General features: G+C 46.4%; 1 protein-coding gene across 5 annotated transcripts; it reads left to right on the top strand.

Annotated features, from left to right (window-relative positions):
- The first annotated feature begins 60,022 nt into the window (after nt 1-60,022).
- Nucleotides 60,023-111,984, top strand: LOC144128264 (histone-lysine N-methyltransferase PRDM9-like). 5 transcript variants are annotated; one of them, XM_077661533.1, is made up of 8 exons: nt 60,023-60,358; nt 69,979-70,092; nt 78,005-78,106; nt 78,441-78,517; nt 89,735-89,923; nt 90,335-90,587; nt 106,556-106,721; nt 108,797-111,984. In XM_077661533.1, the coding sequence occupies exons 1-8, from the start codon at nt 60,253-60,255 to the stop codon at nt 109,305-109,307; spliced, it is 1,518 nt and encodes a 505-aa protein (XP_077517659.1). In that variant the 5' UTR covers nt 60,023-60,252; the 3' UTR covers nt 109,308-111,984. The 5 variants fall into 5 exon arrangements, with proteins under 5 accessions (XP_077517659.1, XP_077517660.1, XP_077517662.1 ...); XM_077661534.1 differs by having other exon boundaries at nt 106,556-106,682; XM_077661536.1 differs by lacking the exon at nt 89,735-89,923.
- The last annotated feature ends 9,912 nt before the right edge of the window (nt 111,985-121,896 follow it).

The raw sequence follows: 121,896 nt of genomic DNA on the forward strand, positions 1-121,896 counted from the left end.
TCTCTCTGTCAAGAGCGCCAAGGCTTCCGCTCAAATCTCGCCGCCCCGGAAAAAATACAAAAAACACCGCCTAGATACTCATATGCCTGAACAGGATTCTGGGTACCATTTCGTCAACCAGTCTGAGAAAAGCTGCTTTAGGTGAATCACTGCTTTTCCTCCAAAATTGAACTAATCAATGATACGGCGGCATCCTCGACGTTTTTTACCCGTGAGCACCGCGTGAGCATTCTGCGAAGCCTTTAAGCTGAACGATGGGTCTCTGCAGCATAGAAAAAGAAAGATAACAAGTAGTGGCTGGTCGTCTGGGAGGCAGGCCGCCAACTTGAGTGATCCCATACGAGAGAAGAAAAAAAAAACGAGAATGACTACAAACTTGCAAACAAAAGTAGCACACTAAACACGGAAGCGAACAACGGTGTGCCCCATTAAATGTCATATCAGAAGGTTTGGAACGACTCGGCAGCAGAGCGCCAGCACGTAATCAGTTCTATTCACACATCTTCATTAAAAAAGAAAAGGAATCAGCCTCCATATCACCATACATTCATTATAGTTATGCATATTTTCGCCGCTGCAACACCCCTATGCTGGTATACGTTCGCCCCGTGCTGCTGTGTTTTGGGCATAATATGTGAATTTCCGAGAAGGAACAAAGAAAAGGAGACCAAAGAGAAGCTATTCGGAAGGATATAAAAGTGAAATTATATTTGCATCTTCTTGCATTACGGAACAGGAATATACAGAAGGAGTGTGAGATTCCAAAGGTGAAGACACCGATCAAAAGCTTCAAAGGTGTTACGCAGGTTTTTCTGGCTTCGTTCATTTTTCATCAAATCAGCAGGTATCCTTGTTAGGAACAGCCCGAATCACATTCTCTCGCCTGGGCCGACTGCTCCAGTTTCTGTTAAGTCACCATGTAATGACAGCAGGATTCCCTTTACTCGACTGCTACGAAGAATTTATTGCCTGTTTCTTGGAGTGAACATTTTTTTTGCGGCATCAAAAAAAGCCACCGCGAGTCAACATGAGTTACGTGCTTTGCGCGCTCTCGGGAGTTCGAGCCAACCGGCATTAAGCTAAGGCTGCTACGCAGGCGGAGAAACGGGGAAGCAGAGTGGCATTACGTGACAGCAGCAACCCTTCCATGAAGACCAGAGGGGTGGGTCCTCCTGTAGGCTCGGGCTCAACGGACATTTCAGCGCAGCACCAAAAGCAAAGAGCTTACTGCGGCATTCGGTTGTCAAGACAGGGGAAACCGAGCACCAAGTGTCATTGCATGAACACTGTGGTGGTACACTCCAACTCCGCTTCGGAAACGGCACTCATCAGAGTAAGACGCGGAAAGTGAAAAAATTTCGACCTCACCGAAAGACGGCCTCACTCAACCTCAAACTCACGCGTGAGGTTGAGGCCAGATTTGCTGACCTCAGTCACAATATTTCGAGCCGTCGCCGACCTCACTTCAGCCTCACCTCACGACGTGAGGTTGAGGTCATCTTGAGGTTGAGGCCAACCTCATGAGGTCAATACCTCATGAGGTTGCCCACCTCTGCATGCAAATATATTCTTTTACAAAAATACATATTTTACTTGTCTTGACAGTGCGTAGCGTTCAAGAATTTGTTTGCTGCATCTAATACGCAGTATCATTGGCAATGGCAATGCAATTATGATTAATGTATTTGATCCCTCTACATATTCTAAAAGGAGGAAGCCGCGCTGCAATTTCAGCCCCCCTCGAACAAAATTTCTGGCTAAGCCACTGCCTCTGCCCTCAGCACTGTCTTTTCGCTCGGGACACAACGTTAGATCACCTTCTGCTACGTAGAGAACCACACCTTCCTCTTGTTTCATCGGAGCATGCGTCCCTCGAAAGTGAATGAGCCGGTTCTCCTGTTAGCGTTATTTCGGATCCTGAATCCGCAGAGGCTTTAGTATGACGTTCGACATGCAAGTAGCCGCATGCCAGATCCTCCGTCCGATCTGGTTGACTGACCTTATTAGCAGTCATCTCTGACTGGGAACGTAGCTTATCAGGCGCCAGTATCTCCACCTGGGCTACTAGCTCGCACACATCTCCCCTCACCGTTAACATCTTGCTCTTGCTTTTTTGGACAGTAAATCATTGGATGCCCAAATTTCATGCAGTTATAACATTTAACTGCTGCGAAATAGACCTCGCTATCAGATTTCGTCCTCTGCCTGAATTTCACCTGCATCTGTGCAAGTTTTCTCTTTCCCAGCTCAATTTGGAGTTTCAAATTCTCCATGTCACTCAGCTTTTCTGCCTGCTCCGGCTCACCACATCGCATCATGCACTCCTAACCATACCGTGCAGCAACCACTTCCGTTTTCTTTGCTACCATATCTAGAACGTAAGCCTACACCGAAATGGCGAATTCGGAGAAAGCAGAAAGGTCGTCTACCTCACTCGTTCCTTTCTGCCACGGTGATCTCGTCGTCCTCAGTGATGACGACAGGCTCCTCGATGCGGACAACTAGAGTACTGGATCGCTCAGCAGTTTGCTGATTTCTGGCTACTTTGACTCAGTCGCCTGGTTCTCTTTCTGAATGTGGACGCCTGGTTCTTTTCAGCCGCTTGCTGACTCGAACCCTTGATGGCTTGTCCTGTCCCGGCTCCTTCAGCTCCTCGCTTACTTAAGCCCCCGATGTCCACTGGAACACGACCGCCCAGGTGAAAATTTCCTGCTGGGAATCTGCTGGTTTGCACTGGTCCCAATAGCAACTTTGCTGGTTTCGGTCTGGACCTGCTGGTCCCAGCAGCCCACTTGCTGGTTTTGGTCTGAACCTGCTGGTCCCAGCCGCACCACTTGCTGGTTTTGTGTTGGGAAATGGTCCCAGCAGCAACCTTGCTGGTTTTGATGTCTGAGCCTGCTGGTCCCAGCAGCACCACTTGCTGGTTTTGTGTTGGCGGATTGGTCCCAGCAGCAACTTCGCTGGTTTTGTACTCGATCAACTGGTCCCAGCAGTAAACCTGCTGGTTTTGTACTCGGTCAACTGGTTGCTTTTAAAATCAAGTAGCCGGTCGTCAGAAGGGTTCTACTGTTCTCAGTAGAGAAGAAACCGGCTTTATATTGAGATTAATATTTAAGAAAAGCTGGTCAGCTGGGAATTCAACCTGGCTTGTATTGGACCTGATGACGTAGCTAGTTGGAAACCATCTAGACATGACTAGTTTCATTCGGAAAGTGTTTATTAACAGCCATTTGGCAACTGCTTCAGCGCTTGAAACTTGTGTATTTATTGGGAGACAGGTGTAACTAAATAAAAAAAACACCACAGTGACAAGCTTCGGCGACAATCTTCATGCACGGCGAGCAGTAAAAGTGGAACTTCGCCTTGTGAATTCCAACTCCAACGCTTTTCTTAAAACCATACTTCGTCGATCGAAGATCATGCCTATCAAGAATATATAATATCAGTCTTTGAAGCGCTTCGATTGCCTTCCAAGACAATCCATACTCAATGGCAAAATTCACAGTCAGTGCAAGTAAGAACTGCATCTGATCTGACGTCTCAGGGTGCTCGGAAAAGTCAGGCAGTTGCGTGTGATCGCTCGACGATGTAGGAGTTTCCGTAAGACCTGACCAACTATAGCTGCTGCCATAATCATCCCCATCATGATGCGTGGCCTGTGGTGATGTCTGCGCTGGTGAAGGTGACCGCGTAGGTCCTTGCTCTGGCGAAGCTAAGCGTGTAGGTCCTTGCGCTGGCGATGGTGGAGGCCGCGGAGATCCTTGCGCTGTTGACGTCGGGTGCGTATTCCCTTGCACTGGCGACGATTACCGCGTAGGCCCTTCAGCTGGAGACGGTGGGCGCGCAGACATCCGAAGATAACTTCTGGTGGAACTCGGAAGACCAGCATCGCTGCCTGGGTCAAGACAACGCCGGTACCGCTTATTCCTACGGCCCATTCTTTCAGCTCACTGTGACAATAATACCACGGCCAAGATCCGAATAGCACTTGAACGTCGACCGAAGAGAAGCCCTAGGCGGGGATTGCTGTTGCTGCTGCAGGATTTGGATATGTGGCTTTCTCTTTGTATCGGGCGGCCCTTACGAAAAAAAAAACTCTAAGTGTCCTAGCCTATTTTGCAGGAAGCCCTACAGTTACAGAAAATATACTAGTTCACTGCACTACAGTCGTCGAGTTAAACGAAGCGTCTAGTTGGATTTGGATTGGATTTAGACAACCTGGACTGGTGAAAATGCCGATGTGGCTATCCTTCAAGAGCTCATTGAACCGATTTACGAGTAAATTAGCACATTTCATTACATGAACATGCCAGTAAAACTTAATAAGTAACTGTGCATCAATTGTTTTGTTTTAAACCAGTTTTGAAAAACTTGCTTACTGACAACCTTTTTTCTCGTCCGAAGTTGGTCGCGTCTATTTTTCGAGATAGCGACATTGGGTACCTGTTTACCTTTTTTTTCCCTGTCTTCTCGGAGTGCACGGACGAGTATCGGTCCCCGTCTCTCTGTTCTATCATACTGTGGCGGCTTTTAGCTTTTTAAATTACTTCGCTAATCCGAACTTATTCAGTTAATTAATCTGCAGCGGATCTGCGCTTGCAGAGTTATTAGTGATCCTTGGTGTGCATCACGCTCCACAGGCACGTGCGATGTTTGCCGTTGTCAGATTCGTACACGATATAGATAAGAAGTTGTACGTGATTCCTGCAAAGGATATTACGAATTTCAACCCGAAAAACAACACAGTCTTCAATACGCGGTCTGTGTATACCGCGTCCTGGAGAGATCCGCTGGACGGAAAGGACAGCGGTCACTACAGCGCCCAAGTCCTGATGCTAGGAGGTAATGGCTCAGTTTTGTGCACCTTAACTGCATGAGATTTTGCCACGCGAACTGGGTTACTATAATATATGTGTGTGTATGTCTGAACTTCTCACTGCAGAGTCGGAGAAAGAAATCCAGGAAATAATGAAAAAAAAAACACTTGCAACGCCAAAAATTCCAGTTTCGCATGATTCTTCAAGTGAGACATGTGAAGAGGAAACAGCAGCCCAAAAGAAGAAGGTGTGCTTGCATTGTGCAGTGTTATATCTTGTTTCATTGTGCAATCTCGTGAAATTTAACCTGCGATGTTTTGTAGTGTATGCTTATTGCAGCACATCCTGTTTTAGTTTTTTCGTTCTTTAGAAGTAAAAGCGAACTCTGCTGGCATCCAAAAAAGCAGAGTATGAGACCATACTAAAAAAAAACATGGACGTTGCCAGAAGCAAAACACTAGCAGCTCAAAGCCGCGACAGCCGCCAAGTGGTAAGTAGTACGCCTGCTTAGCTATAAGCTGCCTTATAATTATCAGACACCTTTAAACGTCTCAGATTAAATCTGAAACCGTGAATGATAATTCTTTATAGGCCAAGAAGCGAGTTGGCTAAAGTTATTTAGTTATTATAGCAAGTTGGGAGTTATGTGCACTATGCCCTTGCAATCACCTGCTGGATCCTACTGTGTCACACCCCTCCTTCCTTTCATATGGCAGCTATCTCTGCAGCACCTTATTAACTGTTGTAAATACTTTTTTGCAGCCACGGCAAAGCACTGGGGTCTACAAAAGGGCGTGGACGTGGACCCCGTCGTAAAAAACATCAACAGGATCCTCAGCGAGATGATTCAGGATGTCATAAAATCCAAGAGGAAGGATATGCAGTGAACTGTCCATTCACATTACAATAAACATGCTAAACTGCACAAGACAAGTAGATGTTCTTGCCCTCTCCTGCTGTTGAGAACATGTAATGCTGCCAAAAGAAATTGCTTCTATATGTGATCATGACTCATTTGTAATTTGAAACGCAGTTTTACGCATGTTGGGTAAAAGCAGAATTTTATGCCTTTGACGCGTTGGAAGTGTATCAACATGCTTTGTACGGAGTGTTGTTGTTGTTCATTTTTTTTCATCATGTATGCAATTCTCTCTCCTTTTTTTCTTTTTATATTTTCTTGTTGTATTCGGTGATCCTTACCGCGATGTTCTATATTGCCTTGCCCCCCCCCCCCTAATTGTGTTTGAAATATCCTGTTGTTAACCCCCCCCCCCCCCCCCATGTAATGCCCATAAGGGCCTTTAGGGTATCTGAATAAAAAAAAATAGTATGCGTCAAAGCAGCAAGAGGGAACCTGTGTCCAATGAGCTGTGTTTGCTCGGCAGTCTCGGATGAGCAGAACTGGCATGTTGGTTTAACTTAGGTTCCTCAAATTCTGCGTGAAGGAACTAGAACAATAGAAGTGATACATATACCAGACAGCACTGTATTTGTGGTATTTGCCTCGTTTCTACTGATGTTATTCTTTCAAGAATTTCTAGAGGTCAAAGCTCATTTCAGCACCTGCTGGTCCCAGCAGCGCCTACTGGTCCCAGCAGCTGCTGGGAATCTGCCAAAATCCCAGCAGTGTTGGGACCAGCAGACTCCCAGCAGGAAATTCACTGCAGTGAAGCTCTCGACGTCAGTATTTCGACACAGCTTCACATTTTCTTCATTAGGACAAACTGGTATTTAGCTTGTCCACCGACTTATTCTTCTCACCTTGCGTCCAATGCCTCGAGTAGAAAGGGTGTTGTGATCCTGTGTCGACTGCACCAGTTGAGTTTCCTTTTCAGACTTCACCGGTTGCAATCTTCTCTCGACTGCGTCAGTTTGGTTTCCACTTCAGACTGCGCCAGTCACAATCCTGACTCGACTTAGGCCGTTGCAATCCCCTTCAGGTGGCGATGAGAGGAAACACCTTGTTGATGATGAAAACGGGGTCTGTTGATGAGCCGGTGGTTTTAACTCGCAAACATTCACGTTACTCGAAGAAAGTAGAAGGTTAATTATTTTTTTATACCAAAAAGAAAAGAAACGAGCAAGCAGAAAACTATTTAGAAGATGACTAATCCGTTGATCAGATGAATTCAGTCCTGGTTCAACACAGAGCGCTTGCTTTTAAACACACTGTCTCCGCCCTTAGCGGGGACAGCAGCCAATAAGATAACAAGCGACCCTGCTCAACAATCGGTGGTTAGAAAAAGGAAAATAAGGTTTCCGCCAACTAATGACAGATTGGGGAAAGAATATTGATTAAACAATGGTCGGGGAAGGGCAAGCCAAATCTCTTCAATGGGCCTTTTACCAGTGAGGCGTCCCTCTAGCGGCCGCAAATTGCGAACCGAGTTCGTGGCAAGCCTAGCAATGCCTACCTTTTCTGTGTGTTGAGCGTGCAAAGCGAGTGGATGTGTTCTGTCAGCTAGTGAACTAGCTTTTGAGTCCGCGCCGCGTTCCGCTTATTTTTTTTCGTCATAGACGAAGTATCACTGCAATTTTTTTAAGCGATGTTTAGTGCCTCAGGGCACAAAAACTAAGTGAGAGATGAGTAAGACACCTAAATAAATGAACGGGTGGGCTGATTTGATGAAATCATGAAGTGAACGATGATATGGACCCTGTGTCCAGGCAATATAGCAATCCGGATTGTCCGGTGAGAGTCCCATTGCCGCCAGGTGCCGAATTCTCGTCGGCTTCAGCCCCGGGCAGTCCCATAACAGGTGGTGGATATCCGCCTCACAGTCTCTGTTCTTGCAGACTGGACACCCGGGGCGGGGATATAAATCTTTGAAATGCGGCCACTTGCGTGTCACAGCTGGAGTTAGGGCAACCCCGACCCGTATCCGCCGTAGCGCAACTTCCTCGATCTGCACGGGTAAGACCACGGGGCAGGGTTACCGCACACGGAGGGATTAGAGCACGTGTGCGGCGCCTGTTATGTCAAAAGGAGGGTGGTGTCATCCAGAGTGAGGACTCGAGGCAAAGTCGAGGTTGGGGTTGAAAGGCGGGTCGCAGAATCTGCGCGGCTTTGTGCGCTTAGGTCACGCGGGCCCACTCAATACGGATTTGCTGCGGGATGCGTGCCACTAGACGATGCATGTCTTTGCAGATTTCTGGGGTGTGACTGACTCGTCGTAGTAGGCGTGTGACGTGAAGGGCGTTGGTGCGAATGACAATGCGGGCCGTGGGTAGCATGGGAACGGCGGCCACAGAGCAAAGTGCCTCTTGAACCGCATCTCCGCACAGAAGGAGGAAGGAGGTTCTGAGAGGCGAAACCTTGCCGTTTTGTTCAGAGCAGGTTTACAAGGACAGTAAACTGCCGTTGTTGTTTCGCAGGCCTGGATGCTTGCGTCAACGTACATAACGATGGAGCCATGCCGCAGATTGGCGTCTTGTTGTAATTCGGTCGCGAAACGACGATGCCGCGCGTGGCCGACGCAGATAAGTTGGCTTGTTGTCGCTTAGCTGCACAAAACGCCAAGGAGGAAGAACTGTTGAGGGCGATTGTAGAATGAAGTGCGATGAAACATATGCCCTGAGTGCACAAGTTGTGTGTGTAAGGCTTGACTTTAGGCGGCGAGCATCGCGTCGTTGCTGCACCAGCTCATCTAGAGTATTCAGCTGTGCATGTTCTTGGAGCCCCACGATCGGGGTAATGCGGGTAAGGCAAGTGATGACCCTCACTGCCTATCGATTAACAGCTTCTAGACGATCCCATTGAGCCCTCGTCAAATGCTGGGATTGGGCTTTGTAAACGAGGCGCGGTTGCACAACCGCCCGCACCAGCTGTCGCGCAACATGAGAGCGGGCTCCGCCTGTTTTAGGAGCAATGCGTCGAATCAGACGTTACTCATCACACACCACCACCACTTCATTTTTCTATCGTTTTTCTTACGTCGTACCTGGCCACACTTGCAGCATGGAGGCACAGACGTGCAGGGCTTTTTTCAGCATTTTCAACGAAAACAATTGAAAGTGAGACTTCAGAGATGCGCCCAAACTTAGCCAAGAAGATATTCAACATTTCAAGGCTGTGGACGCCGAGTGGTGCGAACTGCGAATGCGCCGTGGCTGGAACTTCCTGCAGGACAAATATGTAACGCATGTGCAGTGGCCAAGTACAGAAGAGGTGGAGTATCACAAAAGTACTTGTCATCTTCATTGAAGAGCAGGCATTACAAGCAGCTGGTTATGCTGAGCTTACAGTTAATGCAAGTCACGCAAGCTTTTTGCGAGTGTACCGCAGGGTATTTTCTTTCGTCTACTGTAACATAGTATGCACGATGATGCTTGCACTAGGCCACTGCGTTTCGCCCTCAGTCCTCGCGGAAAACTGGCGAGTACAGGAGCAAGTGAACACTATTTTACGTAGAAGCTGTTCAGCCTGCACGCATGTGAACGTGTTTGCAAGAGGACATCCAACCGCGCGACGACCCGGCGAGCAGCTGGATCTTACTAGCCGCTGGCTTTTGCACCGCAGCGAGGCAACGAACTCGTGCTCCTGTTAAAACAAAAACCTATTAAATGCATCACTCCGGCTTATAAAACTTGTTCCGATTTCAACGTCGTGTGCGCCGTGCATGTGTCCTTAGCAATTTGATAATCTTTCAATAAAGCAGTTATGTTGGCCAATTTTAAAAGCTGTTTACCGATCCATATTCAGGCAAAGACTTTCCTTGCAGCGAGTGTGTTTTTAACTGCTTTACAATTGCCACTTTCGGGTCATTTACTGCATGCAATTTTTCTGTTACTTCCCCTTCTCAAACAGGTTGAGCGCGACATGTCAACACTTAGCTGCATTCCTGTTTGCCGTTGTGGATTTGCAAACACCATCAACTACAGACCAGCAGTGTGCATGGATTGTGAAATATGGAGGTAAGTGTCTTTCATGCTCATATTGACGGCAATAAGTGAATTTGAGACAAGAAATCACAAAATGAATGAGGTGCGAGATTTTTACTGACAAGCGACAGAAAAGATTCAGCAGTACGAGCGAAGTATATAAATCCTTGTTCGTGCATTTTTACACTGCATTCTGTAGAGCTCCTTCTCCTATACATATTCCCGCATTCCATGGCATTTAGCCACATTGTAAGGCTTTATCAGAACATTATTGCTCCCTTCTTAGCTGCTCGTTAGCGAGGTAGAACTAGCAATTTATTAGCTACCTCTGTCAAAAACCCTGACCCTGATACAGCTTCATGCGAATTTCACTAGTGCAATAAATAAATACTTTAAGAAATTAGTACACGTTGAGCACTCGCTGTGGGAGCGCAAAATTCCGCCAGGAATGCACCGGTTACTACAACTGCGGCCACGCAACGCTATGCTGTTGTTTACACAATTGCATATACAAACAGCCATGTACTGCTTGTTTTCACTGCATATTAGGCAAGCTAAGCTCAGATTATCTGAAATATTCTGTTGCGCACCGGTTGGATCTTTAGTTGTATACAAACTACAACAACGCTGCAAGAGGCGCCAATGATGCAATCGCCTGCCAGGGAAACGAAGCTTCTTTTTCGGTTTTGTTGACACTGCTAAGGACCAGCGCTTCTCCCTGACTGCATCTTGTTTCTCCGATGTTAAAAATACTCGATTTTAAACGGCTCTATGCACTAGTATTTTTGGTTACCGTTTGCATTTAATAAAACACTCAAATTTGTTACCCAGAGGCAGCGCCAAAAACTGGCCCTGGCAGCCTGTAGGATTTGTCATCGCACTGAATCACTGCAGCACTTCCTGCTTATTGTACGCACTTCCTAAGACGTACAAAATGTTCTATTTAGGTCGCTGTTGACAGAACTACACTACATGATCCTTTGCCTTAGAAACTTGTGAATTCGCTCTCTTCAGTCGTCTAAATTGCACACACGAATCTGCGGACTTGCTATCCTTACTCGTCGAGGAAGAAGTCGGCCTAGCCGGCACCGAATAAGATTTCAGGAGAGCCTCATCGCTTGCAAGTGTTCATGTATCATTATATAAATTGTAGCCCAGAGTTTCGTTTTTTCTAAAAAAGCATAAGGCTGTGACAAGCGCAGCTATTCAGGTCGTCAGCAGGAATATCTTCATTGACCTGCGAATTCAACCTCAATCGTAGACGAAAGGAGGCATGTCCCTTGAAACCACAGCCCGCATTGCAGACGACCCTGCGGCCTGCATGTCCTTGCGACGTACCGTGAGAATTTCAATATGGCGGTGGCTGTAGTTGCGAGGAGTTTCCTGATCCCAGTATCGATCTCATGGACACTGAAAATTTGGAAATATGATCACAGCCTTTTGTATTTTTCAGTTAAGTACAAGACTGCAATACTTCGAACAACCATGACATAACCATGGCATGATTTGTGCATTTTCAGATGTCTGCCAAAACAACGCTGCAGAAGCCGCTTCAGTATGTCAGAAAGCAGATATTTAAAAATTGCACTTTACCTTCGCTTAAAACCTGTATATATACTCAACATGCGCAGATCCCAGTCAGGCAATTCGACATAAAGTTTGGGCTAAGGAGGATCATTTAAGGTGCTGTAATGCAGTTCAGCAAGTGCTGGTAACGGCAAGGACCAAATAATCATATCTAGGAAATTGAACTAAGGGTTAAGGCGAACTTTCCGCAACTAAGTCGAATTGTGAAACAGTGCTTGCAGGTGGAAATAGAGTTAAAACACATTCAACAGCCAGTGACTGACACGCATAGGTTTCGGGCTGAGGCGAGAGAAAAATAAAATAGCACTGGAATGAAGCTAATGACGAGGGCTTTACAGCACATGATAGAAAATTTCCAATGACATGTTGGAGAAAAAAAAGTGAGCCTTCCAGCTGGCGGCAAAAAATTAGCCTGTCGCCTGTTTCTATTCTTTATTTTCAGCTCTTTCAGAACTGCGCCATTTTAGAGAATGCTGAAAGCGGCGCGAGCATCGATAGCCGAGCAGAACAACATCAACAGGACGAGTGCGAACAGATCTGCGTCAGTTGACAATTTTGGATGGCCAAATCACCTGCGAACACCACGCTTACTTGTGCGGCGTTATCCTGCCAAATTCTATTGCACAAGCGGCACAAATCGAAACTTATCAACACATTATTGTCTGAGCATTTACAGTAATGAAAAATACCTGCTTTATTTTTTTCGCTGGGAAAGTATTAACCGAAGGTAGACTGCTCCACCCAAGGCAACCGTTTTGACTTTTTTTTCTCTTTAAGTGTTTCCGTGTTTCTCTAGATGCTATTCTGGTGCGTTTTCTTTGTTTTTATAGAAAACTTTAGGGACCAGCTTCGTTGAGATGGGGCGTTTTCCTCCCCATCTCGGATAAAAGTAACAGACTTCCTCATTCAAGTTCCGAAACCAGCCACTCTGCTTGGGGGCGCCACCTGACAAAATGTATCTGCTGTCAAGACCGGTGCAGTGGGCCCTTCACTATAGTATACTTGATACCTTCTTGAAGAAAGAAGAGCTTTGTCAAGTGGCACAGAGTGCCACAGGTCGCAACTTGAAGGGTTGTCTGCTACGTTTGCCCATGGTAGTAACTAGGCTCTTTCAAAGGTTTTCAACTCTGTTCGGCTTTGTCCTGCCTCTTGGCCGTCCTCGATCTTTCCTATCTATCGCACGAGCTTAACTTGGCTTCACTTCACTATTCACTGTGCGTTTTATCTGTCTTTCACGTCGGCATTACGAAAGAAGCACGTACCCCTTCCCTCGCATGTGGGCGCATAATAGAGCTCGCTCAGTCCTCGCTGTACTGCGGTTCCTCTTTCTCAGCGGAAGAGTGCTGTCTGCTTACGTGGATTCTCAGATTAGTAATGTCCGCAAGGCCCTTACCGCAATGCGGGCAGCGCAGCGCGTACTGGCGGCTATGAACTACTCTCTCATGCCTATTGGTAGAGCTGCTCGTCGCGAACCTCTGCCCACTATGCGAGCAGGCATGGGGTTTCTCTCCCGTGTGCTTCAGTGTGTGCCGTCTGAGGACGCCGAGGTCTGAGAAACCCTTTCCGCAGAAGCGACACACAAGTGACGCAAGCCTGCCGCCGGAGGAGTGCTGTGCTTTGCGGTGACGCGCCATATCAAAGGTGCGTGCGAAGCGCTGTCCGCAGTCGGTGCACTCGTGAGGTCTCTTCTTCGATTGGGTCAGCAGGTGGCTGGTGAGGTGATGCCTCTCCGCGACAGCCTTTCCGCACTCCTTGCACACAAAGGGCCGCTCGCCCGTGTGGGTCCGCTCGTGTATGGTGACGTGGCCTCTGTATGGAAGCAAATGAAAGGAGTAGGGGGGAGGGCATAATTTCACTGGCATAGTTGACGACGATTATCAGAAAAGCAGGAATATTTCTTGCGTAATACATAAACAACCTGCGCATATCCATCATCATAATCAGCCTGGCTGCACCCACTGCAGGGCAAAGGCATCTTTCATGTCTCTCCAATCAACCCTGTCCTTCGCCAGCTACGCCTTCACTATGCCTGAAAACTTCTTAATCTCATCTGCCCGCCTAACCCTCTGCCGCCCCCTGCTACGCTTGGCTTCTCTTGGAATCCACTCCGTTACTCTTAAGTACCAGCGGATATCTTGCCGTCGAATTAAATGCCCTGGCAAGGCCATTTCTTGCTTTTGATTTCTACTAGGATGTCATTACCCCGCGTTTGTTCGCTCACCCACTCTGCTCGCTTCCGGTCTTTTAACATTACACCTGTAAATAATTGAGCTTTTTGTTCCCTCGAATGCAACTGCACGACTCTGCTCAGTTACTTCTTGTAACAAAAAAGTACTGATCCTCTCCAACGCCGTTTATTCCGGACTGAAAATGAGCAATTCGCCAAAAAATATCCGACAGTTGAGCAAGGCTTAGCATGGAATACCGTGCTTAAGAGATATAGTCAGGGTGTTGTATTTCCATTCCGTCAACGGTACAGCGCACCAACTCGTTGTCTTGCCGTCTGGCTGGTGTGAAAGGTTTTATTTATACGGCGATTTTTGCTGCAGAGCCCGTCACAGTGCAAATTGCATACAAGGTAAGGCACATCGCGACGAGGAATACTAAACTATTTGCGTGGTGCGGTAATTGTTTTCCAAATTATTAAGAAGCCAAATTGGGTTGTATTCGGTTGCTTAATCGAGAAATTCTCGCTCGGATTTCAGAATGCGACCTAACAAGCAACAATCTCCAGAGAAAATGAGAAATGGCTTGCGTCGTGTAAATGATGTGAAAAAAAGAAACGAAGAAACATGTGTTCATGCCAAAAATGGACCCTTCCGCGTTCTAAAGCAGTGCTATAATACACTTCGTCACAGAAGAAACGAAAATCAGCGGTGTTAACTGCGCATTTCCATGATCTCAGTAATATCCTATATTCCACGTGCTGATGCAGCTTAGTTACTGCGCTGTACACTCTACGGTTGAAAAACGCGTGAAAAATAGTTCGAACTCGACGGGGCACAGAAGACAAGGAAGACACAACACGCACGCTGTCTTCTCTGCGTGAGGTGCCTTCTATCTCTTCTGTGTCCCGTGCAGTGCGCTCTATTAGTGCCTATAGTCGGGTACAACTTAAGAAGGCAGCGGCATTTGCCCCTCAAAGGCGGATGCACACGAGCCTCCGCCAATAGGCGCGCACTTCAGGTGACGTCATGAGCCGGACGGCCGGTGACACCGCCGACGGAGAACATGCCTAACATGGCCGCCCTCTCTTCGAACTGGGCCGAGTCGCGTCAGCTGTGTGCGTGTGCCTTCGTCAGAGTGAATTCGAATTGTTTGTGGGCGTCTGTTATGTCGGAAATATTATTGCAAGCTTACGATGCACAACTTGTGCCGCCTGCGTTTGTTCTGAGCCGTGAGGCGACGAAAAAAGGTTACAGCGAACATCGGTGACTGCGCTGCGCTTCGTCTGGAAACAGGATCCCGCAGCGGCACACCGCTGCAAACAAACATCGTGCGTGTTTGTTCTATGGTGTTTTGTTTTGCGCCTAAGTGAAGTTACGACGAGGAGAATTTGCCAAAGTCTGGTACCTACTGTGAGCGGCGGGTGTGTTAGTGTACTCTGCCCCTGCGTTTCACGTCGGACGTGGCGAAGTGATGGAGCAAAACCATTCTCAGGATAAATGAGAAAAGCGTGCTAGGATGAAACCAACCTACGAGTTCCTCAACCGAAAAGATTTGCGGAAGCAACCTCCAACGCAATGATTTGTTGCTGCCAGCTCAGCGCGCAAACGAACGATCGTTGGCAGCAGTATGATAAGATAGCCGAGCGTCTAGCAGGGCGTCGTTCGAGTGTTGTGTGCACCGTCGATTGATCACTTTCCTCCAGTGCTAACAATCAGTGAATAACACGCGCTGCTTGAGCGAATGTCACTGGATTATTAACGGCCAGGCGTGTGGGAGCAGTGTTTGTTTTCTTAATGTCAGCCTTAGTACTAATATAAAATTGTGACCGATACACTGGTGCCTTTACAAGGGAGCTTGGCATGAATTCGCGTCTCTGTATGGCTTAGAATTCTTCACTCACAGCACGCGCCAGCTGTAGAATGCCTGCTGTGACACAATCGCACATCAGTTGTGCTGCCAGCGCTCGACTTGCTTTCCCACAACACAGCTTTGCGCTGCTTTTCGATTGTTATCATATGTTGCTACTAAAACAATTCCAAGACAGTGAAGGCAACAGAGCCATTATGTACATCAAATGAAAGTACGACAAAGTGTGCACAGCTGCTTGTGAACTGACTCCTAATAGCTCTACTCGCGTCTGCATTAAATGTGTGTGCATGTTTTCTTGCGTGTTTGTTTATATTTGTTATTTCCCTTTTTTGCATTTTAGATCTTAGTTTTCGCGCTCGCGTTTGTGTGCATGTGTGTGAATATGTGAGTGCTTCAGTGCGTGTGTGTTTTATTCCTATTTGTGTCCTTTTATTTTTGTGTTTGTTCTTGTAAGCATGCTGCATCCACCTCTTCCTTTACAATTTCATTAACCCGTCTCATTCAAAGCATCAAGTCCTGTGAATAGCAGGGCTGGCCTCTTCGATGTCATTAAATCCTTACATTCTTGTCTACCTTGCCTCCTCAGTCTGCCATCTTGCTGTGTTTTCTCCTACTATTCTGACCTTGCTTCTTGTGCTGTTGTCGCAACGTGATTAACCAACTTGCACTAAAGAAACTTCTATCAGCTGTGACGACAGAAACATTGACCGATACAAAATGCTAAAAGCATCACGTGGCTTGCGCAATAACTTCGTCTCTTACCCCTGTTAATGTGTTTATGCATCAGTGCATACGGCAGCTCGCCAAGAGTGCACATGAAAGGTTGCCACAGTGTGCAACAGCATCTTGCGATGTTGTCGCATTCAGTCTTAATAAATAGATGGTTTCGCTGCCCGTCACATGTGGGGGTACACATAACATTGTGCAGTGAATTATCATTTCCTGTCTAGACGCTTTCATCATTACAAATGCAGTTTTCTAGTGAATGGAGTCCAGCAAAGCAGTGCTGTGAGAGCTTTTTCAGCTTTCACCATTTATTACCTCACCAATATCACTGTCTGAATCTTGCCGTCATATTGCCTACGGCTTGTAATGAACAAAGTGACTCACTAAAACACGTTCAACCTTGCTGAGCATTTTTTCGGTACGTAAATATGACAAAAAAATGCTAGCAAAGTTATTCACGTTAATAATTGTGCTAGCATTCGCGTTAATGCCAGAGTCAGATAAATAAATTAAAAATTGGCTATGACAAGGCTGCGCTTTTCAGTGCATACTGCTAACAGAGCCATAAAGCGTGCTCTGACTACTGTTATTTCAACATGGGGGCCGACAAACTCGACGATGGCTGCCTGAATGAGCATTTTGGGCCTCAATAAGCTAATGATGTTTTATATTTATTCTCTTGTTCTCATTACTTGTGTGAGCCAGATAACCAAAATAAACAATGCAACCACATGAATGTGCTTTGGCGTGCAAGCTGCTAACAGTGGCTGTCAGTTTCGTGTTGACTACTGGTATTGCAGCTGCACTGGCTATGACATGACTGCGATTTTCAGTGTATACTGCTAACAGAGCCATAAAGCGTGCTCTGACTACTGTTATTTCAACATGAGGCCCGTCAAACTCGACGATGGCTGCCTGAATGAGCATTTTGGGCCTCAATAAGCTAATGATGCTTTATATTTATTCCCTTATTCTCATTACTTGTGTGAGCCAGATAACCAAAGTAAACAATGCAACCACATGAATGTGCTTTGGCGTGCAAGCTGCTAACAGTGGCTGTCAGTTTTGTGTTGACCACTGGTATCGCAGCAGCACCGGCTATGACATGACTGCGATTTCCAGTGCATACTGCTAACAGAGCCATAAAGCGTGCTCTGACTACTGTTATTTCAACATGGGGCCCGTCAAACTCGACGATGGCTGCCTGAATGAGCATTTTGGGCCTCAATAAGCTGATGATGCTTGATATTTATTCTCTTATTCTCATTACTTGTGTGAGCCAGATAACCAAAATAAACAATGCAACCACATGAATGTGCTTTGGTGTGCAAGCTGCTAACAGTGGATGTCAGTTTCGTGTTGACTACTGGTATCGCAGCAGCACTGGCTATGACGTGACTGCGATTTCCAGTGCATACTGCTAACAGAGCCATAAAACGTGCTCTGACTACTGTTATTTCAACATGGGGCCCGTCAAACTCGACGATGGCTGCCTGAATGAGCATTTTGGGCCTCAATAAGCTAATGATGCTTTATATTTATTCTCTTATTCTCATTACTTGTGTGAGCCAGATAACGAAAATAAACAATGCAACCACATGAATGTGCTTTGGTGTGCAAGCTGCTAACAGTGGATGTCAGTTTCGTGTTGACTACTGGTATCGCAGCAGCACTGGCTATGACGTGACTGCGATTTCCAGTGCATACTGCTAACAGAGCCATAAAACGTGCTCTGACTACTGTTATTTCAACATGGGGCCCGTCAAACTCGACGATGGCTGCCTGAATGAGCATTTTGGGCCTCAATAAGCTAATGATGCTTTATATTTATTCTCTTATTCTCATTACTTGTGTGAGCCAGATAACCAAAATAAACAATGCAACCACATGAATGTGCTTTGGTGTGCAAGCTGCTAACAGTGGATGTCAGTTTCGTGTTGACTACTGGTATCGCAGCAGCACTGGCTATGACGTGACTGCGATTTCCAGTGCATACTGCTAACAGAGCCATAAAACGTGCTCTGACTACTGTTATTTAAACATGGGGTTCGTCAAACTCGACGATGGCTCCCTGAATGAGCATTTTGGGCCTCAATAAGCTAATGATGTTTTATATTTATTCTCTTGTTCTCATTACTTGTGTGAGCAGATAACCAAAATAAACAATGCAACCACATGAATCTGCTTTAGCGTGCAAGCAGCTAACAGTGGCTGTCAGTTTCGTGTTGACTACTGGTATCGCAGCTGCACTTGCTATGACATGACTGCGATTTTCAGTGCATACTGCTAACAGAGCCATAAAGCGTGCTCTGACTACTGTTATTTCAACATGGGGCCCGTCAAACTCGACGATGGCTGCCTGAATGAGCATTTTGGGCCTCAATAAGCTAATGATGTTTTATATTTATTCTCTTGTTCTCATTACTTGTGTGAGCAGATAACCAAAATAAACAATGCAACCACATGAATGTGCTTTGGTGTGCAAGCTGCTAACAGTGGATGTCAGTTTCGTGTTGACTACTGGTATCGCAGCAGCACTGGCTATGACGTGACTGCGATTTCCAGTGCATACTGCTAACAGAGCCATAAAACGTGCTCTGACTACTGTTATTTCAACATGGGGCCCGTCAAACTCGACGATGGCTGCCTGAATGAGCATTTTGGGCCTCAATAAGCTAATGATGCTTTATATTTATTCTCTTATTCTCATTACTTGTGTGAGCCAGATAACCAAAATAAACAATGCAACCACATGAATGTGCTTTGGTGTGCAAGCTGCTAACAGTGGATGTCAGTTTCGTGTTGACTACTGGTATCGCAGCAGCACTGGCTATGACGTGACTGCGATTTCCAGTGCATACTGCTAACAGAGCCATAAAACGTGCTCTGACTACTGTTATTTCAACATGGGGCCCGTCAAACTCGACGATGGCTGCCTGAATGGGCATTTTGGGCCTCAATAAGCTAATGATGCTTTATATTTATTCTCTTATTCTCATTACTTGTGTGAGCCAGATAACCAAAATAAACAAAGCAACCACATGAATGTGCTTTGGTGTGCAAGCTGCTAACAGTGGATGTCAGTTTCGTGTTGAATACTGGTATCGCAGCAGCACTGGCTATGACGTGACTGCGATTTCCAGTGCATACTGCTAACAGAGCCATAAAACGTGCTCTGACTACTGTTATTTAAACATGGGGTTCGTCAAACTCGACGATGGCTGCCTGAATGAGCATTTTGGGCCTCAATAAGCTAATGATGTTTTATATTTATTCTCTTGTTCTCATTACTTGTGTGAGCAGATAACCAAAATAAACAATGCAACCACATGAATGTGCTTTGGTGTGCAAGCTGCTAACAGTGGATGTCAGTTTCGTGTTGACTACTGGTATCGCAGCAGCACTGGCTATGACGTGACTGCGATTTTCAGTGCATACTGCTAACAGAGCCATAAAGCGTGCTCTGACTACTGTTATTTCAACATGGGGCCCGTCAAACTCGACGATGGCTGCCTGAATGAGCATTTTGGGCCTCAATGAGCTAATGATGCTTTATATTTATTCTCTTATTCTCATTACTTGTGTGAGCCAGATAACCAAAATAAACAATGCAACCACATGAATGTGCTTTTGCGTGCAAGCTGCTAACAGTGGCTGTCAGTTTCGTGTTGACTGCTGGTATCGCAGCAGCACTGGCTATGACATGACTGCGATTTTCAGTGCATACTGCTAACAGAGCCATAAAGCGTGCTCTGACTACTGTTTTTCAACATGGGGCCCGTCAAACTCGACGATGGCTGCCTGAATGAGCATTTTGGGCCTCAATGAGCTACTGATGCTTTATATTTATTCTCTTATTCTCATTACTTGTGTGAGCCAGATAACCAAAATAAACAATGCAACCACATGAATCTGCTTTGGCGTGCAAGCTGCTAACAGTGGCTGTCAGTTTCGTGTTGACTACTGGTATCGCAGCAGCACTGGCTATGACACGACTGCGATTTCCAGTGCATACTGCTAACAGAGCCATAAAGCGTGCTCTGACTACTGTTATTTCAACATGGGGCCCGTCAAACTAGATTGTGGCTGCCTGAATGAGCATTTTGAGCCCGCCAAAGATAATCAGAGTTAACAGTTGTGTTTCATTTCAGATATACCAGCATTTAAACATGTTTCTTTGCCAATTCCTAAATCGAGCACAATGTGTGCTGGACGTTGCTTATCAGAATTGAGCTTCTATTATAAGGAATACGCCATAAATGGAACTGCGTATTTATTTCAGAGGCCAGGAATGGATGGTTGTCTGTTGCGAACCAACGGGAAAAATTTTGGTAGCCCTAATAAAGGCTGTTCTTTCGTTAAAAGAAGCCGTTATGCTTCGTCGAGTGGCTCAATGCCATCACGTGCGGAATGCTCTTCGCCCAGTCTTCCGCCGCTACGTGCTTGATTTTCTCCCTCAAGATGGCGTCGACCGTGGACAGCTTGAAGTCTGTTGTCCGCAGCGATACCATTTTTGACCTTGGCCCAAACAAGCTCAATGGGATTAAATTAGCAGTGGTACGGCGGAAGCCTGAGTACAGTGCAACCGGCGCTTACAGCTGCATTGTCTACGATGTAGCTCAGAAAGCGTGACTTTACAGATGCCACCAGCTCAAGCAGCTGCTTCTTTATCATCATTTCAGCGTAGGTGATCTTCTTGCTTGTGAGCCACTCCTATATCTTCTCCTTCTTCCAGGCCGTCGTTGGCAATTTCTCTTCTCGCCGGCTATGGTAAGGGTCACTGTCTAAAACAATGACGCTACCAGCTGGCAACTTCTGCAGAACGCCATTAAACCAGCCCTTAAAGCGATTCCCGTCCATTTCCTCGTGGTAGTCGCCTGTCTTTTGGCCTCGGAATACATCCAAGCAGCCGTCGACGAAGCCATCCTCGCTGCTGATGTGCGTGACGATCAGGCGCTGACCTTTCCCTAGAAGGTTGTTTTAGACCCGTCGTTGGGCCATTTGCTCGAGCGAACAGGCGTCCGCGCTTCTGCACCACGGTGTCTGCCCACAAGATAGACCGAGTGTGTCCCGCCGTCACCCATGTCTCGTCCAGGTAGAAGATCTTTCGGCCTTCCGCTCGGTAGCGCTCCACGTCACGGAGGTAGCGATTCCGCCAATCGGTGATGTCATCCCGGTCGATAAGCAGCGAGTTGCGGCTTCTCTTTTCGTGCTTGAAGCCGATCTCGGCAAAAAGGCCACGCAAAGTCCACCGCCTTAGTGATGGGAGTGACCTTCTCGACCGTCGGTATCTCGTTGCGGCGAAAGAAATCGTGCACACATGACCTCAGCGCGCACAACGTGACGCTGCCAAACTTCGCGCTGCGTCTTCTCTTCTCCGCATTGCGTGGGCGCTTTCGGGACGGCGTCGTCAGTTTGCCACCCGAAAAATTCGAAGCTTTAACTTCCTTCCTCACCCTGAACACAGTCCTTTCGCTGACACCGAGCATGTCAGCGACAAACTTGCTCGTCTCCTCTACGCTGCGTTCAGGCTCCCTGTTAGGCCAAAACGTGTAGCAGTGGAAGATCATGTTGCGTGAATCGCTGTTCAGGATGCGGCCGCTCTTGCTCTTGCCGAGGCTCCTTGGTGGTGTGATCATCGATGCGACACAAGGCTCGTTCGGCAACAAAGGCTCGCGTTCCGATGTCACTTCGCTGGGCTCCATGGCGGAAAAGAGGTACGGAATGCCGTGCGCGAACGTGCGTGAACTCACGAGATTGTAGGTTTGCAACCGCAAAAAAAGAAGCAAGTAGCAATTGAAAAATAAGCCTCACACATTAAAAAAATAAGCTTGTGAAAACACACAAAAAGTACATATGAATCCTATGCTATTGAGCCAGACTATTTTGTAATTACACGCCCGGTACCGTCGATCTCGCTCCGTAGCAGACGACGCACAGCGTTGTTGAAGGCACGGAGTTATTTTTCTCTCGCGATCCGGCATGTGCTGAAGCATTTGCATCATGATAGTTTTACTAAACCACTCATCAAGATACACAAATCTTATTTATACAGGGAAATACGCGTTTTAGAAGCAGTCACAATTTTTTGAGCGGGACTATTTCTTTAGTCGCGGAGGCAATTGGCTGCTGTGCTTCGGTCATCTGGGCGGGGCCTCTCCTGTCTTCTAAAGTTGTACCCGACTATAGGCTGCACAGGCCTCGCGGACGCCATGGCGTGGGTTTTGACGAAGGTTTTGCTCATCACGATTCCACTGGTTACCTATGAAATGAATACCGCAGCAGTAGAGTGTTTGAGTGCTTACATGTCCACCGCAGAGAGAGTGAATTTGCCATTAGTCGCGCGGTTCGTGGCTGCCGCTGGAATGGTGCAGCAAGAGCGTAGGCGTAGGCGCAAGCCTATCGGCGTCTGCTAAGAGATCGGCGTTGACTGGGCAAGTATACGCTAGTTCAGGACATGCGAAATGAAGACGGCACGGACTTTTTCCAATACTTCCTGATGTCTGTTGGAAGGTAAGTGTACTTATTCGTCACTTCCTTGCCTGTGTTCACATGTTCGCGTAGACGCATAGGTTTTCCCACGGGCGCGCGCACATGGTGACTCTTGCAGCAAAGATGCGGGAGCGAGGAAGAAAGCTTTCGCCCGACTAGGACACTATTTGACAAATCTGTTTTACTCTGAAGTAGAGTACCAATCCTGTTCACTACCATGCATATCATTGGCATCGTTGTGTTCAGCGATGCATGAGCTCTCCCCAGCCGTAAAAATGTGCATTGATATATGCGCGGCCGTTTCAGCAGCGTGCATCACCCACGTCGTCCCCATATCTGGTTGCAGCATATAGCTGTGATCTATGAGTAGTATTTTCGTGTAGAACATGCATTGACGTTCGTGCTAGCAGCCTAGTGCAGTAGCGTTGCATGTGCAGTATTCGCGTACAAAAATGTGTCGACGTTCATTCATGTAACAAGTTTTTATTGTAGAGCCCGGTATTTCGTTCTGCTCTTGTCATTGTGAGGTTTGATCGGCTGCTGGAGCTGGTGAGACCCCTGATTGAACCGCGTAAAGTGACTGCGGTCAGTCTGTCGCTGGAGAGAATCTGGTATTCACATTGAGGTGGGCTTGCGGTTCTTTTTCGTTATTTTTTCGTCATTTATTACTGCGACTGGACGGTTTCATACCATGAATGGCAGATACTGTATTGTGGTTCGTGTGCAGGACGACCAAATTGGGGGCCCTTCCTGTAGGAGTAGCTGATGGTGTGAAAATATTCAAACTATTGAAATTGCAATTGAAATCTGCTTCCATTTTATCTGTTGAACTAACCGAAGAGTGTGAGTTAAAAATTATGCCTAACACATCGCATATGTTCTCAAGCCGTCAAATACATTTCTATGTCTTCAGAGGCACTCACAGACCTGAGTGTGAGTGAGCCATTATGAGTGCACTCATAAGTGAGTGTGCCGGCCTATGATGACATCACCCAGGATTGTCGGTGTTGGTGCTTGGCTTGCTGTGTGCGTCGTACGGCCACTTGATGACGTCATCCTATTCTTGCTATCGCTGGAATTTTCTGTACTATCTGCCAGTACGCACCACATGCTGCCGGGTTTTCTCATAATGGGAGTAGTAATGCTCTTACAGTAAAAAGCAATTTTAGTGGCATGCATAATGTCCAGCTTTTGAGGAAATTCACACGACAGTGCAGCACCTTGTCGTATCAGATTGCAACTGTAAAGCATAGCGAGGAAAAAAGCTGCACTTGAAAAATGAAAATTGAGGAAAATGATTGTTTCGTATTGTTGTGGATGTTTGGTATCTTTCTAGCTGCCCGAGACTAAATTCATTTCAGGAACTTTTTGTTTTATCCTGACAAGCCGTGACCCTTTGTGCTCAGTGGGGTTGTACAACAGCAGGGAATTTCCAAGATATGTGGTGGAGGCAAACAAACCAGCACTGAATTGCAGCAAGTTTGGAAGGCCGATAATATTATTATTGCATTTAAGTAGAAAGCTGCTGGGACAGTCTTCTCAATAAAACTTAAATGGCATTGAATGTCCATGTGTGGGCATCTGGCCTGTTTGAGATTTATTCAGAGGGTGCTGGCATGGCCACCTATGACCCATTTGCAATTTTGCTTACATTTTGTTCTTACACTTATTTCCTTATTCTCTTACGCTGCCAGTATTTATGTCCTCGATCATATCTGTGCTTAAAGGTGTGTTCAATTTAGACTCAGTGTTTTCGATTAAGTCTTCTCACTGATGTTTTATATTGCCAGGTACCTGGCACACGGTTCCTCGTTGCGGATCATCGCTAAGTCATACCGCATCTCGGAATCTATAGCTGGCCGTATTGTGAGACAAACCTGCCTGGTCCTGTGGGAAGTCTTTGAACCCTCTACCTTCCTTCCCCAACAGAAGCCGACTGGAGACGAACAGCTGCCGAGCTTGAAAGCCTGTGTAACTTCCCAAACTTTATAGGAGCAATTGACGGGAAACATTCATATAAACGTACCTCCTAATTCAGGCGCCACATTCCGCAACCACTTTCATGGATTCAGCACCATCCTTGCCGTGTGTGATGCTAGATATCGGCTCATTAAGGTAGACATTGGGGAGTGTGGTTCTCGTGGCGATGCTGGGCTCTTCAACAACTGTGACCTAGGCAAGGATTTTAAAGCAGGGAGTTTGGGTATACCAGAACCTAGAGTACTTCCAGGCACTTCTTTAACACTTCCCTACGTCATTGTTGGTTATGAGGCCTTCCCTGTCTCTGAAAATCTCATGAGGTCATTCCCAGGACTAAACCTGGATTCAGAGAAGAGAATAATAAACTACAGGCTATGTCGGGTAAGGCGTGTAATAGAGAACACCTTTGGTATTTTGGCCAACCGGTGGAGGATTCTTCGTCAGGAGATCAAGTCCTCTGTAAAAACATTGGACGAAATTGTGTGGGCTACTGTGGTTTTGCATAATTACCTGAGGACACTCGATGACATAGATGACACCGATATTGTTCTCCAGCGGACGTTGCCAGGGTGGGAGAAGGTGGACAAGTAATTTCTTGCAAATGGAGAGCTGATCAGCTAACGGGTCCTGGATTTTCTAATATAAGGCAATGAAGCAGCAACAACTATGCAGTTCGGGCAAAGGCAGTGCGAGCAAGGTTCATGCAGTACTTTCTCTCTGCTCGTGGACGCGTACCACGGCAGGACAAAGTACTAAATGCAGGCATTGTACATCCTCAATAGGACAGTATGTTTGCCTGGAGAAAGCAGACTGTTGCAGCTGCTAGGTTACTGTGTGTGCCTGGTTCAACAGGCCCCTTCATAGGTGCTCGGATGGCCCAGGTTAAGACCTTGTGTCACGGATCTCCCCGAAGAACACTCGGACCGAAAGAATCGACTAAGCGACAGGTGTACCCACAGAGACGCACATTTAATACACCCTACGTGAAACACACACTCGCACGCAAACCTAACAAAGCTAACACAAATCACAAAGACTATAAATACACAGGACCCGTGAACACTGCTTCCAGCGTCTACTACTAGGGTCCTACTGTTAGCGGTCCGCGTTCGTGCTCACGGTTCGTTCAGTGCGGCTGCGGCGTTGTATGAATCCAGTAGCTGGCGTCGAGGCGGCGTTCGACGTGCTTGGTCGGGCGTCACTGGCTGCGTCGTATAAGCTCCCGGTCCAAGCGCCCGTGGAGGTGATGTCGGTGTTGTTTGCGTTGGGGGCACCACACAGATGGTTGGAAACAGCGCTGGAGACACCCCTGTCCGTAGCGGGTGGTAGCGTCCTCCATTGACTCGCCGGAACGGGCTCAGGAACAGCAGGATGTCTACGAAGCGAAGCCGTAGAACGCGAGCTCACCGGAGCAGTAGCCGGCGTCGCTCTCTTCCAGCCGATGTGTCCCTGACCCGCCGGAGCCTCTTCTTCTCTGCTGTCCCCCCCCCCCCCCCCGTGCCTCGCTCTCACTCGCCCTTTTATAGCCTTCGCATTAGTACACGTAAGCCATGTCGTCGTCTTCTTCTTCTCTTCTCTACCAATCTCTCTCTCCACCTCACCGAATGCTTCTTCTTCAACTTTATTCTTCAGTTAATCCACGTCGTCTTCTTCACACCTCTTTCCTTCATAATATTATTTTGGACTCCTTATTATATATGACAAGGGCCCTCTCTCTCAGGTGTTTTTCCATGAAAAACTGCTCACGTCATACTCATCTTCAAGCCATCCAGCCAACCGACTATCTTCTGTGGCGATTCCGGACCGAGCATACAACACACCGCAGATGTCCAGCACACACCAAAAGCACACCACTAGCTTAGCAAACCAAATTGCGTTTTCACAACACTAACACACCACTGCCGTTGTCTGTGCGCTGTCCTTAATAAACGTGTTAATATCCACAGCACACTCCCTAGTATAATCACATAACAACATCAACAACAACACGATGCATCTCAGAGATCCCTGCGCAGCAACAACAATAAGATACATCCCAGAAATTCTTGAGCTGTTTATTTGGCTCTATTTGTATACAGGTCTAATTTGTAACATAAGACCTCCGTTTTGCCTTGCTTATTCAAAAACATCTACCCCTTGATCTGGAGTATAGCTGTGATCGTCTGCCTTCATTTTCATTGGGCTTCATTAGTATCTCATCCCCTCCTGCATTTTCCTTCCTCTGAACGTGGGCACCTCGGCAGCATCATCTCTCTCCTCGGTCACTACCGCACATGCTACATTGGGGGCGTACTGTACAGGACCCCTTCCTTCGTATTTCTTCAACATATTTACATGGAAAATGTTCTTAGTGTCATCTATCAATAACTCATAATCCATGTCCCTTTCTTCCGCGTCACAAGGTAAGGGCCCTTCCACTGCATCAGTAACTTATTATGATCCGTGGGTAGCAGGACGAGAACCCTGTCGCCCGGATTCAGGTTCCTGTGAATGGATACTGCAGAAGTTGGCGCGGAACAACGAGGCGCACTATACATCGGCCAAATGGGACGATGCGTCAACGAGACATTAGGAGAACACCGAAGATTGCTCGGGGGAGATTCTCTTGATAACCTCCCAAAACATTGCCGCACGTGCAGAACAAACGACAATGAAAAGAAATTCCAGTGTAAACCGCTTTTTGAAAAAAACGACCATCCTATTCAGGCACAGGGAGCAACTCACGCGTGAGCTCATGGAAGCCTTTCATATGCGCACCAGTGGCGATAAGTGCATTAGTCAGACTTCCGTCCGCTTCGCTGATAGGGAGCATGTGTTCTTAACCAAACCATTGGGATTCACGGGGTAACTTGTGGTGTTCATGACGTTTGTTTGTTTTTGTTCTTGTTGGTTTCACTATTTATTCGGGCATTGTCTGGAATAAACCTTCAGTTGTGAGCAGCGCTCGTCTTTGTTTGTCTCGCTTGTCCTCGTTGTTCTACGCCAACTTCTTCAGTATGCATATCAACCAACAAGCCCAACTTTCTGCTCTCCTGTGAACGGCTTTCTTTCCATAATATCCCTTATGGCGTTCACGCACCTTTTCCAGGCCTTGATGTGCAAGCCTGCATGTTTCCTTCAACCTATCCCGCAACTCAAGAACGTACGTGTATGTTGTCTTGAGATCTGATGCAATCTCTCTATTAGCCCACAGCTCCTTGAGTATTGCAAGTGGACCTTTAACGGTTCTCCCATACAACATCTCTAAGGGCGAGAACCCAAGAGTCGTTTGCGTTACTTCGCGGTAAGCGAACAAAAGAGCTGGGGGATGTCTATCCCAATCAGTAGGTCTCTCCTGGCACATTTTCTTGATCATATTTTTGACGGTGCCGTTGAACCGCTCTACAAGCCCATTACACAAGGGATGGTAAGGCGTCGCCAGTAACTGCCTTACTGACAAAAGGCGGTTAACCTCCTTCATTAGTTCCGATGTGAAGTTCGAGCCCCATTCACTCAAAACTTCCCTCGGGAACCCATAACGCGAAAACACTTCCACAAGACCCTCCGCCACTTGGATACTGCCAATAGTTCTCAGTGGAATAGCGTCAGGATAACGAGTGGCCACGTCAACCAGAGTAAGCATATATCTATTGCCTTTGGCGGATACTGGAGAGATTGGCCCCACAATGTCAATCGCCACCGCTGAAACGGTAGGTCGATGGCTGGCATCTTGCGCTGAGGTACGGGACCAACTGTTCCCTTCGAAACTGTGCGCTGACACACGTCACATGAGCGAACAAAGCGCTTAACGTCACTCTGAACACCCGGCCAAAAGAACTCCTCGGTGATCCTAGACACCGTTTTTAGAACACCCTGGTGTCCGGCCATAATGGCGTCATGTGCCACGCGTAGCACAGTGTCTTGCATATCTTTTGGTAACACCAGCTGTTGGACTCGCCTTCCTGAACTTAATATGCATTCCCTGTGCAGAAGACCATTTACCAGTTGATATTCGAATGACGTACGACTCTTCTTTCTTTTCACTTTTTCCCCGGCTCTTTCGAAGTAGGCCTGCAGGCTCGGGTCTTCTTTTCGCCTAATTGCAATTTCGCCCGGTGTTACGCTCAAGCACATCGTAACAGGAGCAGAGAGCGGACGCTGCGTTGCTCGGGCTGTCGCTTGAGCTCGTCTTCACTGCCGACGAGAAACTGACTGCACCCGTATGAGATGTCGCGGGCCTTTCTTCCTTTTAATGTTCTTCAGCGTCGAGTATCCTCCACCCGGGATCGGGGTCTTCGACACTTCTTGCACCCGTAATGTTTCCCAAGATGAGATCGTAGATCGTAGATGGGTTGGTCTACGCATTTTGCCACTACCTGCTTAGTATAAATGGCGTGCACACTAGAATCCTGGCTTCAGGACGGTACCTTACTGTGCTATCTACAAGATTGACGGCCGACGCTTCCCCTATAAGATCCTCGTCCTTCACCAGGCTTCTCCGAACCAAAACTGCGTTGGCTCCGCTGTCTCTAAGCACCAATATAGGACGGTCCCCTATTTGCCCAACCACCACCGGCATTGCTGCTTTCCACTTGGGCGTTCCACTCACTGCCTCAATTTTCAGCGGCGTTTGCTCTCCTTTCAGCTGTGGTGCTTCAGGTGGCGTGGCAAGTTCTACACTAGAGTCGACAACGCATGCAGCTCGGTCCTGCGTTCTGTATCGGCACTCATCCAGAGTGTGACCCCTTCTGTTACAACCTTTACACACAACCTGTGTTTTTTATTTATTTATTTATTTATTACAAATACTGCTAATCCCAATTGGGATTGTGGCAGGAGGGCTTAGTAAGGTTAACAGAAAGCGGTCAAGCATAATCGGAACATTCAACTGGTCAGCATGTTAAGAAAGAGAACAAACGGTAAAACGAAAATACAACCGAGCTGTGACGAAAACAATTAAATAACACATAAAATAAGGCTAATGTCGGTAGTATTATACAAAGAATAACAAAATGTTGAAACATTGCTAGTTGTTATAATACGCAGACAATAAGTAAACAGTAAATATTATAAGCGTACACTGCAAAGGCATTAACATAATATAGGTGTTTAGTTTATGTAACGCTGCATAGTTTGACAAAAAAAAGCTTACACATAAAAAAAATAACCATGGGTATAATAATAACAGAACGCAAGCAACCAGGAATGAATAACTGATAACATGACATACTCTCAACTGCAATATTAAATTTTGTCAATGATGAACAGTTAGTAATGGAGGGATCAAGGCTGTTTCATTCTCGAATTGCTAGTGGGAAAAAGGAATTTTTAAAGCAGTTAGTATGGAAATGATACTCACTTAATGTATGTGAATGTTTATGACACGTTGATCTTGCTTCGGAAAAGGAAATATATTTAGTAGTGTCGAGTTTTAGATGTCGATTTATTAGTTGAAACATGAGTTTTAGTCGTGCGACTTTTGCACGGGTCTGCAATGATTTTATTCCTTCAGTTTTCATTAATTCAGTAGGCGAATCGGTTATTTTGTACTTGGTAAATATAAATCTGACTGCTTTTCTTTGAACGGCTTCAAGTTTGGTTATATCTTGATTAGTATAAGGAAACCAAACGACGTTAGCATATTCGAGAACTGATCTAACCAAAACATTGTAGGCTAAAAGCTTAGTTTGAAAAGGGGCTAATGTGAGGCGTCGTCTAAGAAAAAAGAGTCGTTTCAAAGCTGTTGAGGTGATTTTGTCCACATGAGCGTTCCACCTGAGGTCATGGGTTATTAGTACGCCAAGATACTTATCATTAGTCACTACAGTAAGTGGTGTGCCATTTATAGTATACCGAAAGTCGGATTTATGTTTCTTTCTAGAAACTGTCATAACAGCAGATTTAGTAGCGTTGAGTGTCATCTGCCAGTCAGTGCACCATTTTGCTATAGAATGTAATGCGTTGTTAAGAGCTTCATGATCCTCTATAGTATTAATTTCACGATAAATTACACAGTCATCGGCGAACAGTCGTATATTAACGTTGAGATTAGTCGTCAGATCTTTTATAAAAATCAAGAAAAGAACAGGTGCCAAGACACAAGCCTGAGGTACACCAGAAACAACATTTACTATGTGGGAGGCTTGATGATTAATTTCTACAAATTGTGTTCTGCCTGATAAGTAGTTGCTAATCCAATTTACTCTAGAGCCATGACCTAGAGTTGATTCTAGTTTAATAATTAATTTAATGTGTGTAACCCGATCAAATGCCTTTGAAAAATCTAGTAGTATTAGATCGGTTTGCTTTTGTCTGTCTATGCTGTGGGATAAGTTGTGGACTAATTCTAATAACTGTGTTACTGTCGAAAGGCCTTGGCGGAAGCCATGCTGAAATGGGGAGAGCATGGTTTCATTTTCAAGGAAAACGGTTATGTGTTTTAGTATGATGTGTTCGAGTACTTTAGACACTGAACAGGTGATAGAGATGGGTCTGTAATTAGAAACATCTGTCCTGTTTCCTGATTTGTGTATCGGAATAATTTTGGCAAATTTTTATTCCTTTGGAAGGGTACATGTTGAGAGGGATTTATTGAGAAGTAAGCACAAATACTTAGCCATCCATTCGGCATATCTTTTTAGAAAGGAATTTGGGATGTTGTCTGGTCCTGGTCCCTTTTTTGTGTCTAGATTTAACAACAGGTTAAGTACCCCAGTCTCAGTTACAGTTAATGATTCAATGTGTTTCGTTGTTCGTGAGGTCTGATGAGGGACTATACCATTATCGTTAGAAAAAGCTGACGCGAAGTAATCATTCAGTTCGTTTGCTATCTCAAGACTATCTTCTTTTGAGGCTGGGTTTTCAGTTTGTCTTTTAGGATTAAGGTAGCTCCAAAATTTCGATGGGGACGTTCTTATAAAGTTATTGAGGGTGTTATTAAAGTAATATAATTTAGAAGCCTTTATTCGATGTTTCATGCTTTGTATTGCAAGGTTAAGATTGGTCCTTGTTTTCGTGCAAGGGTTCACCTTGAGGGCTTTTTTACGGCGATTAACTTTGCGCTTAGCGTGTATGACTTCGCGGGTGATCCAGGGGTTACGTCTTTTTATTTGCTTCCTTCTACGTGGGACGAACTTATGAATACAATATGAGACAGTCGTTTTAAAGCTGTGCCATAAGGATTCAATGTCAGAAGAAGCATCGCTTGCAAGTTCTTTGTATGTGTCGAACTCGAAGAAAAGATGATCTAGAATACTATTATCGTCAGCTTTAGTGAAATCAGGAACAAAAGTTTGCGGTCGTGGCGAAGAAAGCGTTATACTGATAGGGACACTGCATAAGATTAGTTTGTGATCGGAGATTCCGTCTAGTATTTCAGTTTTAGTTTTATGGAGTGGAAAGTGGTGACTTAGAAATACTAGATCAAGCGTGTTACTCGAAGAACCTTGTAGACGTGTTGGTTGATTTACAATCTGAGTGAGATTAAACTGTAGCATAATATCTAAAAGATAGTCTGAAGAAGCGGAGTGATGTTGCATTGTGAGCCAGTCAATATCCGGGAGGTTAAAGTCGCCAAGCAAGATTAGTCTGGTACCTAGAAGATGACTTTGCATATAGCGATGTAATGCAAGCATGAGGTCATGATCACTTGATGGGCTGCGATAAATGCAACCCACCACTATCGAGTAGGAACCAAATGTCAGTTTGGAAAAGACTGCCGCTACGCCTTCGATATCGGGAAGTACAGTGATTTGTATTTTTTCGTTCACAAAAATGGCTACGCCGCCACCGGGAGTTTTTCTATCCTTGCGAATTATCGCGTAATTTGGGGGCGTAACCTCGGTGTCCATGATATAGGACGTGAGCCACGTTTCAGTCACGGCCATAAAGTCGGGTTTCATGCCAATAAGTAAGCTTTCCAAAGAATCAAGTTTGTTTAGAATGCTGCGAGCATTTATGCTAGCAAAAGTTATTTCTGTTTCTGCTGGTTGCGGCGTGGCAGTAATGTTTTTGCATCGCTTTGACTGTTTTTTGGGGGACTAGTAGGACTGACTTTGGTTTCCATTGGCATTACACGGTTCTGCTCATCATCCCAATAGAAAAACTCACCGTTAATACGCAGCTTATCAAAGACAAGAGCAACTTTGTCTCCGTTGTCTTTGTGCTCCTTCGCAGTCTCCCATAACTTCTTTCGTATGCTACGTACACGGGCCGAGTAATCCTCACTTTGCCACAAGAAAGGGGGATCTCATAGACCACACCCGTGGCACACCGGACAAAGGGCTTGGCGTGTTTTGTTCCACAGCCGGATGTTGCAGGGCCACTGCTGCTGACCTTAGGGCACATCTTAGCCAGTTTACAAGGCGCAGAGAACACCATCGGGACGCCGTACTTGTTTCCCACCCTTTTTAGGTTATGGGACACCTTGTGGATGTATGGCATAACCACTGGTTTGGCATTCCCGGGTCTTTCTTTTCTACGTGTCTTTTTCTGCCTTCCCTTGAATTTCTGTAGGAGTGCTTCGGTCACAGCTGTCAACACGTGATCAGGGAACCCTGCTTTTCGCAGTCTTTCTACCTCGCCCCGAAAGCTCTCTTGCATCATGTGAGGGCACGACTTAGCAAGTGCGGATTCTAGAGAAAGGGTCGCAAGTCGTGCCCTCACATGATGCAAGAGAGCTTTCGGGGCGAGGTAGAAAGACTGCGAAAAGCAGGGTTCCTTGATCACGTGTTGACAGCTGTGACCGAAGCACTCCTACAGAAATTCAAGGGAAGGCAGAAAAAGACACGTAGAAAAGAAAGACCCGGGAATGCCAAACCAGTGGTTATGCCATACATCCACAAGGTGTCCCATAACCTAAAAAGGGTGGGAAACAAGTACGGCGTCCCGATGGTGTTCTCTGCGCCTTGTAAACTGGCTAAGATGTGCCCTAAGGTCAGCAGCAGTGGCCCTGCAACATCCGGCTGTGGAACAAAACACGCCAAGCCCTTTGTCCGGTGTGCCACGGGTGTGGTCTATGAGATCCCCCTTTCTTGTGGCAAAGTGTACATTGGCCAGACAGGGCGTTGTGTTAACGACCGTGCCAGGGAACATGAACGAAGTTTGGGAAACGCATCAGACTCATGCCTGAATCTACCCGCTCATTGCCTTTCTTGCAAGGACCAAAACGATGAGAACTGTGAGCCACGGCTTGACAAAATCAAAATTCTAACCAGGAGCAAAGATAGATTAGCTCGGGAATTATCCGAAGCATTTTTCATCAAGGCAAAAGGCGACACGTGTGTCAGCACCACTTCTGTCTCCCTGCATGCCAGCGAATTCAGATTGCTTAAAAATATGGGACGAAATGCGTGCCGCCCTCATTAATCTACCTTAGCTGTCATCGTTGTCATCTTGGCCTTTTCTTTTTGTGGTCTGTCGCAGATGCGCATGCGCTCACGGTTCGTTTTTTCTTATATGTTCTACGAAAAAACGTGTTCAATAAACATAGTTGGAGTCAGCGCCCGTCCTGTCATGTCTTCTGTGTATTCGTCCTAAAAGTTAGCGCTGCTTAAATTTTAACGAAAAATATGCATTACCAACTAGCCCCGCAACGTGTTTTACTAAGTGCACGTTGTTTTCATTCCGTGAGGTTGAAGAACGCCCCTGCCTTCTGTCGTCTTCCACCAACGTTATCCCCGAAACGAACTTCTTGAGCCAAACGAAAACTCTCGCCCGCAATAATGTCTCGTTGCCGTAAGCGTCACAAAGGAGCTCATACGTCTGTGTGTCGGTCTTGCCAAACTTCACAAGGAATGTTATGTTTACACGCTCTTGGAAGTGGACGTCAATCTCCACATTCACTCACTGTAGAATGCGCAGACGACTAGTGACATTGTATTTTTCTACATGTAGTATCATCTAGCGGCTGCCACAGCAATTAACATAAATAGCTCAGGTTAGCCCGAAAAGATGGCGGTACACATACGCACCAACATTTATTTGTTTTGTGGAATCATTTCTATAGAAGAAAATAAAACAGTCTTGAAATTTCACGGACAAAGGTTGTAAAAAGCCCTCATCGAAAAAATGGCTGTGGCTCAACTCGACTGAGCCAGATAATGCACAGCGAAAGGCTACCGAACAAGTAGCCGATGTCGACGCGGACACGTTGGCAGCAGCCGCTGCTGTTTTCCGCTTGAGGTAGTCTCGTTGCTGTGCCGCTGCAGCTGTAGGCGTACCTCCCGTTCTTCACCGGTTTCATGAACTCGACGAACCCGCTTTCGCCACTTATCCCTAGCCAACGCGACTTCATGACGCTGTCTCTTGTAGGGGTCGCTAGAAGCAGCCCCGCGCTAACAGTGCTCAGTCGAAGAACTCGTCCCGGTGACCGATTCTGGCTCCATGCCTCCGAGGTGTCTGTTGTTGTTGCGACTGAACGAAGGATGCAAATGAGAGTGCACAGTCCTGCTCACTGGCTGGTGCTGAGCCACAATCGATGCCGCGTGCAGACAGAGGAGAAGTGAAAGATGTGAGAGGAAAAATTGAATGAGGCATAATACAAAATGAAAAAGAAAGACTGTAGTAAGTTTCTAGGTTTCATCACACCGAGTGCGAAGCTGGTGATAAGAAGACTCACGGGATATCAATATTTTTCTTAGAGCCATCATTACTTTCTACGTCTAAGGACACCTATTGTTTACAACAATTCAGGTATGTGGTTAAAACCACTTTATTTATGTATCACAGAAAACAGATTTCGAATAGCTTTATTTTTAGGTAGTAAGAGGACAGCGCGCTCTTTATGCCAGGGACATTGACGCTCAGAAAGCATAAAGAATGTTTCGAGAAGTCTCGAACCACGACAACGCTTGAACATTAGACTCGGGGGTAAAAAAAATATCGTGTCTAGGTACAAGTAGTAAAGAACACTGCATGCTGCTAGCTCTCCGCTGCACCGCCTCAAATATTCTGGGTGGAAATAATCTATTATGAACGATCAAGAACAACCGTGCCTGGTAACGGCCGGAAAACACGCCCACAAAGAAGCTGCACGAGTACTCTTGCACCATGCATTTATTTTGCTGTGTAAGTTGTTCTAGAGCGAAACTGTGCTCCTCCCTCGTACAACGCTGAAGGCTACGTGGCTTTGATAACTGACCTTCAAACCTGGAAGAGTGGAGGCTTGGCTCTGGCATCAGGCCACGTGACTCGCCACGCCTCGCCACAGGTGTGCACTTTGAGTCTACGGCGCTAACTCGCCTCGCAACTATAGAATCGCGTTACTCGCTGCGCCTTGCCACAGCTCCGCATGCGGAGCCGACGGCACTCTCACAACTGCCGGAAATCGCCTGACGTGCCGTTCGCTTTACGAAACTGTGTGGCGTGTGCTTACCTTCACACAAAGCCATGAATGAGCAACGTGTCGGAACTAGTGCTTCGACGATGTGCCGTCGCCGTCCAGCGGAATCTGATCATCTTCCCGATATGGAAAGGCGTCAGATTGGATAACGATACTTAACAGAGCATTCGCTCGTCTAACTAGGTTCAGCCGGGTTCAACCACAGCTAATTTTTCAATAGTGGAGCGGTCAGCGTTTCCATTACTGCCCTAGTATTTGCATGCATGTGCCGGCTATGGAGGTCACCCGATGGGAACCACAAAACAGACATTTGCAGATCGCCAAAGATACTGTGAGTAAACGCCCAAAGAAACGCGGGCTGTTTGCAGTACCAGACACTGAGATTGTCGCTGTAGCAGATGTTAAGAGAAGCTAGGACCTTCGCGGCGGACCTTCTCCCAGAACGTTATCATTCTGCCTGGGGCGTCGAAGGCGCTTTTTTTCTCCTGCCTCCGCTGGTATGGAGAGAATGTACGGTGCCGCTACTAGTAAACTTCGGTTGAGAAATGACAGCCCCTGAGTGGCGAACAGATCCAAACGTGTTCGGTCGCAAAAAAAGAAGAATATTATTATTTGGGAACCTGCTGAGCCGCCCTGGTTTTACACTAGCACTGGATGCACTTGATCTGGCACAAACGTTTTTCTAAGTATAGTGAACAAAACTGTTAGTCCTGTAGCCGAAATTTTTTTTCAATTCCTCAAAGAAACTTTAAAACATGAAGACTAACAATTTTATCAAGACTTTGGCTCCAGCAAACTGAGCCCTATTTCAGTCCTTGCTGCTCTTCGGAAAATTAAAGGCCGATGTAACAAAATGGGGCATTGAACCACCGAACCCGTTTCTTATGCTGAAGCTTAAAAGCTCTGCAGTCTTAAAGCAGGTTAGAAAACAAGTCAACGCAGGATTTCCTTTAAAAAATAGAAATCTCTACGAATGCCATGAGCCGTATACCTGTGGTTACCCTCCTTGCAGCTTAGCCTCCTTGCAAGACCAGCCCTAATTCCTAAGCTAGACATTCGCTATGGGGGTTGTTTTCTGCCGATGAGATTGACAGTGGATTTTTTATACTTTACACAGAGCGAGAAGGTATCATGATTCTCAAATCATTCTAGCAGATATGTTCGTATCTATTCGTAGGAGAATGGATTTTTGTTTCTTCTTTTATCGCTTTAGTTTCTGCTCGGGGTCCTAATTAGCGCCGAATTCTTCCTTACCTGCCAGCCTAAGAACAAATACAGTTTAAACGTCAGGACGGAAGATTGGGCGAGTTGGTATGTCATTTTCAAGAAAAGCGCGAATTAGACAAGTGAAGGGCGACACACACACACACAGGCGCTGCCTTGCAAATAAGGATTTATTGCTCGTTCAAACGAATACATGGACACATACTCTCATATTTTTGCTTTTCCTTTCTGTTGCTCCTAATTTACATTTGTAATACGTTTCTGATCGGTTCTTTTCTACCCACTCTTTCCGGTAAGCGTTCGCTTTCCAACCAACCAGCTCTCGCAGCCGAGACGCGAGATTACCACATTTTTTCTATGTGTGGTTGTTTTAGTGAGATAGGAGCCATGACAACTGATTGATATTTCTGTTGTTAAAACCAAAGCAGAACACATATTGGTCTACTTCAAAGCATGGCTGCTTTGCTAGACTATGACCGGCGTGTCGTGCTAATGGGTGGCTTCATTTGCGTGCATCATCCGCCAGGTCGTGCTACTTTTGATGCTCCCAGGGATAAGAGCGAAGTATTCTCACGTGTTGCAGGCGTCGCTGGGCTTATCAATACGGGAGCATCTCGCCCTCCTTCTCCCTCGTTCACGCTCATTCGGGGGCATTCTTGCGCTCGCATCGATAGAATTTAATCACGTTCCGCACTCATTTCACGTACGGTCTGTTATGTGAAACCACTGGTTCCATTTTGTGGCAACAAAATTATGGTTGCTCAGCTCGGAAGCATTGATTGTTCAAAATTCAGTGCACAATGGGAGCTTTGAAACCAAAAGTTTCTCATTCATATGCGATTGTAACTCCTATACTATGTTTCTTGTTGTATGCCGCTGTTTGCCGCTTGGGAATTATTCAAGAAGGAAGTACGTGCGAAAGATTTTCTTACTTGGCTTTTCTGTTCTTTCGTTGGAAATGGCAAAATTTGGCTGTTCATAAAATTTGTACAGTTAAAATAAATTAACATGCCAAGAATCTGCCTCTTATGTGGATGAAATTTCTAGTGTGAAGTGTGAATTTCAAAAACACAATGCCCAAAGATAAAGAACCGCCTCAGTTCGATATCGTACAAAGCATGATAAGGATTGTGAACTCAACTCCCAACATGACAGACTCGACGAGCACCGTCATTGAGTGCAAAGGTGAGTCGGGGAAAGATGCCTGATGACACTGAATTGAGCAGTACGAGCGAAGTATATGTATCCTCGTTCGTGAATTGTTACCCTGCAATGCTTAGAGCTCGTTCTCATATACATATTCCCACATTCCGTCGCATTTCACCACATTGTGAGGCTTTATCAGAAAATTATTGCTCCTTTACTAGCAGCTCATTCGAGAGGTAGAACTAGAAACTAGTTACCTCTATCAAAAACCCTGACCCTTATACAATTTCTTGCGAATTTCACTCGTGCAATAAATAAATGAATACGTCAAGAAACTGGTACACCGTTGAGCACTCGCTGTCGGGATCAAAATTCCGCCAGGAATGCCCCGGTTACTACGACTGCGCCCATGCAACGCTACATATGCTATTCTTTACATAACTGCATGTACAACCAGCCATTTACTACGTGTTTTTATTGCATATAACGCAAGCTAAGCTCTCATTATCTAAAATATGCTCTTGCTCAAAGGTTCTATTTTTAATTCTTTAAACAATACAATAACGCTGCATGAAGCACCGACGATGCGATCGCCTTCCTGGGAAACGAAGCTTGACAGACGGTTTTGTTCACACCGCTAAGGACCAGGGCTTCTCGCTGACTGCATCTTCTTTCTACAATGCGAAAAATACTCTATGCTAAACGGTTCTGTGCACTAGCATTCTTGGTGACCGTCTGCATTTATTAAAACCCTCAAGTTTGTTACCCACAGGCGGCGCCAACAACTGCTCATAGCATCCTGTAGGTTTTCCCATGACGCCGAATCACTGCAGTTCATCCTGCTTATTGTACGCGCTTCCTCTGCTGTAAGTAGTGTTCTATTTAGGTCGCTGTTGACAGAACTACACTAGATGATTATTTGCATTAGCTGAAACTTGTGAATTGACTCTCTTCAGTCGCCTAAATCGCACACACGAATCTGCGGACTTGCTTGGCTTACTTGTCAAGGGAGAAGTCGCCCTGGCAGGCACCGAATAAAATTTCAAGAGAGACTCATCACTTGCAAGAGTTCATGTATGATTATTAAAATTTAGCCCATCGTTTCGGTTTTTCTAAAAAGCATAAGGCTGCGACAAGCGCAGCTATTCAGGTCGTCAGCAGGAATATCTGCATCGAGGTGCGACTGCAAGCTCGATCAATGACGACAGGAGGCATGTCCACTGAAACCGCAGCCCGCATTGCAGACGACTCTGCGGCCTGCATGTCATTGAGACGTCTCGTCAAAATTTCAATATGGCGGTCGCTGTCGGATCCCAATATTGATAGCATGGACACTCAAACTTTGGAAAGGTAATGAGAGCCTCTTGCATATTTCAGTGAAGTTCAAAACTGCGATACATCGAACAACCGCGCCACAGCCCGCATAAGAACCTCACCATTTACATGATTTGCGCGTTTTAAGATGTTCATGAACACAACGCAGCAGAAGGCGCTTCAATATCTCAGAAAGCAGATTTTTAAAAACCGCGTTTTACCTTTGCTTACACACCCTGTATATATACTCAACTTGCGCACCTGCCGGCCAGTCAATTCGAGATAAGTTTTGGGCTAAACAGGATCCTTTTAGGCGCTGTAATGCAGTTCAGCAAGTGCTGGTAACGGCAAGCTGCAAATATTCATATATAGAAAATTAAACTAAGCGTTATGGCGAGCTTGTCACATCTAAGTTGAATTTTGAAATACGGGTTGCAGGTGCAAAGAAAGTGAAAACACATTCAACAGCCAGTGACTGCGACGTACAGGTTCTCTGCTGAGGCGAGAGAGAAATAAAACCGCAGTGAAGCCAATGTAGCATGTGATAGGAGATTTTCAATGACATGAGGAGCAAAAAAAAAAGTGAGCTTTCCAGTGGGCGGTGAAAAACTACCGCCTTCTCCCCGCCTATTTACATTCTTTATTTAGAGCTCTTTGAGATCTGCACCATTTAAGAGAACGCTGAAAGCGGAGCCAAACATCGATAGCCGAGCAGTACAACATCAACAGGACGAGTGCGAACAGAGCAGCGTCAGTCGACAATTTTGGATGGCCAAATCATCGGCGAACACCACGCTGACTGCTGCGGCGTTATCCTGAAAAACTCAATTACACAAGAGGGACGAATCCAAACTTATCAACACATGATTGTCTGAGCATTTGCAGTAAAGTAAAATTCCTGCTCTTTTTTTTCCTATCGCTGTGAAAGTACTAAGCGAATGTAGACGGCTCCACCCAAGGCAACAGTTTTGTTGTTGTTTTTCTGCTTTAGTGTTTCTGTGTTTCTCTAGATGCTATTCACGTCAGTTTCTTTTGTATTGAAATCTTTCTGGACCAACTTTGTTGAGATGGAAAGTTTTTCCTCGCCATCTCGGATAAAAGTAACAGACCTACTCATTCACGTTCCGACACCTGCCACTCTGCGTGGGAGCGCTGCCTGGCAAAGTACTTCTGTCGAGACCGGCACAGTGCGCCCTTCACTATTGTGTACTAGAGAGCCTCTCGAAGCATGGGTCGCAACTTGGAACGGTTGCCCGCTACTTTTGCCCAAGATATTAAGTAGGCTCTTCCAATGGATTTCAACTCCGTTCGGCTTTGTCCTGCCTCTTGGCCCTGCTCGATCTTTCCTTTCTGTCGCACGAGCTTAACTTGGCTTCGCTTCGCAATTCACTGTACGTTTTACCTGCCTTTCACGACTGCATTACGACAGAAGCACATGCCCCTTCCTTCGCGTGTGGGCGCATAATAGAGCTCGTTCAGTCGTCGCTGTACTGCGGTTCCTCTTTCTCGGCGGAAGAATGCTGTCTGCGCACGTGGATTCTCAGATGAGTCATGTCCACCATGCCCTTACCGCAGTGCGGGCAGTGCACTGCGTATGGCGGCTATGAACTACTCTCTCATGCCTTATGGTGTTGCCGCGCGTCGTGAACCTCAACCCACAATGCGAGCAGGCATGGGGCTTCTCTCCAGTGTGCGTCAGTATGTGCGCTTTGAGGGCGCGGAGGTCTGAGAAACCTTTTCTGCAGAAGCGACACACGAATGACGCAAGCCTGCCGCCGGAGGAGTGCCGCACCTTGCGGTGACGCGCCATATCATAGGCGAGTTTGAAGCGCTGTCCGCAGTCGGTGCACTCGTGAGGCTTTTTCTTTGAATGGGTAAGCAGGTGGCCGGTGAGATGCTGGCGCTGTGGGAAAGCCTTTCCGCACACATTGCACACGAAGGGCCGCTCGCCCGTGTGGTTTCGCTGGTGTCTGTTGACGTTGCATCTATGTGAAAGGAAATGAAAACAGGAGGGGAGAGGACATATTTTCACAGGCATAGGTGACGGCCATTAGGAGAAAAAAAATGAATATTTCATGCATAATACATAAACAACCTGCGGCTATCCATCATCATCGTCAGCCTGGCTGCACCCACTGCTGGGCAAAGGCCGCTCTCCTGTCTCTCCAATTAACCCTGCCCTAATCTTTCCCAATCCCATCCGCCCACTAAATCTTCTGCCGCCCCTGCTATCCTTGCCTCCTGTTGGGACCCACTCCATTACACTTAATGACCAGCGGTTATCTTGCCTTCGCATCACATGCCCTGCCCAAGCCCATTTCTTCCTCTTGATTTCGACTAGGATGTCATTACCCGGCGTATTGTAGCAAGAGCTACTCAACGCTAGCACTTCGAGCCTTCAGCTTGGCACCCCTTGAGGTTCCTGGCAGCGCCGTGGCTGGTCAGGAGATGGTTGGTCACGTTGTGCGGAGCAGCTGCAGTTGCTGGCGACGCAGCGCTTCGGCGAAACCGAGGCGAATGGAGTGGAGAGGGGGAGAGAGTGAATCCACGTCCAGAGGCGGAGATGAAGAACGTACCCCCATTGAAACGGAGCGGCGAAAGACTGGCTTTGCAATTCGACTGAGCGAGTTACACTCGGCCAAATGTAGCTCTCGCGTCACACGAGGTTTAACCTCCGGGGGACTTTCAAGGTAATAAACGGAACTGACCTTAACCAGAGCTAAACCACTGCCATTGTTTTTAATTCACCCACTCTTCCCGCTTCCGGTCTCTTAGCGTTACACCTATGAAGAATTAAGAATAAAGAATTGAGCATTCTTCCCCGAATGCAACTGCATGTCACTGCTCAGTTTCTTGTTGTAACAACAAAGTAATTATCGTCTCCAACTGCGTTTATTATGGACTGCAAATGAATAATACCGGAAAAGAACAGCAGACGGTTGATCATGACTGAGCATAGAATAACCAGCAGAACCACTACTCATGGTGGTGCATTTCCAAACCCTCAACGATAAAGCGTACCAACTCCTGGTCTTTTGTCTAGTGGCTGATCTGAAAAGTTTGTTTATACGGCGCTTTTAACTGCAAAGCCCGTCATAATGAACCCTGAATACAAGGTAAGACACCCCACGACGACGAATATTAAATTATTTGTGGGATGCGGCAATTGCTTTTTCAAATAAAGAAGCAAAATTGGCTTGTTTTCAGAAGCTTAAGCAGAAATTTTGCCTCGGATTTCAGAATGTGACCTGACAGGCTACAAAACCTGCAGAGCAAAATGAGAAATGGCTTGCGTCGTTAAATACTGAGCAAAAAAGAAGCGAATAAAAAAAGTGTTCATGCACAGAAATTGCTCCCGACCTGGTATCTTACACGTTCTAAAGCAGTGGTATAGTGAACTGCGTCACAGAATAAACGCAAATAAGTGGCGTTAACTGTGAATTTCCACGTTCTCAGTAATATTCTAAATTCTATACGTGCTGACGCAGCAGAGTTAGTGCAGTGCACCCCCGAATGTTCAAAAACAAGCTTGAAAAAACTGTTCGAACTCGGCGGGGCACAGAAGAGAAGGAAGTTATACCATGCAGGTGCGCTGCCTTCTCCACGTAAGGTGTCTTCCTTCGCTTCTGTGTCCCGACCAGTGCTGCCTAGGCACTAATTCGATGGGTACCAACGCTGAGCAGAATCGTCCATTGTCTGTTCTGCTTGTGTTCGCTGCCAACTCATCTTGAGGGTTGTTGCTGTTTCCTCGAAAACGATGGCGCGTATACCCACGGTAGGGGACTGGCCAGGGTTTGGTGCATATCCAAACAGGCAAAACTCATCGAGGTTTATCTCAAGCATATCATAAATATCAATAGAGGAATCTGAGAGAAAACAAAATGAAATGACGAATTTTTAGAGATCTTGAAGAGATCGAAATGAAAATCGAGGAAACAAAGCGGTCCGTCCCGTGCCACTGCCAACTCGTCGTCAACTTCTACCTAGCAGAAATCCCTGCTCGCGCATCCATTCCAATAAAGAAAAAAATTGTGTGGTAGTTCCTTTTTTTTTTTTACCGTGTCTAAACAACGGCAGCAAAGCACAACTTGGCTTACTTGTAATCGCTGGTATAGGGGCAGTATCTACAGCTGTGCCTCCCTTCCGGCTTCTGTGAGTGGTTCCTCTGGCAGTGCTTCTCCAGAAGCTCTTGCGCGGAGAACAGGTCACCCCATGTCTCGCAGGGGAAGGCCGGAACTGGAGCAGACTTAATGTCTTCACCCTATGAAAATAGATCAGAGTAGATGGCGATTTGCTGGCCGAAACCGAATAATTGAGACCATTCTCATTTTAGCATTGCCCTTTCTTTAATCGTCAGAAACGCGCATCGGTAAGGCACGGCAACCAAACAGGTGAAGTAGTCTGTAAAAAACCTCTGTTTTTCATTTGTTTTTTTTTAGAAGAAAGAATCGGATGAAAACTTCATTTCACTCCATGCTTTCTTGTAAAATAATTACAACGGCTGATCCTCGGGAAATATTTACGTGGCGTCGCGGGAGCCATTTTGTGGTACAGCGCGCAGCTTCAGCGGCAGACACACCAAGCTGCCTTTCACTGTGCCCCATGTACACCACCATGGGGTCATTGTGGCTCGGGTGAATTTTCCCGATACTACTGCTCCTACAAACGACCACTCTACCTGCAGTTTAATAAAGCATGATTTTGTATAGGGTGACAAAGAGCGCAGTGAAAAAGTATTAATCTCACCTTCCTTTCCTAACACCAGTCAATCCTCTCCCCTTTTCTTAATCTGAGTTAACACGAAGGGGGGGGGGGGGTTAATTCAAGTTCATTTACTTCAAAACGCATCTATATCTTCTGACCAGGATAGATTTGCTTACAAGAAATTATATAGGATGGTGGCAAAATATTCAAACTTGGCTCGCAACTTGAATTACAACTACTTAGCAATGTGGACCATTGTAGATAACATCACGAGCTGCAATTGAAGTTCAAATGAGCTGTTTTTAAAATACTTATTAATTCGGTGATGTGTGAGTAATGAATACCAACGAGTAGTCATATCACGTACAAGTCAGCAAGAGAGCCAATAATATAGAAATATTTCTTTACATCGTTACCAATTATTGGCGTGGTAGCGGGGGCAGTGTTTGCATCCGGCTTCAAAAAATGATGCGTAACAGCCTCTCCGTCATTGATTCCTTCCTTCATGACCGCAACTATTCGGAGAAGTCGGAGTGCATGAACCGGGCGACGACATTGCGAGCAGTTCCGGAGACACGTGACACACTCTTGACCGCCTCGGAGCAAGAAAAGTCGCGGCCTGCCGCCCCGAGACATGCTTCCGAACGCAGCTCCGATGAGCGCAATGGCAACATTCTGACGCTGCGGATGCAGTGCCAGTATAAATTAGGCACATATGATGGAACCAGCGAAACTGACGCAGGATAATTCAAAGAGGCACACACACTGCGCCGTACTTACAGAAACGTGTGCTTTATGAACAAACTAGCCCAGTAATTTAATCTATTAAATCAAGATAAGTGTGCGCGCCAAACGCTATTTCATATCGGGCCTTAAAGTGGCTGTGAAGGGGGCTCTAATAAAGTTACGGCATGCCTGGGATATTGAAGCACGCCGCTTCACGAATAGTGTTCAGCAATGCGCTTTGTAGAAGCTGAGTTATCTTAAGTTAAAATTTGAATTCCAGAGTCTTCGCGTCTTTGCTTCTCCACTCGTCACTTTTTGCACGCTGGAAGGTAGGCGCTCCTTCGCCGACCCCCCTCTGTGAGCGGAGTTTCCTGACCCGCCGGAGCTAAGCGGTTTATTGGCCGCTCGTTAGGACTGATGCTTGGGCGAGTTGGTATGCCCAAGCCACGGTAGCTGCCTGACGTCTCAAAGAACCTAACCAATCGCCACCTCACACCTTGTCTACGCAGACGCGGGGAACGGAGGAGGGTGCGAGCATGAAAAAGTTGCCGTGAAGGGCTCGCCAACTTAACGCGTGATTGTGGGTCGTCTGCTGCATGTAGAAGAGTATTATTTTGCTCTGGTTTTCATGACAACGCAGAGCAGTGATCAGGTTAGTTAATGTGCTCTACTCGGAAGGCGTTTCAAAGCCTCTTTAAGGGCGCTGTACGATCACATTTTTTCCGCATGCGCACGCGTCGTTGCGACAGTGCGCAAGGGCTGCGCAGGGGCCGAACAATGGAACGCATGAACGGATCCGCCTGTGCGCACAAGTTGGTTGAACTTCAATTTTTTGCCGCACGAGCGGATGGTCGCATCAAGCTATTGGCTGCTGTTCCGGGACGTAGCAGCGCGCCGGCGCCAGGCCGCGCCTCCTGAGCAAAATGGCCGCCCGCGAAGCAGAGTGAGAAACCAGGCCTAGTAGGTGGTAGCTATGCCGAGAAACACAAAATATTTACCGCATGTGGCTATTACGAGTATTGACAGCGACTTCGAGCTTCATCTTGTGCAACAGCGGCAAGCGGCAGTTTCCCCCAAGTTGTTTTGTAGTCGTCTACACTGAGTTGACCGAGCGGCAAACCTAAGCTGTCTACGCCAGACGTAACGGTGCCGGTTTTCGCGGTATGTTTATTTGGAGCCGTTTGTGATAGTTTCAAGTGTTCCTTATTCGCGTGACGATATTCCCGAACAGCAGCAAGAAGCAGCTCCCCAGGGTGAGTGAGAAAGTGGCTGAGGTCTACCTATGAAAAGTGAGGCATTCAAAGTTTATTAAGACAACCAGCCTCCCGTAAAAAGTTAAAATTATCGAAAATGTCAGCAGTTCCATTCTCACTCAAGAGCAGCGCTGGATGAAATGCAATGCATTGATTATAAAATTGACTAAAATACCTATCTCTTAGCTTTTCTAGGTTTGAAAATGTAAATAAGATATCGTTTAGTGTGAGCTCGTCTGCGCCTCTTTCGCAAACAGGTTTGGTTTCTTTTGTAAGTAAGTAGTTGTATGTCAAATATGTGTTTCCTTGGCGAAGGCGACACAAGATTACTTCAGTGAAACGTTCTTGGTGTCTGCAGTACTTCCATTCTCTTAAGGTGGGTTTTATGAGGTGTAGTTTGTTGCTGAGTTCATTATCCCACTCTGTCTGCCATCTGTTCTTTAATTTGTTATGTATCAACTTCAACAGTCTCTACATGGTATGTCCACATTTTTCATTTAACCATTTTGAGCTCGTACTGCTGCCTCGTCTGCTCTCTCGTTACCCTTTATGCCAACGTGGCTCGGGACCCAGCAGAACCTCATCGCATGTCCTTGTGTTGCGAAATTTTCTATGTTGTGTATAGACCTCCTCCACCCAGCAAAGTCACGAAGATGCGGTGGGGCTGATGTTAGCAGCGACTTTCGCATGGTAGGCAAAACAGGTTCCGGCTGCCCGTGCCTACCGCAGCTGCCGCAGCTCTGGCGGCTGCATCATACCTGTGCACTGCAGAAGCAGTATGTATTGACTAGCTGCGTCACTGTTGGATCCGCGTAGTAGCATAAAAAGAAATTTAAATTAGCCTCGATGGGTTTCTCGCACATAAATACCGCATTGGAAACTGGCTAACATGCAATGGGCAACGGTAATAAAGCGCGAAGTATGGGAGTCGATTGGCACTGCTACTCAATGCACTTAATAGCATGCGTTACTGCGTTCATTCACCTGAACATCAGGATAGAAGGCTCATAATTGCCCAAGGAAAAAAGCACATATGTAGCTGCACACGTACTTATCACCTTGAGCCGGAGTGCACGAGGCGCCGACAGGTTCACTCGCCCCCAAGTAATACGTTTTTTTGTTAATAGTAAACCATGTTTTAATGGCGCGTTTTATGACATTTAATATTTACTTGAAACTGTTTCTTGATATGACGACGTAATTATTTCATTCGAGCAGAAACAAGTCTGGTACGTTGTGTCAATCTTGCGTGGTCGCGTTGGTGTGCTTAGAATAGCGTACCTTAAGTGTGCTAAACGCCATATGCTTTTTCATTGCATCATGCATGTGTCATGTTTCATGAGGTAATACATGATCGCGAAGCTTGTTTGGAAAGAAGCAGCCGCAGGCGTGCTACTAACAGACACGTGTCGAGATTGAGAGGGGACGCGGCATGAAAAGTGTTTTCGTTATTTATGCATGCGATGTGTAACTAAACTTGGTGCAAATATGAATTTGCTACCCTAGTTTCAGTAATGCCTTTTATTTTTAGCTATACCTGGTGCAGTTCAGGGTAATTATAATTAACACTCACGTCAAAACATCCCAAGTCTTAAATAACTGAGTAGAAAATGCGCATTTTCTTTATGCCAGCATGTACACAAAGACCTGTTCTGTGTGATGACGCGATTAGTTCTTTTTTCAGATGTTCGGTTCTTATGCATGCATAATTACATGAAAACGTTTATTACAAAATAACTAACAAAGTACTGCACGTGTAGGAAACAAATCGATAGATTTTTTACGCTCCTCAATGTCGCAGGAATAGTTTGCGACAAATGGAATCATTTTATTTTCATGCGTTACGGAATTACGAAGGTGTGAGTGATGCCAGTCGTAGAAAATGTGAGAGGTCAGAAAACGAACCTTAAAGTTTATTCCCTCGTTTATGGACTCTCCGCTTTCGCTTTGGTCAAAGAAATGCGGCACTGAGATCAAAGAAATTGCCACACAATTTTCGATGGCCCCGCATCTAAAAAGCGTAATTTATAAATTTGTACTGAATATTTTGCTATAATTTTTCGTCACGAAACAAGACTCCAGGGCTAGGAAAGAAAATAATTCCAGAAATCAAACATTTTCACCAAATCGAACAGTTTAACAATGGGAGACTTCAGCCTGGCTGGTGCGTGATCATGCAGCTAAAAACAGCGCTTAGGCAGAGGAGATCGGGTACACGACGCTGTCCTAAATTTTTGCACAGCGCGACACGTACTTATGTCAGCAGACAGTGAGCGCACGTCTGCTCCGCCGAAACAACGCCAGAACTTCTCACTACTGTGCCGAAGTAGAATCATTCCGGCTGGTGCAGAGTGTCAAAACTTATTTTATTCAATGCCTAGAGTATAAACCAACGGCAGAAACGCTTTGTGTTTACTACTATACTGTACGTACAATACAAAGTGGCAAACTATTTATCTGAATACGCCGCACGTGGCCTACGCGAGCTCGTATAATTCGAGAAATTACTAAGTTGGAAGCATCAACCACTGCTGTGATTCGCAGAAACTGGAAACGACCCTGCAAGCCTTGAAAACCCGCGTTCAATCCCTCTTCGCGACGCCACTCCCTGGCTTTTTGCCTACTACGAGCCGCTGGCGACTGCAGCGCCACCTCGTTTGTTTGCAAACATGCAGGTCTATATGTCGGCTACTAAGGGTTCAACTGCATTGCTTGACTGCAGCGCTGCGACTGGCTCAGGGAATCGGTGTATATTATACTGTTTTCAATGCTCTCATGTACAATTTTGTCCACAGCCATACACACTACATAATATTCGGCCGTAAAAATTGATACATAACTTAGCAATCTTACTATTTTTTCCATTTCTCCTGTGCTACGGAATTTCCAACGTACATCGCCGTTTTCGAGCCTAGATATTAACAACCAAAAACCTTTACGCACACTGAAAACATAACTTCTACAGTTCAATGAAGGCCACCATACCATCTGTAGGCATTGCAGTGTTGGCAAAAGTATGAAAAGACACTCACGACAAATCGACGTCGCTCTGTAACAATACATTACCAAATTACAATAAGAAAGGGCCTGTCTTTAATGAGAACGAAGCTCGTGTACAGCTCATAAATTATTTGCTCAAAGAAGCATTTGAAGTGCGCAAGATTATCGGAAGAAGGCTGTTATAGCCCTTGACTACATGAAAGAAAAAATGTAACACTTAAGACACACAGTTTTGTGTGCACATGAAGGGCAAATTGTGTTTTGCAGCACGATTAAGGCAGTTTGAAACACTGTAAGCAAGTCTGACTCTTAATTTCCAAGAGGCATGAAATGAAAGTATTAATCACGAATATAATGGTAGAACAGTTTGCAAAATGATGAAATTTGAGTCATTGAAAGTGCTTGCACATAAAAATTAGGGTCCCTGAATAATCACCTCTTTGTGCAACTTTGCTGGCTATTTTCTCTTCAAGTTCAAGCAGAAGTATGAAACCAAACTAACTAAGGCGGAGATAGGCTGCTATATTTTTTTTGGACTGTCAGATAAAAAAATTTTCTTCTTTGCGATTACTACCAGGTGATATCTATACTGCTGCGTGGCTTGTGGTGGCATCGTGATTAGTGTTAAGATGTTATTGTGCGATATGTGCAACTAGAAAAGAAAGGCATGGAAAGCCTGCACATAGCACTGCCAAGGAGAGGTTTATAACACATCATTAAGGCTGCCATTAAGTAGAAATCCTAGCGTTATCAAGCCGGCATTGTCAAAAAACCGCGTCATGCGTACATGTCTGAAATAAAAGTAACTGAAAACAAAATTTGTAATTTAACTCAAATTTCTGCCATGCCTTAAACTACTTCACCTCATAAGGTGACAGATTTTACGTAAAAAAACTGATTAAATTTCAGTCGGGCTTCAAAGACCCTTGGGTGACCAGCCAGGTACACGCAACCAACCAGACTCTGGTGGCACATTGGCTATACTGAGGTACAAAGCGGAGGGGAGTGATGTTTGTGTGCTGTTGGATTCATTTGAATCTTGCTAATATAATTACTGCAGTGAACTGGAGATGTGCCAATCAATGAGAAACCAGTTACAGTAATATTATGCAGGTGAAATGCAGAGTGCAAGAGTTCAAAGAAAAGATTGTGGAACCTCTGTTGGGGTAATTGCGATACATATACGAACATGAATGAAGAACAGTGACTGTGCGTGTGAAGAGAAAGCAGTGATGGGAGCCGTTAACCCTTTCACGTAATGCCCTTGAATGCTGTGCTTAAGTGTCCCCCTAGTATATTGGGGAGCGAGACATGTTGCTATGCCTGTTAGGTGTTGCAACTTGTCTAAGATGAGTGGGGTGTATTTTACAAGTACAGTAAAAAGTTAGTGGAAGCGCTTTTTTCTAAAATAATTTATTTTCATCACTGTCCTTCAAAATCCTAGAATTCATTATGCAGCCTAACTGCGAATTATTACCTAGCGCAACATTACATATTGAACATTATGCCTCGTGTACAAAAGTAATTTTTTTTTGGACAGACCCACTTTCATAAACGTTCGACAGCAGTGTACACGCACATTATTGTTGCATAATTTGAAAAGAGGAGTACCCTGCAGTCACCTTTGCTAAACAAAAAAAGGGCAGCATGAACACTGACGGTCAAGTCATACTAAGGGTCTAGGGGGTAAACAGGTTCTCTGGGATTTTTCTTAAAACTACCGAAAAACATCCCCAATTTACATGAAGCAAAGTGCAAAAGACGGAGTCAATGAAAAAGGAATCGAACGCAGTTTGACTGGGAGGCTGATAGCCCAGCATAGAAAATTATCCCGGACCCTGAATACCGGAAAGATAAAGATCCCCGCCTTGGGGCGAGCTCCTGAGTAACACAGAAAGATCAAAAGTTTGCTAATAGTACTATTACTATCATCTCTCAGCTGCATTATTGAACTGCATAATTTATACATCAAGTTGCGTTCAACTCAACTGGTGTAGGATTTGTTGATTATCGTCTGGGGTAAAAATTTCACTTAGAAGATGACAATGGGTAGCCGGACAGAACTCAGCCCTAACCTTGCATTTCCATCTCGAAAATAAAGAACATGAAACAATGGCCTGACTTTTACTTCAAGAGATACAGTTCACTGCTGTAGAGCTACATGCAGCATGTGAAAGAAGCAGTCACACAGAGGCAACCAAATGCGATGAGGCAAATCATGTTGCAATGTTATCACACGAACAGTGCTACACAAGATGTGCTGCAGCCTGGAGAGATGCTGTAAATGAATGCAGACGCAGCGACTATGCTGTATGTTGAGCATACTGTTGGCTGCTGACTCTCCAAAAACACAAAAGGAAACAAAAAACCACTGGTGAAAGCATGTCCAGGCAACACTATGATGCTAGAAGGAAAACACTTTTGTGCCTTCCTGTCTTTCACTGAAGCACCAAATAAAATTGCATTGTGTACAGGCAGGAAACCTAAGGAGGCACTGCACCAGGGAACGGCATTTCTTGAATATCACCAAAGGATGTGTTGAAGTACACACTCTGGAAGTTGGCCGATGGCAGGCAGAAAGCAACTGGGACACTTCCTGACTCCCGAAAAAACTGCAGCCCCCGATAAAAATTCAGAGGGCCATTTGGTTGACCTAAGGTGCGGTGAGGCGAAAGCCTTTAACACAGTGCTGCTGCTTGTGCCGCTGATGTGTGGTGATGATGTTTATTAAAGACTACACAATTGTTCGCTTCACGACACTTTCGCTGACATACACTTGCGCGGAAACGCTTGATTGCTGGCGAATAATAATAATGTTAATAGGGTTTGGGGAAAAGGAAATGGCGCAGTATCTGCCTCATATATCGTTAAACACTTGAACCGCACTGTAAGGGAAGAGATAAAGGAGGGAGTGAAAGAAGAAAGGGAGAAAGAGGTGCCGTAGTGGAGGGCTCTGGAATAATTTCGACCAGATGAGGATCTTTAACGTGCACTGACATCACACAGCACACGGGCGCCTTAGCGTTTTGCCTCCATAAAAACGCAGCCGCCGCGGTCGGGTTACATCCCCAGAACTCCGGATCAGTAGCCGAGCGCCCTAACCACTGAGCCACCACGGCGGGTATTGCTGGAGACACAACAGTGCGTTTAGGCAACATTTTCCCAGGTCGGCGCTCAGGCGGCGTTTGGAAAGATTGCCTGGGGAGCGCTCCCCTCGAACGATGGTGGCGCCACTCAGTGACGCTACGCGCATGCGCAGTAGGCTCGTGCGCAGCTATTAAGCACTAGTATTGCTAATTAACAGATAACTGCGAGGGCACTTGTCTGATTACGTGGAGGAATGTAAAAATATGCGTTTCGAGGAAAGAAAAGGCTTTTGAGGAAAGGACGCAGTATCTTTCACATTTCGAAATCTCGGTGGACACCTCAACATTTGATTGATAGCTATAGCGTGACACTTTTTTGCAAATATCCCCGCTGGCGAGTCTTGAGCCTATAAAGACTTTCGCCTTAAAACTAATCTCTGCTTTCGTGAACACCACTAATAAATTGAAAGCCAGAAATATGGTCCTGATCAAAGTAGAGCACCAAAATGAAGAAGACTTCACCAGCTTCTTAGCAGTCGGCTGTCAAACTTCAAAGAGAGAAAATTCACATTGATTTCTTGTGGCATAGCTTCATGTGAAAACTACGGCGGTGAGTGCGATTCCCACACGCAGCTCATCATACACTTCCTGTCTTTAAGTATCACCCTAAAGTGCTGTGTCCTCCTCTTGTTATATATGTTGATGTCCCTGCTATTGTCACCACTCGCCGGTGGTGTTATAGACCTGCAGCTGAGTGTGGATGAATGCGTTCTGTTACACAATGCAAGCTGTTCTGATCTTCGAAGAGAACTCTTGATCATGATGTGCAGCACTCAACATCTTTGCAGGCACCTCATGTAATCATTGAGGAGCCTGGTATGGCCACCCAGCTAGTTAACCAGTCCAGCCGAGACGTGTACGAAGATGGATCTGGCATCAGGGCTTTCGAGCACTTGAGACCCCATGGTGAGAATGGTCTGCCACATCTGCATTTGACTCACACCATCACCTGCAAGTTAATCAATGTTGTACTCTGCGGCCGCCGCGGTGGCTGAGTGGTTATGGCGCTCGGCTGCTGGCCCGAAATATGCGGGTTCGATCCCGGCCGCGGCGGTCGAATTTCGGTTGAGGCGAAATTCTAGAGGCCCGTGTGCTGTGCGATGCCAGTGCACGTTAAAGAACCCCAGGTGGTCGAAATTTCTGGAGCCCTTCATTACGGCGTCACTCATAGCCTGAGTCGCTTTGGGACGTTAAACCCCCATAAACCAAACCAAACCAAACCAATATTGTACTCTGAAATCTTCGAACGCTTAATCTAGGCATTGGGTTTCCAATTATTAAAAATTGTTAAAGCTGCAAGTTCAACTGCAGTTTAGTTTCAGCTATGATCGTAAAATTACATCAGTGCAAAACCAATCATTAGTATTAAAATGAACTGGCTCCATTATAGCTACAGGTACTTGACTGCAGATATTCAAAACTGATTGCCAGAAATAATTTCAAATTAGTCTTTTTATAGTAAGTAAAAGAAGCCAATACAAAATATGCAGCAGGGAAAGGCACAAGTTCAATTATTTATGACTACCTTCAGATTCTTCGAATCTGCATGCCTTTGCATTTTGCACCGATTAAAATGAGGCCGCCGTGTCATTGTGTTCAGTAAGATAAATCCAAAGTCACAAAACAACATCGCGTGTCACCCACACCTATCTCTGCTGTCATCTGATATCTATAGACATGATTAATTTACATTATTTTGATATGCGGTTCTATTTACACTGTCCATCCTAGCTTAAACTACTATAAATAAATGCAATCAGGTATCACTAGCTATATGCAATCTTGCTCCAGGTAAGCACGTTAACCCTTCATGCCTGCCACAGCACACTAAGTGCTTCCACGAAAGACGCGGGTTCAATCCGGGCCGCGGCGGTCAAATTTCGATCGAGGCGAAATTCTAGAGGCCCGTGTACTGTGCGAGGTCAGTGCATGTTAAAGAACCCAAGGTGTTCGAAATTTCCGGAGCCCTTCACTACGGCGTCTCTCACAGCCTGAGTCGCTTTGGGACGTTAAACCACCATAAACCATAAACCAAACAACACACTAAACATGTGCTCACGAGTTTGACGATTTCCATGCGGGCAGTACAGGAAAATGAAGATATATTCTACACAAATGGGTCATGGTGCAGCATATACTTCTTGTGTGCTGGTGCCTTTACCGGCAGGAACGGCACACCTGTAACAAAATGTACAAGACTCATACATTTTTTTTTCGCGTGCCCTAACAGGAATAATTACAGAAATAACTTTTCGCCCTCCTGTGGTCATTTCCGTGTGAATGCTGCGTAACTGATGCTGTAACAGTGCTGTGAAAATTTCAGCTTGAGTAGCGCAATCAACTTTACGCGGTTCATTAGTAATGCTTATACCTGGTGTTAATTTTCTTTTAAGCTTTCACGCAATTTTTCCCCACATTTAAGGAAACGACTGGGTGCGCATATACTATTTTGCCTACTTTAAAGTCATTGTCAACCTCAGAAGGGTAGATACTTAGGCTTGTTGGTTCATTTGAACGGTAGAATTTATAGCGCAGAAAAGACAGGGACACAGAAAGACGACACCACAAAGCGCTTACTTACGACAAAGATTTATTTCGTAAAAGAAGGGTGGTTTTTATATACTGACTTATCATACAATTACTATCAAACCACAGCTAGCAACGCATATCAGACAGATATAAGAGCTCCTTTGGCAACAGAGCTACTGAAGGGCTACTCACACAATCATCTTCTTCCAACAGGGAAATCCATTCCACTTCAATTATCTCTCGTGTTAAGCGGTTTTTGTGCATTTTCAAGACCACACATTTTTTTTAGGAATGGTATACAATGACACACACGGCAATGGGCTGAGAAACCTTTCCCACGCATATCATTAACGTCACGCCCATGTTCCGAAGCCTATCATTAAGGCATCTGCCTGTTTGGCCTACATACTGTTTGCCACTGGAAAGAGTTATCTGGTAAACGACATTTTTAATGCAGTCAACAAATTTATTTTTATGTTTCTTAATACAGCCAAACGCCTTTTTGGATTTTGTCAAATTTTTCGTGCGTAAATAACGTAACTGTTTAGGGGCTGAAAAAACCACTCTGGCTCCAGAACGCTGCACTATTTTTTTAAGATTATGGGGAAGCCGATGAAAGTAAGGGATGACAGCAACTTTTTTCTTTCTCAAGCGTAACCTCTTGAATTTCTTGCGTTTTTTTCTGGCAGAATTTTTTTAGAACGCCTTCCGCTACAGAAACCAGAGCATGGGAAGGGTAACCAGCGTTCTCCAACCGCTTGCACTGCTGAGAAAAACTTTCATGCATGAGGTGCGGACAGGACTAAGACAAGAAGACACGATGCCACGTTTTACGAGAATGAGATGAGTCTTAGATCAGCCCTTTCAAAGTCATGCACGCATAGGGTCGAATCCAGTTTTGACCACCAGGTTGAACGTTTGGAGCAAGCCGGAATCCCGAGACCGGTAATATGTTCTGTGGCGGAGTCGATGCTCAAACAATTTATTAGGCTTGAGAGGGCCGTCGATGTTCCTCACCCCACCCTGGCAAGAGAAAAAGACCTTTTCAAGTCATTCCTTATGTGCACAAGCTATCGCACAATGCCAAGAGGGTGGCTAATAAGTTCGGAGTTGATGTTTTTACAGCCCCGTTGAAACTGGCCCGCCTGTTTGCCATGACCAGCAGGTGCCAAAGCAAAAGGGCAAATAACAAATCTGCAATCACACACCAAACTCAGTTTGTGCCTTGTACTGTTGGTGTGGTGTATAAGATTCCACTCAGCTGTGGGTCTGTGTACATAGGCCAGACAGGGCGCTGTCTCAATGACAGGCTCAGAGAGCATGCCAATTCTCTGGGCGCAAGTGGCGGCTCTAACCTGTCTTTGCATTGCCTCAAATGCGAACACTATACTGACAGGAATAAGAAGAAACAGCAGTGCCGTCCTTTCCTCCGTTCCACTGTTGTTATCGGGCGAGCTTCCGATAGGATGGCCCGGGGAATTGTAGAGGCCCTTAAAATTAGCTCTACGGAAGGTTGCGTGAGTAAGGCTTCGGTGGCCCTTCTCAAAAAAGAACTCGCCTTTCTCCGCAATGGATAGCCTGCATTTGTTGTTCAAATCCGTTTAGTTCTGATCAGATTCTGCGTGTGCCTATTCTTGATGAAATTTTTACTGTATCTATGAGCGTGCTCTTTTCTTCCCACACGTGATGTTTTGAATTTTGTACGCTTGCGCCCTCTCTGCTTCTTAAGGCGGTGTATCTTTTCTGAAAATACGGTTGCAAGTTTGCGCTCGTGTGTGTGTGTGCGTGTTTCTCCCTCCCGTCCTGTGTTATTCTGCGCAATGTTTTTAATTATGTCGCTACACCAACTGGCCCAACGTTCTACCCTAATAACCATCTCCACAAGCACGTCAATATTATTAGCCAAGTTCTCTTGAGAGTACAATTTTGTTAAGTGAGCAGGTTGTGTCCGTATACGGGCTCTGAAAATGCTCGTAATATTCTGGCAATACAGAAAATAGCGCAGGTTCAACTTTTGTGCCTTGGAAAGCACTGGAAAGTTCTCCAAGTTATTCTTGTGTTGGTGGTGAGATATTCATTCGTTTCTTCGGTTTGGTCTCAGTTGAAGTGCTGGTCCTGATTGCGACATCCAGCTTTCGTTTTTAACCTAGGACAAAGTGAAGTTGATATCTTTGAGCCTCCTGAATTGTACCTTCTTGACGTGCGCAGGAAGCCAGATGTTGCTTTTTGAGGTGCAGCTGGCGGCGTGTTTCATTCTCACACCGGTCTCAACTGCAAAAAGGCCGGCTCCGACATGAGATTAGGCCTCTCCTGCTCCTCCCATACACGGGCAGTTAGCTGTGACAACAGCCCCACTTTTTTCACAAAGAATACATATACGTAGAGGCTGGTCTCACAACCTTCGTGAATTGTTCACCTGCAAGGAAAATATGGCAAAGTCCAAATTAACATTGGGCACATCTCTGCACAGGCGCACGTCACTGTCGATCTTGTCGCGCTACCTGACCGTCTAATAAGGCAACAGCGCTGAGCTTGATTTGCTAAGGAAGCCATAAAAACTGCGCGACGCGACAGGCGACACCTCTATGGTTGGTCGGCAAATCAGCAGGGAGCGATAACAATCTCTTCACGAGTGACCGTTTCTTTTTTGCGCAATAACTTGTTAGGTTGCCAAACTAAGACAAACGAGCAACGGTTCGTCTCATGTGCGCAGAAAAATAGAATGACTCGAGATTTAATCTGAAATCGTCAATCATACCTTACCAATGAATTACGAGACGTTCAAAGCCGAGCTGCGCGGTTTATGACGCCAAGGTAATCGCGCTATATTATCGTCATAGCACTAAAACGAACCCTTTCCCTTTCAACTCTTCAATCTCGTCTCATCGATCACGCCTCTGCCTCCGGCATTCCTTTTTATACTACACTATTAACAGACAACCCCTGCTTCAAGAAAGTCCCCTCGCCTAAAGCAGTCTAGTAGCTCTCATGAAAGGCTGCACGTCAGCGACGAATGAATCACTCCTTCCAGATGCAAGAGCCCGATGTAAAGTCCTGCTTAATAATATTGCTTCGCGCACAGATCGAGCAACATCTCGCACAAAACTTGCGAGTCACCTGCGTTTTGATGCTTTAGCCTTACCAGATAATCTCATTCTGTGCTATTGTTTCTTCTCTAGTGAAAATTTTGCTGTTTTTTATTGTTAAACTGGTATCGATGTGTTGTTCCAGACTGCTGTTGCCCCCAACTTCAGTGTTGCGCACAAGCCTTTAAGACTTCTATAAATGAAATGAAATAGCCAGACATGTTCTTTGCAGGGTGATTTCATTCTTTGTTAAGTTGGTCTTTGGTGTATCTGCGCACCTACTTCTCCTCCCTTATTCATCGTTCTTGTTCTGTTGCACCGTTCTCAGATGCATGCATCAGTTAACGGTGGATCTTGCGGATCCCTCAGATGCGTCTCGCACAGAGCGTACACGTCTATTTCAACGTCCTTCAACAGCGGTTCTATTTCTAACCATTTGACTTTCTTTCTACTGCCTTGCATACTTACGTAACTACTCCTTCGCTGATAGCCAACATCACTGCAGCTACGGCGGCGGCGCAAACTGGAACTTTCGCAATCATCGGCAGCACAGCGCAATCAGCGAGCCGCTTCTGCGGGAGATCCAGCCGCCTTGGTCTTAATTGAATTGTTTCTTCTCCTACGTCGATTATGTGTGTCATATTATTCATTGTGTTAATTTGCCACTGTTACCCTCATGGTTTGTACATTCTTCGTATAGGCAGACGACTGCATCAAGGCAATAAATATCATGCTTAAAAAAAAGCTGTGATGGCGCAGTCCTGTAATGAAGCGGACAGCGAAGCTCATCTCGTAGTGCCAGTCTCGATTCGAACATTCAATGGGCAGTTTTATCTTAAAGAATATATATATTTTTTTTGTTTTCCCTGGTGATGTAGGCACTGTCGATGGCGTCATGACGTCACGTAGGTTTGCGGACCGGTCCGCCTGGCTTGGACGACACCTGCTTGTTTTCCACCTCATGAGCATGTTTTCGCGCTAAAAAGGAATGAAAAGGTGTTGGCCGCGGCTTCGGCCATCGTAACCAGAAGTAGCTGAGCTGAGTCCAGAGGAAATAAATGGGATAGGGAGAGGACAGGGTTCAGTGCAATGCTGCGGAGGACCTAGTGTTTTAGACCAGTGACTACAATGTTTCGTGCCTGCACGACGCCTACACGTCTGTGTTCGTCGCGACAATGTACAGTGTAGCACTGTAAGCAGCGCAAGGTTATTTCGGTCCACTTCTGAGGTAGAGGCGAGTCAAAGCACCCTTGTGAGCGGGGTCTCCCTTTTCTGGGAAGAGGGGTGCGAAGCTTTCTTTCTGCGCGCGGCCCGGCTTCTCTCCTCCGCTGTGCTGAGCCTTGCCACGTGGTTGCCATTCTATTCTAGCGAACATAGCGTGGCTGCCGCTGTTCGCCTCCGCGCGGTCTGCGTGCAGGCAATCGTAGTTGCAGTAAGGCGTAGCAAAGATGGCATCCTCGAGTAGGAATCCGCAGAACGAGGGAGAACCTTTTTGGGGAGTACCTGAAAAGCATGCGTGTTGGAAGCCTTTGGGAACGTGGGATGAAGCGGCCTTCTGGGTTTTTTGCGCAAAAGACGCGACACAAAAGAAACGAGGTAGACAGGACAAGCGCTTTTCTGTCTACCTCGTTTCTTTTGTGTCATGTCTTTTGCGCAAAAAACCCAGAATGCTTAGGCACCAACTAGCCTGCAAAAACATACTCGCATGAAGCGGCCGTTCGTCGCGTCTCTCAGGGCATTTGTTGTGAATGCTGTGGGGTTCAGCGACCGAGACCGGTTTTCCTTGCGTCGGCTCGCTTCAGGGGAGGAGCATCGGCGGCAGAAAGGTAGGTTAAAATGGCGAGTCCTGGTAGTCGCGCGACTTGCTGAAATCGATTTGCGACGATCTCTCCCCGATTTCCTACTTCGTCGGGAACAGTACGGTCGTGCGACGTTTGTTACTGGCCATTGTGTAATCTCTCTGAACTCCCATCTGCGACACAAGATGGCGCCACTATCGCGGATGCTTCGATGCTCTCCCATACAAACAGTGCCTTATCGCAGTGGACGCCACGCCAACTCGCTCCGCTGTGAATTTACGCTGCAATGTAACCGCGGCTTGTGTTTGTGAGGAGCTTTTCATCGTGTATCGCTCCGCCATTCCGCGAGGCGGCCATGCACAAGGAGCTCTGCACTGGCGCGCTTAATCTGTGTTTATTTCAGGCGTTTGCCTCTCCTGAGGTGTGCAGTGAGTGCTTGAAAGTGTGCGCGAACTGAGGTTGTGCGTGCTGAAGGACTTCGTGGATGCAACCAGTGGCGGATGCCATGGAGCTTCGCTCATCGCGGCGACGTCCGTCTCCTCAGTCTCGGACACGTGCCGGCCTCCGCGACTGCGGCATTACAGCAACTGGTGAGCTTGTCGACACAGTGCTCGCTGCGGCGGCTGCCCGCTAGAGCCTACTGCCGATTGCGTCGTGAGGCTTCTGCCAAACTTTTCCTTGCTTTCTGTTGTGCGCGTTCGGAACTGGTGGGAAAACGCGGGAATTTAACTTCAGTTGGGCATGCGTCAATCGATTATTTTTTGCGAGGACGTCATGGTGGTGTATCCGAGCAAATCGCAATATAATTTGAGCAATGCGACGAATTCTGACTTGCCACTAAAATGGTTCTAAGAAGAGCGCGTTGGTCCCGTCTTCAAATGTATTTGATAACAATGAACGCTCTGAGCCATGAATTCCCAACTGCTCAAAAACATTGATTTCCCGATGCCTACAGCACGATATCGCTTACTGCACATCATCCCTGCTGCAACGCCTACTGTACGCGCGCCGCATACAACCGCGTGAAAGCGTTCCGAGAAAGGGGTGCACTACGAGGCCGGTTACGCCTGCTTAGCAAAATATATTACTTGCGAGGTACTGGCGATTTCAGCCGCATTCGCGACATACTGACCAGCTAAAAATTTGTCGTCTGCACGTGGAAAGTGAAATATTTCAAGTTTCTAAATATTTATGTCCCGTTAAAAAAAAAGGTAAAAACTTCAATCTCAAGCCCGGTTATCGATAGCACAAGCAACCCGGTGTGGTGTTTCAACGGCGGCGTCAGTGGCGAGACCGCGATAAGTGGATGAAGACCGCGACATCCAGATCTCTGGGGCAGAGACTGGATGTTTAACAGGCGGGTCTTTCGCCTGTGGCAGTTGCGTTGTCGTCTGAAGCACTGGTTAGCGGAACGCATCTGCTCGTATCGGCCTGGGTTCAAATTGCGCTTCCGGCTATATAGTTTTTGTTTATTATTTCGCGGTGTGCAACAAGAGTCAACGCAAAACGGCTCAACGGGCTCTTTATGCTATCGCGTAAAAACAACGAGTTTCAGCAGGCACTTTGGTCACGTGTGTTCATGCTGGAGCATCTCGAGGACGCTAGCAGAGCTGCAAGTATCTTTTAGCCTGCTCCACCTCTTCGCAGTAAGGCTGCATGTTTGTGCTTGCGAAGCCGACAGCGTTCGCGGGGCGACCCCCAGTGGTGTCAAGGGCTGGCCAAAGTGCAAGTACCATCCGCATGTTCGCTCGTCCCGCAGCTCATAGTTGGATGCTAGGGCTAGCAGCTTTATGCGGCGTGTAATCACTGCGTAGCTCTGGTTTGAGATTGCAGACTGAATAATTACAGAAAAATAATTTGTTACTCTTGTGTTATTTTCCTTCCAAACTTTATTGCCATCACTTCAATTTTTTTCAGAATACAATGAACTACTGTGGCTTGTTTGGTATTTTGTTACACGTTGTTATTTTCTATAGAAATTGATTTTGAAAAACTGCACTCAACCTCCTCGATGAATGCGATAGAGCGAAGGACAGTATTAAAACTTTTGAGCACCATACGCAACAGGTCGTATAGTTGAGCTGTGCTTCGATGCTATATTGTCAAAGTCCTCTACAAAGAGCGCCGCGCTTCGTTCTTTTTTCGCGTTTTTTTTTTTTTGCAGAAGCGTCCGGGTTTGCTGTAGTGGAGGCAAGCTGTGTCGCTATCAGACAGGACGGAGGTTTATACAGAGCGGCCACATGACATTTCTCGAGACGAGGACAGGCGCAGAAGGCGGCGGTGATGCGGTGATTTGGTTTTGGTGCGGGCATGATCACGCAAGATGATTCTCCGCAAGTAGTCGGTTGCCGCAGTGCCACGAAGGAATAATCTCCGTTAGCACCTGTGTTTAAGTCAGGTTTAGTCTCTCCAACCTCCAACCTGTACAGGGTGTTGCAGCTTGATTTTTGAAAAAAAGTAACTAAGCCCTATTAATCAATTAGATAAAAGTAATTCAATTAGCGGAACTTTACCGCTTGAAAAAGTAATCGATTAATTAAAAAATGACATGGAAATGTAATTGATTGGCAGCGATCAATCACCCGCATAGCGTTACGTACAACTATGCTCAAGTGTGACGAAGCGGGGGTGTGTTTAGCTTTTTGGAGAGCCCGACCACTCAGCCGTTGTCGCTGTTGTGCGCTCCGTAGGGTCTCTGTGAACTGAACGGGAATTTTCCCCTGAAAAGGGATGCTCTTCCGAGAACTGCTGTTAGCCACGATCCCGTCTATTCTTTGCTTTCCGGCGTTGCCTATCTAGAGGGCTACTTCCATGAAGCACTGACATACTGAGGGTTTTTCGACGCGAGGATGCAAGCAGGAAATGAACGGACTGCCGAATCGAAATAAATTTTTCATATGGAGAGAAAATCAAAACCAGAAATAGAGAAAACATTTCCGCACCACCGCGATGCTGTGGAGGGTCGCTGTGGTGGGTTTTGTCCAAGGCATTTTTGTAAAGTGCTTCACCCTACAGTGGAAACCAGCAGGGCTGATTTATCCAAGGCATAAGGGTTTAAGGACAGTGAAGGGAAAGTAGGTTTTAATCGGGTAGAAGTAACCAAGCGAAGGTTATCTGATTGGTGGTTCAAATCAAGACAAGAGTAAAATTTCACAAGTCATGGCTGGGTGGCGTAAACCACCGCCCGATTTAAATGATTAAGCCTCATCCATTCATTCATTCATACATCCATCCACCTACACACCCACCCATCCATCCATCCGTCCGTCTGTCTGTCCGTCCGTCCAACCAGCGGGCCGGCCGCCATACTTGAGGCATAGTGAACTAGGTATAGTGAACTTGAGGTGCACATAGCATACGAACTGTTGCTCCGCAAACGCGTGCTCTTCGCGCGTAGCACTGCCGCCTGTAAAACGCGAACATCGGAGGTTCGGCCGCTAGTCGCCGGGAGCGATTGCCGTATACATAACTACGTCGTAAACGAACGTCACTGCGATTGGGCAGATGCGCTTATTAGCGCTGTTGGAGCCGGTAGAGAAAGTAGGCGCAGCGGCGAAAGTTGGTCGCAGGTTTGGTTCCCCTCGATTCTGGGATCGAAGCTCGGATAGCGGTCAAAGACTGCAGCGCATCCGAGAAACCAGATAGTCGCAGGTTGTTAAGGTAGCGGTTCCACTCCCGCCATCTTGCGAGCAGTTCAGATTTTGCCACCATGCTACGACACTGATACATGACTGAGAAAGTGTCTTCCCGTCTTGCCCCCGAGCGACCCGAGACTTGTTTTGGTTGAGATGTTCAGATAAGTGGCCGGTCCTCTCTTGAGCCCTGCTGCGTGGAGGCCTATCTTTTGTTGCTGCGCCCAACGTTTTAGATCCTTTTCAGTTTGCAAGCTCCGCCCGAGCAGCGCACGAGAAGCTGCCCCCCCCCCCCCCCCTTTCCTCTCACCACGCGGCGCTGCATGGCAATACACCAAATCAGGCGGTACAGGGTGATGTGGGATGGGCGTCTTTCGAGAGCAGAGAGGCTAGCAGTAAGATAGCATTTGAGGAACGATTGAGAAGGATGGAGGAAAAGCGGTGGGCTAGGAAAGTTTTCAGATACCTGTATATAAAGAATGTTGACGCGAAATGGAGAAAGCGAACTAGAAAAATGACAAGCAAATATCTGGACAGCAGTAAGGAGGCAAATCAGCAATTATCGGTTAAGAAAAAGGTTAAAGGAACAGAGAGAGCTTTGTGGAAAACAGGGATGCTGACGAAATCGGCGCTAGAAACATACCGGACCTTTAAACAGGAAATTGTCAAAGAAAATATCTATGATAATTGTAGGGGAAGTTCTTTGTTGTTTGAGGCCAGGAATGGAGTTTTGCGGACTAAGAAGTATAGAGTCAGGTACCAGGAGATAGACACTTTGTGCATTGCGTGCGGAGAGGAGGAGGAAACGGCTGAACACTTGATACTTTTCTGTAAAGGGCTTCACCCTACAGTGGAAGGCAGCGGGGCTGACTTACCCAAGGCATTGGGGTTTAGGGATAGTGAAGGGAAAGTGGATTTTAAGAGGTTAGAAGTAACCAAGCGAAGGTTATCTGATTGGTGGCTAAAAGCAAGACAGGAGTAAAATTTCACAAGACATGGCTAGGTGGCTTGAGCCACCGCCCGATGTAAAGGGTTCAGCCGTATCCATCCATCCATCCATCCATCCCGATGCGCTGCGCTCGGCGCTGTTGCGGGCAACGTTTTTAGATGGTTGCGGGAGTCTTCTCGGCCATTAGAATTTGCTGGATTTTTCTGGAATGTCACGTTGAAACTTCAGTATCGTGGTTAAGGAACAATTTGGCCTGAGCGGTAAGGGTGAGATAAAGAGCATGCCCACGCAAGGTGGCGAAAAGCGGGCCAATTTCTTCATGACTTATTTATCGCGTAGCACATGAGGCATTTACCCTGGGCATTTTACTGTTCGTTAGAGCAACGGTTACTTGTAGGTGTGCACGAAAATAAAAAAAGATATAATTACCTTTATTCCGTTTCTAGAAAACGGTCACGAAATTCCCCGCTCAGTAGCCGCCGCATGCAGCACTGTGTTCGGTGTTCCATGCGGTTTTTACATTAATGTTCAGAATGGTTGTTTAAATGAGCACAAAGAGGCATCAGATAATGACAAACTTAGTCAAAATTACGGAAGGAAAAGCTACAGGACACGAGCCTTTTATCTTCCATGGTGACTTTTTCTCTGTTTTCCAGCCGGCGATTCACGTCTCTCGCATAAAAATGCATGCGTGTCATAACGACGAAATGCAGAAGCTGGCATGTAACAGAAGCCATATGCTCTTCACATCCAAGTAGTGCAAGGTTTAGCGCGTACGTCCCAGAAGATATCCCCAAAAACAGGACCTTCTTTTAAAGATATAGAAACTGCTTTGTTTACAATATTTGTAAAGTCTAGCAACTTTTTGGTTGGATGCTTTAGGCACCCTTGATTGAAGCTCTTGTACACCGTAAGGTATGAGTCACTGCCAACAACTGCCACTGGAGAGCTAATATCTTCGATGCAGGAAGGGCAAGTTACGCTCTTGGAGCATTTGTGTACCACATAGCCTGAAAAGTAGTATGAGATGCTTTCATCTACTTCTCCCTTGGAGTAAATGTGGTCACTGTCAGTGTTTGGGCGAGTCAGCTTCGGAAGTTAACTCAAGCATTCTTGACCCAATCAGTTCATGCACGGAAGCTCTTGACGCTTCCTTCAAGAGCTTCCGTGCAGCAACCGTCAATCCTTTGGCTAGTTTTTGCAATGGCCAGGAGTTCGCTGTAACGCGGCGATGTGGTCTCCGCACGTGCCGGACCGGGATCCTCGTCGTGAAGGTCTATCGGCGCTGTCCATTGGTTGCCGTCACCTATTTGGCGTCGTTTCATCTTGGGAGCAGTACGCACAGCCGGTGCCTTGCGTTTCCGCGTGTTTTTTGATACGTATTTCGGGCAGTTGGGAAACAAGCGTGGTGCAGCGCCATCTTTCAGTGCCCACTTGTCGCGCGGAATGACGACAGTGTAACCATTAATATGGTGCACAAAATGTTTCAGTACGTCCTCGTTGTGGAAGTGCACATCGCACACGACACAGGATCTCGAAAGCGGTCTGTCGAGCCGCGAAATCACTCGCTGCCATTCTTGAAGGCGTGCAGAATCACTGGGCGGCCGGAAAAAATGCCTTTTCTCGGGCGGAAGTGTATTCGAGTCGTAGCCGCTCTTACAGCCGGGCGCGAAGCAACGCGGCATGTCCACTGCTTACTCTGATGACATAGCCAAGCGACAATTTTCACAGAAGCAGAAAAAAACACGCACCACATGCACACGTGAAAAAGCGCAGCTTGCTACTGGCGGCGACACCGCGCCGGTCTGGCAAACAGCGTGGTGAGCGCCACCGCGCGGCAGGAAACTGAAAAGCGACATTCCGTGCGCCGAAGCTTTCAAACTGGCTGCGCCTGCCTTCGGAGGGTTACAAACGAACCATAGCAAACCCGGCAGCTTGTGCCCGTCGTGTGTAGGGGCAGGAGTTGGCTGGGGTGACTTGGCATGCTTCTTTCTCTGCCTCCCCCTTGCTCGGTTTTCCACAACCGCACACGGCAGCTGATCTGCGGCTTGCTAGCTTGCCTAATGCGCGTGAGACAAATAAAGGACTTTGATCACCAGCTATATAGTTGGGTACAACTCAAAATCGAAGCAGCATATTCCCCTCAAAAGCACTCCTCCTGCCCAGCGCGTCGACCGAACACATTTCTGCGGCTATGCAGCCAAGGCTAAGCTATAGAGGGAAGAAGGCCCTGTCTGCGACTCTCAAGTGTGAATGAGCCCTAAGTCGACCATTTTGTCTAGCGTGGCAGTCCTCTACAAACAATGCATGAGCGTTACCAGACTTAGGAAGCCTTTTTATCACTTTGGAGAAGTCGTTCTTTTTTTTTTACACAAAGGCGGTAGTAGCTTGTCAAAACAGCCGCTCGAAAGATAGCAAAGTGGGCTAGGAAGTTGTTTACTTTTCCAGACTCTGCGCTGTGTTCGCAAAATTCAAAACTAGAGTATCTGGTAGCTGACACTTGATAGCCCGCGCTTATTCAGTGTCGTGTGTTTTTTCGTGTCGGCTTAGCACTGTGCAGGAAATAGTGTGCGGTTCTTCTGTGCCAGCTTAGCCGCCCCGGTGGCTCAGTGGTTATTGCGCTCGGCTGCTCACCCGAAATACGCGGGTTCGATCCCGGCCACGGTGATCGAATTTCGATGGAGGGGAAATACTAGAGGCCAGTGTACTGTGCGATGTCAGTGCACGTTCAAGAATCCCAGGTGGTCCAAATTTTTGGGGCCCTTCACAACGGCGTCCCTCATAGCCTGAGTCACTTTGGGACGCTAAAACCCCACAAGCCAAATCTTCTGTGTCAGCTCGCGAGCTTCTGGTATCACCCTCACGCAAGAGCAGATTTCGCATCGCCCATTTTAAAAGATGCCTCCTCGGTGGCGACGGCTCCACAGAAAAACGAAGCGCATGCCCCAAGCATTCATTTCAAGGCCCAAGATAGTTTTCCCTCCTCCTCTTTATCTATCTATCTAACTAAAGCAAAATTTGGTGCCGGCCCTACACTTGTTTGCGGTGCACTTTGTCGTAAAATTCGCTGGTCACCCTAAGATGAAACCTGGAAGTGTTATATGAAGGTCAGATTTGTGGTAGACCTGAGAAATCAAGGAGTGTGCGCATATGCCCTGTCCACAGCTATGCAAGGAGCACCGCAGACGCGCTGCATCTATCGAATGGCCGGATGACCGATCTCTTCGCCGTGAATGTGCCTAACTACATGCGGCTCTCTGGTTTCAAGGAAGCGCTGCTGTCATTGACCGCTATCTGAGCTTCGATTCCAGAATCTAAGGCAACCAAGCCTGCGACTAACCTTCATCGCTAGCCTTTTTTTCTCGACCCGCTCGCGCTGATCGGCGCAACTGCCCAATCGAAGTGTCGTTCATTTACGTTATCATGCCCTGCGAAGACAATTTGAATATTTACCGCACCTCATTCTAGAGTTGGCTATGCAGGTTCAAGGTTGGCGCTTACTTCTTTAAGGTCATTGCAATTTTTTTACATTTATTATATTCACCTCCGGTACTCTCTCTAAAAGTATCTGCGAAGAAGCCATTATTTTGCGCGAAAATAAAGGAAAATTGTGTATCAAGACAGGAAGGAAAGTCAGCTGAGCACTGCAGCAAAGCTGGCAGAGACCGCTAGTGACCTAAGTGCACAAGGAAGGTGGAGAATTTCGTCACTTATACCATGGTGTAAATGCCAAGAGACCATGCGGCGTCGCAGTCGGGACAAAATGACAACAGGAAATAGGACTCCGTCTGTGATCAGCCTGGGTGCATTGAGAGGTCTCCTTGATTAAACAAGTGACTCATGTCTTTTTTATTGATGGTAGGGGCCTGTAGGTTCAGGTTCAGCTAAACGTTTTATATAGTCGGCGTAATACGCAAAACTGATTACAAACTCTAGATCGTCGACCTGTCTACAAACGTCTATCATGCAAGGTGACCGCGCACTATCATTGCCTACCACCGCGACGTTTTTACTGACGTCAAGATCGCCAGCGCTGAGTGTTCCTACCCGGCATTGTTGCGTTGCATTGATAAGGTACGCAGGGCTTTGCGAAATAGCTGCAAAATGCCGAAAGCTATAGAACGGATCGCCATTGTTTCGCTCTCGACAATCGTTTACATGGATTTTAATTTAGGAAGCTGAATCCCGGTAGGAATTACGTGTGGCGAGCACTTCTGTTGAGCAAGCAACCTTCTTACATGTAAAATTCGTGAGAAGACCTGTTTAGAGCGCTGGAGTGGTGTGCTGCGGAACAAATCAGAGCAGCAAGTGCTGTTCGTTCCTTGATTTTATTTCTGTCCAGCTTGGCGTAAGCGTGGAATCAGGCTACAAAACACAGCGCCGGCCTGCTGTAAAATTTCACTGCGTTTGCTGTGCAGACGACCGCCTGAGCGCTAACATACAAGCCTGTTCACGTCTGTACATTTGCGTCATGAGCACGACACCATCGTTTCGAGGCGCCTCCTCGAAGCAGCGACGGCGCGGGTAGGGCGGCTCCCTTAGGTTAGATTTTTTTTTTTGCAGATCGGTTAAAACGAATGCTTAGAACAAATAGGGATCGATGCGAAAATATAGAATGGAGAGAGGAAAAAATAAAATGGCGGCACTTGAATTGCAGCTTCACTTACGACGGGGTATAATTTGGCGAGCATTACCGTCGCATCGCGGCAGCAGTTACAGCGACCAGCCGCGATTATCACTCGAGTCCTTCAATTATAACCAGAGAAAGCTATAACAGCGCAGAGTTCTTAAGTGGAAGGAAAAAAGTTGTCTCCGTGGAAATCCTGCAAAAACACGACCATCGACTGACGCATCGGCTGCCAATCCGTACTTTGGGCACACAAAGCTACCTCCTATTCGGGCTGCTAGCAGTGGTGAGCAATAGAATGATACCTCCTGGCTGCTCTGCGCGGCTTAGAGCCAGGGGTGAGGGAAGTCGATGGGATGAGGGGGATGGGAATACATGCTGGTTGTCGCGTTTCGGGAGCTTGGTTGGGGCAGGCCGCCTCACAACACAAATGTCAACTACGTGGAGTCCAGAAACTCGATGAGATGCCTGAAGGCCTGCGGCACGCACCCTGCACATATGTGTCGTATTATTATATACATTGGCTGTGGAATCAGCCCCATCACTAGGGAAAGAGGGGAGGGGGAGGGGTGACAGCTATGTCTTCCACTTTTCAGCTCAGAGGGGCTTGAAGTTCCTTTTCTGACGTGTCGAAAATAATTGAAAATACCACTCTGGAACACATTGCAGCCAGTTCCTGCTGATTCTGGAAATTTGCTTTGCTTGCCACTGTTTCTGCTGGAATATCGTTATCCTCCTTTGGCTTTTGTGCGCTTGGTTTCGTTCAGGCTGATCTTCTTTGATTTGTCTTCATAGGCGTCCTATTTACTGACGAACAATCGAATGACGCATTCAACATGGCCATTATGGCTCTTTCTCAGAATGCGTGAAACAAATTAACCAACATGAATAATGCTAGACTTATGTCACCATAGAGAAAAGGAGTTTCAGCTCCGCATGTCTCGGGGTGGGTGTGTATGCAGTATACGTTGTAGTCCTAATATCTCGACTCATTCGCCTTAGGAAATGGCGCCATCGGAGCTGACGGCAAGCGTTTCCCGAAGCGTGTCGTCAAGCAAGCCAGCTGCGCTGAGGACGAAGATCACAGCGGCCAAGGGGCGTCCGGCTATCCCTCCTGTAAGTGTTCGGATTCCTTACGTATCAAGTGAGGCAAAATGGAATTGTGTTATCGCCTGGTTGTGCGCTCGGGCGAGGCAGTGTAAAGTCGAGCTTTAAATCACTTTGAGGTGCACACTAAGGGTTCTCACGGGCTATTGGCAAATGACAGGGACGAATAAAAGTAAGTTTTATTGGAATGTGTCCCTGTACGGACCTGCAGTCTTTGACTGCTACGACCCCGGCAATCTACAGGCTTCATCAGACCATTACAGTCTGATATTCTTGTATATATGTTGACACTTTCAGTTGACCCCTCCCCCCCCCCCCTCAAAAAAGTGCATCAAATAGGTTTTCGAAGTTTGATTTAAAAGAAACAGGTCAGTGTTATTGCAAGGAGTGTAATGCTAGCTGGCTGTTGAGTACGATTTACACTCAAAGATGAGAAGCTGGAGAGTGGTGAGACGCTTGTGTTGAATAAGCAGCGCGCTTTTGCGATTGTATGCATTGCGTCGCTAGCTTGCACGTGTATGCAGACTGGAGAACACCACCTCCTTGCCTTTTATAAGCTAAGGACTGTTTCTTCACTATTGTTACCTGCTTAGACCTGTTCGGTGCTAAATTAGCTTCACCAACTTCATGTCAGACATTCTCACGGCACGTTGTATGGGAGTCACGAGAAAGTATTATGTCGAGGCTACCTTCACGACTGACCGACTGACCGGCAGTTCTGGCACTGACATCAACACGCAGAATGCCTATACTCCCGACCTCTTGCTGGGCCCAGCAGAACACTCCACCCATGACATGTGCCAGCCTAGTCCTTAGAAGTTCCTCGCAGGGGGGCGTTTGCAGCTTGCAGGCGTTGGTGAGTGGCGACTCCACGGGTTCCCGAGCATCCGCTGCGATATCCCTTCAGGGGGATGATGGTGAACAATGAATCATCACGGACCCGAGCACCCGCGCCTAGCCGTGCGTGGCATCGCCGTGTCTGGGAAAAAGGGATGCTGGTGGTTGAGTCGATGCCGGGCGTTTCGACCTTATAGGCCCGATGGCGGAGGCAACACACCACTTCGATCCCAACTTCCTTTAGACGGCACCCCTGGCCTAACCCGACCGGAGGAAATCGACAGTCGCTTTTTCCTGTCCTCCTCTCCATCTCTTACTTTCTTATCTTCTTTCTCATAACTCTCCTGTGTCCTCCTTTCTTCCGGTTTTTTCTTACATATTTCATAGGTGGCTAGGTTTAACCTTGTGTGGAGAACTACCCTGGGTTTCGTCAGATCTGATTATAGTTGAGGTGTATAGCTGGCGTTGGCAAGACTTGCTTGCAAGTTCCTGTCCTGCCCCCTAGTTGGGCTCCATGGTGGGCGGCTAGCACTGCGACCGAACTAGAAAGATCTTTGATGAACCATTTCTTACTTTCCGCTGATCTTCGTGTAAAAAGAGGGCGCACCGCAGTTACTGCCCAATTCTTTGGCAGCAAGAAAAATTTTCCCTGCTTCAATGTAGTACATAGCGAATACACTGAAAAAGAAAAGGCTCGACTTGTGTCACTTTTCCATGTTTCAAGAACCCTAACTAACGCTATAGGGCAAGGTTACAAAATCAAAATGTTAGCTAGCGGAGACCTGCATCTGGATTTTCTGTACAAGCATCAATACGAGAGACTCTCAGATGTTACAACATTCGGAAATCTTCCTCAAATAAACAGCTAGACAGATCACTCAACACTGTTCGTGGAGTAATTTCCGATAATGACCTGAAATACCTAACCGAGACTGAGCTACTGGAAGGATTGAAAGAGCAGAATGTTACCAATGTCTAAAGCACCAAAATAAGACGCGAAAACACGGAAACACCAACGAAACACATTGTCCTTACCTTTGCATCTAGTAAACTTTTCGATTCAGCGGAAGTAGGCTATACAGAGCTAAACCTCAGACCATAGATACCCAATCCACGCCGATGCTACAAATTCCCGAGGTACGGCCACGGTTCGCAGATCTGCCAGGGCAAACAGGCCTGCGTCAAATGTGCTTCCCACGACCATTCCGCTGAAAACTGTAATGTTGAACCCCATCTTGCGCAAACTGTGAGGGCAGTCATCCGGCTTACTCACAGTCATGTCCAGCCTGGAAAAAAGAAAAGGAAATAGTAACACTAAGAGTAAAAATAAAGGTATCATTCATAGAAACGCGGTAACGGCTCTCGTTGGGACATAACTCAACCTACTCTGCTGTGGTGCAACAGGGCACAGCATCAAAGCGGCTTTCGGCACCTGCGCAGCTCACACACACTGAGCCTGCAGCAGGGCCGTCCGTGCGCCTGGTGGCCGCAGCTAGTTCTGCACCACGATCCACAAAACAGGCCGCGAGGACCTCCAGGTCAGCCAGCCCCAAGGCCCCTCCCCATACAGAGAGGCTCAAAACGAAGACAACCGTGCGTTCAGCACGTTTGTAGAGCGTACCAGGGGATACGATGGACACAACTCCTCCCTCGCCTCCCCTACAGCGGCGGCAAAGCTCTATCGAGGACCAATAACTGGTCCAAAAGAACCACCAACCTAGGTTTTAAGATATATCCCTATGTAGCCTATAATCATGGCATTTTTAATTCACTGGAACTGTCGTGGCCTTCTACACAACTGCACACACGTAACAGATATTTTACATTCACTGTCTCTAGTAGCAAGGTGTCTCTAGGAGACTAACCTAGGACCAAAAAAAAGAAACATTCTTAAAATTATCAAGTCTTTTGCTGTGACCGTCATAACTCAAGCAGGCTCTCTGGAGGAGCTGCTTTTGTGTTTCAAGGGAGTGTTGCTACGCGGAAAATTGACCTATAAACCTCATATCAGGCAGTTGCTGTGCCCGTCCTCGATTTTAAAACCATAAAAATATGCTCCATATACATTGAGCCTCACATAACCGTCATACTTCACGATTTAGAAACGCTTTTAATACAACTACCGGAACCGTATCTTTTAGTTGGCGATTTTAATGCTCACTCCTCCTTTTGGGGAAGTGAACATACGGACGTCAGAGGCAGAATTCTCGAAGATTGTATTCTCTGCAAAAATGTATGCCTGCTCAACACGGGAAGACACACCTAGTGTTCTGCAAGCAGTGGGAAAACGACCTGCCTAGATTTATCTTTTTGCTCCCTTTGTGTTTTTAGCACAAAGATGTCACTGACATATGGCAGCGATCATCTGCCTTCTTTTCTCAGTTTAATATCCCCAACGGAAATCATCGCAACAAGGCCGCATCGCTGGAAACTTTATTTGGCAGACTAGGAGCTTTTCTGGAAAAAAGCCACATTGGCAAAAATTGATTTAGAAAATCTGAGCATTGATCAAATAAATGAAATGTTCACGAATTGCATATTAACTGCCGCACATTTAGCTATTCCTCAGTAGTCAGGAGCGGTGCGACAAAACCACAAAGTGTGGTGGACAAAAGACTGCCAGGAAGCCAAAAAACTACAAAACAGAGCTTTGAGTAAAGTTGAAAGGCACCCAACGCAAGAGAACCTCATACAATTAAAAAAAAGCAAGAGGTAAAGCTAGGTATGTCTGTTGCAGTTCAAAGAAAACTTTATGGAAAATTTATTTTGCTTCTGTAAACAATCAAACGAAATAAAAAAAAATGTGGAACAGGTTCGAAAATTAAACGGCACCTTTTCACCTTTCACAATTCTATTCTTTACAGCACCTGGCACACAAACAGGCATAAAAGAACAGGCAGGTATTTTGGCGTAACACTTCCCTGCAGTTTCCATATCGTCTCACTATGCGCAGTCATTCCTGAAATACAAAAATGTAGCTGAAAAACAGACTTCTAACAAGTGGAGGCGCAAACCAAGAATAGAAAAATTTAATTACTCTCCAAGAAATCAATAGAGTACTGTCTGCCGGCAAAAAAACTGCTCCAGGACTCGACCAGATACACTACCAAATGCTTGCCCACCTTTCCCAGCCTGTCGTAGAAGCACTTCTGACTTTCTTTTACAAAATATTCATTGCAGGAAAATACCTCAGGAGTTGAAAAGAGCCACATAGTGCCATTCCTGAAACTTGGTAAACCAACAACTTCCCCTGATAGCTATAGACCAATAGCACTTACAAGTTGTCTCGCAAAATCTTTCGAAAGTGTCCTAAATATTAGACTAACATTTGTCCTTGCATCCCGCGAACTTCTTAACGTCCATCAATGCGGTTTTATAAAGGCATGCTCAACAACAGATGATCTTGTTCGTCTCGAAAACACAGAGAAGCATTTATACACAAACAGGGCTGTCTCGCCGTCTTCGACATGGAGAAAGCATATGACACAAATTGGAGGCTTGTGATCATCCGCGACTTAGGCGACCTAGGTATCTGTGGTAGGATGTTAAACTGCCTCAATGACTTCCTTTCAAACCGTTCTTTCCACGTACGCCTAGGCTCAACGCTCTCAAGAACATTGATTCAGGAAAATTGAGCACCTCAGTGGTGTGTATTAAGCACGCCCTATTTATTATAAAAATGAATAACGTAGCTAAAATATTCCGAGAGTCCATCATGCATTCACTCTACGTCGGTGGTCTCCAAATAGTCTGCTCGTCCTCAAACATAGCAACATACGAGAGATAAATACAACTGACAGTAAACAAACTGACGACATGGGCAGATAAAAATGGTTTCAAGTTTTCCACGCAGAAGTCACTAGCTGTTCTGTTCTCGCTGAAAAGAGGACTGTCCCATCCTTTATCTGAATCAAGTCACAATACCAGTAAAAGTCGAGCACGCATTTTTGGGAATAACTTTTGATAAAAAAACTCACATTCCTGCCACAAATTAACACCCTCAAAAATAAAGCTTCTAAATCCTTGAATAGACTGAAAATACTCTCACAGAATCACTGGGACTCCGATAGGACATCTCTGTTACAAATGTATCGCCCTGCAGTACGCTCTACTTTAGATTATGGTTGCATATTTTATGGATCAGCAAGACCTTCGTACCTTAAGCGACTGGATCCAGTACATAATTTCGGCTTGCGTCTTTCCACTTGGAGATAGAGAACGTCACCCATAAATAGTCTGTATGTAGAGACTAATGAACCATCGCTTAAAGACAGAAGAGCCATGCTCACAAGCTTTTACATTTTAAAAATCCGTTAACTATAAAAACTTATTTGTTATCCCATCGCTACAAAGTGCTTATCTAGAATACTCTATAGCAATAAACCGCAAGCTACCAGGCTACTGCTCTTGCGATTCAAAGAGATGTGACAGAACCTCGGCGTATTAGACATGTTGCCACTGCCACCATGGTATAATTTCTCTGAAATCTGTGATTTCATTCTCACACAGTTTCAAAAAAAGAACAAATTCCGGAAGAAGCTAAAGCGCAAGAATTTCTTACACTCGAGGAAAAATAAAGTAGTTTCTCAGCATATCATACAGATCGGTCAATAACAGAGGCGCATGTTGGAGGCGCAAGGGTAGAAGCTAATTGGAATAAAAAAGTAAGACTTCCACAGTGTGCACCCATCTTCACTGCCGAATGCTACGACATCTTTGTTGCCATAGAAGAAATAGTAAAGGAGAACCTTTCCAACTATTTTTTATTGAGGCTCGCTAAGTGTGCTTACAGCCATTCATTCCGGATATGCAATAACTCCGCTGCTTGGTGACCTTATACACAACTTTACAACAGCCATAGCAAAAGGACAAAACATTATACTCTCCGGGTAGCTAGTCACGTTGGAATAAAAGGCAACGAAAGAGCAGATTTGTGCGCTGCTCAAGCTTGTGGCAAGCAAATTAAAAGTGTAAATATCCCCCTTAAATATTGCATAAATTTTCTACATTGGAATGCAAGGAAACAATGACGGTCTACTTCTAACAACGAAATAAATTACAAACTACGCCTAATAATACCAGTTTTAGGCCAATGGAAGTCATCTGTGCACCAAAAACGTTCCAAGGAAGTCCTTATGCGCCTACTCCGTAAAGGCCTCAAACACGCTACACATAACTTTCTGCTTACAAAAAAAAAAAGACAAACCAGTTTGTACATGGGGAGATGAATTTACAGTTAATCACATTTTATTTTCATGCTCGCAAATGAAAAAGCAAAGGAAAAATTTCTTTTCTAGATTCTATAGCCACTGTATCCCTTTTCATCCAGCACTGCTCTTAGGTGAAAATGCAATTGTTGACATGTCCTGCGTTTTTATATTTTTAACAAAAGTTCGTGTTCTTAAACGATGTAAAACATGACCCAGTGCTCCGCCAATGCACCTCAGCCACTTCATCAATCCCAAGAAAAGCGCTGAGGTTTTGTATTGATTGGTTTGGAGCCTCCAGTACTTGCAAAGCCAAGGACGGCTGATGAGGTTACCCGACCTCCTTTAAAACTTTTAATATAAGCCATTTATCAATATTGTTTTACTCTCAATACTAGGTAGAAGGAAATAACCTTTTCAAATTTGCACACGGCCAAATTTTATATATTTGTAAAAATGTTAAGAAAAAAATTCCTTATACCTTGGAACAACTCAGTAATAAACAAAAAAAAAACAATGTGTTTGTACCGCGGTCCAAGAAACGGGGCAGCACTTACACAAGCGGAACAACTCAGTAGTTTGTGAGCTCCGCAACGGAAGGCTGAGTTTTCAAATCCACGCTCAGATGAGAGAATCCGCTCCTACGTATTGCGCAACGGCAGTCGAGCTTCCGCACTACGCGACTGGCTGGGAAGGACGCCGCTTCCTCCGAACGCCGATGGCCAGACCCCACACTTGCTCACCGTGCTGCTGGCGAAGCACTTGTATGACATGCGCCATTTTGTTGCACTCGGATGCACCCGTTCGCTCCTGAAAGACACCGGATTATGCGTGCTCGGCACGCGCAGCCTGCTGCATGGAGCCATGGGGCGCGTGGGTTCCGCTATATATATTAATGCAGCAGAAAGTGCATCTCAGAGAAGGCCTTTAAGCCAACGGCGTCGAATGAAAGTCATGACGTCGCGGCTTATCCCCTTGCCTAATAGTGTGACATCGATGGTAGCTGACTGGCGCAAGAAAGTTATTAGTGACATTATCTCACTCCTGTCGACGGCTTTGCTGGAGGGCGTCTGTTGACATGCATTCACCGCTGGGTTATTGAGTTATATGCCACCACAGTCCTTCTAGATGATGAGTTTTTCGCAATAATTCTCACAGCGAGAGGTCTTCATGCGCCGCTTTTTAATGGGGCACGCAGTAGTAACCCTGCTGAAAGAGCATAAGCGCATGCCCTCTGGTGTCGGAAAGCGGCTGAGGTGAGATGAGAGGTTGGAGGGGAAGGGATCTTGCAGGGCCCAGCAAACTCGGCTCTCTAAACAACCACGAGTGAGAGAAAGAAAAATAGCAGCTGGGAGGAGAGGGCGAGGTTGCGCAACATTGGTTCTAGCAGAGATGGCTTTCGCAAATGTAACGCTCAACCGCAGAAACCCACAGAACATGCATTTGCACAGTGAAACTCGCGCTGAGTATAGCGCATGACACGACAATGTACAAAGAATAATTTTGATTCTGATAAAGAGAGGTTTCAGCCAGTCTCCCCCAGTATATTGCACTAACGTGATCCATCATGGGACACTGAGTAATAAACCAATTATACTATCAATTCTTCGCTTATTAGGCCGGCAACCATTTTTTTAGGCAATAAGACGAGTTTAACCTTTGAAACAGCACTTCTTTGTGTCAGAACTGACTTTTTTACCGTGTCCGGGGCTGTTAATTTTATTTTCCCTCTAATTTTATCCCCAATGATCGACACTTGATTAGGCTCTAGCCTCCCCTATTCTTCTTAGCACACAATCGCTGCTTGCGATTACACTTGCTCGTAAGATTTTATTCCAAAACCATTCTTACAGAAACTCTCCTGCGATTAATTGCAGTTTCCACCAGGGAGCATACCGGCGAGTCCCGGTACCCGAGAAGAAAACGAAAGAGAGGCATGTCCTCGGACTGCGAAGGGAACTCCGACGAACAATACCTGTGTGAGTTGTCCACAAAGACCTGTCTCTACCTTCTTTAGCAAACTTGCGCACGTCGTAAATAAGTTTACTGGTCGTCTTACGCTCCGGAGCAGCATTTGGAAAACTAGTTTATGCTGTCCATGTCTCACGCATTGAAAGAGCTAGTTGAAGACTGCCTTTTAAATGATGACCGAATGAGGCTTAGGCACCTATAGACACACATATTTCATGTGTATGTAAACTACTCGCTATTTCTGTGCTTCTTACTGACTTAATCCAGTGAGCAATACATAAAAAATGCCCGCCTTCTCGTTACGCCTTCTGCGAAACCCCGTCCTCGACACTATGCTCGCAGTTTGCGACGACTGCGGGAGCGACCACCCCGGCGACTGCCCCGTACACGGACCGTTGACACACATCCAGGACACCGAGGTGAGTGCGAAGCCCGTGCATGCTGAGAGTGAAACGCTGCCTTGGCGTCCCATTCGTACCTGGCTATTCTCAGTCCGCAGAGACCGAGCCGACTCAAAACAAGGCAGGCAATGTGCCGAGTGGAGAGGGCAGTCCTTGATTCCAGAATTTACTTTCACTTGGCATAGCATGCATGCATAACGAGAACTGTCCACTGCAGCCAACCTTCCTGTTTCTCTCACTGATCAGTGCACTCACATCGCCTCACTCACTCTCACGCCTGTGAGTTTGAGTGTCAGTGACTGGTTGGGAGTGTGAGTGCATGTGCGTGTGAGTGCTAGTGAGGGGATATGAGTGTGAGTGGAGATGAGTCTGAGTGAGTGGATGTGAGTGTGAGTAGTGATAAGTGGTGAATGAACATGAGTGAAGAATGGATGTGAGCTGACGTGAATTGGTGCGAGTGGTCGTGAGTGGACATGAGTGGCGTGTGGACGCGACGGCGATGTTTGTCGCGTGTGTTTCGCGATGATGGTATCCGCTATTCATGTTGTTGATAGCTTAGGGAAGCAAATATTCATTGCCGAGGGCGCCTCGAGGCCGTATAAGGCACGATGCCGGTGTTCTTGGACGACCGCAGCAGGGCATTCCGCTGGCGCAGGAACGTGAATCTTTCGTTCGTGTTCGCCTTACTAGTTCACAGTTCGCGTGGGCGCACGCCCTTCGCGGGTGCAATTTTTCGCTACGAATTTTCAGATCCTTTGGTCGAAATTCGCTTTGCCGCTGCTAGAAACGCATATGTCTTTTTTCAGTCCTTGGACATGGCTTGAGCTCATATACGAAGAGTTTCAAAACGTGCTGCTAAAACAATGACGGGCAAATGATCTGCAATAACTAGCATAAGGTGGGATCTCGAGTGCTGCGGTGGACGCTTAGGTTTTTAACGCGAGGGCGTTAAGGAACTCGTCTCGCAGAAAATTCGGCGTCGTGACTGACCGTGAGCAGCAAAAAGCCCACGAATCCCCAGGAAAGAATCCTAGGATGCAGGTGGGCCACATAGATCCACGTGATCTCTAGTTGTCATCACAACCTGCTCACCGCATTGTGAGCAACTGCACATCGTGGCACGCGGGAGTTCAAATTATTGGTCACTAGGGAAGCGCAACTGAGATCACACAAAGGAGCACTGTGGCAGCGCCTGCCATCGCATGACTGTGGCACATCGCTTAACCACTGCACCACTGGGCCCGGAGTTCTATGAATATATTGAAGAAAAAGACAAATTCTGCATACATTGAATTAGGTCATTATACTATCACGTCATATTACTGGCAGAGCTTAAGTGTCCCCTGCAATTTTTTCTGAGCCCTGTTGTGGGCATTGTGGAGCTCTGCTCTGGCCATAATTTTTTTTATTGAACAGGGCCCGCGTCAAGAACGTGACGCATTTGACACGGCTCTTGAACTTCACAAGCTCGGCTCAAGCCCTGAAACAGCGCGAAAAGCAACCTCTGTTTTCTGTAACATAAGTGGTTCTTGATATTATCGTATACTTGAAGGAGCCCATCATTGGAAATCATCCATGGTATATGGGGAGCGCAAAAACGGCACAGGGGACAATGAAAGACGGACAACACAGGCGCTACGCAGCGCCTGTGTTGTCCGTCTTTCTTTGTCCCTTGTGCCGTCTTTGCGCTCCCCATGTACCATGGATCATCGTTACCGACTCGCCCAAGTTTCCACCCTTAATTGTGATTGGAAATCAGGCATATATATTTTTTATTCTTTATTATGCATAACAGCAGACGCGGTAAAGCCATGACGCCAAGGAGATAGCCGAAGTGTTAATATTTAAGGCTTTAAACTGCCTAATAAATGATTTTTTTTGGTGGCGACGGTGACGAAACGTGGCGGCGATTTTCTGCAGTGGATATGAGGTGGGAGCCAAATTGACCACACCCATTTTGATTGGCTGGACGTAGAGTTCTTACTTAATTCTTCTACACTCGGGAAAGGAATCGAAAAATAACGCCTCTGAGTGTCGTCTTTTCGCTCTTCAAAAAGAAAACTAAAGAAAGAAAAGCTATAGAAGCGAATGAACTGTGCTCGAAGAGCAGGAAGGGGCTGAAGATTAAGCTCCCCCTCAATCTCCCCGGAGTTCAAAAAACCGCTCTTATTTAAGGTCATGAAAAGACTGCCGTCAGCATCGATGTACGCGGAAACACGCGACTGGCAATTTGGGTTGCTGGAGGCTGCCCTGCAAATCAAAATCATCATACGAGCTTCTGCTGCATGTGTGCTAGGCGTGGTTCTGTTTTGCCGCGCCCAATAATCGGCACTAGTTATATTTCATCATACGCTCTTTCTTTCTGTCGACACATGGAAAGAGCTTCCCAGGGAAGCATCGGTTTATAGGTTGAAATTTATTTGTTCACATCATCACTCGAGTCAAAAGTTCCTCCTCCACCCTTCTACGAGGTTTAAATACTCCTCAAACATAATGCGCATCATTAGGTTAAGGTTCAGCCCTGGGGCAGAGACGCCCGTCATCCGGCAATGTTCCTTCTTCCCATCGGATATGGCGGCAAATCAACATCGGATGCAAGGTGTCGCCACCTTGGTGATACCATCGCACAGCTGGTCTTCAGCTGCGCGTTCTCCATATCAGAAAATAGTTCGTCTTGCCGTCGCTGCTGTCATTGACGCCGCGGCCGAGCTGCAGTCTCCACCAAAGTCGGACGTGAATCTTCGCGTATCGCACCCACGCAAGAACGTCAGTGCTGGAGCGTTCACGAGTTTCACGAGACGGCGGTGGTCACTGTAGTGCGACAACGACGCTGTCACGGTCAACAGCAGCATATATGATGGTAGTGAGACAAGTTTTTGAGGCCAACGACACCGACGAATCCGACCGGCGGACGGTGAGCCTTCATGTCCTCGGCAGGTCGGCGACTGAGCGAAAACACGCTCATGAGGCGACGGTATGAACATATTCGCCCTTCTACCTTATCCATATTCTTAATAAGCAAAATCAACGGGTATATTTCACATGTGCACACTTGAACACTCACCAGCGATAAGCGCTTGCCAAATTACTCTTAATCGACGGCGACTCCCTTCCCTTCCGCGACGTCTAGGCCTACTGAGTCCGCAGGATTATGTCTGTGGGTTCGGCGGTTGTTCCGAGCGAATTTACAAGTTTTAGCGAATGCAAATATTCAACGAGTGTAGTTTTGACCGCAGTGGCCAGAAGTCAACTATTGCTCACATCGCAGGGCGCGCATACGATGAACGGGAAGCACCGGTGTGACCCAGACCGCCGAGCACTGCTATTTTTTGGACAAGTTATGCCTTTTCAATTACCGCGAACGGTCACCAATCATACTTCTGAATAAAGCAGTTTAAAATAAGCTGCTGATCGCGTCGGAGGAAGTCGGGACAATTAGCGACAAGCGCCGGCCGTACGCGATGTCAGCAGCCCGGCTGTCAAGTGTTTCTCAGGATCATATCGTCGCTTCCTCCCACAGATTGTCGCACTGCGTTAACAAGCACGGGTACAACCAGTACATAAGAGATGAGCTTATTTAATAGAACTAAAGCTCGGAAAGCGTTTTATGTCATGAAAACGAGCGCTCGCCGTTCGTACGCAGCCATGTAAACAACACTATGAGTGCAGCCGTCCTCAACGGCGCACTGCTGGAGAAATTTCGTGCTCATGCGGTAAATGTTCATTGGTGTACTATTACCTTCAAGCACTTAATAGACAGAACACTAGCTATTTGGTAAGCAAGAGCAGGAAAAAGCGAGCAGTGGGTATCGAGATGAGGAGCCACAGAGCCGAAAGCAGTCGCGCGGCTGCGGGCGAGGCGAAGCGATAGAGGCGGCAACGCCTATTGGTTGGTTCGGGCTTTGTTCGCGTTTCGAAGGAATTCCAAAATCTGGAATGTCTCCGCGGAGCTCCGTCGACTCGAATGGCACCTGAACCGAATGCCGTCGAAAAATTTCGTATTGCGGCGTAAGTTCGCATTCGAGCCGAATTACATTCGGTTGGAAGGCATTCGAAGCGCCCGTGTAGCACGGGTATAAAATTCTCTACTGCCTCCGAACTCTCCCGCTGTTTCCCTCGCAAGAGCACGTCTCGCCGCCACGTGGGCCACGTTCTCTGCTGACCGGCCTTAGGCTCGACGTACGATAGTTTTGAAGCGGCTTCCTGCATTCATCATTCCTCACCTTCATCAGTGATCGGCTAGGTTTCATGGCCCACTTATCCATTCACATTTGCGTGGTCACGACAGTACCATTCCTGCACACACTCAAAGCTATAATAACAAGGCTTATTTCAGTTCTTTGAAATGTGCTAAGCATTGTTGCATGGTGGCTTTTGTTCTGCGATACCGACATTGCCCTGTTTCTGAGAGTCATGTAGTTTCAATGGAATCACTGACCTGTTAAGGCAAAGACCGCATTTAATTTGAACCCATTCCTTTACTCCTCGGATTGAATGAAATGGCTGTTGCTGCTTGCATTAGCAGATTACCCGCTTTGCAGCAGCACCTAGTTCTGTTCTTGCAAGCTGTGCATGCCTGAATCAGGAGTGTTGCATTTTTCTTTTCTTCTGCGGTGTACTCTGTATAAAAAGTGCTAACCTAGCATTGCGGGCTGCGGGTAGGCATTTGTGAGGTTATAATATAAGCAAGTGGTTATGTTGTTTTTATTTTAAGCAGGTTATTTCATTTTGTGCAATGAGCAATCCAATCCAGGATGTGAGTCGCCGAGCCTCGACAGTGATTTTTACACTAGAAAGAGAAGTGCTTTGGCAACCAGAAATTGTGTGAGCTGATGAGAAGTCACTGTGCCTGGTAGTCTACAGGTTAGCATATCATTCTGTGCAGACAGTGGGGCAAGCATTGTGATGGCAATTCCGGTGTGCAAGAAAGGTATATGATTCAGGTAGCCTTAGATTTATCTGCTCAAATGCAAAGTTTTAAGTCTTTTCCCTCTAGACAATAATGGGAGAAGAACACATGCGACAATGGGCCGTACGCATTTTCACTCTGTCCACTCTGATCAGCAAGTTTCTATGCTAGCAAAGCGTAAGTGCATTGAAAAAAGTTTTTCTCCAGAATCATTGTCAATAGTTTCAATCCATATTAACGTGGACTGCACTAGTGAGGAATGGCTGTATATGTGAAAGTATGGTTAATTTTTTAGTTTTGATGATGACACAAGCAATTAATCTGTGTTATTTTGAATGCAGGACTAAAGAAGTACATTTATCTTGCAAATTATGAAGATGATTTGAAAGGTGTGTTGTATGGCACAGCAGTTTGTTGGTTGAACAATAGCGATTGGCTTTACATGACACCACTTCTAACAGCAGACTGCAAAACGAGCCCTGTGGAGCTGGTAAAATTATGTTAGGAACAAAGACAACGAAAAACAACACCACTGCATATAGTAGCAGTTCTTGCTCTGTTGTCTTCGTACCTTAGCGCAGTTTCAGCAAGCTAACTTACCGCCGGTTAACCCGACAGTACGCTCGTATCAAGTTTTGTGAAATTTGCAGCAAGCATCAACAAGACAGGAAGCATGGTGTATGCATATCTAGTGCATACTGTGCAGATAGCTTCCTTCCTCGTCATAGCTTGGCCCCTCTATGTTTCTTACCATCATTACCCAGCAGCTATGGCCCTATTTATGCCATTGCCATGTGCTGCAAATCACCAAACACATTTTGTACTCTTGCCCTGCTTGATTGTTTTGGCCCATTAAGTTGTTTCATCTAAATTGGTAAGCTTTTAGAAAACATTCCTGCAATAGCCAACTTGCTCTTGTATTCACGACATGCACCTTAACTGCAATATCCCCCTTGATGTTTTTTTCTTGGCTTTGAAAAAGCATGTGATTTGCTTATTTATGTATGGCTTTTTGTCGTGCTTTATCTTGTATCCAAAAGCTCTAAACTGGATCCAAGCCAGCCGTCGGCAGATTTCTCTTGCCAATTCTTAAGCATCCTGCTTTTTCCTGCAATCTTTGATGTCCCCCAAGGCATTGCCCTTGAGCCTCAGCTTTTTACTGCCTACATCATGGCTTTCCCTTCAGTGTTTTGTTACATGCCTTCACTGATGGCTATATTAAGGGGTCTGCCATCTTGCAATAAATACCCATGTTTTAGTTCTCCAAAACAACATTTTGCATGCTCTTGAGTGGCCTGTTTGCGAATGTTACTAAAATGTACTATTTTTTTATTGTTAGCAAAACTACATTTTGTCTACTTATAAGGCCTTAGCGGGAAAGGTATATTCACTGCATACTGGTTGAAACACAGCCATTCACATGGCTCGCAATGTAGCATGGTCTCACCTCCTAATGCTTATACGCCCACCTACAACCTAGGATATTTGCACCATAACATGTACTTAGCATCGCCGCCTTTCAAGTCACGTGCGTTCAGATCCATTGTGTGGCATCACCTTGGGCGTTCTAATGGCACATGGCACAAACCGAACTAAACTAAAATCCTAGAATGAGTTCAGACCTGAGCCCTTGATTTATTTTCTCAGACTATTGTTGAAGCTCCAGTTTCACAGCGCCAAAGGTGAATCTTCAAATTTCTTCATGTCGTGAAGAAACTGTTGTTTTTTAAAACTCTTTACTGACGCATAACCAACTCATCTATTCTGACTCATGTTTCCGTCTGCACTAGCCGCACTAGTAGTGTTGTGCCTCAGTTAGCTCATGCCACTGCATTTCAAGGTTGATTTTTGTTTTTGCCACTAAAGGCTGGAATGGCCTTCCACCTCACATGGCTTACTAATAACCTCTTGTCCTTTCAGCTAGTCACTGCAGAAATCCACCCAGTAAATGATGTTCATCCAGTCATTAAAGCGATTCCCCCAAGCCAGAGAATATTTGTAATAAGGGAGTAAATACTCATTAACGTCCACCCAAGTGTAGCCATAAGGCCACAAAACTTCCCTTTGTAGCCGTATGGCTGTGCTTTGATGCTAATAGATGATTACTTCTTATTAGTAAATTAAAAACTCATTAAATTTCTACCTGGCACATCATGTCAAAGCCGACCACTCAAGTATTGTCATTTAGTACTGTGCAGGTATAATAAATGTTAAAATAAATTAGTCTAATGAAGTTCGTAGTCACTTGCTGAGCTCAGCAAACCAATACAAAGCTCCCTTAGGCGTAAGAACTTTCCTCACAATCCATTTCAAATAATACAGGGAAGATTTACACAATAGTTTTGTCGGACGGTATACAGTTGCATTTACGCTAACTTGCACACTGTGCACAAGCTAGGTCGAGCCAACTGAACCTGTGCACTGAAAAGCTAAGCATGCATTACTGTGCCATTTGTGTCAGATTTTTCTTGGTTTTTCTCTCTTATCGTCTCTTCAGCTAAGCGACGCACCGCCTTCCAAACTTGGCTCATCAGAACATGGCTCAGTGAGAATGCTACGAAAGCATGTTTATGCATGTGACTTTTATATATTCAGGATAGTGTTAACAGGGCCATACGTTCATCTTTAACATAAAAGCCATCAACTTCAAGTTGCAGCGAAGCGACACAAGTAACGACAAAAGCCATCACTGGTTTTCTGGTTTTTTCGGCATTCTTCGGCCTAACTTCAATCTTGTCTTTAACAAATTTCTGATGCCTATCCATGCCTCAATCAATTTTTCTTTGAAAACCAGGCTGTCAGTGAAATAGGTATATTTTCCTGAAGATGTTGATAGTCAACAACTAATAGCACACTCTAAAATTCAACACATGTTGAGTGGTATAAACATAAGTTAACAGTAGGCAAAGCTCACTTTTGCTAGCTAGATTGGGAACTGGTCCCCTTTACATTCAAACAGTCTACATTTTACTAATGAGTGAAAATAATTTTTAAACATTGCTTCAATGGTGTATCAGAGAACATACGCATATATGCCTGTCACATACTTAAATGGCTCAATTTTTATTTCCTTGTATTGTGCAACATCATAGATCTCATACTGGAAATCCAATTTTACAGATTCTGCTTGAGGTGTTGGTGTTTTCTCGAGATAATCAGATTATATTGTCATTGTATCCTGTTTCCCTGACTCTATAAAATATTCTTTCCCAGCCTAAGCCTGGAGCCATTGCAATGTAAACCCTCCAAATTGGTTCTTGCATTTCCTCTACCTGTAATCCACTTTACTGGCTCCCACATCTCATTATGTTTATAGTAAAAGAAATACATGTGTAGACTTTTATACAATACAAATGCACCCACTTTATTTTGCATTCACAGTGACATTTGAGAACGCTTTGGAGTTGCACAGAGTATATGCCTGCTTATTTTGTACATGGCAACAATGACATGGCCTTCAGCAGAACTTCCCATACTTGTTTTTAACGCTGTAGTCTGACTAGTGCAATGGCAATATGAGCTCATGAAGGAATGCTAAAGGACTACCTGATGGCCCGCTGTCATTGTGGAGAACAAAGCCTTGCCCTATAGCCAAGTGATGCATGACTAAGCACCTTAGCAGCCACACAGTGCTATTTCTCTTTTGGCCTTAATAATACTCTGAAAAACAACAAAAATAAGTCACTATTGTTCCATTGTCACTGTTCTGTAAAATGCAGAATTGCTTTAAGTACAACTGATTTTACCTGTTACAAATTTTACCTGTCACACACACACACGCACGCACACACGCGCACACACGCACGCACGCGCACATATTGAATAGATAAGCATGTCTTTTGCATTAACAGTCAGCTGACACACACACACACACACACACACACACACACACACACACACACACACACACACACACACACACACACACACACACACACACACACACACACACACACACACACACACACACACACACACACACACACACACACACACACACACACACACACACACACACACACACACACACACACACACACACACACACACACACACACACACACACACACACACACACACACACACACACACACACACACACACACACACACACACACACACACACACACACACACACACACACACACACACACACACACACACACACACACACACACACACACACACACACACACACACACACACACACACACACACACACACACACACACACACACACACACACACACACACACACACACACACACACACACACACACACACACACACACACACACACACACACACACACACACACACACACACACACACACACACACACACACACACACACACACACACACACACACACACACACACACACACACACACACACACACACACACACACACACACACACACACACACACACACACACACACACACACACACACACACACACACACACACACACACACACACACACACACACACACACACACACACACACACACACACACACACACACACACACACACACACACACACACACACACACACACACACACACACACACACACACACACACACACACACACACACACACACACACACACACACACACACACACACACACACACACACACACACACACACACACACACACACACACACACACACACACACACACACACACACACACACACACACACACACACACACACACACACACACACACACACACACACACACACACACACACACACACACACACACACATTGAATAGATAAGCATGTCTTTTGCACTAACAGTCAGCTGACTGTAGGTAGCTGGGGTGGTTGTTTTTTACATATTAAAGTGACAACTATTGTGCAAATGCTTAGGAAATGCTGCAAGTGCAATTATTGTTTTCTCTGTCAGCAATGCAAAAAACAATGGAGTGTAAAATTTTATGACAGGGGTACTACGGATGTCATTATACAGGGACACAAAATATTGGTGCTTAGACCTTGTCCAAGACCAAAACTGATTATTTTTACTTAGGCGCTGTCATTGGCGCGCGCAGCGGAAAAGGGGGGAACGGGGTTCAGTTCAGCCCCCCCCCCCTGCCCATAAAACCTAATGGGGCGCCAAGTCTGTCTAATGCCTTTATTCTGTTAGACCTATTCTTTAGTTGCTTATTGTGCAGTATTCTGGGCATGCAGTTTTTTTACGATAATGGCGGCCGAGGTCCCGTGAAATTGCGTTCCAGGAATGTTTACTTGCCATTTCAATTTGAGGCCATCTTTTCAGGTTCTCTCTTGCAGTTATCAAAAAAAGATGAGTCATATTTTCTTTGGCTATGATATAATGAGACTTCCTTCGGAAGTCCATTGTTATATTGATGCCTCAGCGGCTGAGGGACTGATTTCCTCTGCGTATGAAAAACATGAAAATATGAACTACTGCTCAATAATATTTTGTATAGCTTGAAATTCCATCATTCCTCATCTTAGCGCTCATTTTTGATCCAAAAGCCCCAGGTGAGAGGAGGTTGGGAAGTAGGGGCCGCTGCGCTGAAACTTTGCTCCCCCTAATGAAGAACCCTGCGCACGCCTATGGGCACCGTTCAAAAACGTGTCTAAGCATCTTAGCTGACACTAAACACGCACTCATCCTCTTAGCAGCAAGCACGGGAGCACACGTGCGTAGGATTGGTCCGGGACATGAATATGCGTGATATATGACAATTTCTTTCAATCATTGAAACTGCGAAAATTGGCGAAATAACCGGACAGAGCCGTGGACTGCTCACCAAAGCATATGCGCCAACCAGGCTCTGCAAGGGGAGCCACGAGCGTAGTCGGCCGTGGCAGTAAATATTTCATTCCTTCCGTTTTCCGAAAACAAGCAAACAGTGAGTAAACTGGAAAGTGAGCGAGTGGACATGAGCGTCAGTAAATGGTTGTGAGTGTAAATGGTTGTGTGTGTGAGTGGACGTGAGTGTGAGTGGTCATGAATGGGATTGTGATTGAGCCACATCTCATAGTGATGAGGTATGCCCTGACCACGTTATTCAGCGGACAACCGTTTCTTAGCGAACTACTGCTCCATTCGTTTTATCATCATTACCCGCCAACATATCACATATCTGGAAATCCTCTTTTCAGCATAGATTCCTAGGTTTGCGGCGTTAATTCAAATGCAAAGAACAGAGTTTTCGTGTATGAAATTGCAGCTCTACTGAGGCTGAGTGCTGCAGTCAGTGTTGTTTTCTAATGAATGGTTTTGAAAAACAGAAGCTAGGAGCAGTGCAGGCATCCACGAGAGGGCGTGCCGCTCGCAGGTGGAAGCCGGGGACCCGCTTCGTGCCAACAAGAGCCTCCCAAAAGGTCTGTCCATTCGCCGCTGCGGCCTCAAGCGCAACGAGATCGGGGTTTTCACGCTAAAACCGCTGCCCAGGAGGGTCTTCTTCGGCCCCTACGAGGGCTTAAGGGTGAAAGACAACGGCGAGAGCAACGCCTATACCTGGCAGGTGCGTCTATTACGAGACCTGTTTAGAATCACCATGGCCGCGCTTAAAGCACTGGCGTCTTCTGTCTTCTACTATATAGTAGCTCTAAATGTGAAATAATTTCTCGTCGCTGGCTTTGTCACCACCTGATGAGGGTCAGAGAAACGTCTGAATGTATTCCACCCCCACGAACAGCAGATCATATCACGTAAGCTGCGATTCAAGTGCTCATGATTAAATTTTTCCAGGACGAGTTTACGTTTGACACTCCATATACAGACCTAGGTCTTTCATTGTTGCTTCCAGCGGGATAGTGGTGTCCAGCGCAGAAATATAGGGAGAATTTCCACAAACACCAAATAGTATTTCATGTGGTGTTTTTAACTTGAGCTGATGGCCTGACACAGATCCGTTTCTTCGTGGTGTTCTCAGGTTCGCAAGAACGGCAAGGAGTTCCTGGTGGACGGTCGTCCACTCGACAGTTCCAACTGGATGCGATACGTGAAGAGTGCGGCCAGCCCGCGGGAACCTAACTTGGTGGCCTACACGCGCCAAGGTAACATCTACTACAGGACGTGCAAGGCTGTCGGCACGGGCGAGGAGCTCCTCGTGTCATGCGGTCCATCGTGCGCCCGGGAGCGAGGACTGCTCGCCAAGCCACGAGCTTCGCGGCCACCCGGGGACGGTGAGGGGTTCGTCACTTTTCGCGGATTTGATTCGCTTCAGGAGAGCAGGGTGATATCATCTCTGGCTCGCAACATTAAGTTAATGTTCAGCCAATGGAATAAGATTCCTGCTGCTACATAATGCTCTGGCGACGTGCCTAAACGCGCGAAAACCTTAAGTTCTGACCCCGAGCGTACCAATAGCTTTTCTTATTGTGTAAATACTTTGTGTATATTACCCCTCCCCCAATCCTCTCTTCCTGTTCCCTCACCTCTTTCATTTCATTTCTCCATTCTGCCTGCTATCCTGTATTACTGCTGACCCAGCTCTGGTGCTTCAGTACTGATGGCAGATGCCGGTGTTAGCAAAAATCTTTTCCTTCCTTTTTGTCAATAATTTAATAAAACCACTTACTACTGCTACTACAAAGCTACTACTAGTACCACTACTAGTACCACTACTAGTACCACTACTAGTACTACTACCAGAAGCTGGGCAGAACGCTAACATCTTAATTAAAAAAAGCCGGCGCCAAGGACTTGAAATATTACAGTCCGATCAGCTTAGTGTCCGTTGACTAGAAGGGATTTTCTAAAGTAAGCGCTAATAGAGTCAGGACACCCTTATACTTCAATTAACCATATGATAAGGCAGGCTTTCGTAAAAGGCATTACACAACAGATCATATTCACACTATCAGGTTATAGGAAAACGCGCAGAACATAACCGACCTCTATAGATAGCTTTCATTGTTTGCGGGAAAGCATTTGACTGAATGGAAACCTCGGCATTCAGGCACGCATTGTGGTATCAGAGTGTAGAAGTAGTAGTCGATGTTAATTTAAAAATAAATAAAAAGACAGAAGGAAAAGAATTTTGACGGCTGCGGCATTTGCTATCTAATTCTTAAGCACCCGAGCTGCAGCCGACGAAGGTGAAAGGGATAGGGAGAGGATAGCTAGGAGAAGTATAGAGGGGAGAAATAGCAACAAAGGACAGAGGAGAGCTTTGTACACTATTTACAAAATACATAAAGGAATCAATTTCGCGCGGCGCGCGCGCTAATGTTCAGGCTCTGTGAGCGTAGAAGAGCCTTATGTGGAGAGAGAGAGGATTTATTCACAAGAAGTCAGAGAGGTTGGTCGGAAAAAATAAATATCTATCCTGCTACTCTGCACTGTAGAATGGGAAGGGAAGAAAAAAGAGCGTCACGATGGGGGATGATGATGATGATGGGAGGAGGCAGGTGAGAAAAAGACATAAAAACAAAACAACACACTTTCTGACATCACAAACGCGAGGCGATGCCCATGGCGCTTAAAAAGCGTGAGAGCGCTCGCGTTGCCTGTACTGTTTTCGAAATATAAGGCCAAGCCCCGGGGATCACATCTTCCGAGTGTGGCCTGGTGTCAAAGACTTCAAAGCAGATACTAGCGTGAGTCTCTCGTGCATATGCTGGGCACGCCACTAAATTATGCTCGACAGTCTCTAGGACGCCACGTGTGGTACAGTCCGGGGAGTCCGCTTCTCCAAATAAGTGCAAGTACTTGCGCGTGAAGGCAACATTTAAACGTAATCTATGGATTATGCAAGCAATAGGGCGTACTATTCCACGAGGATCAGACAAGGTCATCACCGGATCTAGCCGTATAGGGCGGATATGTTTGAGTGTCTGGGAGGGCCCAGTATATAGCAGTAGCACTCCTCATAGATCCCGAAATGAGACAAGTGCTGTATAGTCAAGAGAACGGCGCTGGTGTGCGCAGGCCACTGCTGAAGGCGCTCCGTGCTTCAACGTCGGCGGTCTCATTTGCATCGACTCTTCAGTGTCCAGGGATTCACTGAAACACTATACGGGGGCCTTTTTCTTGAGAAAATAACGCAGTTTAATGATATCAAGAGCCAGAGCTTGGTAGGCGGTGTGGCGTAGGAAGCATCCCAAAATTTGTAGCGCAGGTTTAGAGTCAGTGAAAATGCATCACTCCTGACTCCTGAGGCGGTTCTCCGCTGATGCGAATCGCTTCGCGAAGGCCTGAAAGCTCTGCAGTGTTTGAAGTAGACTTCTGTCCTAAAATGAACCTCCGGGTCGTCTGCTAAGAGGGGATTGCCAACACTACTGCTGATGCCTTTGGTGGCGCAGATCCAACCGTGTATACATGCACACTGTTTTGGTATTCTGACCAGATGTAGGCAAGAGCAAGTTGATTCAGTCCGCTAAACGGCATTGCAGATTTTTTTAGTATGCCAGGGACATGCTGGCAAACTGAAGGCTGAGCCATCACCCATGGTGGCTGCAAGGGATGTTGCGGCGGGGCACAGTCTGATGGAAATTCGGATTGATGGACGCGCAGTGCGCGTGCAAAACTACTGCCCGGTCCTTCATCAAAAATCTTCGACAGTGGGTGACAGCGGTGCCGTGCAAGCGCTCGTAAATATACACGAAGTGGTTCGTGTTACAGGTAGTTCTATAATGGGCACGGACGAGATTCATCAATCGTGCCTTTGTTCGAGGCACAACCTCGTAATGCGAGGCATATCTCGGGCGCCTGTGCTCGAACACTCTCTAATGTTCGCAAAGAGGAAATGCACATGATAGAGAGTACAGGAAGGCTGTAACGATTGTAGCCTATAAAGAGAATATAGTTAAGTATTAGCAAGGAGCGCTCCGTTGGGCCCCATTTAATGCCTGCTACGAAGCCAAGGGCATTGCAAAAAAGAGTGAGTTTTTTCTTTAGCATATTTATATGCCTCGATAATGACAGATCGCGGTCAATGATAATGCCCAAAGTCAGTGGTGGGAGACGTATGGTATTGCTACCCCTTGAAGTGTTACCGGGTAACGGCAGTCAGACGCGCGTGTGAATGAGACCACAGCACATTCTTCAGCTCCTAAGTGCAAATCCTGATGCCGTAGGTACCTTGAAGTAGATGACACTGCAGGCTGTAATCTCACGCGCATTTGCGGACGTGTCGAACCCGAAGCCCATATGCAGATATCGTCAACATAGGCACTGATGTTAATGTGAGCGAGAAGTTCACTCACCAGTCCAATCAACGCCACGTTATATAGGGTTGAACTGAGAACTCCTCCCTGAAGAACTCCACGGCATACCTGATGACGGGTAGTCTCTCCATCAGGTCATGTAAACGGACCGGCCATTGAGGTAGCTCACAATTCACGAGTATATCCGGCCGCCAACGCCTATGTCGTCAAGGACATCAAAAATGGCGTCATGAAGTACGTTATCGTAGGTCCCTTTGATGTCTAAGAAGACAGCAGCGACAAGTCGGCGACTACGTTTTCCATGCTTCACTCTTCGATATGACGTCGATTACGCTGTGAATCGAAGAACATGTCCGCCGGAACTCCGTAATCTTCTCCGGAAAGAGAGCACTCTGCTCTAGAAACCATTTGAGGCGCGCCAGCTCCATTCGATCCATAACCATAGCGACGCAGCTTGCTAGTGCAACTGGCCGGTAAGAGATTAGCTCACAAGGAGGCTTTCCAGGCTTCGAAAGATCAACCAGGCGGATCATCTTGCAGTGTTCTTGAACGATTCAGGATGCCCATGTATCATTGTAGTAACTGAGCAGCACAGTTTGTCCTTCCATGGCAAAGTCTGAGAGAGAGACGCATTCGAAATCCCGTCAGGACCAGGTGTAGATGAACGCCTACACAAGACAAGATCAGCTTCTAGTTCAGGCATCGTGAATAGCGTGTCATAGCGGTCGTCTGTTGAAAGCGGCACAAAAGCCTCCAAAAAGTTTGGTGCTACGGGAGTTGTGCCCACAACCATTTTGCAGAATTATTCTGCTACCTCTACTTTATTACGGCGTTGAAGAATGGACAGGGCACGGAAAGGATACCGTCCTTGTATTGATGAACGCAAGCTCCTCGCTACATGCCAAATACGCGACAACGGTTTTTGAGCGTCCAGCGATGAACAGAAGTGCTTCCAACGTTGTCTCCATAATCTCACGAGGTGGCGCTTTATTTGACAGGAGTAAAATTTCACAAGACATGGCTAGGTGGCTTGAGCCACCGCCCGATGTAAAGGGTTCAGCCGTATCCATCCATCCATCCATCCATCCAGCTCGGCGACAAACGGTGAGATCATACGTGGATTTAGTTCTTTCGTGTTCCCTTTCGGCGCGCTGATGAACTACGCGGAGTCTTTCGAATTTCATGTCAGTAGTAGATCCTGGCACACATATACCGCGTGGTCTCACCGAGAGAGGACGTAATCAGGTCTTCTATTTTAGACGGTGACGTGACGTCCACACAGGAAGTGTCCACTGACGTCCTAAAGGCAGGCCAGTGTGCATATCGCACGCGAGAGGAAGTAGTAGGTGCGTACCGATTGACGCATACATACGTTGGAATGTGGTCACTCCATTGTGTTTCCACGTCAGTGCACCAACTGGCGTAATCTTGGAGACTTGCTGAAACGAACGCCAGATCCAAGCAGCTCCAAGAATTCTGTCAATATCAACCAGCGTTGATATTGACAGAATTCTGGGAGTGCATAAAGTCAAACCGGTTCCTGTCTCGGTTATTCATAACAGCACCTCCCACCTGAGGGGGATAGGCATTAAAATCGCCCACTATTATATGAGGAGCTGTGCAACTCTGAATAGCTGAATACAGATGTATCAGTTTCACCTTTGGGTAGAATGCAGGCACCGATTATCGAGAAGACCCGCCCTTTTAGCGTGACTGTCAAGCAGATGTAATGGTTTGTGTTGTGTGGCTATAGGACTTGGCGGTTTTGCGCAATAACTTTGCGTATGCAAACTAACATTTTGCTTCTTTCGTCTACTTCGCGAGAGCACAGCAGCGCGCACACAGAAAGGCGGAAATGAGACTGCATGTTGGGCTCACATATAACAAGCACAGGGAAGAGGTACTTGTGGACGGGTTACCGGAAGTCGCTCAGATGACCGCGCAGGCCTCGGGGATTGCATTGCACCAATACACAATGGCGCAGGTGCATTGTCACAGAGGAGGTGGGTTTTGGTATTGCCATAATGAATCACTGCAATGCCGCCAAGAGCGGCTCAAGTGCATCCAAAAACTTCGCAACGACCTTTGCTGCTGGGGCGCTGATGCCTGAAAGCAGCACGCGCATTGAACACGCAAGCCTTTTCTACATAATGCTCACATCGGGACTTTCGGGTTGCCAGCAGTGTCAGCTGGAGTGGCAACCAGTCTTGGTATTGCAGTGGCGATGTCCTCGGATGGCAGAGAAGGCCATTCTGCATCAGAGGAATTTAACACAAACGCATCAGACTGAGCCACTGCGGTAACATGTGACACTGCCGCAAGCGTCTTGTTATCGTTTTTAGGCTCATGCTGCTGTGTCTGCTGAGCTGATACTTCCTGCGACTTTGATTCAGCTGGAGTAGTTGAACTGTGTGGATCCGGACGACGCGGCCTTATGCGAAGATAGTGGAAGACACTTATAGCAACTGCCTAGCTGCCATAGTCGTCCATAAATCTGCAATAAAATTCGAATTATGAAGGGCGGCAGGCAGTGAGACACGACCTCGCCAAAGCTGTTCACCACCTGTTTACAGGAGGTATTCCAAGGCTTAAATTGCAACAGTTGGGGATAAAAGTTAATGGAGAATGCCAAAACAAATTGCGATTCGGTGATGACTTCGCCTTGTTGAGTCAGTCAGGAGATGATCAGCGAATCGTAAACAATGAGTTAGACAGGAGAGCAGAACGGTGGGTCTAAAAATTAACATGCAGGAAACTAGAGTAATGTTAAACAGCCTAGCAGCGGAACAGCAGTTCAAAAGCTCAAGCGAGGGGCTGGAAGTGGTAAAGGAATACGTCTACTTAGGGCATGCAGTGACTGCTGATGAAGATCATAAGAAGGGAATAACTAGAAGGACAAGAATTGGGTGGAGAGCATTAAGCAGGTTCTCTCAGATCATGAATGGCAGTTTACCAATATATCAAAGAGAAATGTATACAACAGCTGAATCTTACCGGTACTCACCTATGGGGCAGAAACATGGAGGCTAGCGAAAAGAGTGCGGGTTAAGTTAAGGACAAAGCAGCGAGCTCTGGAAAGGGGAAAAAAATGATAGGTGTAACGTTAGGAGGCCGGAGGCGGGTGGAGTAGGGGAAGGAACAAACCCGGATTAAATACATTCCGAGTCGAAATCAAGAGGAAGAAATGGCTTGGGCATGGCATGTAATGCGAAGGCAAGATAACTGCTCGTCCTTAAGAGAAACGGAGTGGATTCCAATTGAAGGCAAACGTAGCAGGGGGCGGCAGAACGTGAGGTGGGCGGATGAGATTAAGAACTTTGCTGGTATACGGTGGGTGCTGCTGGCAAAGGACAGGGTTAACTAGAGAGACATGGGAGATGCAGTGGGCGCAGTGAGCGTAGATTGCAGAGGGATTAGTCTGGCTCATAATGATGACGATAAAACTTGAGTCGACTCTCGACACTTGTTTCTTAGCGGGTTTTGCCGCTCTTTTGCAGGATATGGGTCGCTAAGTTTATCTGCCATGGGGGGTTGCTGAACATATAACGACGAGAATGGGTCGGCCTCGATCTGAAATACGGTGGTCTTAGAGCTGCAACTCTGTGGTCAACGGGTGACTTACTTAGTGCAAAAGGAACTGCGTGGAGGCGTACTTTTTAGTAAAAATGAATTTAAAAGGTTACAATACGCACAATGCCTTTAGATCCATAGCGCAAGGCTAGATTCGGGTTCATCACAGTACTGTACTTTATAAATGCGGCACGCATACACAATACGCACATCCTCAGAAAAAACAACACATCATAACTTCACATATTCAGCAGGAATATTTTGAATATTTCCACACAGTTTGTTTTCAGTTTAATACGGCGTTAGTCTTAGCACTGCCATTGCGGGGAAAAAAGACCTTCCTTCCGTGTGTAGCTTTGTTTAGCAGGGCATGGCCGGCCGTGGGCAGTGGGAAAGTGAAGAGCGGAAAATGTGCCCCACCTCTCAAGGAAAGACGATGGCAGGGATAGTGGGTTTATGAAGATGAAGAGATGTTGTAAGGCGCTGGTTGGCGAGGGGGAACGTGGAGAGGGGTATGGAGCGTCACAGTGGGCCTCTTCAATTTTCCGCCTCTGTCGCCCGGCAGGCTGCCTGCGGTTCTCCAGAGGGTGGATACAGCGTTGGCTGCGTGTGGCCCGGAGAAAGACTGCTGCGCCACGGACTATGGTACCTCGATGGGCCAGCGCCACTTTCAGGGGAAAGACACCGCTCTCGGCGGGGGCATGTTGGGTCCCTCTCTCTCGTTCGGCTGCACTGAGCGCAATGCTGCTGCCCGCCGTTTCGAAGAGAAAACTGCAGCTGACGCGAGGAATTCAGGAAATGTGGTGTTCCATTGAGACCGACTGGTATCAAAGATGGTTTCAACAGTGAATCAGGGGTAGTTACTCTAAAGTATGCAGCGATGCAGAGATGGCGTTGAGGTGGAACATCCGCCTCGCGTGCAAGAGGACCGGGGTTCAAATCCTGGTGCCGCGCAATTCTCCACCGGGTTTAAAAAAAAAAATCCGCGTGTCGATGGAATTGCATAACCAGGCCTGGAGTGCGGCCTGATCTCGGTGACTAGAACCGACAACGCACTCTCTCACCAGAGCAGGATTTGGCCACCCTGGTGTAGTACTTGGCCACAACCTTCTATGATCAAACCAATTAACCCTCGGCCCTCAGTCCCCAGCGGCTGCAGATCAACTGACCACGGCGGCGGTCAGACCTGTGACGCAGCGGAGGGTGCTAAGAATCTCTGGCTCCGGACAGGCCGCCATTGGAATCTGAACCTGGCAACGCTTAACGCTAGAACTTTAGCTAGTGAGGCTAGCCTAGCAGTGCTGTTTGAGGAACTAGCGGGAATTAAATGGGATGTGATAGGGCTTAGCGAAGTTAGGAGGACAGGTGAGGCGTATACAGTACTAAAGGACGGACACATACTGTGCTATCGCGGGTTAGAGGATAGACGAGAACTAGGTGTGGGATTCCTCATTAATAAGGATATAGCTGGCAACGTAGAGGAGCGCTACAGTATTAATGAGAGGGTAGCAGCTATAGTAATTAGGCTGAATAGGAGGTACAAGCTGAAATTGGTGCAGGCCTACGCACCCACATCCAGCCATGATGACCAGACCGTTGAAAGTTTCTATGAGGACGTAGAATCGGCAAGGAATAAAGTAAAATCGCAGTACACGGTACTGATGGGCGACTTCAATGCGAAGGCGGGCAAGAAGCAGGCTGACGACCACGCGGTAGGTGACTATGGGATAGGCTCTAGAAATAGCAGGGGAGAGTTATTAGTCGAATTCGCGGATAGAAATAATTTACGGATCATGAATACCTTCTTCCGCAAACGAGAAAACAGGAAGTGGACCTGGAAGAGCCCTAATGGTGAGATTAAAAATGAAATCGACTTCATACTATGCGCTAAACCTGGCATCATTCAGGATGTGGCCGTCCTCGGAAAGGTGCGTTGTAGCGACCACAGAATTGTAAGGTCTAGAATTAGCTTAGACTTGAAGAGGGAACGGAAGAAGCTAGTGAAGAAGAAGACCATTAACGAGTTAGCCGTAAGAGGGAAAGCACAGGAGTTTAGGAAAGTGCTGCAAAACAGATATTCGGCTTTAACTGAGGAAGATGATCTTGATGTTCATTCAGTGCACGATAATCTGACATCAATAATTACGGAGTGCGCAGTAGAAGTAGGCAGTAGGAACGTTCGAAAAGATACCGGGAAGTTATCTCAGATGACGAAAGATCTGATTAAGAAGCGACAAAACATGAGGGCATTTAACCCTACCGATAGAATAGAACTAACGGAGCTATCAAAGTTAATAAATAAGCGCAAGGTAGCCGACATAAGGAAGTTTAATATGGAGAGAATCGAGCATGCTATAAGGAACGGATGTAGCCTAAAAACAGTGAAGAGGAAACTAGGAATAGGTAAAAACGAGATGTATGCACTAAGAGACAAGCAGGGCAATGTCATTAGCAATATGGATAAGATAGTTAACGTAGCCGAAGAGTTCTACACAGACCTGTACAGTAGCCAATGTAATCAGAGCGTTAATGAGAAAGACAGCAGTGCACAGCAATGCGTCATCCCGCCAGTAACGAAAGATGAAGTAAAGAAAGCCTTGGAAGCAATGAAAAGGGGAAAAGCAGCTAGGGAGGATCAGGTAACAGCAGATCTGTTGAAGGATGGAGAAGACATCGTGCTAGAAAAACTAGCCACCCTGTATACGCAATGCCTTATGACCTCGACTGTACCAGAAGCTTTGAAGAATGCAAACATTATCTTAATTCATAAGAAGGGAGACGCCAAGGACTTGAAAAATTACAGGCCGATCAGCTTACTATCCGTTGCCTACAAAGTATTTACTAAGGTAATTGCTAATAGAGTCAGGGCAACGTTAGACTTTAATCAACCAAATGATCAGGCAGGCTTTCGTAACGGATATTCCACAATAGATCATATTCACACTATCAATCAGGTGATAGAGAAATACGCGGAATATAACCAACCTCTATATATAGCTTTCATTGATTACGAGAAAGCATTCGACTCAGTGGAAACCTCAGCAGTCATACAGGCATTGCGTAATCAGGGGGTAGAAGAGCCTTATGTCAAAATACTGGAAGATATATATAGCAACTGCACAGGCACTATAGTCCTTCATAAAGTCAGCAATAAAATTCCAATAAGGAAGGGCGTCAGGCAAGGAGACACGATCTCGCCAATGCTGTTCACCGCATGTTTACAGGAGGTATTTCGAGGGCTGAATTGGGAACAGTTGGGAATAAGAATAAATGGAGAATACCTAAATAATCTGCGATTTGCTGATGACATTGCCTTGCTGAGTCACTGAGGAGGTGAACTGCAAATCGTGATCAGTGAGTTAGACAGGCAGAGCAGATCGATGGGTCTAAAATTTAACATGCAGTAAACCAAGGTAATGTTCAACAGCCTAGCAAGGGAACAACAGTTCACAATTGGCAGCGAGAGCCTAGAAATTGTGACGGAATACGTCTACTTAGGGCAGGTAGTGACAGCTGATCAGGATCATGAGAGGGAGATAACTAGAAGGATAAGAATGGTGTGGAGCGCATATGGCAAATTCTCGCAGATCATGAGTGGCAGTTTACCAATTTCCCTGAAGAGGAAAGTGTACAACAGCATAATCTTACCGGTACTCACCTACGGGGAAGAAACGTGGAGGCTAACGAAAAGAGTTCAGCTTAAGTTAAGGACAACGCAGCGAGCCATGGAAAGAAAAATGATAGGTGTAACGCTAAGAGATCGGAAGCGGGTAGAGTGGGTGAGGGAACAAACACGGGTTAATGACATCCTAGTCGAAATCAAGAGAAAGAAATGGACTTGGGCAGGGCATGTAATGCGAAGGCAAGATAACCGCTGGTCCTTAAGGGTAACGGAGTGGATTCCAAGAGAAAGTAAGCGTAGCAGGGGGCGGCAGAAGGTTAGGTGGGCGGATGAGATTAAGAAGCTTGCAGGCAAAGGGTGGATGCAGCTGGCAAAGGATAGGGTTAATTGGAGAGAGATGGGAGAGGCCTTTGCCCTGCAGTGGGTGTAGTAAGGCTGATGGTGATGATGATGATGATGATAATGATGATGATGACTCTAAAGTATGCTATTTTTCGCAGCTAATCTGCCGAGAAAGTCGGCGGCTAATGAACAGTCGGTGCACTCATGCAAGTTTGTTCTCTTCTGTAGCGTTCTTTTTGCGCTGTGTTCCTTCATAAAGCTCTTACAACTTGCGTAGCATATTCCTATGCAGTCTCTTGACTCGGATGCTCTTCAGTTCAATTACTTTTCCAACAATCAGGGTTACTTATTTCGACCCATGAAATCAATGCGAAAAATTGCGTTTTATGGCTGCTAATTCAAATAATTATGAGGATACAAAGATAGATGTCCATTATCCCTCCGTCCCCAGCAGAAACTCTTCTGGAAAACAAGCGTTTCGTATGCCTGACCTCTCATACTTTGAGGTTAACCCTTGGTCAGGCAATCAGGTTAGACCTGCGATTGGCAATTTTTTCGGCACGTGCTATCACGAGCAAAGCCAAATACCCGGTGAACATTAGTAGTGTAGGAAAACACCCCGGAACACAACAGTCCCTGCTAAGTTGCTCTCTTACAGCTGCATCAAACACACTATACGAGCTCACTTCAAGCAAAGAGGCGTAGCCTGTTTTCGCCTCGGTTTTGCAAGATTTGTGCGTTCGCCGCCGCCTTTTACTTCCGATTAGAGGCGCATCGTTGTCATTACGCGTCGCGGCCTTTCTTCTACCGATTACAGCCGCCTCGATACACATCACACTTTCTGCACCACGCTGTCAGAAGTCCCATGTTCAAACCACAAGCGTTTGCACTAGGCCAAGGCCAAAAAAGCCATGAACGTGGGCCAAGAAAGTTGAAAGGCGAGTGTTAAAACCTGCAAGGCCACATCAAAATTTGCCGAGCGGCTTCTTCACAACCTGATCACAAAGGCGGTTCCCAGTAAGGCAGCCCAATTATTTAGGCGCTCTTGAGGGTAAGCGAGTATGGGACTGTCTCGTCGCAGCGTTTTGTTCAGTTTATTATTTGATTTATCTTAATGCCACGAAGACATTATTACCCCTTCCCTCTCTCTGCTTCTTTGCGCCAGCTCACTATGATTATCATGGCTCCAAACTTTTCTCTGCGTCAGTTAGCACAGAAACCGCGGCTGCGTGACGCCAACAAAAGGAGGCTTTTTTCCCCAGTTATGGTTTACTTCGTTCTTTTTCGTATTGCTTTCAAAGGAACCGCAACTGGGAAAAAAGGCTCATTCCACTCCCTTCATGCAGCCACGTCACTTAAAATCGTCACGCGTGTATCTGGGCAACCATATCCTATAAATTCCTTTTTTTTCCTCTTTTGATGGCAGCAGCAGCAGAGATGAAAGCTGGTCAGTCGTGTTCACTAGCCCGCGTCTTCCTGCATACTTTACCTCCGGCGTGGTTTTACAACAAGCCCAGCCTCATTCCTTGAAGATTGATCTACTGCCTTGCCCGACGACTATCGAGTGATACAGTAAGAAAGCGTCTTTTAGCAACTGGAGCAGACAGTCCCGCAGAAGCGAGTGGACGGCAGCCCATGTGAAAATCATGCTCTTTCCTTTCAGAGGCTGACTTTCTGGCAGACAGCGGGCTGCTCGAGCGCGGTAAATCGAAGGGCCCAATGTGATTGCTCAATTGGATCTGGCGAGTGGAGAGTTTTATCTGTACCACTTTCATTGTAGCGATAGCTATATGAGGATAGCACTTCGAGCCTTCAGCGTGGCACCTCTTGAGCTGCGTGGCCGCTGTTGAGCTCCGTGGCAGCGCCGTGGCTGGTCACGTGGTGCGGAGCAGCTGCCAGCGGCGCGGCGCGCCAGCGAAACCGAGTGGGGGGGGGGAGAGTGAATAATCGTCCAGGGACAAAGATGAAGAAGGAACGGCCAGAGAAACGTAGCGGCGAAAGACTGACTTTGCAATTCGACTGAGCGAGTTGCACTCGGCCACATCTAGCTACTGCGTCGCCCCAGGTTTAACCAGGGCTAAACCATAGCCATTTATTTTTGGCGGGAATATTTGAACCCTGTCACCTGCTCGCAAGTGCTCAGCCCATCAGCGGCAGCTGCTCCTCCATCCGTGAGGAACGGTACCGCTAACATAACACCGAGAATAACGAAACATCACAGAGGAAAATGAAAGCCCACCCACGAGAGCTAACTTCCAACTGTTTATAGTGAACCGCGAGTGATATACACGACGTGATCATGCATTGCGAAGGGCCTGGAGACTAACTGATTAGTGATTTCTTAGACGTTCTACTTCTTTAAGAGCTCTAGCCTGACAGATCGTTTAGCGATGCTGTTGCCACTTAAGCTGTGATTTCTGTCTCAGTGACTTTGTGCGTAAGTTGGCAACCATTCCTAGTGATGACAGTACAGTCTTCATAGTTCTTTTGTAGCTTTGCACTTAGATGTGCCTTTCCTACAATGCACTTCAGTGAAAGCAACTTTCTTTTCTTTTACATTGTAGCGATGTTAACGAAGGCGGTCTTTCAGGCGCCTTCCACCTTGACCTATATATTTGTTTCCGAAATTGAATGGTACGCTATGCACAATCTATTACGTTTACCCAGCGAATCTGGTTTCTTGCTTCTTCGCACAACCATCCTTTTTAGGAACCATCAAACCAAGTTAGTTGAATCTACGCAATCTAGTATGCAAAATACGTAGTGATTTCTGGGACCCTGTTCAGGCACTACTACATCATCTCGACGGGAACACAGCCGCATACGGTAGCTAACTAGGAGCACTGCCAAAGGCGAATACCTCCTCAGCCAATCAGGCGAGCGCGTTAAATGTATTCCTCTGCGCCTAATCGTAAGCGTTCGTCTGCTCGCGGCGTACACAGCTATGGTTAGAAAAGAGTCTAACTCACGCTGTCTTCGTACTATAAGTGTATGCTCGTTTATGTGCGCTAAACACACGCATTTGTCCAATTAGGCCGTTTTACCTCTGCGCACGCAACGGCTTAGCGTACGCGAGGAGTTTGCGGGAACGGTAGTGCGCATGCGCAGAACGCACGCACAAGCCCTGGGTCTTCGTACGTCCGCTAGCCAGCGGACTTCGCGTTGAGGGCGCTCGCGTGGCTTTCGTGGTTAACGTTGACAAGATGGCGGCGCTCTGCTCGCCCGCTTCGGAATAAATACATGTCGCCGCTGGATTCTCCGACGCAATATCTCGGTCAATTGGTAGCCGTTCGCTTTTATTTCGCCTACTCTTGCCCACACGTAGCGGTGTAAGCGATAACTTACCCCTGTTTTTAAGATAAATTGGCGATTTTCAAGCTCCTAGGCCTAACTAAATGTCGTGTGTTTTCCTCGCAGCAACGACATCTGGCGAAGCAGTTTTCTAGCCTATAGTCAGTTTTAACATTTTCTCCGGTTTGCAGTTTTTCTTCTTGGAACCAAAAAAGGCGCGCGATGCACTCGCCATGGTTATCAGCAATCACGGATGAAATTTTGTGCAACCGAGCTTTTAATGTGCTTTGACACCCTGTCACTAGATGGAGCTACTGTTTACGCGTGCGCGTGATGGACGCTACTGCACGGCCAACAAAAACTATACTTCGGAGCGAACAGCGTAACGCACGCAGCACCGTAGCGCTTTACGTACACATACACTTCCGTATGCACAGCTAAAACTGCCTATTAACACATTCAGTTGAGCTTATGCAAACGAAGATGTAACGATAAGCTGAGCCTAAAGGCAGCACCTGTTTTTGAGAAATGGAAGAATTTTTGTCAAGAAATCGACACTCCTTTTTGAGACTAAAGTGCCATAATCATCATTCTAAGTAAAAAAAAAACAAAATTATTGCTCATGACTTTTTTGTTATGAGCGAGTTGAGACGAAGCGATAGCCCGGTGCCCGATTTATGGCCAGTGAACGTACTGGAAACGACAGTGACACCGACGAATTCAGTCCTAGGGAAGGGTCCGAGGGGTCCTGCTTCAATTGGCGCTGCCGTTTTGGAAAAGATGTTTTAGAGCACGCAAGAGCCGCGTGCGAAAAACTCGGAAAGTAGGGTACGCAGAGCACGCGTAATGTTTGGCTCGATATGAAAAAGCGCTTGTTGCGCGCACACTTTAAGCACGCTATCCCACATGTCTATCTTATTTTAATAGAATAAATTGCTGGGATAGTTCTTTCATAAAGCACAGGTTTGTGAGTACGGTGTAGTGTGTGTGCCTCTTGGTCTTATCCTGCGCAATTTTAGCGGGTTCCATCATATGTGCCTAATTTATACTGGCACTACATCCGCAGCGTCAAAATGTTGCCATTGCGCTCATCGCAGGTGCATTCGGCAGTATGTCTCGGGGCGGCAGGCCGCGACTTTGCTTGCTCCGAGGCGGTCACGAGTGTGTCACGTGCTTCCGGAACTGATTGCAATGTCGTCGCCCGGGTCTTGCACTCCGACTTCTCCGCATAGTTGGGGTCATGAAGGAAGGAATCAATGCAGCAGAGGCTGTTACGCCCCATTTTTTGAAGCCGGGTGCAAACGCTGCCCCCGCTACCACGCCAATAATTGACAACGATCTAACGAAACATTTCTATATTATATATTGTACCGCTTGCAGACTTGTACGCGATATGAACACTCGTTGGCTTTCATTACTCACAATTCACCCTCTGAATTAATATTTTCAAAACAGCTTATTTAACCTTCAATGCCGAGCTCGGTAAGCAAGCTCGGCCTTCTTTGCTAAGTAGTTCTAATTCAAGTTGCCAGCCAAGTTTGAATATTTTGATACCATGCTATATTATTTCTTGTAAGCAAATCTATCCTGGACAAAAGATAAAGATGCGTTTTGAAGTGAATGAACTTGTATCAAAACCCCCCTGCGTTAACTCAGAATAAGAAAAGCGGAGAGGATTGAGTGGTGTTAGGAAATGAAGGTGAGATGAACACTTATTCACTGCGCTCTTTGTCACCCTATCCAAAATCGTACTGTAATTAAATTGCCGTTGGGGTTGTCGTCTGTAGGAGCAGTAGTATAGGGAGAAGTCACCCGAGCCACAGTGACCGCCATGTTGGTGTACACGGGGCACAGCGAAAGGCAGGTGTGTTTGCCGCTGAAGCTGCGCGCTGTACAACAAAATGGCGCCCGCGACGTCACGTGAATATTTCCGAAAGATGAGCCGTAGTAATTATTTTACAAAATCCAGCAACATGAAGTTTTTATTCGATTCTTTCTTCAAAATAAGAAGAAAGACAGATTTTCTGACACACTACTTCACCTGCTTGGTTGCAGTGCGTTTCCGATGTGCGTTTCTGACGATTAGTGCTAAAATGAAAAGTGTCCCAAGTATTCGGTGGCCATCAGCAAATCACTGCCTACTCTGATCTATTTTCAGAGGGTCAAAACACAAAGTCTGCTATAGTTTCGACCTTCCCGTGCGAGACATGCGGCGACCTGTTCTCCGCTCAAGAGCTTCTGGAGAAGCATCGGCCGAGCGACCACTCGCAGAAGCCGGAAGGGAGGTACAGCTGTAGATACTGTCCCTATACCAGCGATCACAAGTAAGCCAAAATATGTCTTGCTGTCTGTTGTTTAGACAAGGTGCAAAAAAGAATTACAAAGAATTTTTTTATATTTTGGAATCAGTACGCGAGCAGGGATTTCTGCTACGCAGAAGACGACGACGAGCTGGCAGTGCCATGGGACGGACCGTTTTGTTTAATGAATTCCAAGGCCTCTCAAAGGCCTCTCAAAAGTCGTGATTTCTTTATTTCTCTCAGATTCCTCTATTTATATTTATGACAGCTTGAGATAAACCTGGATGAGTTTTTCCTTTTCGGATCTGCGCCAAACACTGGATAATCCCCCACCGTGGGTATGTGCCGTCGTTTTTGAGGCAACAAGAACCACCCTCGAGGTCGGCCGCCTGCGAACACAAGTGAAACAGGCAACGGACGGTTTTCCGCTGCGTTGGTACCCGTCGGAGTAGTGCCTAGGCACTAATAGCGCGCACTGGACGGGACACAGAAGCGAAGGAAGACACCTTACGTGGAGAAGGCGGCTCGCGTGTTTTGTCTTCCTTCTCTTCTGTGCCCCGTCGCGTTCGAACTGTTTTTTCACGCGTGTTTTCGAACCGTCGACGGTACAGTGCACGAACTCAGCTGCGTCAGCACGTATAGAATATAGAATATTACGGAGAACGTGGAAGTGCACAGTTAACACCGCTGATTGCGTTTATTTTGTGACGCCGTCTATTAGAACACTGCTTTAGAACGTGTAAGATACCAGGTCGAGTCCAATTTTTTGTTCTTCTTTTGTGCTTCTTTTTTGTTCAGTGTTTAACGACGCAAGCCATTTCTCATTTTTCTCTGGAAGTTGTGTAGCCTGTCAGGTGGCATTCTGAAATCCGAGGCACAATTTCTTCTTAAGCCACTAAAGCCAAGCCAAGTTCGCTTCTTTATTTGAAAAAACAACAACCGCATACCACAAATAATTTAATATTCGGCGTCACGATGTGTCTTACCTTTTATTCAGGTTGCGTTATAACGGGCGTTGCAGCAAAAAGGGCCCTGTAAAAAAAAAAAAACTTGAGATAAGCCACTAGACAAAAGACCGAAAGACCAGTAGTGTGTGCGCTGTATCATTGCGGGTATGGAAATACACCACCGTGACTACTGCTTCTGCTGGTTATTGCTTGCTCAGTCATGCTCAACCATCTGCTATTCTTTTCCGGTATTATTCATTTGCAGTCTGGAATAAACGGAGTTGGAGACGATCAATACTTTGTTGTTACAAGAAGAAACTGTACAGAGTCATGCAGTGGCATTCGGGGAAGAAAGCTCAATTCTTTATAGGTGTAATGCTAAGAGACCGAAAGAGGGCAGAGTAGGTGAGGTAAGAAAAATTGGCCGTGGTTTACCTCTGGTCCAGGTCAGTTGAGTTTGTTACCTTAAAGGCCCCCAGAGGTTAAACCTCGAGTGACGCCAGAGCTACATTTGGCCGAGTGGAATTCGCTCAGTAGGATTGCAAAGTCAATCTTTCGTCTCTCCGTTTTTCTGGAGTACCTACTTCATCTTCGTCCCTGGGCGTGGATTCACTACCCCCCCCCCCTCCCCAGGTTTTGCGGGCGCGCCGCGCCGTCAACAGCGGCAGCTGCTCTGCACCATGCGAACAACCACGTGACCAGCCACGGCGCCCCAGGGAGCTCAAGGAGTGTCATGCTGCAGGCTCGAAGTGCTAGTCTAGAGTAGGTCTTGCTACAAAAGACGGGTTAATGACATCCTAATCGAAATCAAGATGAAGAAATGTGCTTGGGCAGGGCATGTGATGCGAAGGCAAGATAACTGCTGGTCCTTAAATGTAACAGAGTGGATTCAGAGAGAAGGCAAGCTTAGCAGGGGTGCCACAAGATTTAGTGGGCGGATAGGATTGGGAAAGATTATGGCAGGGATAATTGGATACACAGGGGAGAGGCCTTTGCCGTGTAGTTGGTGCAGCCAGGCTGATGATGATGATGGATAGCCGCTGGTTGTTTATGTGTTATGCATGAAATATTCCTGCTTTTCTGATGATCGCCGTGAACTATGCCTGTGAAAATATGCCCTCTCCCCTCCTCCTTTCATTTGCTTCCACATAGAACCAACGTCACGAGACACCAGCGGAACCACACTGGCGAGCGGCCCTTCGTGTGCAAGGAGTGTGGAAAGGCTTTCGTACTGCGGCAGCACCTCACCTACCACCTGCTGATCCATTCAAAGAAAAAACCTCACGAGTGCACCGACTGCGGACAGCGCTTTCGAGACGCCTTTCATATGGCGCGTCACCGCAAAGTGCATCACTCCTCCGGCGGCAGGCTTGCGTCACTCGTGTGTCGCTTCTGCGGAAACGGTTTTTTTGAGATGTGCGTCCTCAAACGGCACATACTGACGCACACAGGAGAGAAGCCCTATGCCTGCTCGCATTGTGGGCGGAGGTTCGCGACGCGCGGCAATACCACAAGGCACGAGAGAATAGTTCATAGCCGGCAGTACGCGCTGCACTGCCCGCATTGCGGTCAGGGCCTTGCGGACATGACTAATCTGAGAATCCACGTGCGCAGACGCCACTCTTCCGCTGAGAAAGAGGAACCGCAGTACAGCGAGGACTGAGCGAGCTCTAGTATGCGCCCACACGCGATGGAAGGGGCATGTTCTTCTGTCGTAATGTCGACGTGAACGACAGATAAAACGCACAGTGAATAGTGAAGCGAAGCCAAGTTAAGGTCGTGCGACAGAAAGAAAAAAGTCCAGGACGGCCAAGAGGCACCACAAAGCCGAACTTTGTTTAAATCCATTGGAAGAGCCTAGTTACTATCGCTAGGAAAAGTAGCAGATCACCCCTCCAAGTTGCGACCTGTGCCACTCTGTGCCACTTGGCAAAGCACTTCTGCCTTCGAGAAGCTATCTAGTACACTATAGTTAAGGGCACACTGCGCCGGTCTCGACAGCTGAAGTACTTTGTCAGGCGGCGCCCCCACGCAGAGTGGCGTGTGTCGGAACTTGAATGAGGACGTCTTTTACTTTTATCCGAGATGGCGAGGAAAACGTCCCATCTCAACAAAGTTGGTCAAGAAAGTTTTAAATAAAAAAATCTCACGACAATAGCATCTAGAGAAACAAATAAACACTTAAACACAAACAAAAATCAAAGCGGTTGCCTTGGGTGGAGCCGTCTACATTTGGTTAGTACTTTCCCAGCGATAGGGAAAAAAGACCAGGAATTTTACTTTACTGCAAAAATGCTCAGAAAATCATGTGTTGATAAGCTTGGATTCGTCCTGCTTGTGGAATTGAATTTTCCGGGATAACGCCGTAGAAGTCAGCGTGGTGTTCGCAGATGATTTGGCCATCCAAAATTGCGACTGACGCTGCTCTGTTCGCACTCGTCCTGTTGATGTTGTTCTGCTCGGCTATCGATTCTTGGCGCCGCTTTCAGCGTTCTCTAAAATGGCGCAGGGATGAGAGAGCTGAAAATAAAGAATGGAAATAGGTGGCGGGTTAATTTTGTGCTGCCAACTGGAAAGCTCACTTTTTTTTTTTTGCTCCCGCATGTCATTGGAAAACTTCTATCACGTGCTACAGCTTTCGTCGTTGGCTTCATTCCACTGCAATTTTATTCTCTCGCCTCAGCACAAATCCTATGCGTGGCAGTCACTGGCTGTTGAATATGTTTTAAGTCTATTTGCACCTGCAAGCCGTATTTCACAATTCAACTTACATGCCGCAAGTTCGCCATAACGCTTAGTTTAATTTCCTAAATATGCTCACATGCAGCTTGCCGTTACGAGCAGTTTTCGAATTCCATTACAGCGCCTAAAATGATCCTGTTTAGCACAAAATTCATCTCGAATCACCTGGCCGGCATGTGCGCATGTTGAGTATATATCGAGGAAGTTTAAGGGAACGCAAAGAGCAGTTTTTAATAATCTGCTGTCTGAGATATTGAAGCGGCATCTGCAGCCTTGTGTTCGCGGCTATCTTAAAACGCATAAGTCATGCTAACTGGTGAGGTTCTTATGCGGGCTATGGGACGGTTGTTCCAAGTATTGCAGTTTTCAACTTCTCTCAAAAATACAAGAGGCTGTGATTCTCTTTCCGAAGTCTTCGCGTCCATGGTGTCGATATTGGGATCCGACAGCGACCGCCATATTGAAACGCTCACGAGACGTCGCAAGAACATGCAGGCCGCAGAGTCGTCTGCTATGCGGGCTGCGGTTTCAGTGGACATGCCTCCTTTCGTCTACGATCGAGTTTGCTGTAGCTGCTCGATGAAGAGATTCCTGCTGACGACATGAATAGAATCGGTTGTCACAGCCTTATGCTTGTGAGAAAAAGCGAAACGATGAGCTAAATTTTATATTATCATAAATTAACACTTGCAAGTGATGGGATAAGCCTGAAATTTCTTTCGATGCCGTTCAGGCCGACTTCGCCCTCGACTTGTAAGCCACGCAAGTATGCAGATTCGTGTGTGCAAACCAGGCGTTTGGAGAGAGCGAATTCGCAAGTTTCACCTTATGCAAAGGAACATCTAGAGTTCTGTCAACTGCGACCTAAATAGCGCATTGCGTACGTCGGAGGAAGTGCGTGCAGTATGAAGGAAGTACTGCAGTTAGTCGATGTGATGAGAAAAACTGCAGGCTGCAATGGGCAGTTGTTGGGGCCAGCTGTGGGCAACAAACTTGAGTGATTTATTAAATTGATACGGTAACCGAGAATGCTAGTGAATACTCCTTTTCACTGTTTACAAACACGCGCCTCTGGCGCTCATTGGCTGCTCCCACTAAACTTGCGGCGAAGAACTTCCGGCAGTGTTTTTCAGGCGGCGCGATACGGAGACCCCGACTATCCGTGCGTGTTTTGAGGCTGTGCTTACGTTCATTGTGCGTCGCTTGTACAAAAATAATGTCAAGTGATTATGTTAAGAAGCTGGACACCGAGGCGCAAGTGCGGTACCGCGCGAAACTTTCGTTCAGAGGCGAGGAGCTGCCTGACGCTCTCGACGACGACGTTGTCCGGTTCGCCTTTACATCGGGCCCACGAAATCTGCCACCTGTGACAGCAGCAGATGTTTATTTGTATCTTGTGGAAGGCGTGTGTTTTTACACGAACGAACAGTTTAAGTCTTACAAACTTGAAGATGCGTACAACGCATTCATATGCGGGAAGGTGAAGCAAGTGAAATCTTTCAAGGCGGGAGCGCACGGAGACGGCGTTGTTGTTATTGCGGCGACTGTGGAAGCCAGTCAAACGCTTTCGAAGTCTTACAAGGCGTGGTGCATCGTGAAGGAGGATGGAACCGTCGCATGTGCGCATTGCACTTGCATGGCCGGGTAAGTAGGCAAATCATAAGAGCTACAATGCCATGAGCCTTTACCTTGCCTTATTTTTCATTTTTATGAATCAAACCACAATGAATGGAGACTTTCCCGTTTTCGAAAATTCTGTACTAGTTGCGTTACAGCGCAGAAAAGCGCTACTGTTCGCCTAACTATGCGCGTGTAATGAAATGTTTGCCATACTGCCGTAATTCGTCATTGTAAACTTTGTTTCCTGTGCTAACAGCCGCCCGAGCGCGGCTTTATCGCTTTGCTCGCCGCATGCAGATTTGTCCAGAATTATCTCGTTTTGTTTGTGACACGCTGCCGCATCTGGGCTGTTCTAGATTGTACTTGTCATTTGTAACATGTTATCTGTAACTTTCCATACTGTCTTTAAATTCAACTCGGCCCAGTGCTGTCAGTAGTCTATTTCGAGGATCGCCGAGAGCGCTTGTGATCACCGACGCATATTATTCATTCGTGGGGCGCAACTCAGCCCAATAATCCGTTTGTTCAGGCAGCTGTTATTGGTCTCCATGCAAGTCTGCTTTATTAAAGCCACTACTTTGCGACAATATTCATGTCATAGTTAGCCAGATCATTTGTCGATGCTTGACTGCATGATGTTGCATTCATCCTAATCGAGTTGCCTTGTGGATGACAAAAGTCGTCAAATCTCACCCTCCAGCATTCTTTTGTACAAGGCATTTAAACTTTTTCAAGGGCCATACTTCTCACCAATAATTACAGTTGTTTGTGAACTTTTTATTTCTCATGTTTCCTACTTATTTTTCAGTTTGGGGAATGCTGCACACACGTGGCTGCACTCTTGTTTTGAGTTGAGGCAACTGCGCAGTATGGCCTGAATGACCCGTCCCCAACTGATGTTGCATGTAAATGGATTGAGGCATCAAAGGGAAGCACAGTAAGTCTTTGTTTTCATTCTGCCATGAACAGAGTTGTGAGCAAAATTGTAATTGACACTGAACTTTCCACAGGCAGCACCAGTCTCGGAGATTGAATTTTTTAAGCCCAAAATAGGCCGTGCACCACCCCAAGTCAGCGAGGCACCAGACTACTCAGTACCAGTGCTCACGGATGAGCAAGTGTCAAGGTTTCTTCATCAAGTGAAGGTAAGGACTTCTCATTAAATAAATTTTGATACATACGCAGAGAAAGGACACACACAAAAAATGCTCACTGTTTGTGCAACTGTAAAGAACCAGATCCACTGACATCGCAAATAGGGCACTAATTCCAATACTGTTTTTTCAGGAAATTGCTCCAAACACTTTGATCCTGACTTCAATCTCTGACAGCGAGGACACAGATTCTGCCCCTGAGACAGCTGCCCTGGAACCTGTACGAGTGGGCAGATGCCAGCAACTCTCTGCGAAACCGCCCCTTGCTGAAATATACCAAGACCTCGACATAGACGAGGGAAAAAAAGTGGAACTGACAGCTGCATGCTGTAGTGAAATTGAGGAAGCTACTCGAGGCCAAGCAAGGTCACCAAGATGGTTACAAGAACGTCGAGGGAGGATCACTGCCTCTGTAATGCACCGTGTCGCAGCATGCAGCACAGGTGTAGCAGGCCTTGTTGCGGAGATTATGGGATACGTGAAGACGCCTCAAGTTTCCAACCTGCGGTGGGGCTCCGAAACAGAAGAAAGCTGTGCAGGCATTTATAGAAACGGAGTCTCAAAAACATGTGGACTTCAGTCTTCGAGACTGGTGTCTTTTTACTGCAAGGAGCATGCCTTTTATTGGAGCATCTCCAGATGCACTAGTGTCTTGTTCATGCTGTCCAAAATCACTACTAGAAGTGAAATGCCCTGCAACTATGAAAGATGCTTCACTGACGAAGGGCTTAACTAAACTGGCATATCTGAATGAAGACTTGCAGCTCAAGCATAACCATGCCTATTACACACAAATTCAGGCTCAAATGGCTCTAACTGGGCTGTGTCAGGCATATCTTGTGGTATTTACAAGTTCCTCTCTAACAAAAGAAATCATAAGCTTTGACGAGACATTTTGGCCAGCTACTAAACTCAAGGCAGCAAACTTTTTTTTCACCCACATATTCCCGGAACTACAGTCAATGCACATCTTCAGTCAAATCGAACGTGCAAAGAAGACATGTCCCTGCCGAGGCACCAAGTTGGGCCACATTGTGGAATGCTCACTCTGTGAGGCAACGTTTCACTTCGAGTGTGTAAAACTTAGACGCGCACCTCGACAATGGATTTGCACTGCATGTCATCATAATGGGCAGACTGCTGATGAGTAAGGACAATTCCATAGGAGCTAGTGCTGCTGCTTTTCACATTCCCTCTTTGAAGTGTACCGGGTCTGTTCGCTTTACTGAAGTCGTGTCCTCCACAACAGCTGAAAGCGTTGCCATTCAGGCAGCTCTCAAGAAGCTAGGGTCTTGTACGGCTCAACCTGTTGTTATCCTGTCGGAATAAAAATCTGCCCTTCAAAGGTTAGAGTGTGGGTTCCCTACTGATGCTTTGTGTCTTAGCGGTCTAAGTTTGTTGCATAATCTGAGCAACAGAGGCTTCTCTATACGCTTCCAATGTCCAATGGGTGGCCTCGCATACAGGTCGCGCTCGCGCCAGATTATGTAATTTAGTTACTGTAGGTGCCGCTACGGTGGAGCAATTGTAGGCAGAAACCTCAAGGCTAACCCTGTAGCTTACAGCATCTCAACTTAAGCACAAGCTTTTTTTTTGCTGAACACTCCAAGTGTTATATTTTATCACATTCGAAAGGCAGATAAACACTGCTTGTTTGACAAAATATGTTCACTTCAAGGACTAATGTCGGATGCATTTGTCGGATGTGCAAACTCAAATATAATAGATTTTAAATACAGCACGTCTTCACGTCCCAAGCAGGGAACATATAAAAAAACTGATACAGAAGCAAACAGCAAGTAAACATTTGAACACCTGCTCGGAGGACAGAATAACTAAACAAGCAGAAAACAAAAAAGCCCAATTCTCAACATGTGAGAACAAGCAACAGGAAATACTTAAAAACTGAGTCAAACAATATGCAGTAATTGACTGCAGAGAGAGCAAGAAAATAGAATAAACAAATGTGAAAAGATCAATGTGGGCAACATCAACAACATGAATTATTGTGTACACACAGTGCAGACACATTGGATGTAGTAGAAAAGATAAATACATGCAATGAAAAGCATGGTCACACACACATGAGCACTTGCTGTTCTATCACAGTGTGTGTACACGTAGCGCAGCCACACTGGAAGTAGTCGAAAACATAAGTACACACTATGAAACTATATGCAATGATTGTCAGCATGGTCACACACACATGAGCATTTGCTGTTCCATCACAGCATGTCTGTATTCATGTTTCCTCACAGCACCGCACTTTCGTGGAAGAGAGTTATGAAGCACTTCTGCGCTGAGAATTCTTAATGATAGGGGTTTGCAGATTAACTAAAGCAGAGCACACCACCACCAATTTATCTATGGTTGCGAGGTTCTTGTCGCCAGTCCTCTTCACGAAGTTCAAAGGCAGCACAGTCTGGAAAATTCTGAAAACTTTCAATCTTTGTATGGCCCTTTCAACATGGATGCGCACTCTAGAGACTTTCCTAGACGTTGTGACCTCAGCACCAGGTAGCTGGGCACGATTCTTAGTCAGTGATGGCATGAGAAGTGTTGCACCTCGTGCAGCAAACATCTCACCGCATCTTAATCCTCGGTCAACAAGAAAAACATCCCCTTCCTTGACCTTGTCTAGGAGACCACTGCGTAGAGTAATCTCCTTGTCAGGCGTCCTGCCTCCCCATGCTTTTGATACGAAAGTTATTGCTCCTGAAGGTGATATTACAACTAGTATTTTTTACTGTATTATGGTGTTTGTAATGAGAACATGTCTGGCTCCTTGCTGTCATTATTATCGGCCTTTGTATGAATACTTCGGTACAATCAATGATGCAAGTTACACCATCAAAAAAGGGTCCTGAAACGCCGCTGGCCGATTAGCTTGAAGTGTCTGTCGGGAAGGCCAGATTATCAACTTTGTCATGTTTGAAGCAAGAACATCAAGCCATGCATGAAAAATTGAACTGACAGTGCCATTTGAGATGCCAAATCGGCATGACAAATCTTGGGTAAGGAGACCCAAACGAAGTCTCGTGAGTACCATGATGAGTTGTGTTTCTGCATCAAGCCATGTGGAACATGACGGCTTCCATGCTGACAGCACGAACTGCAGGAAAGCAGTGAACATGGCTGTGGATACAAACCCTGTGTAAAACTTTACTGTTTTGGCTGACTGCATTATCACTTCTTTGGTTATAATAGCATGGTTTTATGCTTGTTTTCAAGTTCAGCAGCCTTTTGCTTAGCTGCTGAACACTCTTCCTTCAGAGAGACCAAACGCTGCTTAAGCCTGCCATTCTCTTCAATAAGATGGGACATATTCTGCATGCTGAGATCAGTTTCTGTTTCCATGTGGCAATTCTCTACCACGGAAACAGTTGCAGTCGCAGATAGTGCAGTTTCATCCGCGTCTTGTCCCGCGCCAGTCGTGTTGAGCCCACAGTCAAGCACACTTGGCCCAGGATTACATGCAGCAGGTCTAGATGCTTCCTTCAATCCACCCTTTCGAGCAGCGCGTTGGAACCTAGAAATTTTCTGGGCCACATTTCCCGAGGCACGATAAGGAAATATGGAAAGGACATAGTCGGGATGTGTGGGGTCAGATGATGGTTTACCTAAAGAAAGAAAAGCATGTTTGAAAAATAGTAGCCACATGTGCACTCCCAAATGCAAAAAAAACAAAAAAAACTGGCTGAAATGCACCAAAGCAATATTGCCCAGGACTTCTCTAGGAAAAGGAAGAAACACTAAGGGTTCCTTGGTATGATTACATACTTTACGTTCGGCATTTGTAAGTAAGAAACTGCACAAAAATACTGAATCAAGCGAGTTGGAAGCATTTCACTCTTTTTACCAGCACTTGCAGGCGATCGAATGAATTTCTCCAGCCGCTGAGAATAGTAGAACAAAAAGTGCATCGAATGATACCCCAGCGTTTTTGGATTTCGTCCCTGCAGAAAAGTTGATGCAGCGAACGGGATCGAACACACGACCAGAAGGTTGGCAACAGACGCCTGAGCAATCGCGCCAGATATGCGCATAAAAGAACACCAACCGAGTTAGGCATTACAACAATAAGATGCTTGGGCCCGCATCGCAGCAAAAACTGCCGCTCATAAACTAAGCATCAACTAAGCGCTCGATTACTAAGCTGGGATACCTGGGTTCGATCCCGGCCATAGCGGCAGAGTTTTGACTGACGCGACACGCGTCTAGAAAGCGACCGTGTGCTGTGCAAATTCAGTACACATTCAAAACCTTCAGGTGGTCTAAATTATTCTGGAGCACTCAACTACGCCGTTCATCATAGGCTGAGTTATTTCGGGACTTTAAATGCCCGTAAATCACACACACACTCGCATTGCTGCATGATCGAAACTGCACTGCAAGCGTCACAAGCTGGCTAATTGCCCTGGAAATGGCTAAACGACGCCTTGCACGCACAACTAACCGCAAAACAGTGTTTCCTTACTTCACAGTGCAATTTTTACTGCTAGAGATGCAGCCGCTGATTAGGCGAATGCGGTCGCGACGATTTCCAACCCGCAACGTTCAATCCAGTCGACGTTCAATTTCAAAGCGCACATAAGACGTGCAGGAATTAGCTGCGGCACAAGCAGACATCATAAATCTGTTCTCACCTTGAACGAAATGAGCAGAACAAACATGGGAGCTTTTCGTATGCATCCATCGGTCCCGCCGAACTGCTGCTATCCAAGCGTTTCTACGCTCGGCGTCTGCCGGAAACCTGAAAGTGCGCACCTGCGACAGGAGGTTGGTTCCAGGTCGCAAGCTGCAACCTGGCACACAACAGCACGGTCCACGTCGTGATGGGGTCACGGAAGATGTTTTTCCACCCGAAAACATATTGCAACAGGGCGACCGCGCCGTACTTTGGCCGTGCTACTAACACAAAAGAAAAACTCGCCTCGACCCTGCGGCTCGCTCGCTCGCTTCGCGGGGAGACCGGAAGTTTCCTGGGTGTCCATCCGGTTTGCGGTGCTGTGGCTCCCCCTGGCGGCTATGAGCCCGTGAAAAGGCGTATAGAACCATTCACAATCAAGAATTTTTCACTTTGGAAAAAGAAGATGCTGTAAAGCCCGGGATACATGGGGCGTTTTTGTCGGCGATTTTCGCCCGACGGCGCGCATTTGACGCCCGGCCTCGAAAGAAACGCCCGCCGCCGCCCATCTGGTCCCGCCAGATATTGACGCGCGGCGTCCGGCGAGACCGGAAGCGGCAACCGAAGCAAGACAATAGCAGCGCAAAAAGCCCGCTCTTCCGGTTTGGCTGCCTCCGCCGCGCCGCCAACATGGCCGCCATGGCCGACGAGCACTGCTGTGTTTATTGCGCGGAAATGTTATTATCGTGGAAATAAACGCTTCACCGGACATGAAATGTCACTTCTTTTGGAGAACACGACCGAATCATGGATCGAAATGCCGGCCTTTCCTCCCTGAGGGGAAGATGTTGAAGAAAACCGCAGCCGATGGTAGCCACGGCTGAGCGTGCATCGAAAGGTACGCGACCGCATGCCTTCGAGCACGCAGAACCTTGTAGATACCTCTGCACGCGCGCTGTGATCAGTACAGTGATGTCCAAATGAACAATTTCGTTATTCTAACAGAGAAGTCAGCGTCGCTGCTCTGAAAGAGCTCATTGCTCAATGGTATTTGCCACTTGTTGATCTCATTGCTTTCGCGCCGAGAGATACGCGGCGGCGGGCTGCCGCTTATTCGCTCCATGTATCTACGGCCGGGCGTCGCGCCACCACATCGTCGAAAAAAACGTCGCATGTATCCCGGGCTTAAGCGAGAAGCACTAGTCCTTAGCGGCGTCAACAAAACCGATCATCAAGCTTCGTTTCCCAGGGAGGCGATCGCATCGTCGGCGCTTCATGGAGCGTTATTGTAGCGTCTAAACAAATAAAAACGCAATCGGTGCGCAAGAAAATTTTTCAGATAATGAGAGTTTAGCTTGCGATATAGGCAGTGAAAACAGTCAGTGCATGGCTGCTTGTATATGCAGTTGTGTAAACAACAGCATAGCGTTGCACGTTGCTTGATGTCTAAAAGAATTTTGCGCTGTGACCAATGATTACCCCCGGCTGCTGACGTCATTTGCAAGACGTGATGTCGTCTGCCAGGTTTTCGCGCAAAGAACCGGCACCGCGCATCGCGTCGAGGTGCGAAAGCGGACATTTAAAAAAAAGTTATTGTAAATTTCCCTCTCGCTTTTAAGGTCTCGTACGCGGCATGAACGCTCGGTGGATTGTACTCTACATAGTGCAAACTTTTTAAAGCCAAGCAAAACACCCCCTTATGGGTCCCTTTAATGTGCACATGCACGTGGCACATTAAGCATGAACATCTCTCAGGGTGAGGCGAAGTAACCAAAGGAGAATAAAAACAACTGTGGTGTTGCAGGCACCACAATTAAAAAGAACAGCAACACGACAAGAAAAGCACAAGCACGCACAGGAGCAAGATAACACACAAAGGAGGCAACAAATGCAAGGCTAACGTTGCCCTCAGCATAATATTTCAGGGTTGCAGCATCTCAAACAGGCAGTGGTATTGTGGCAAAAGGTCCAATAATGCTGCATGATAACACTGGATGTGTACTAGTTTTGGCAAGCCCTATGCACTTCACGAGGAGTCTACAACATTCTTGTTTGACCGTCCCTGTGTACATTCCTTACAATATACATATTAAGGCCATTGTTGGTTCTTTTCAAACTGCGTATCTCAATGCTGTTAGACAACATTTACACTTTACACTGATGCTATGAAGACCCTGTGATGACACTAATGGGCACTGCAGGAGAGCAATCCTCAATGAATTCCATTCACGTTCAAAGGAGTTTTCTTTACTGTGCATTAAAATTAACAACCAAAAACCATTACGCACACTGAAAACATAACTTCTACAGTTCAATTAAGGCCACCATACCATCTTTAGGCATTGCAGTCTCGGCGAAAGTATGAAAAGACACTCACGACAAATCTACGTCGCTCTGTAACAATACATTACCAAATTACAATAAGAAAGGGCCTGTCTGTAATGAGAACGAAGCTCGTGTACAGCTCATAAATTATTTGCTCAAAGAAGCACTTGAAGTGCGCAATATTACCGTGGTGAGCTGCATTCGGAAGAAGGCTGATATAGCCCTTCACTACATGAAAGAAAAAAAATGGAACACTTAAGACACACAGTGCTGTGTGCACATGAAGGGCAAATTGTGTTTTGCAGCATGATTAAGGCAGTTTGAAACACTGTAAGCAAGTCTGACTCTTAATTTCCAAGAGGCATGAACAGAAAGTATTAATCACGAATATAATGGTAGAACAGTTTCCAAAAAGATGAAATTTTAGTCATTGAAAGTGCTTGCACATAAAATTTGGGGTCCCTGAATAATCACCTCCTTGTGCAACTTTGCTGGCTATTTTCTCTTCAAGTTCAAGCAGAAGTATGAAAACAAACTAACTAAGGCGGAAATAGGCTGCTTTATTTTTTTGGACTGTCAGATAAAAAAATTTCTTCTTTGCGATTACTACCAGGTGATATCTTTACTGCTGCGTGGAGTGTGATGGTATTGTGATTAGTGTTAAGATGTTATTGGGCGATATGTACAACTAAAAAAGAAAGGCATGGAAAGCCTGCACATAGCACTGCCAAGGAGAGGTTTATAACACATCATTAAGGCTGCCATTAAGCAGAAATGCCAGCGTTATCAAGCTGGCATTGTGTCTCAAAACCGCGTCAGGCATACATGTCTGAAATAAAAGTAATTGAAAACAGGATTTGTAATTTAAATCAAATTTCTGCCCGTGCCTTAAACTACTTCACCTCATAAAGTGACAGATTTTACGCAAAAAAACTGATTAAATTTTAGTCGGGGTTCAAAGACCCTTGGGTGACCAGCCAGGTACACGCTACCAACCAGACTCTGGAGGCACATTGGCTATACTGAGGTACAAAGGGGAGGGGAGTGATGTTTGTGTGCTGTTGGATTCATTTGAATCTTGCTAATGTAATTACTGCAGTGAACTGGAGATGTGCCAATCAATGAGACACCAGTTGCAGTAATATTATGTAGGTGAAATGCAGTGTGCAAGAGTTCAAAGACACGACTGTGGAACCTCTGTTGGGGTAATTGCGATACATATGCGAACATGAATGAAGAACAGTGACTGTGCGTGTGAAGAGAAAGCAGTGATGGGAGCCGTTAACACTTTCACGTAATGCCCTTGAATGCTGAGCTTAAGTGCCCCCTACTATATTGGAGAGCGAGACATGTTGCTATGCCTGTTAGGTGTTGCAACTTGTCTAAGATGAGCGGGGTGTATTTTACAAGTACAGTGAAAAGTTAATGGAAGCGTGTATTTCCAAAATAATTTATTTTCATCACTGTCCTTCAAAATCCTAGAATTCATTATGCAACCTAACCGCGAATTATTACCTAGTGCAACATTACATATTGAACATTATGCCTCGTGTAAAAACAAAATTTTTTTTTTTGGACAGACCCACTTTCATAAACGTTCGACAGCAGTGTACACGCATATTATTGTTGCCTAATTTGAAAAGAGGAGTACCCAGCAGTCACCTTTGCTAAACAAAAAAGGGCAGCATGAACACTGACGGTCCAGTCATACTAAGGGTCTAGGGGGTAAACAGGTTGTCTGGGATTTTTCTTAAAACCACCAAAAAACATCCCCAATTTACATG

The sequence above is a fragment of the Amblyomma americanum genome, chromosome 4 (genome assembly GCF_052857255.1).
Source record: "Amblyomma americanum isolate KBUSLIRL-KWMA chromosome 4, ASM5285725v1, whole genome shotgun sequence".
Lineage (NCBI taxonomy): Eukaryota > Metazoa > Arthropoda > Arachnida > Ixodida > Ixodidae > Amblyomma > Amblyomma americanum.

Excerpts from the sequence above, each read along its gene's own strand:
- LOC144128264 (XM_077661533.1), top strand. The coding sequence starts at position 60,253 with ATGCAACCAGTGGCGGATGCCATGGAGCTTCGCTCATCGCGGCGACGT. Across the intron at positions 78,107-78,440 it reads CTCCGACGAACAATACCTGT|TTTGCGACGACTGCGGGAGC; the intron begins GTGAGTTGTCCA and ends CTATGCTCGCAG. Across the intron at positions 78,518-89,734 it reads CACACATCCAGGACACCGAG|GTGGAAGCCGGGGACCCGCT; the intron begins GTGAGTGCGAAG and ends TGCCGCTCGCAG.